General features: G+C 42.9%; 1 protein-coding gene and 1 long non-coding RNA gene across 5 annotated transcripts; one reads left to right on the top strand and one right to left on the bottom strand.

Annotated features, from left to right (window-relative positions):
- Positions 1-55,647: 55,647 nt before the first annotated feature.
- On the bottom strand, positions 55,648-81,663 carry LOC140134204 (uncharacterized). The gene is made up of 2 exons (XR_011856120.1): positions 81,507-81,663; positions 55,648-56,047 (listed from the first exon to the last, which is right to left on the bottom strand). It is a non-coding gene; the product is annotated as an uncharacterized lncRNA (long non-coding RNA).
- Positions 81,664-91,261: 9,598 nt separating this feature from the next.
- On the top strand, positions 91,262-141,174 carry GPR141 (G protein-coupled receptor 141). Of its 4 annotated transcripts, none has more exons than XM_072153295.1 (3): positions 91,262-91,319; positions 115,229-115,302; positions 135,719-141,174. In XM_072153295.1, the coding sequence occupies exon 3, from the start codon at positions 135,738-135,740 to the stop codon at positions 136,659-136,661; it is 924 nt and encodes a 307-aa protein (XP_072009396.1). In that variant the 5' UTR covers positions 91,262-91,319; positions 115,229-115,302; positions 135,719-135,737; the 3' UTR covers positions 136,662-141,174. The 4 variants fall into 4 exon arrangements, with proteins under 4 accessions (XP_072009396.1, XP_072009397.1, XP_072009398.1 ...); XM_072153296.1 differs by having other exon boundaries at positions 91,293-91,348; XM_072153297.1 differs by lacking the exon at positions 91,262-91,319 and adding an exon at positions 112,646-113,000.
- Positions 141,175-144,179: the final 3,005 nt, after the last annotated feature.

Here is a 144,179-nt window from a genome sequence, read left to right as displayed (position 1 = left end):
CGAGGAATCCCTCGCAGCCCTAGGGTCAGCTGCCTACTTCTCTACCCTGGACCTGACCAGTGGCTACTGGCAAGTGGCCATGGCGCCGGAAGACAGAGAGAAGACGGCTTTCACCACCCCAATGGGCTTGTTCGAGTTCAACAACATGCCGTTTGGGCTATGCAACGCCCCAGGCACATTTCAACGGCTGATGGAGAGATGTTTGGGTCATCGCAACTTCGAGACCGTCCTGCTATATTTGGACGACATCATCATCTACTCCAAGACTTATGAAGACCACCTCCACCATCTGGCTGAAGTCTTCCAAATCCTGACCCAACATGGGTTGAAGGTCAAGCCATCCAAGTGCCACCTGCTACAACCTAGTGTCAAGTACCTGGGACATGTGGTGAGCGCTCATGGAATTGAGCCAGATCCAGAGAAGATTGCAGCTGTCTACGACTGGCCTACCCCATCAACCGTACGGGACATCAAAAGCTTCCTGGGATTTGCCAGTTATTACAGGCGTTTCATCCCGAAGTTTGCCCAGCTGGCGGCTCCCCTGCAAGAGCTTCTAAGGGGCCTGCCAAAAGAGAGCCAACGTTCCCGAGTAGCCATTGAGTGGACGGCCGAACGAGAAGCTGCCTTCCAGATGCTCAAGCAACGGTTGACTGAGCCCCCGGTGTTGGGATATCCAGACTATAGTCTGCCTTTCACCCTATACACTGATGCCAGCAAGCAAGGTCTAGGGGCGGTATTATCCCAGCTCCAAAACGGAACTGAAAGGGTCATAGCCTACGCCAGCCGTTCCCTCCGAGAACCGGAGCAAAACGACCAGAACTACAGTTCCTTCAAGTTGGAGTTTCTGGCGTTAGTCTGGGCTGTGACCGAAAAGTTCAAGGACTACCTAGCTGCATCATCTTTCACTGTCTTCACAGACAATAATCCGTTGGCGCATCTGAACACCGCACGTCTTGGAGCACTGGAACAACGGTGGGCCTCCAGACTTGCCAATTTCAGCTTTACCATCAAGTACCGGGCTGGTAAGACCAATGACAACGCCGACGCTCTGTCCCGTCTCCCTGACCAGTGGGAGGGACCCTCCACGGATGCTCAGTGGGAAGATGTCGAGATGCCAGCATTCTATGCCCGGTTTGTGCGTCAAGATGCCCAGAGAGTTTACTCCCTACCGACAGAGGCAGCGCCAGCTACTCCCCAAGAAGAGTCAGAGCCCCCTGCGGAAAAGGACTTCTGGATGAGTCTTCAGGCTGATAGCCGTGCCATAGGAGAAGTAATGGACTATCTCTCTAGTGGGCGAGTGCCTGAAAGAATCCGGCGCAGAAGAGCTGATGGAGAACTGTCTCAATTGTGGCGCCAGAGAAAGACTCTGAGCATGCACCAGGGTCTGTTAAAGAGAAGAACTCTGGACCCTATCACTTATGACCGGCTGTACCAGATTGTGATTCCCAGGAGGGACGCCAAGATAGTACTGGAAATGTACCATGACCAGTCCGGACACTTTGGCGCTCAGAAGACTGAAGCCACCCTCCGAAGGCGATTCTTCTGGGTCAACATGAAGTCCGACATTGAAGCCTGGTGTCGAGAATGCCCAGCCTGCGCCATCGCTCGAGGAGAGCGACACAATCAAAGGGCCCCTCTACGTCCCATTGTGAGCCAACGGCCCTTGGAGATCCTGGCATTGGACCACGTGAAGTTGGAGCCCAGCAGATCCGGTCACAGTTATGCTCTTACGATCATCGACCACTATACCAAATTTGTGGTTGCAGTACCTGTCAGAGATCTGTCTGCAAGGACTACCGCAGCGGCCCTGTGGAAAAGCTTCATCCTCCCCTATGGCTGTCCGGACCAGATCCTTACAGACCAAGGAACAGCATTTGAGTCCCAAGTCTTCCAGGAGCTGTGCACTCTATATGGCTGCAAGAAGCTGAGGACCACAGCCTATCATCCCCAAGGCAACGGGCTTTGTGAAAAGATGAATCAGACTCTAATCAACATGCTGAGGACTCTGACCCCTGCAAAAAGGGCTGACTGGCCAAAACTGTTGCCCGAATTAGTGTACCTGTACAACAATACCACTCATTGCTCCACAGGATACACCCCGTATTATCTGATGTTCGGGAGACACGGCCATCTCCCTGCTGATATGACCTGGGACATGGAGTCCCCTGATTCCCAGTCTTTACTCCCCCAGACTGACTGGGTTCACGAACACCAGAGGCGCCTGGCGGATGCCAGAGAAGTTGTGGATCTGCGGTTGGAAGAGGCCCGAGAGAAACAAAAAAGGGACTTCGATCGTAATGCCTGTGCTGAGCCTTTTGCCCCAGGAGATCGAGTGTGGCTGCGCAACAACCATCCTACCAGTAAGCTAGATGGGCGTTGGGAGCGTGAGCCATACTTAGTTAGGGACAGTCTCTCCCCTGAAGTCTACGAGATTTCAAGAGGAGACCGTCCACCACTCCGGGTACATAGGAACCGGCTGAAGAGATGTCTTCGTCCTTTTGCCCCTATGTCCACACCTCTCACCTCGACCCCCAACTTACAGACCTCCTTGTGTTCACCTACCCCCAGTTTCTTGGAACTTGTGACTGTGCCTCAATTCTGTTTTGTTTCCACTCCAGTAAGAGGTACCCCAGAGAGACCATCATCCCCACCGCAGTCTCCAATACTGCTGCCTGTGGAGGATGATCCGGCTCCACTGTCTGCAACCCCTGAAACATCAGAGCCAGCTGAGACTCCGACTCCAGCGCCTGAATCAGAGGACGACGATGAGGAGATTGTTATCTTCTCCAGGCCAGAACTTCGGAGGTCTCAAAGGGAGACAAAAGGTAAAGCTCCTGCGTACCTGCAGGAGTACCAGCTGGTGACACGCAGAAGCAGGAGGCAGGTACGTTTTTCTGACACCGAAGTACTTACCACCGAGGAAGATGCAGAGTAACCCCTGAAGGGCTGTAGCCCGCTTCAGGTACTGTACTATGTACATATTGTATATTTCTGTCCTTACCCCAAAGAGCCAGAGACTTTCCTGAGACTCTTACCCTTATTTATCTCAGTCAAGAGACATACCTTGAACTGATTATTGGCCTGTGCTATGATAGCACCCCTTCCTCTGCCACAGCAGAGAGTTTCTTCAAAGGACTCTGTCCCTCTACACATGGAGGAGACCCTTTGCTTTTTCCATTGCACTTTTCCCCACATCAAGGGCTGTACCCAGAAGATGGACTTTGTCATTAGAGACCTTCTGTGAGACTTTTGCCAGATACTACAAGGGAAAAGTGGCTATTGACTTATTATTTTGCACTTAATGCCTTCCTTTTTAGGTATGGACATTCTGTTTGCACTTTTTTATGCCTTTTCTTTGCAGGAAAGAGACATTTACTATCGTGCTACCCTGAGTAGCCTATCCACCTCTGTAACGTTTGCAATGTTATAAGATGTGTACCCATTGGGCTCCTAAGCCAATGTGAATTTACCTGTTGCACACTGTCATATCTGCCAGTAGTATGCATTAACCCTTTCATAGGCTTTTCAGGTTGTAGTGTGGCTGTGTCGGACCGTCTTTCTATTTGTAAAACACTGACCGCTACCTGATCCCTCAAACTGAGGTTTGCACGTGGGGGTAGTCCGTAAACTGCGGGTCCTAAGGGGACCGGGGGTGTTACACAGTTAGCACCTGGATGCCACCCATACATGGGTAAGGATGCCAGTCAGGAGGTACTCGTGTCGCATATGCTAACGCAATGCATATACACACACTATATAATTGCCGCCAGGGAAGAAGCGTTGATAAAACAAATATACAGGCCTTGGTGCAAGGAGTGGATTACAGGACATGACACCACACCTTTCCTACTGTACAGTTCGGTTTAATGGCGTTAGCGACCAACTGTCATACAGCTCTTACATGTTTTTTTGTCTTAGTCCGACACCAACCCAGGTGCCTGTCTCCAGGACCATGGGCGGTTTGTCCCTACACCTCACATAGCCTGCACTTCCCAGAAGTGCCCTTAGCCCCCTCTGTGCCCCAAACCATCTGTAGTCGAGCCGAGGGCGGCTCTTTCAATTGCCCCCGGGGTATGCAACACCCTCGCCGATGCAATGGCGAGGTAGTGCTTGCGAATACGTCCCACCTGTAGGTAACACCATATTACACTACATGGTCCTTATAGGATCAAGGGGAAATTGCAGTGGTTAATCCTGCCTGGCAAGGCAGATGTTAATGTATGATGTAATTATGTCAACCAATGTCTGTGTTACATCCTGTGCTCTGTAGCTGAGATGTGATTGGAGGAGCAGCCACCACCTGACCAAAGGGAGGTAATAAAACCTCTGGCCCAGAATGTTCTGGAGTTCTTTCAGCAAGGATTCTAGTTGAGAGAGATCTTGTAGACTTAGTGAGTGAGTGTGTGCGTATCTCAGTCTGGCCCATACCAGAGCAGGAAGAGCCTAGCCCCTGCCTCTGAAGAGTGGAGCTATTAGACTAGAGTAGTGTAGTGAGGAAAGGGGTATCATCTTACCTTTGAAGGTGATACCTGAAGCTCTACAGGACAAGCTGAAGCTTCCTATAAGGACACAGCTGCCACCCAGCCTGCTCTCTACATCCAGGCTGGTGAACTATCTCCTGAGGCTCCCTCCAACTCACATCTCGGCACTCCATCTACCTGTTAAAGGCACGTTTTCTGCAGTTCCTGCCGGTTGCAATAAACTGTAAGTTGTTTGCTTCAACTTCTGCCTCCGTCTGGTCCCTGCTAATACGGCTGCCTTCATCACCGGCACCCTGTCCATTCCACAGAGACTCACACTCGGGACATTAAGGGGTTGCCCCAGGGAGATCCGCTATAGCAGCCGCTCCCATATCATTTTCTTGCCAACACCACCCTGCTGGAGACCTGCCAGGCTGTAGGACAGCCCTCCGGTTCCCCCGTACCAAGCACCGTGACAATAGCGTGCTTAGGCCGCAACCGCCAGCCACTCCGGTACAGCGGGCCCCGGCTGTCTCCAGGCCTCACCTTTAAGGCTAGGCCCCGGTGGGGGATGTTGCATACCACTATTGAGCTATTCTAGCTATTAACAAGTTCTAGCACTATTTAAAGCATAAGCCGGCAGCGATTGTGCAATATATGCACTGTGCTGATGCCGGTTATTCTTACAGGCCCCCGCTGACAGGGGCGTTGAGGGGGTGTGTCGATCGGCCCCCTAATGTATAAGGCCGACTGCAGTGCACACGATACGAGGATGCTACCACTTATTTGGATCGATTAAAAAACCCATAAATTTTAATAAAAATTGCATAAATAGAAAGGGGCTGAAGGGAGGATTATGGGGGGCATATTTGGTGGGGGTCTTTTTGGTGGGTGACAGGTCCTCTTTAAGGATGAGGAAATCAGCCCCAAAGCAGTTCCCTAAAAGTATTGTTCCTTGTCAACATTTTCTCCAATTTCTTTGATGGCTTTCTATAAATTAGCTGGAGGTTTTAAAGGTCAGTTGACTGCTCTTGTTAGCTTTCACCCAGTGGGCTAACATCTGAAGATATTTCAGGGTAGAGATAAAACAATTCCTGTTACGGTTCCTGACCCTGATTTCCAGGGAGTGCTCTAATCTAACTATGCCTTGTTTCATTTGATTATGCCAAGTTTCAATCTGTTGCAAAGATCAAAGGACATGATGGCAGAAGAAAGGATCATACACTATGAACAAATGTATTTTACCTCTGCTGTGTTGAGACCAGATGTACAGCACATTTAATATATTTATTCAACCATTTACTTAAAGGTTCCAAATTACGAGTCACATTCAGAAAAACTGATTTTTTTAACTAACATAAGAGGTTTTGCGATCATTAAGGATAAGGAATAACTCAAGCTTAAAAGTATTCCAAAATAATTAGTTTAAAACCTTTTCCAGGCAGCTGTGCAGCAAATGTATTTACATATGTTGTATTAAACCCATCACCAATAGATTTACTAGGATGGAATTGATGTTATATTTAGTTGGTTGAATAAGATTTCAGGCAGTGGAATTCCTTGATTTATTATAATGCTAGCTCTGTTTGGGAGATATAAAATCTGATCGAACAGCTTATATGTGCATCATCTATAAAAGTCAATAGAAGGTTCCAAAACATTGATCTGTAAAATTGTACCTTAAGATCCAACTGCACAGTAAATTCAACAATTTATTTTGAAATGATTTGCTAACTATTATAAATCCATACTACAAGTTAACACGGGTAATTGTGGTCTGGAGGGGTAATACTGTATGTCCCATTCTGCAGTTGAAGTGATTCTTAATACTTTCACGACTGCAATGTTTCTCTACATGTTATAATTGCACATTCCCCATGCATGTCTGTTGCAAAAAAAGAGGGTGTGCCACATTGTGGAACACAGTTCAAACCGATTAAAAGCAGGTCTAAAGTAGAACTCAATAGTACCCAGCGCCAAAATTTATAATTGCGGTGATATAATATAAAGCAGAAAAAGATCACTGTTTTCTATCTCTACACTGGCAACACATTGATGCGTTTCCCCAAATGTTACTCCTCATATACACATACTCAAAGACTGAATCAGATTTATTAATCAGGTTACAGAAGAATTCATTCTTAATTTACAGCAAAAAAACTGTCTGCGTCACATTTTCCAAGGGTTTTAGACACTTTTCAGACTCTTTTATGACTAGCCTGGGAGGAGTCGAGCCCTCTCAATAATATTAACCTGTAGAACACAACCATAGCATCTACATAATGGGCAATTATAGCCATGCTCCCTTTTTTACTTGCCTCATGGGCAGAGCACTTTTAGTGCAGTTTCCTACATTCTAAGTAAATGTGCCCCAGTGTGTTGTAGGGAAGCAGGATATTCACAATGTAGTATTGTATAGTAGAACTAGTATTGTACTACTACACTCACCGGCCACTTTATTAGGTACACCATGCTAGTAACGGGTTGGACCCCCTTTTGCCTTCAGAACTGCCTCAATTCTTCGTGGCATAGATTCAACAAGGTGCTGGAAGCATTCCTCAGAGATTTTGGTCCATATTGACATGATGACATCACACAGTTGCCGCAGATTTGTCGGCTGCACATCCATGATGCGAATCTCCCGTTCCACCATATCCCAAAGATGCTCTATTGGATTGAGATCTGGTGACTGTGGAAACCATTTGAGTACAGTGAACTCATTGTCATGTTCAAGAAACCAGTCTGAGATTATTCCAGCTTTATGACATGGCGCATTATCCTACTGAAAGTAGCCATCAGATGTTGGGTACATTGTGCTCATAAAGGGATGGACATGGTCAGCAACAATACTCAGGTAGGCTGTGGCGTTGCAACGATGCTCAATTGGTACCAAGGGGCCCAAAGAGTGCCAAAAAAATATTCCCCACACCATGACACAACCACCACCAGCCTGAACCGTTGATACAAGGCAGGATGGATCCATGCTTTCATGTTGTTGACGCCAAATTCTGACCCTACCATCCGAATGTCGCAGCAGAAATCGAGACTCATCAGACCAGGCAACGTTTTTCCAATCTTCTACTGTTCCACTGCTTGGGATGTTTTTTCTTCAGCTTCCGAGTAAAAAATCCAAATGCTGCCACTAGGAAGTACAACTTGTTTAGCAGATAATAAACATTCATATGGCTTTATAAATGGGGAATTAAATATGTGAGGAATTTTCGAATGTGAGGAAAGTGGAAAAAGGGTCTAGTTCTTTAGGGGTTAAATTCTTAAACTGGGACTGGGAGCTATCCATTTTCTAGGAAATAAGGGAATTGAAAAGAAGGGGAGAGACTTGTCAAATGCCTAGGATTTAAGATTGTATCTAGGAAGTTATCTGACAAACTTGTGATTTTGTGCATAAAAGTATGGTAAATACAAATTGTAATTACACCTGGAGCTAAAAGCCACATATGCAGTAAAACTTGTCTCACAAATTTGTCGGCTTCTACTGTATATTTTCCATTATGCAGAGGATGATTCAAATCTTCCCATATATGCATATGTTGAAAAGTGTGGACTTTGCAGTATAAATGACTGAAACCCATCATTAAAGTCTGTGGTTGTCTATTTTCGATGCACTCTAATAATTTTCTTTTGGCAACTAATTTGGAATGCAAGTTTTTTTTTTACAGTATAATTTACTAAACATATCCAGCCCCTTAGAATTATTTATTTTTTACTCAAAATCTGTCAGGAAACAGACATGTTTTATCCTCAACATCTTTCTAGGTAAAAATTCACTGTATAGTATTACAAAGCTATATAATTTATGTACAGCAGACAGTGCACTCACATCTACAGAATACAGACATACTCCTTCATTCTATATACAGGCAGTACATACAAGATAGGTTCTTTAGGTTTGTTCTTAAGTTGAATTTGTATGTAAGTCGGAACCATATATTTTATAATTGTAACCCCAGCCAGATTTTTTTTTGGTCTCTTTGACATTTGTATTTTAAAAATGTTGGATTGTCATAACTAGGGGTTGTATGTAAGTTGTTGTGTTCTTAAGTAGGGGACTGCCTGTATTGTGAGAAAAGAGACATTTCCCTGACTTCTTTTTGTTACATGTGTCGAGACCTATAATAAATGATAACTGAAGCTTAGCTAAAGTCTTTACAATAGAAAAAGAAAACCCCATAGGAAACAGATTCTTCCTTTTTGTTGATAATGTAAGGGAAAACACATAAATCTTACAATAGCCGCCCAATGTGAAATACTTATAGATATAAATTAGAATTTGTGATCTCTCATCTGCATGACCTTAACAGCACCTCCCGCCAGGAACAATTCACTTTCATAAGTTCTTGATCTGGGAAGTTCATTTAGGGTTAAAGCTAAAAAAAATTACATCTGGATAATTTAGCTATGTAAGGCTACATAGGCGCTGCGGAGAGGAGCAGTGGATGAGAGCAGCTCACCCCGCCCCTTTCCATAGGAATATACAGCTCACTGCGCCGTATTAAGTAGAAAGATAGGACAAGTATGCTGCACCATACCGCTCCCATACAGGGCCATGAGGGACATTTCAATTAACCCCTTCCCACTCTGTAACAGATATATCCATCACTGAGCTCTGCTCATTAATGCTCAGCGACAGATATATACTTCACTGCACTGATTCCAATTCAGTAAGCACGTGGTGTCAGCTGTAACTCACAGCTGACACCCAAGTGTAACACTTGTGGTTGGAATGGCTGCTGTTAACCTGTGGGTGTTAGCCTTTTAAATGCCACGGACTGCGGCATTTAAGTGCCTTCAAGGGGATTCAACCCCGATTACTGCCACCACCATTCGCTGATCATTGTTATGGCAGCCTCAGGGCTGTCCATAGTGAGAGCCTGTAGGATTCTGCCAAACAGAAAAAATCTTACAGTGCCTATGTCAGCTTATGTATCTGCATAGGGTGACAGTTCTTATACCCACCAATACATTATTATCACAGGGTATTATCATGAACAACAATTGGATGATTGCTTATTCATGTCCTATAGTTAAGTAAAAAATAATTAAACAGGGTTGTGGCTAGCAGTCAACATGGCTTGACACGTGAAAGAGCTCCGTTCCATGCCCTGCATATCCGTGAATCCTGCTTCTGATGTCATCCACATGGTAGTGCCTTGATCAATAGCACCCAGTAATACATTACAGTCTGTTTTACAGAGCAGAGTGTAATAATTTATTCATTGTTTAATGACACTACAGTCATTAGCTACTCTGCTCCATCTTTACTGTGCTTGCCTACAGGACTACAAAATCAGGAGTGTATTTTATCTCACTGGTGTGCAACTGCTTACATAATGGACCCGCCAAAGTCCACAACGGCGGAGAAACTTTTATTTACTGGGTTGACATTCTCAGTGAAAGGAGCCACCAGGAGAATGACTGTGTATGTTTTTGGCACAATTCTTAAACAGCCAAGACTGTTAGGGTGTCAATATTCCGTGACATCTTCCTAGAACTCAAAAACCAGATATCAACGTTTACGAACATCAAAAGGAGACTTCAAGATAAACACATCCCACACTCAATGTTTAACCCAGCCTGGATGCAGGTTAAGATGGTGAAAGAACAATCTTTTCCTCTCCAGAAGAAGCAGAGGAATGGATATTTACCCAACACAGATCTCCTCAACGCTAATATCGGGCCTGAGTTATTCATGCAGCGGAGATCATGTAAAGTATTTGTTATGATGGCAGATCACTACATGGTGATAATAGTGCTCACATTATACACAAGATGCCTTGCATTTTTAGCCATTTATTCTGTTCAATTGTGGGGGGGATTGGGGAGAACATTCGGTCTTAATAATTTGAACATCCCTAAGTTAACCGAGGATCAGACTCTCAGACTGGAGAGGCCAATATCTATGGAGGAGGTAGAGAAATCTCTTAGAGGTTTAAATAACAACAAGGCCTCAACAACATCCTGAAGGAGACACACACTAAATATAAAGATCTCCTGATACCCCAATTATTACAAATGTAGAACACTTCTTTTCGTCCCTTTCGGACAACATATTTAGACCACATATTTAGTATCACTGCTTTGTAACAACCCGTACAATAAAATTGAATCATTATTGAAACCCCACAATGAATGCTGTAAATAAAAACACTAAAAAGTATGATTATTACATATATAGTCACAAAAAATGCAATAAAAAGTGATCAAAAAAACTTATCTACTCCAGAATGGTACTGGAGTAAAGTACAACAGCCAAAAAAGGCTCTCAACCAGCTATGTAGACAAAAAAAAAATTAAAATTTTATACCTCTTGGAAGACAACGATGCATAAACTATAGCTTTTTCCCTACATTAAATTTTATTCTGCTTAATTTGTAACATGTAAGAAAAAACAGAGAAATATGGCATTGCTGTAATCATACCAACACATAGAATGACATAGAAGATAACATGTAATACGATACGATGAACATCAAACGAAAGAAAAAAAAATCCATTTTGTACGCAACCATTTTGTAGCTTAAGGCTCAGCCCCATTTTTTTGCATTTATTTACAAATAAAAAAGAAAAAATGATGAATTTAACAAAAATGTGCCATTTTATAAATTTAATCATTGCGTTTTCAGGCAGATAGATTTACCACCTAAATAATATTTCCCATATTACATTTTCATAATTTTTGAAATGTCTGGATAATTTATTTTGATGTTACGCAGCTTACAAATCAACTATCGGTTTTCTGTATATTCAGAATTAACTATTTTGAATGAAATTTTACATATTTAACATCAAAAACCACCTATATAATAAGCCCATTTTCAAATCTGCACCCCTCAAACTATCAGAAACAGTTTATAGAAAAATTGTTAACCCCTTGAGATCTTCATAGTAATTAAATCAAAATTGAAGTGAAATTTAGAATTGGTCAAATTTTGTCGGTTATACGTTTATTTAGCCCTAAAATTTACAAATTTCCAAGAGAAAACCCTTCTTACAATTTGTTATGCAATTTCCCTGGAGCACAGAGACAACCCATATGTGGACGTTACTTGTTTTATGGGATGCACAGCAGGACACAGAAGGTAAGGAGCACCCTGCAGTTGCCAGGATTTTAGTTTTCTCATTGGCTCCTTTACAGGCTATAACATTTTAACTTGGCATTTTAACATGGCATTTTATTTGCTGGATGAGATGCTTTTTCCAGTGTGACCATTTTGGGGTTGGTATTAGAGATGAACGAACATACTCGTCCGAGCTTGATGCTCGTTCGAGCATTAGCGTACTCGAAACTGCTCGTTGCTCGGACGAATACTTCGCCCGCTCGAGAAAATGGCATCTCCCGCCGTTTTGCTTTTTGGCGGCCAGAAACAGAGCCAATCACAAGCCAGGAGACTCTGCACTCCACCCAGCATGACGTGGTACCCTTACACGTCGATATCAGTGGTTGGCTGGCCAGATCAGGTGACCCTGGAATAGACTAGCCCCTGCCCGCGCTGCTCGGATCATTCTGTGACTGGATGCCGCTAGGGAGAGAGCTGCTGCTGGTCAGGGAAAGCGTTAGGGTGTTCTATTAGAATAGTGTTAGGCAGGAGTGATTCTACAAGAACCCAACAGCCCTTCTTAGGGCTACAATAACGTTATACATTTTTTTTTTATTTGCTTGTGGCTGGGCTTGCTGGCACTAGTAGTGCAGCTAGTACCATATTGTGAGGAATTTGCAGGGGGACTTGCTACCGTTGTGTTTAGCTCTTAGTGACACACATATCCACCTCAAACACCGAAGTGGGGCAATTTATTAGGGGTTTGATTAGAATTAGGCAGAGTCTGCTGATTTTTTTTTTTTACCTTTATTTCATTTTATAGCTCAAACTCATCTTGCAAAGCAGTGTGCTTTCAGTGTCGGCTACAAAATAGCCATAGGAGAACCCCAGCGGCTTACTTAGGCCTACAATAGCGTTATATTTTCCTTTTTTTTGTTTGCTTGTGGCTGGGCTTGCTGGCATTAGTAGTGCAGCTAGTACCATATTGTGAGGAATTTGCTGGGAGACCTGCGACCGTTGTGTTTAGCTCTTAGTGACACGCATAGCCACCTCAAACACCGTAGTGGGACAATTTATTAGGGGTTTGATTAGAATTAGGCAGAGTCTGCTGATTTATTTTTTTTTTTACCTTTATTTCATTTTATAGCTCAAACTCATCTTGCAAAGCAGTGTGCTTTCAGTGTCGGCTACAAAATAGCCATAGGAGAACCCCAATGGCTTACTTAGGCCTACAATAGCGTTATATTTTCCTTTTTTTTGTTTGCTTGTGGCTGGGCTTGCTGGCATTAGTAGTGCAGCTAGTACCATATTGTGAGGAATTTGCTGGGAGACCTGCGACCGTTGTGTTTAGCTCTTAGTGACACGCATATCCACCTCAAACACCGAAGTGGGACAATTTATTAGGGGTTTGATTAGAATTAGGCAGAGTCTGCTGATTTATTTTTTTTTTTTTACCTTTATTTCATTTTATAGCTCAAACTCATCTTGCAAAGCAGTGTGCTTTCAGTGTCGGCTACAAAATAGCCATAGGAGAACCCCAGCGGCTTACTTAGGCCTACAATAGCGTTATATTTTCCTTTTTTTTGTTTGCTTGTGGCTGGGCTTGCTGGCATTAGTAGTGCAGCTAGTGCCATATTGTGAGGAATTTGCTGGGAGACCTGCGACCGTTGTGTTTAGCTCTTAGTGACACGCATATCCACCTCAAACACCGAAGTGGGACAATTTATTAGGGGTTTGATTAGAATTAGGCAGAGTCTGCTGATTTATTTTTTTTTTTTACCTTTATTTCATTTTATAGCTCAAACTCATCTTGCAAAGCAGTGTGCTTTCAGTGTCGGCTACAAAATAGCCATAGGAGAACCCCAACGGCTTACTTAGGCCTACAATAGCGTTATATTTTCCTTTTTTTTGTTTGCTTGTGGCTGGGCTTGCTGGCATTAGTAGTGCAGCTAGTACCATATTGTGAGGAATTTGCTGGGAGACCTGTGACCGTTGTGTTTAGCTCTTAGTGACACGCATATCCACCTCAAACACCGTAGTGGGACAATTTATTAGGGGTTTGATTAGAATTAGGCAGAGTCTGCTGATTTTTTTTTTTTTTTTTTTACCTTTATTTCATTTTATAGCTCAAACTCATCAGGCACAGCACAAAATCCAGTTGTGTGCTGTCAGTGTAGGTTAGAAACTAGCCATAGCAATAGGAAAGCATCGTTTTGTTAAAAAAAAAATAAAAATAAAAAAAAATAAACACACAAAAAAAAAAATTTAAAGTTTACACTTTAATTTGGAAAATGTTTAACCCGAGGGCTAGGGGTAGAGGACGAGGGCGTGGACGTGGGCGTCCAACTACTGCAGGGGTCAGAGGCCGTGGTCCTGGGCGGGGTGAGACACCACCTGCTGATGAGAGAGCAGGGGAACGCCGCAGAACTACACTCCCTAGGTTCATCATGTCTCAAGTTACTGGGACTCGTGGTAGAGCACTGTTGAGGCCAGAACAGTGCGAAGAGGTGATGTCGTGGATTGCGGACAATGCTTCTAGCCATTTGTCCACCAGTCAGTCTTCCACGCAGTCCACCCATGTCACCGAAATCAGCACTCCTCCGGCTCCTCCACCTCAGCCTCCTTCCCCCCAGTCTGCCCCCTCCCAGCAAAATCTGGCATTTGAAGCGGCATACTCTGAGGAACTGTTTTCTGGACCCTTCCCACAGTCACAAACCACTTGTCCGGTTGCTGCTGAGCAATTTTCCGATGCCCAGGTTTTCCACCAGTCGCAGTCTGTGGGTGATGATGACATTATTGACGTAGTGGAAGAAGTGTGTAAAGAGGTGTCGGACGATGAGGAGACACGGTTGTCAGACAGTGGTGAAGTTGTTGTCAGGGCAGGAAGTCCGAGGGGGGAGCAGACTGAGGGATCGGAGGATGATGAGGTGACAGACCCAAGCTGGGTTGATAGGCCGGGTGAACACAGTGCTTCTGAGACGGAGGCGAGTCCTATAGCAGAACAGGTTGGAAGAGGCAGTGGTGGGGCCAGATGGAGAGGCAGGGCCAGAGCTGGTGCATCAGCGCCAAATGTTGCCAGTAGTCAAGCTCCCGTGGCGAGGGCTAGATTTTCAGAAGTCTGGAGGTTCTTTAAAGAAACACCGGATGACCGACGGACTGTGGTGTGCAACCTTTGCCAAACCAGGATCAGCAGGGGTTCCACCACTACTAGCTTAACTACCACCAGTATACGCAGGCATATGAATGCTAAACACCCCACTCAATGGCACCAAGCCCGTTCACCTCCGGCCGGGCACACCACTGCTCCTTCCCCTGTGTCATCTGCTAGTCAGCCCCCTGCCCAGGACCACGGCCCAAACACCTCCCGTGCGAAAACCCCATCTTCACCTCCACGATCCTCCACAGCATCCACCAGCGTTCAGCTCTCCATACCCCAGACGCTGGAGCGCAAAAGGAAGTATAGCACACCGCCCAAGAGCTATTACAGGGCATCACGGTGCAGACTGATCTGTGGCTGGCACCGCTGAACCTGAAGCCAGGCATGGTTGTGTGTGACAACGGCCGTAACCTGGTGGCGGCTCTGCAACTCGGCAGACTGACACATGTGCCATGCCTGGCCCATGTGTTAAATCTCATAGTTCAGCGTTTCCTCAAGACATACCCCAATCTGTCTGATTTGCTCACATAGGTGCGCCGCATCTGTGCGCATTTCAGGAAGTCCAGCACAGATGCTGCCACTCTCAGGGCAGCGCAGCGCCGCCTCCAACTGCTCGCTCACCGACTGTTGTGCGACGTGCCCACGAGGTGGAATTCAACATTAACCATGTTATCCAGAGTTTACCAGCAGCGCAGAGCGATTGTAGGCTGCCAGATGTCAACTTCCACCAGAACTGGTAGTCAGGTCAGTCAGCTTCCTCAAGTCTACAATGAGGAGTGGACGTGGATGTCTGATATCTGTCAGGTGCTGAGTAACTTTGAGGAGTCAACACAGATGGTCAGTGGCGATGCCGCCATCATCAGCCTCACCATCCCGCTGCTTGGCCTGTTTTAACTCTCTGGTCAGCATGAAGTCGGAAGCTTTGCGCTCGTCACAAGAGACGGGGGAAGAAGATTCCCTTGTTGATAGCCAAAGCACCCTTAGGTCTGTTTCTCAGCGCATATCGGGGGAGGTGGTGGAGGAGAAAGTTGGTGAGACAGAAGAGGGGACCATTGTTCAGTCCTTCACTTTTCAGCGTGTATGGGCAGAAGAAGAGGAGTTGGAGGAGTTGGAGGAGGAGGAAATGGGCAGTCAGGCCAGTGAGGGGAGTGAATTTTTGCGCGTTGGGACTCTGGCGCATATGGCAGATTTCATGCTAGGCTGCCTATCCCGTGACCCTCGCGTTCAAAGAATTTATTCCAGCACCGATTACTGGGTATTCACTCTCCTGGACCCACGGTACAAGCAAAATCTTTCCACTCTCATCCCTGGAGAGGAAAGGAGTGTGAGAATGCATGAATACCAGCAGGCCCTGGTGCACAAGCTGAAACAGTATTTCCCTTCTGACAGCGCTAGCGGCAGAGGGCGTACTTCTGCGGGACAAGTAGCAAGGGAGAGTAGGCGAGCAGGCAGCTTGTCCAGCACTGGCAGGGGTACGCTTTACAAGGCCTTTGCCAGTTTTATGTCACCCCAGCAAGACACTGTCACCTGTCCCCAGTCTCGGCAGAGTAGGGCTGATCTTTACAGAAAGATGGTGAGGGAGTACGTAGCTGACGTATTTAATTTACGTATCCAAATTAAATTGTCTCCATAGCAGCCTCCACATGTCGTCTTTTTAGCTGGCTCCACACGTTGTCTCCATTGCTACCTCCACACGTCATCGCCATAGCTGCCTCCAAAAGTCGTCCTTATAGCTGCCTCCATACATGGTCTCCTTATCAAACGAACTGTGTCAGGCAGAATTTTGGGTTGTTTTCATGGATTCCACATCAAACTTGTTAACTTTGTCGCCACCCTGCTGTGTAATCCACAAAATATACTGGCAAACTTTTATCATTTACCAATATTATTTCAGCGCTTCTTGCGCATCTGTTTACATTCCCCTCACCCGCCATATCCTAAACTTATAAGAACGCCACTACACTTGATCTTATACAAAAGGTTCTTAGAAGTGCTGTTTGGGGAGTAGCCTAGAGACAGGGGCTTGGATTGGCGAAAGCTTGCCTGGCTGCGGAGTGCCAGCTCCATCTCAAGATCCAACTAACATAGTTTTAACTGCAGCACCTTTAATCTACTACTAGTTCACTGCCTCCATACATCGTCCCCTTATCAAACGAGCTGTGTCGGGCAGAATTTTGGGTTGTTTTCATGGCTTCCACATCAAACTTGTTAACTTTGTCGCCACCCTGCTGTGTAATCCACAAAATATACTGGCAAACTTTTATCATTTACCAATATTATTTCAGCGCTTCTTGCGCATCTGTTTACATTCCCCTCACCCGCCATATCCTAAACTTATAAGAACGCTACTACACTTGATCTTATACAAAAGGCTCTTAGAAGTGCTGTTTGGGGAGTAGCCTAGAGACAGGGGCTTGGATTGGCGAAAGCTCGCCTGGCAGCGGAGCGCCAGCTCCATCTCAAGATCCAACTAACATAGTTTTAACTGCAGCACCTTTAATCTACTACTAGTTCACTGCCTCCATACATCGTCCCCTTATCAAACGAGCTGTGTCAGGCAGAATTTTCAGGTGTTTCACCAGATACATAGTGGAACGCGGCCCTTCTGTCGTCGCCATGCTGGAGACCTGAAGTTGCAATCATAGCAGCGCAATATGGATGCCCCATACTGTCGCTCTTAATCATGGAACCATTTCCGTAAAAACAATTAAAAATAGAACCACTATGCTATTCCATTATTCCTAGGTGAAATATTCAAACGACCCGGCCTGCTTTGAAAATTATAATTTTTTCAAAGTAAACGCTTCTGGCCCCCAGGCCCATTTTGGGTGGGGAGGAGCCGAGAGACAGGGGCTTGGACAGGCGAAAGCTCGCCTGGCAGTGGACCGCCAGCTCCATCCCAAGATTAGGCAGCCTCAGAGGCATCCATGCATGCTGCCCCTGCTGTTTCCTGTCCATTTTGCCTCCACGATCCTCCACAGCGTCCACCAATGTCTCATTTCAACTCTCTATACCCCAGACGCTGGAGCACGAGAGGATATGCAGCACATCATTCCCTTATCAAACGAGCTGTGTCAGGCAGAATTTTCAGGTGTTTAACCAGATACATAGTGGAACTCGGCCCATCTGTCGCCGCCATGCTGGAGACCTGAAGTTGCAATCATAGCAGCGCAATATGAATGCCCCATACTGTCGCTCTTAATCATGGAAGTCGTCTCCATGGCTGCCTCCACATGTTGTCCCCTTATCAAAAGAGCTGTGTCAGGCTCATTTTTCAGGTGTTTCACCAGATACGTTATGGAACTTGGTCACTATGTCGCCACCATGCTGTGTTATCGACTAAATATACCGTCAACCTTTTGTTCACATAGGAAATCATTTCACCTCCTTTGGTGAAACCTGAGTCCATTTCGGGTATGTCGCCATGAGACTCTCTAGCCTGCCACTGCTGCCTCTGCCTCTGCATGCCGTCCCCTATAGTGTTAGGGTCAATTATTGGATGTTTTAGATGCTATCTAGCCTCATTTGGTCACTCTGTCATGGCCATGCTGTTGCCCATCATTTTGGCATAATGGTGCGATTAAGCAGCCTCAGAGGCATCCATGCATGCTGCCCCTGCTGTCTCCTGTCCATTTCCGTGGTGTTTCCATCCTTTTCTGAGGTTCCCAGGTGTTTGGCCAAGCTTCCCTGTGCAGAGCCTTGGTCCCCTTGAAAAATGCTCGAGTCTCCCATTGACTTCAATGGGGCTCGTTATTCGAGACGAGCACTCGAGCATCGGGAAAAGTTTGTCTCGAATAACGAGTACCCGAGCATTTTAGTGCTCGCTCATCTCTAGTTGGTATCCCTTATCATTGAAAATGTAGGAACTTTTTTTTGAGGGCAGGAGTAGAAAAGCATCAATTCTGTACTAGATTTTTAACTTTTTTTGGTGTTCACCATATAGCCTAATAATCAAGTTATCTTTATTCTATGGGTCAATAGGATTACGGGGATAGGATACTTGAATATTTTTCTAACGTTTTACTAAATTTGCCAAATAAAACCCTAATGTGGTGAATCTATCATTTTTGCATCGCCATCTTCGGAGTGGCATAACATTTTTACTTTTATGGCTACGGAGCTGGTTGATGGCTTGTTTTTTGCAGGACATGTTGTACATTGCATCAGTATTCTGACGTGCACATTTTTATTTTCACTCTTTCACTTCCAATTTTTGTGGGATTAAATAGGTAAAAATCATAATTTTTGGCAGGTCTTTAACAGTTTTTTTTAATGGCATTCATCATGCGGGTTCAATAATTATTTACTTTTGCTCTACGGGTGAGGTGATATTATATATGTGGGGTTTGTGTTCTGATTTAGACTTTTTTGTGCATTATATGTCTCTTTATATGTCATTGGCCTTATAGGCATTTTTATTGATTTATTTTTTAATGAATAACATTGTTTGAACACTTTTTTATTACGTGTTATAACAAAATTGGAAGGGAGGCGATTTATATTAGGTGCTGTATAGAATGTAATTGATTTGGAGGGGGGCCGTAGGGGGCAGAGGGTGTTGTATACAACAAAATAAGTTGAATTTTAATTAATTCAGAGAGGGCTGTATATATTATAGTTAATCAAACGAAATCTACTTTTTGCTTATGAACCAAACATACCAATAGAATGCTGTAGCTATACTGATGCAGAAACATATCTTGCTTAATCCCTTCCCGCTCTTCGTCTGACATATCGGACGCTGAGTGCAGTGACTTAGTGCTCAGCGTCCGATTAAACGCAAGTGCTTTCTGTGTTTCTGATGTCACCCTGTCTCTAACCGGGTGACGAGTGTTAGAGGCGAGTGGGGATTGCTAGGCGACACCCATCCGCTGACAATTTGATTGGTCCTGTGAGGCCAATCGCTGGCACTGGCCAGTCAGTACAGACTGATAAACACTTAATGTGGTGTTACTCTGCCATAGTTCATACATATTAGCATTCCTTCAAGAGAACCCTCTCTCATCAAATTTCTAGGGTCATTTATTTCAAAAGAGTTTCAAAAGTCAATTTTTTTTCTCTCAATGGCCTTTATAGGTACTTTCCAGGCTTCAAGTTCTTCTTTCTCTTAACAATTTACTGTAATTATGAAAGTCTATTTTTAAGAGAACATCACACAATTCTTAAGGCAATTATGATATGTTAAGGTTTATTTTATAATTTTTAACAAATTGTTAATCTTGATTTTGTCTTTTGAAAATAGCAAAGCAATGCTTATATTGTGATCACCTCAGTTATGGTATTTTTTTTTCTGAATTTATGGAATACAGGCGGTCCCTTACTTAAAAACACTTAACTTGCAGACGACCCATAGCTACAAACGGACCTTTGGATGTTGGTAATTTAATGTATTTTAGCTTTATTCTAAAATAAACAGCTATAATAGTTATCACAAATCCACACACAGAGACCAAAAGAGAATCCACACACAGAGACCAAAAAATTTTGGCTCGGGTTACAATTATAAAATATTTCAACTTACATACAAATTCAACTTAAGAACAAACCTACAGAACCTATCCTGCATATGAAAACTGCTGATTGAGAAGCTTGGTCAATGTGCTTTTTGAGTGAGAAGCTTGGCCAATGTGTTTTTTGAAATATGTACATTCAACTGATTCTAATTGGTCAAACTTTTATTGTCAAGATATAACTTATTCAGCCATACTCTACCATAAGGAACAATATAATCAGAGTATAGGTAAAAAATCTGTTTATTGTTGCTGTTAAGGAGGTCGCACTGGTTTCGGACGCCATCTTGACTACTGTCCGCCATCTTAGATACAGCGGCCACCTTGGGGGGGGGGGGTATGCTTCCCTTTTAGAAGCTATAGAGTTAAATGTTTTAATTCAGCTATTTTTCTCATTTAAACTGTTGTTTGCCTTTTCACAATATCCTTGGCATTTCTTACCGTCCTTCGGGCCTCTGTATTCTTGTTATTTATTTTGGTTATGAAGAAGCTTCTGGGAGCCATTGTGTAGATAAGCATGGCTGTAAACAAGGCCTAGTCATTTTTCCCAGAATGTGCTGGTAAAAAAAACATAATGGCCAATAGAATCTAAGTGCCTTATCAAAACCCAAATGCTGATTTCTATGTGCTAAAATATAGCTGTATCTGTTTGAAATAAACAGTTTGATTTGAGTGCATCGGAAGACCGACTGTGTCTTGCATTTACTCTGTCAGCTCGCTGCCGGCAGCTATCTCATCCTCCCTCAAAGGGTTAATTAGGACTCACCTTACAAAAGTCAAGAGGGCTGTTGGGGCCCTGCATAAAATATCCCTAACATTGCTATATGTCCTAGTAATCAGGTAGTAGTAAGGAAAGTGATCGTTGACAACGTGTATGTAATGTTAATTATAATATAGTCTGGGGTGGAAAAAAGAGCTAACTTTTCCAGGCCTGTCTTCTACTCAGATTTTCCTTAGAAAATGTACAACTATTCTGCACATAATCTTCTGTGCTCATAACTACCTTGCTACACTGTACATTTACATGGAATGTATTCCATCACAGAAATTTATCAGCAGGTTTGTATGTACTACTGTGTGTACTAATGCAAAACCACCTTAAATTACCTATGTTTTTACAGTTTAATTTACAGCTTTTCGAATCCCTCATATTACTGGTGTTCTCAGGGCCTGTACAAACCTTCCCTAAAGCTTGTGTATTGCAGTAGGTCCAGCACATGTGCAGTGAAGCTGAGGTGTGCAACATCTGCTTCACTTAATGACTTTGCATGTGCACACATCCAGCATGTTCAACTTTACAACCCCCTGGATGAGCTGCCGGCTACCCTGGAAGTGGTACCGGCTTCCTGTGCTCTGCAAATTTTGTGTTTGTAAATATCTATGCAAAGGTAATACAAATTACTGCTACATTCATTCCCTGGACACAGCAATTACATGCTATATACTACCAGATACTGGGCAAAGGTTAGGATTCTTTCCATTGTTGCACTTGTGCTGGGCCATATCTTCTATATTTGAAAAACCCTTTCAATAGTTTTGTTATCTTCTTCACATTTCAGCTAAGGTCAATATAAAAGAAGGAAGGAAGGGAGGGAGGGAGTGGTGATAAGCAGACTAAGATGACGCAGAAATTATATGCAATACTACTGTTCCTCTGTGAGGGAAGTGTAAAAATCCTTGAAACGAAACTAAACCAAACATGAAATTTGATCAAGCGACTTCAAAACAACTTGAATATTTACAGATATGGAACATGCTTCATTGCTTTTCAGTCATGAGTAATAGTAACATCAGTATACAGTATTTTCAGCATTTTTTATAGCATCTGCATAATTTCCTACTTAATATATGCTAAACAGCAAGCAAACGTATTTGGAGTCTCTGTAAATCTGCTTAAGAACACTGAAGATTTTTATTTTTCAGATTATTAATTTATGGAATACTAATAGGAAGCTGTTTACAGACAAATTAAGAAGTGTAGCATGAGCATTTTATACACTTTGCTGTGTGAACAAAGGGGTAACATGAAGCGGCTGGTTTACAAGTCACAACCTGTACAAGGACTCAACTATAATGTAAAGTACAATTTATTGAACCCCAACCCCCCAACCCTACTGCCTAAGGTTCAAGGTACCACTAAGGAAATACATATGCAGACAAAAAGAGAACATATATTGGCCATTGTTGACTTTGCTATTTAGCCTATGGGTATATATATTTAGACATAAAAATGGGGGTTTAAAGCTGTTTATCATAGTAACAGAGTACTGATTTTTATGTAGATATATGGTTCAGTTTCCAATATCAGAGAAAACTTGATTGACAAAAGCAAATATTCTTTGTATATTCATATTCATCATACCATATCCATACTTTATATTATGCATGTCATAATAGTCATCAAGCCAATCCATATAGCTAAATGCTCCTGTAGAATACCCTGCTATGAAAATTATGTGTTAATTGAAACAATAGAGCCCTAAGAGATTACATCATAATCTACTGTTGAGCCTTGGGCTATCTCATCCTCAATCCAGATGCTAAGCTAAGTCCAGATGCCTTTAGAAACTTATAGCACTAGCCCCGTGATCTGAGAAGATCATAAACCACACAAGTAATTTATAACATGAAGAATATAAACACTTGGTAGTAAAAGCGGAGTCTATATTATGGAGTTTACTCCCTCTAAGAAGAATGCTGGGAGGGGAATACAGAACACTGATGAATGATGTTCTGCAGCGCTACAGGATAGCCAATTAGAAGGGGATGGCACACCATGAGAACATATCATTGACCAAAAGAGCATTTAAACATCTGGAAAGCATAAGGAACCAAACATGTTTCATTCAAGTGCTGTTACATGTTAACTCAGCTGTTCGGGCCTTCATCACCGCCAAGGTTTTAGTCACTTTACTCTAAAGGAGGAACTCATTCATTTCCCTAAGGTTAATGAATGAGTACGCTGCTGGATCGCGACAGGACCGGGTAGTGAATGTGCCCCAATGTGTTATAGAGAACTCTGGGAAGGAGAAAGGAACACCCTTGATGACATCTGCAGACCTGTAAGCCAATCAGCGACCGGCAGGCTTATGTGATTTCACACAGCCCTATAAAAACTGTCAGCCATTTGCAATCTTTGCATTTCACACTGCAAGTTCTGTCTGTAGCGTCTAGCTTCTTTTACTGTACTGTGCTGTAGCAATTTCTGCTCCAATCCCAGGGTGTGCTTTTCGGGGATCTGTATATCCCAAATAGCAGTTCTTTTTGTTATTGAAGCGACTGGGAAGAAATCTGTTTCATATCCACACAGCTGCTGTAGTGATTATTGCCCCTCTCCCAGGGTGTGCGTTTAGGGGGATCTGTATACCCCAAATAGCAGTTCTTTTTGTTAATGAAGCAACTAGGAAGAAATCTGTTTCATATCCACACAGCTGCTGCCACACTGTGGCCTACCATGTTGCTGCCACCTAAAGAATTTGTCATCGTGCCACTCTCTGACCTCATGCCGCTGCTGCTGCTGTCACTGCCACCTATGAAGTTCTTTTTTGGCAAAGATATAATATTTTCAGGGAAATTGTAATAGATGATGCATGTGGCATCTCTAATCTTCAAATTCAAATTAAAAATTTCTACTTCAAATTCATTACAAATTTTGAATTCATTTCCAACTTCAAATTTATGATTTACGATGTTGCTGCCACCTCCATAATTTGTCAATGTGCCGTGCTACTCGTGCTGGTGCCAAATGACCACTGTCTCCCTGGAACACCCTGTGATTTCCATAATGCTGTTTTCACCTTCCATCACTCTATGACGTTGCCACTATGTTTGGTTTTCCCCTTCATTTCATCTGTCAGAAGGAATTAAAAGCTTCAGGATTGAAAGCCAAAAGCAAGAGTGGATACAGAACACAGAGGACATGCAAATATCCCATTTACTGGTCATGTCTGTTCTGGATCCACTTCTGTTTGTTTTTGGCTTTAGCAATACTGATGGATTATTGACCGATTGAAAGTGGACACTGACGGATGAAAAGAAGGGCAAAATGATGAGTGACGTCAATGCAATATTACTGCCGACATCCTCTGCACTCTTTTGGGGGGTTTCTACATGTATCAGCATTTAACAGAACAGGTTCTGTCGTTATCTATGGAATCATCTGATGTCAGTGTAAAAAGAGTGCACTTTTTGATGTTATAGTGAGATCTTGGCCCTCAGTTCAGTCCTTTCAAGCTGGCACAGACATTACCTTGTCAGGCTGCATTCCTGCTATACTTATTTGGTTAAGTGCCCATTAAATTGAAGAGTGAAGTGATTCTAAGAGCGGCGGCTGTCATGTGCATGTCATACTAAAACACAGCATTGTTTGAAGACCAAACACGCTCCCTATGCATACTTAAGCATGGCACAACGTTTTACAACACCCTACAGGCTCTCTGCAGCCAGGAAATATCAATTTTTTAACGAGATTCGTCATGATTCGATTCAGGTTGAATCAATTTTTTTTTTTTAATTCGGCAAATTAGGTCGACTCGAATTTCAACATTCGCCTGTCTCTAATAATAATCTACCAAAAACGATTAGAATTTCAATTTAAAGTAAAACAAATATAAAACATATTTATATCTATAAATATTGGCCATGTAATGTTAAGCAATCATAATCAGAAATACAGTATACATTTTATGTAGATATGCAATAACATATATATATATATATATATATATATATATATATATATATATACCTGTATATACTGTATAAATATCTGAACACTTCTTCAGTATATGGCTTATGGGATGTATATTATACTAATTGTCTGTTTAGCTGCAGTTGAATTTGTAGGATGAAAATATTCAATATTCTGTCATTTTTATTTTTACTCCAAGTCAAATTGTGGAAAAATAAGTAGCTTTGGGTCAATGTTTTCCAATAGCCTGGTTAAAGTGCTACTTTCCAGTAATTGTGGCTAGAAAACAGCTTAAACTTCCTGGAAGTCTACTTCATGTATGCTAACCTCAATGACAAACAGATGCCTTTCTTCTATGTGCATATATTAAATGTATTTGTACTACCCATGGCAGACCAAAGCACTTAATATGTCACACTCACTAACATTTATTACTCAGAGCAAAATCCACCATGAACCCAATTGTTGCTGGAATGCAGTGACATTCCAAATCATCTAAATTGCTAAAATTAGAAAAGCTCTAGAAAAAACACAAAGACAAGTTATTACAAAGACTGTGAAGTACACTCAAGGGACTCAAACTCTTCCAAACAACCGCAAGGCAGACCACATAATGAAAACAGCCACAGTAGCAGAGGGAAAAAAGCATTAACAGCCAGCACATAAAATAAGTCTAGGTGTAGAAAATTATAGTTTATGATGTGGTTTAATTTAAAAACAAAATTATGACATATCATCACTGTCTTGTGATGTCCATTAAAGGGAACCAGTCTTCAGGAGCCCTTTTTCTCGCTCCCCAATGTGAAATGAGAATAGTGTACACATTGCCAAAGAGTTATTATAGTAAAACTGTCTTTTTCCCCCAAAAAAGATAAGTTAGATGATAGTTTACCTTTCTGTATGCAGAGCTGTGTCCCTAGTCCTATGGGAGGGGCCTGTGAGGTGTGCTTCCCTCCCACCCTCGGAAACAGCTCAATCATGCATCGATTTCAAATTACAAAAATCTCCCATGCCACCATATCTTCTCCCTCCATCATTTCCCCCATCAAAACGTCATACAAGTCTGGCTCACTCCTCACTGGCCACTCCCATGGGACAAGAGACACAGCTCTGCATACAGAGGTAAACTTTGATCTAACATATCTTTTTTTCAGAAAAAACTGTTTTACTATAAAAACTTTGTGGAAATGTGTACATTATTCTCTATGGGGATATGCGGGAGCCAGAAAAAGGTCTCCTGATGGCATGTTCCCTTTAAGTCTTAGGCTACATTCACACGGACGTATGAAAACGGCCGTATCCGTACCGTACCGTACCGTTTTTTTACGGATTACATACGGCCACATTCATTTCAATGGACAATACGTCTGACCATTTATATTGGCGTTGTTAACTCCGTTCCGTACCGTACCGTATACTAGCCGTATAAAAATATAGAGCATGTCCTATTTTCTCCCGTATTTCAGTTCTGTATGTCCTAGAAGTCTATGGGGACGTATAAAATACGGGTTACATACGGGTTACATACGTGCTGCATACGGATGAAAAACTTCACGTATATACGGCCCGTAAATACGGGACTGGAGAAATCATATGGTCGTGTGAATGTAGCCTTAGCCTGATTTTTTTGTAATCTGACATGAGTCGCTGTGAATCTGACATATGGTTATAAAATTCAGACACTTTAACTTACCAAAGTGATTTTGTGCTCATATTTTTGTGACACATTGTACTTCATGTTAGTGGTAAATTTCAGTCGATATGTTTACCATTTATTTATTAAAAAAAATAAAATTTGGCCAAAATTTATAAAAATTTGCCATTTTTAAAATTTGAAATTATTTCTTTTGCAGACATATAGTTTGACCACCCAAATTATTTTCTAACTAACATTTCCCATATGTCTCCTTTTCATCTTTTTTAAAAATGGATTGATATTTTATTACACATGGCTAACAAATATTTGTTATGCAATTTCTCCTGAATATGGAGAATGTGGATGTGATTTTTGTATGGGTGCACAGCAAGGCACAGAATGGAAGGAGGGCCAAGCCCTACAGGATTTAGTAGTTTCTTCAATGGTGCAGCATATTCAGTGTGTTATGTAACACAGTGTAATACATCTGTATTCCACTGTGTTAAATGAATAAGAGCTTGAACAAGCGATCAAAAAATTGCTTGTTCCAGCCAACTTGTAAAAAAAAAATGTTTAAAACACTTAATAAAATTTTTTAAATAAAAATAATTAATTAAATAATGTAAAAGTCCCCTAGACACCAACATTCCCTATACAGATTTAATAAAGTACAAAAAACATAATATTACAAAAAAAACACACATGTTTGGCATCACTGCGTTCGTAACAATCTGTACAATAAATCAGAAAAAACATTACTGGACACCATAAAAATAAAACCCAAAAAACTTTCCAAAAATTTACATTTTCATAAAATCCCTTCACAAACATGTTCAAAAAAGTGATTAAAAATAGTTATTTTTGCCAAAATTGTACCACTGAAAAGAAGAACTGAAAAGGTAAAAGATGAGCCCTAAACTAGCTGTGTCAACCAAAAAATATTAAAGATATGTCTCCGAAAAGATGTTGATACTAAAATAAATTTTCTCTATATTAGTTTTTCTTCAGTAAAATTGTAAAATATATTAATAAAATCTATATAAATGAGGTATCGCCATAATCGTAATGATCTATAGAATAAAGATAACATATTATTTTTATGGTAGGATGTAAAGCCCCAAAAAAGTGTATGGGGTATTTGCGTACTCGGTAGAAATTGGGTAACAAACTTTGTGGAGAGGTTTTTTGATTTCTGAGAAATGTGTAAATTTTTTTAAAAACACATTCATTTAGCCAAAAAAATTAATGTAAAAATTGCACACAATTTTGTTTTAACCCCTGTAATACAAAAAGGTTAACAAACTTTATAAAAGTTGTTTTACATACATTGAGGGGTGTAGTTTCTATAATGGTAATTTATGGGGTTTTATGGAATTGAATCATTAAATAAAGACTGAAGATTTTAAACCCACTCTTGGTGCAGAACGCCACAGACTTGTTCAACTCATCATCTCACCTCTCATCAAAGGTAACTTCAAGAGAATATCATATGTTGTTATTTACACAGCTCACCAGTGTGCTAAGGGTTAACAGCTCATAGACCACACATCTGCTTGCCAGCTTTAAGCATGTGATGTGTAGATTATTATCCTAAGAAACATCATAAAAATAGCTGTGTTCTCTGCATTTTCATATGTGCAGTCAGAGATTCCGATTGCATCTTTAACATTGTGAACATAGAGTTAGGATAATCAGTCTCTGAGCACTGGGGGGTCCATTGTCAGCCAGCACTAGGCTCAATTTATTTTTCACTTAGTAATAGGTTGCAGTTACAGGGGCCACCAGCCCCATTGACCCTAGTGAAGAGTTCAGTTTGAGGCCCAACTACCCCTAAGACATATACTCCAGCAGACTTAAAAAAAACACCAACACTCAAAAAATTCTAAATAATGAAGGGCATAACACAGCTCATTAGTAAAAATTCTGTTCCATTGAGTCCAAAACTTTTCTGTGACTTCTTGTGGAATGGGCAGGTTTGGCCATTTGGAGATATTAGCAGGTAAATGTGTGAAACCTCTTCCCTGGACAAACTCCATTTGAATTTGTATTCTATAGCCTGCATGTGAAATGGATAAGTAGAAATATTTGCTTTTATGCATGATTTGTGTAAGTGTAAGTGGTCAGGTACTGCATGTGGCTTCTCCTATGAGGTGGATTTTGGAACTGGTGTAGTCTTGGCATATACAGTACAGACCAAAAGTTTGGACACACCCAGTTGCGTAACTAGGAGTGGCAGGGCCCCATATCCGGCTTTGGCATGGGGTCTCCCTTCTAACTTAAAAAATATACCGTATTTTCCGGACTATAAGGCGCACTTAAAAGCATTGGATTTCCGTGGAAATCCAAAGTGCGCCTTATAGTCCGGTGCGCCCTATGTATGGCGCTGGGCACAGGGCAGCGGACCATACTTACATAGGTCCCCGCTACCGGAGATCTCCAGCGGGAGATCTGCTGTCTCCGGTAGCGGGGACCTATGTAAGTATGGTCCGCTGCCCTCCTCCACCTCCCCCTCACCTTCCCCGCTCACCTTCCCCGCGTTCTCCGTCGCGTCTCGGCGTCGCGTCTTGTCGCCGCGTCACGTCGCCGCGTCACGTCGGGTCTCCGCCACGCCCCCGGACCTCCGCCACGCCCCCGGCCGCCGGACCCCGCGCCTTATAGTCCGATGCGCCTTATATATGTAATTATTACATATATAAGGCGCATCGGACTAATGCGCCTTATAGTCCGGTGCGCCCTATAGGGCAGAAAATACGGTACATATTTGTATACTCACACATGCAAGTTACAATCACACATTTATACAAATATGCACACTCATATAGAGCATATACACACACATACACATACAAACCAACAGCATATATACACACATACAGTATATGCAGATGCCATAAACCATATACACAGATGCAGCATATATACATCACATATATGTAATATACATATTATGATGTACAAAGTGCAGCATAAAATATGGATATAATAATGCACGTCCTCCACTCTTTAGTGTGTCAGGTCAGATGGCGGGGCACCCTGACACTGTGGGCCCCATAGCGATTGCTATGGATGCTACCACTGTAGTTACGCCCCTGGACACACCTTCTCATTTAAAGAGTTTTCTGTATTTTCATGAGTATAAAAAATGTAAATTCCCACTCAAGGCATCATAACTATGAATTAACAAATGTGGAATTATATACTTAACAAAAAAGTGTGATACAACTGAAAATATGTCATATTCTAGGTCAGTGATGGCAAACGTTTTAGAGACCGGGTGCCCAAATTTCAACCAAAACCTACTTATTCACCATCTTGACAATTTAAACAGTAACTTATTGCTCTTTTTTGTTCCACAACAGTCAATCGTATGAGCCCCCTGAGGACACCAATACAGTTGAAAGCAGGAAGGCAAATTCATACATCATTGTAGCTTCTCTCCAGGGTCTCTCTGTACAGGAAGAATCGTGGGGCCAGTAGTGGGACCTCCAAAAATATTGTGTCCCTGTTCACACCTTCTTACTCTTCTTGCAGTTCCAATCAGTCAAGGATATGACACTTTAAAAGAGTGCCAAGAGCTGCATCTCAGTTGTCTAGGACTGCAGGAAGATTTAAGTCCTGTCTGGTGAACTTTGTCCTGGGGCAACAGCCTGGGTGCCCACAGAAAGGGCTCCGAGTGCCACCTCTGGCACCCGTGCCATAGGTTCGCCATCACTGTTCTAGGTTCTTCAACTCTTGCTTTGATTACTGCTTTGCACACTCTTCACATTGTCTTGATGAACTTCAAGAGGTAGTTACCAGAAAAGGTTTTCACATCACAGGTGTGCCCTGTCACCTTCAATAAAAGGGATTTCTTGCCTTATAAATGGGGTTGGGACCATCAGTTGTGTTGTGCAGAAGTCAGATGGATACACAGCTGATAGTCCTACTGAATAGACTTAATTTGTATTATGACTAGAAAAAAGCAGTGGCCATCTTTACTTTAAGAAATAAAGGCCAGTCCTTCTGAAAAATTGGGAAAACTTTGAAAGTTTCCCCAAGGTCAGTTGCACAAACCATCTAGCGCTAGTCACCTCTGCTGCGGAGGATAAGTTCATTTGAGTCACCAGCCTCAGAAATCGCAGGTTAACAGCTCAGATTAGAGACCATGTCAATGCCACACAGAGTTCTAGTAGTAAACACATCTCTACAACAACTGTTAAGAGGAGACTGTGTGCAGCAGGTTACCCCCTAACGACTTGGCCCTTTTAGTTTTTTCACTTCCATTTTTCACTCCCCACCTTCAAAAATGTATAACTTTTTAATTAATTTTACGGCGCAGGTCGGGAAGGGGTTAAATAGCTGCTAGGAAACCCCTGTTAAGGACAGGCAACAAGCAGAAGAGACTTGTTTAGGATAAAGAACATAAGGAATAGACATTAGACAGGTGGAAATCTGTGCTTTGGTCTGATAAGTCCAAATTTGACATCTTTAGTACCCACTACCATGTCTTTGTGCGACACAAAAAAAGGTGAACGAATGGACTCTACATGCCTGGTTCCCACTGTGAAGCAAGGAGGAGGAGGTGTGATGGTGTGGGGGGGCTTTTCTGGTGACATTGTTGGGGATTTATTCAAAATTGAAGGTTTACTGAACCAGCATGGTTACCACAGCATCTTGCCACTGCATGCAACTGCATTCCATCCAGTTTGCGTTTAGTAGGATCATCATTTATTTTTCAACAGGACAATGACCCCAAACACACCTCTAGGCTGTGTAAGAGCTATTTGACCAAGAATAAGAGTGATGGGGTGCTCTGCCAGATGACCTGGCCTTCACAGTCACCAGACCTGAATCCAATGTACCCAAGATAGTTTGGGGTGAGCTATACCGCAGAGTCAAGGCAAAAGGGCCAACAAGTACTAAGTATCTCTGCAAACTCCTTCAAGACTTTTGGTAGACCATTTCAGGTGACTACCTCTTGAAGCTCATCAAGAGAATGCCAAGAGTATGCAAAGCCGTAATCAAAGCAAAAGGTGGCTACTTTGAAGAACCTAGAATATAAGACATATTTTCAATTGTTTCAGACTTTTTTTAAGTTTATAATTCCACATATTTTAATTCATAGTTTTGATGCCTTCAGTGTGAATCTGCAACTTTTATAGTCATAAAAATACAGAAAACTCTTTGAATGAGAAGGTGTATCCAAACTTTTAATCTGTACTGTATGTGGGAGTTGGAGTCAGGGAAGTTGAGGGGTTGGAGGTTTGGATTAGCGTCCCCACAGCCCTGATTTGTTACCACCTTTAGGTGTACCACCATTGTTTACTATAATCACTATAATAAAACACTATGATGTGTAAACCAGAAAATCCAAAAGAGTTTTAGGCTGACTCCACATTACTTTTGTTTTTCCTAGATTAATTACCTTGTCTGTTATTGAGCAAATATGGGTGGGTTTCCAAGATCTGCATAATCTCCATAATCTATGATCTAAAAATATGCATAATCTAATTTCTAAAGAAGGACAGGAAGAGAAGTACAGAACAAAGTAAAAGATGAAAAAGGATAAAAAAATTCCTTACCTTAGATATCAATTTACATCTACTGTAGTCTACCAAACTTGGACATTGTTTTTATTCTTTCTTGACCAATGTGCTATGATTACTATCTGTGCCACCAACTTACTTGACAATATAACATCAGATTTATGAAATTCTCCTTTGTTTAATAACACAGACAATTTTATCTTGCTTTCCAAGAATCGTCCTTAATTGAGTAATACATTTTTAGTGCTTGGACATATAATATTTCTTCATCAAATATGTTGATATTTGAGGATACTCGGCCAGCCAATCTATGTGCTTTATATTTTAGTAAGTTGTGTTTTTTTATTTTGGTTGCAATATAGTGCAGTTTGACTGCTTGATGCATTTTGGAGCAACTGTGTTTCTATGTGCAAGGGTTCAGAAGGTATAGACGTTTGAAATGAGCCCCCCTCCAGCCTGTCCGCTGAAGGCAGTTTATAGAGGGAGCTGCAATAGACTTTCACTTTGCAGAAGCACTCTCTGCATCTGTAGCTGAACCTGGGAAAGGTTGCAGAAATAATGCTGTACATATTTATAACATATTTTGGTAAAAGTTACTACTTATTTAAAAAAAAAATATTGGAAAAATTACAAAAAAGCTTGTTTTTCACATTTGTAGTCAATTATTGGCAATTTATTTTTTATAAAGAAAAATATATGTAATCAATAAAACTATCCGATCAAGTTAAAGTCTCACATGTTATGAAAAATTAATTAAAAATTGTTATATTTTAGTAACTTGTGTTTTTTATTTTCTAAAAAGCATGTTTGCCATTCTTCTCTTCCATTAATATTTACTTTTTATGACCCCATACTTCACTCATTTGGTTGCTGGGTGGTGCTCATCGTACCATTTTCTGTTATATGGTCTAGATGTACTTTTTTAATTATTTTGTTCTACCCCCTTCATGTGGTCTTTCACCCTCCCCCCCCCCCCCCTTTTTTTGTTTGTTCATTCAAGGTATAATCTAAAATATACTTATAATTTATATTACAAAATTGTTTACCTTACATTGTTTTCTGCTTTTTGAGCTTCTATTTCCACTATTTCAAGTCTTTTTTAAGATAAGATAAGATAATCCTTTATTAGTCCCACAGTGGGGAAATTCACAGCATTACAGCAGCAGAGAGGGTACAGAGAGTGAAGTACAAACTATGACAACAATAATATTAGGGATAAATGAACAAAAAGAAAAGGATGATAAAAAGACAAAAAAGAGACAAGCAATGATCGGCAGTTTGATGTTTAGTCTGTGGATGGGACTTGCAGGGACTGGTAAGGTGGGGGGCGCAGGTTACTTCTGTTTGGGCCTTGTTTGTTGAACAGCCTGATGGCAGCGGGGAGGAATGACTTACGATAACGCTCCCTTTCACATTTGGGGTGAAGCAGTCGGTCACTGAAGGTGCTCCCCAATGCCACCACAGTCTCATGCAAGGGATGGGAGCTATTCTCCAGAATAGACTTCAACTTACACAGTGTCCTCCTCCCAGCTACCACCTGCACTGTGTCAAGAGGACCCCCCAGGACAGAACTGGCTTTCCTAATCATAGTGTGTCTAAATCAATGATGCATTATCGTCAATTTAAGATGAATACTTTGCATCTGTTTAATAGTAATGTAATCAGCAATGTGTGATTTTATCATTATGAATTGTCTATAACATATGTTGTATTGTATTTTATTTTGGTGTTGATCACTGATTATTAGTTAATAAATTATCTTTATATATTTATATATAATAAATATATTAAGTAATAATGGGTTTTCTACCATTAATGTACTTTTTATTCTTTCACCTTTCTTCACTTATTTTCCATATCTCACTTTTTTGTTTTCTTTTTAATGTTTTTTATCTTAATTGTGCCACTTTTCACTTATAATATTTGTATATATTTTTTATATTTTTAATTTATCACTTAATTCACACTGACTCTCAGTATGCTTTCTTTATTTTATTGGGACACATAACTATCTGCGCATGTGCATGTCTGTAGCATTCTGTATGGTTGAACCAATTTGAGCTTTTATACTGTGTGTGGCTCAGAATTGTGATTATGTGCACATGCACTTTCTTTGTATATGCCATTCTATTTCCTTGATTGGGCTCTCAATTTTATTACATCGCTTGGCAGTGCCGGGTTGTGTGTATGTGCATAGTCGCGTCATATTGTTCTATCGCGGTCACTTAACTGAATCGTCACTATCGGTGATGTATCATCCTATCCAGCTAAATTACGACGCTATTACACAGGTGAGCGGTATTATTTTCGGAGAGGAAGGGGAGGATTTTATCATATGGGGGCGGCAGGTATACTACTTATATTCCATACACACGTTCAGTTCGTTACTTAGCCTTGAGGAAGTCATATCTGGTAACGAAACATATGGGGTCTGCCTCCCCTCACCCTGCCTTCCTCCACTCGTGAGCTACTGTCCATTTGTTTCCCCCTTTTCTCTACTTGATATTGGTATAGCATGTTTACATAATTTTGGGGGTGGATTTTGATTAGGGTGGTTGGACTTTGATTACGTGGTGTGGAAGGATTTGAAATAGTTGTTTTACTCATATAGGAAAGGTATAGGGGAGGTTTCTCTGGGGCCTTGCTTTGTACTTTCTGTTGCTTTGTGATCATTGTATCTTTTTTAAGTGGTTTTATAGTGTGTGTGTTGTGCAATACTAAATAAAGAATTTTGTATTTATTTAGTATTTTTGGTCATCTACTGCATCAACTTGTTTTTCTTTTTGTGCAGCTGACTAGATAAGCAGCAGGTTCCTCATTTATTTTTTGCAGACTCCCTTCAATCATTTATCAGCGCACTCAGGGCCGGATTAAGGTTGGTGGGGGCCCCTGGGCGCAAAATCTGGTGGAGGCCCCCACTGAGTGTAGCGTACACACACGTCCTCCTGCTTCCTTTCCACTATCCCAAGAGTAACACAGCTACATACAGCCGCCTCGCCCCCAGTAACACAGCTCCATACAGCCGCCTCATCCCCAGTAACACAGCTCCATACAGCCGCCTCGCCCCCAGTAACACAGCTACATACAGCCGCCTCATCCCCAGTAACACAGTTACATACAGCCGCCTCATCCCCAGTAACAGAGCTATATACAGCCGCCTCATCCCCAGTAACACAGCTACATACAGCCGCCTCATCCCCGGTAACAAAGCTACATGCAGCCGCCTCATCCCCAGTAACACAGCTACATACAGACGCCTCGCCCCCAGTAACACAGCTACATACAGCCGCCTTGCCCCCAGTAACACAGCTACATACAGCCCCCTCGCCCCCAGTAACACAGCTACATACAACCGCCTCATCCCCAGTAACACAGCTACATACAGCTGCCTCATCCCCAGCAACACCACTAAATACAGCCGCCTCATCCCCAGTAACACAGCTACATACAGCCGCCTCACCCCCAGTAACACAGCTACATACAGCTGCCTCATCCCTAGTAACACAGCTACATACAGCCCCCTTGCTCCGAGTAACACAGCTACATACAGCTGCCTCATCCCTAGTAACACAGCTACATACAGCCGCCTCATCCCCAGTAACACAGCTACATACAGCCGCCTCATCCCCGGTAACAAAGCTACATGCAGCCGCCTCATCCCCAGTAACACAGCTACATACAGCCGCCTCGCCCCCAGTAACACAGCTACATACAGCCGCCTTGCCCCCAGTAACACAGCTACATACAGCCCCCTCGCCCCCAGTAACACAGCTACATACAGCCGCCTCATCCCCAGTAACACAGCTACATACAGCCGCCTCATCCCCAGCAACACCACTAAATACAGCCGCCTCATCCCCAGTAACACAGCTACATACAGCCGCCTCGCCCCCAGTAACACAGCTACATACAGCTGCCTCATCCCTAGTAACACAGCTACATACAGCCGCCTTGCTCCCAGTAACACAGCTACATACAGCTGCCTCATCCCTAGTAACACAGCTACATACAGCCGCCTCGCTCCCAGTAACACAGCTACATACAGCTGCCTCATCCCTAGTAACACAGCTACATACAGCCTCCTCACCCCCAGTAACAAAGCTACATACAGCCGCCTCATCCCTAGTAACACAGCTACATACAGCCTCCTCCCCCCCCAGTAACACAGCTACGTACAGCCTCCTCACCCCCAGTAACATAGCTACATACAGCCGCCTCACCCCCAGTAACACAGCTACATACAGACGCCTCATCCCCAGTAACACAGCTACATACAGCCGCCTCATCCGCAGTAACACAGCTACATACAGCCGCCTCATCCCCAGTAACACAGCTACATACAGCCGCCTCATCCCCAGTAACACAGCTACATACAGCCGCCTCATCCCCAGTAACCCAGCTACATACAGCCACCTCATCCCCAGTAACACAGCTACATACAGCCGGCTCGCCCCCAGTAACACAGCTACATACAGCCGCCTCATCCCCAGTAACACAGCTACACATAGCCGCCTCGCCTCCAGTAACACAGCTACATACAGCCGTCTCGCCCCCAGTAACACAGCTATATACAGCCCCCTCGCCCCCAGTAACACAGCTACATACAGCCGCCTCGCTCCCAGTCACACATCTTTACATCCTTCACCCGTACCAGATATACAGTCCCATATAACATACACCTCAGCCCACACAGCCATGCAGTCCCAAGCAGTGGTGTAAATAGGAGAGATTGGGCCCCATAGCAGATTTCTGCATGGGGCCCCCCTTCCACTTAAAAAAATATAAACATATGTCGGCTGCATTCACATAAACGTGTGGTGGCCAGACTATCGCCTGGCAGGCACATGTCGGGCTTTGTGGAGAGGAGGAGAGGTGATCGCAGCTCACCTCTCCCCTCTCCATAGAGCATAGAGCTGCATGGTCGTTCTTACAGCCATAGACAGAGCATGCTCTCTCTCTTTTGCGGCCACAGCACAAAACAGTGAGTACCCGTTGTGCTCACCGTACCGAGCCCAGGCGCTATATATGCCTATGAGGGAATTATATCCGGTAACAAATTTGCGGCCAGATATACGTCCCCCATACGTTCTTTTGAATGTACCCTTATACAGACATGTTTATACAATTACACACATTTATACGCTGATACATACACACCTTTATATACTTATATACACACAAATAAAGTTCTACACACGTATACTTGCACCCATATATACACAAAAGTATACACTTACACACAGTCAGTATATAGAGCATATACAAAAACCACATCATTCATATATATAAATGTGCACATATATATGTAAATATTATGTAAATATATGCGTGTATAAATACAGTAGATGCATATATACACAGTATATACACATAAATAAACAGTATATACACCTATACACAGTAGATGCATATATACACAGTATATACACATAAATAAATAGTTTATACATCTATACACAGTATATACACAGTATATACATATATACACCTATACACAGTAGATGTATATATACACATATACACAGTAGATGCATATATACACATATACACAGTAGATGCATATATACACATATACACAGTAGATACATATATACACATAAAACAGTATATGCATATGTACACATATACACAGTATATATACACAGTAGATGCACATATACACAGTATATATATACACATATACACAGTATATACATATATACACATATACACAGTAGATGCATATGTACACAGTATATACGTATATATATATATATATATATATATATACAAATATACACAGATGCATATGTACACTGTATACACATATATACACATATACACAGTAGATGCCTATATACACTGTATATACACATATACACTGTATATACACATATACACTTTATATACACATATACACACATATACATATATACACACAGACAAATACATGTATATACTTACCCCCGGTGACCGGCCGTGGCGCTGGCGTTCAGACGGGTGCTTGTTCGGGCGGGCGGGGCTGTCGGTCGGTTGCTTGTTCGGTCGGGGGAGGGGGGGTTGCTTGCTCGGCCGGAGAGGAGGGGTGGCAGGGGGGTGGCGGGTGCTTGTTCAAGCGGGCCGGGGGGGGGGGTTTGGCGGTTCGAGCGGGGTTGCTTGCACGGGGTGAGCCGGCAGGGGGGGGGGAGTGTTGGATGACTCGAACATAGCAGGAGATGGGTGGGCCAGGAGCCGGTTAGCTGTGTCAGGGGGGAGGCGGAGTCACCTGTGCCGTGCGGGGCGGGCGGCTCCACCATGCTGTGGTTTGTAATGGCGGGGAGGCCATGCAGGGGGATGGGCAAGCTGGGAAGCAGTTACCTGTGGCGGGGAGGAGGGCGCTTGCGGAGGCGGAGTCACCTGTGCCGTGCGGAATGGGCTAGGAGGCGGTCACCTATGCCTGGGGGCGGCGGGCGGCTCAGGAGGGTGTGCGTGGGAGGAGCGGGGGTGCGGTCTGGTGGTGGCCACTAGGGGGGGCAAGATGGTGGGGGCCCCGGGGCTTGAGCCACATTTGCACATATACAGCCAGTGACAGGTTCATATAGAGCCCTATTAACTTTTTGCTAAAAATTGTTTCACTTACATCCACATAAGTCCTGCGATAATGTCACTCTAGTCACGTCATGAATGTAACACAAGGCAGTGTGTAAAAAAATGTAAATATTTCATATCTGTACTTAGAGCTTTATATGTCTGTAGTTGAATATTAGCAGACAGTCCCTAAGTACAAGGAAGCAGAGTAATGATTTGAAGAGACACAGAGCTGTCAGTCAGAATAATGGGGCGTAGTTTACTGCCAGCCTGAGAGAGAGAAGAGTCACAGATACCAGACATCAGTCAGGAAAGCTAATTTGCATATCAGAAAAACATCTGTAATCAAGGTAAGGTAATTTTAGGTTATATGACGAGGATTTGTAACCCTTTATCAGCATTGTTAGTCATGGTGGTCAAAATCTGGTGACAGGTCCTCTTTTATATATTCTTTTTTTTAAATCAACTCTTTATTTTAATTTTCAGAATAAATTAACACCGATGCGACAGCCCCTGCAAGGGAGAATGAAACCTCAAGACAGGGCCCTTACTCCTGTCGCAGCAGGAGGGCCACTGCAAAGAAACAGAATATGTGGTCGCTTATTTAGAGATGTCTATATACAGAGTATAAAACATCGATAAACAAACAAAAAACAGAAAAAACTTAAACATGAAACTAAGATTCCTGTCTCATTCATAATAGTTGAAGAGTTTGAGTAGCCGACACTACTATTAAAAGGTGTGTGTCGCACAGAAATTGTCCCAAGTGGACCATACCACCTCAAACTTATCCATTTGATTGTTTACTTGGGCAGTCAGGTGTTCCATTAGCCTTACATCTTTTAAGGGAGTGTATAGATCCAAAGTAGAGGGTGAAATGGGTTTCTTCCAGAATAGGGTGAGTAAGCATTTAGCGACAGTGAGGACATGTAGGAGCAGCTTGGCACTTGGACCTCATGTGGTTTTTGGTAATTGGTTGAGCAGATATACCTCAGGGTCCAAGGGGACATTCAGATCTAGCAGGTCTACTACTAATTGTCTAACTAGATTCCAATAAGGTTGTATGATTGGGCAATCCCAGAATATGTGCATTAGAGAACCCCCTGTTGTATTGCAACGCCAACATGTATCTGGAATGTCAGGGTTAATTTTGTGAAGCAATTCTGGGGTATGGTACCAGTTCATAAGGATTTTAATTTGATTTTCCTTATAAAGGGTATTGATAGAGGATTTTTTGGCTCTGGACCAGATGATCTGCCACTGTTCCTTTGAGAGGGTTTTGCCTAAACAAGATTCCCACCTATCCATATACTTATGTGTCAGGAGGTCAGGTACCAGAGGGGAATTCAAAATGCCATAAATATTATAAATCAGGCCTTTGTGGGATGGGCCACTGGCGCATAATAACTCAAAAGGGGTAGGCCTCGGTACTGTCTCTGGGCCCATAGTGGTCAATATGTAACTTCTGATTTGCTGATAGCTGAAAAGCCCTCCTCCTAATTCGGGGTGTCTATCTACTAATGTGGAGAATGGAAGGATTTTTCTTGTAGTGGGCATCTACAAAGTCCCTTATCTGAAATTTTCGGGCCTGAAACCAAGGTTTAAACCCTGCAGAGGAGACACTACCTGGGATATGTGGGGTAAAAAGGACCAGGGTCAACTGTGAGCGTAAGGTAGCCAGTTGAAAGCGAACCCTGCATTTGAGCCAAATATCCCTCATAAACAGCAAAGGTCCTAAGAGGGAGGAGGGGGCCACCTCCGATACATGATCCCATATTAGAGTAGCCGGATGGAAAGGGGCTAGCCATAGTTTCTCTATCTCAGTCCATGTGTTGTAAGCCGGGAGCATGGTCCAGGACATTATATGTCTGAGATGGGTCGCAAAATAATATAATTTCAAATCAGGGAAAGCTAAGCCTCCATAAACGGCACTTGCTGTCATAACTGACTTTGGGATACGGTGTCTGCGCCCATTCCAGACATAGTCCAGACAGTTGGACTGTAGTCTAGTCAACCAGGACATTGGTACCCTAACTGGCAGGATTTCAAACAGATATAATATTTTAGGAAATATTGACATTTTAACTGCCGCCATAAACGATACATGCATTGGTTTCCATTTAGTTAAAAGACGCTGAATCTCCTGGAGCAAGGACGTAAAATTGGCTCCAAAGAGCTCACCATAAGTAGGGGTTAGATTAATGCCCAAGTACTTTAGGGAGGAGCTCTTCCATGAATATGGAAAGGCTGATTGAAGGGCCTCTAGGTCTCTCTGGGGTAAGTTAAAGGGGAGGGCTTCCGTCTTTGATTTATTGATTTTATATCCCGACAGGTCACTGTACTGTGTCAATGTCTCATGTAAGTTTGGCAAGCTTATGACCAGGTTGGATAGGGTAAGCAGAACATCATCTGCAAATAAAGAAATTTTAAATTGGGTGTTACGCACCAATATACCTGATATATCGGGATTCGCCATAATATATGCCGCCAAAGGCTCTATGCTCATAACATAAAGCAGCGGGGAGAGTGGACACCCCTGACGTGTGCCATTCCGTATGGGGAAAGGGGAAGAATGGGCATGTGGTAAACGTACTACTGTGCATGGATTAGAATATAATGCTCTAAGAGCTTGTAGAAAGGGACCCCTTAGCCCAAAGCGTTGCAAGGTAGCAAACATAAAGGACCAGTCCAAGCAGTCAAATGCCTTTTCGGCATCAAGACTAAGGAAAAGGGCTTACTGTCCCTGATGTCTAATGACTTCAAGGAGGTCTGCCGCCTTTCGTGTATTGTCCCTGGCCTGGCGAAATCTGACAAAACCCACCTGGTCCTTGTGAACCAGCTGGGGGAGCCAGCGGTTGAGCCTGTCTGCTAACAATTAAGTGAAGATTTTGAGATCCGAATTAAGGAGGGCTATTGGTTTGTAGCTAGCACAGATCAGTGGTCCTTGCCCAGTTGGAGGACAGTAATGTATGAGCCTAACATAGTGTCAGGTATGGGTGTTCCTCCAAGGAAGGCATTATACAGCTGAACCATATAGGGGAGCAATATGTCTCTGTAGGTTTTATAGTATATATAAGTGAAACCATCTGGCCCAGGAGATTTGCCTTTAGGCAGACCTTTCACTACCTCTAATAGCTCTTCTATATTTATGTCTTGGTTCAGGTCGCTCAATGCCTCTGAGGGAAGGGATGAGAGATTACAGTTTACTAAATACTCACGGAGTCGATCTGTACGTTCTGGGTCGTCTGCGGGGGCCCTAGCGGGGAGCGTATATAGACTGCTGTAGAAGTCCTCAAAGATTTGGGCTACTTTAGTTGGGTCATACTGTATTACCGCAGAGGAATCCTTAATGCCATAAGGGTTACCATTAGCTGTTTGGGTTCGTAGTTGGTTGGCCAGTGGGGTGTGTGCTTTATTGCCATATTTGTAAAAACGTCTGAGAGAATAATGAAGAAGCTTCTCGCTACTTATAATTAAAAGCTCATGCAGTTTAGTCCTGGTGTCAGCTACCTGTCTCAACAATCTAGGGGACAGGATGGCTGTGAGGCAGGATTCCAGGGAACAAAGTTCCTTCTCACACTGCAACCGAACTGCTTGATTTAGCCGCTTTTTCTGAGATGCCACTGAAAAGCAATCGCCTCGGATCACAACCTTATGTGCATGTGAGGGGGCAGTAAGGGTGTTTCCAGCAAAGTAGTGTAACAAGCATTGATTCAGTTCGGCTCGCAGTGCGGTATCGAATAGCAAAGTTTTGTTAAGTCTCCAGTGTAGCGGGTGTACCGGGGGGGGGGGGGGCTAGGCGAAGTTAAGGTCAAGTAATATGGGGGAATGGTCCGACCAGGCAATCGGTGAGGGGAACAGTAAAAAGTATACGTCCTGGCTGTCGAGTTGTCCACTCTCCAGAGGTCATGTAAGTCATATTGGAGGATCAGCTTCCGGAAACAGGTAGCTAAATGCTGTGTCTGTCGCGATGGGGGATGACCTGCGATAGAGAGTCTGTCTCTGAGAAGGGGGCATTGAAATCACCACCTAATAGGACTGGGGTCCCTCTGAATTGCGCTAATCGTGTTAGGATTTGGGAAATAAATGAGAGCTGTCCTGAGTTTGGTGTGTAGATATTACAAAGTACTATGGGAAGGCCGCTGCAAGATAATGTACCTGCCATCTGGGTCTGTCATGGAGTTGGGGACTGTGAAGGGGCATGTACGAGAAACCAAGATTGCCACCCCCGCCTTTTTGGATTGGGAGCATGCTAAAAATGCTTGCGAGTATTGACGTCTCGCACATCTGCATGAGCCTGATTCAGCAAAGTGAGTCTCCTGCAGAAAGCAATATCTGGGGATAACCTTTTCAGGTCCTGAAGCAACATATGGCGTTTACTATTTGAGTTAAGGCCCTTAACATTCAATGACATCAGTCTCACCATATCAGAAGATTTCTCAAGGGGTGCTTATCAGTGTAATGTTGCTGGAACACAGGGTGGTCGTCAGTAAAGGGCGTAGAACTCTGCGTCGCTGTAGGGTGACCCAAGAGAGGTCCTGAAATAGATGGACCTGTGCTCCATGGAAATCAACATATCGCATACGTCTGGCTTTTGTCATTATGTCCTCCTTAAGCAAGAAGTCGGTGACGCAACAGATAATATCTCTGGGGCGGTTGGAGGCCGATTTAGGGCGAAGGGCCCTGTGTGCCCGGTCCATCTTGAGAGGAGCGTCGAGGTGGTTGCCCAGAATGGAGTTAAAAAGTTCCTGTAGAATAGCACATACGTTCTCTGAGCCTTTAGACTCTGGTACCCCCCGCACATGTATGTTATGTCTCCTACCCCTGTTGTCCAAGTCCTCAATATGAGACTGTAGCTCTTGAATTGTCTCTTCCTGAGATGTGACTTGGTTATGGAGTGCATTGATGGCTTTAAGGACTGTAGCATGGTCGTCTTCCAGTGAGTCTCCTCGTTGAGCCACCATTTGTATATCTTTACGTACTTCAGCTATAGCCGATTTACATGTCTCCTTAACTTCCAAAATCAGAGCTTGAAAATCCAACTTAGTCGGCAGCTGATGTACGTGCATCCACCAATCTGCAGATGGCTGAAATGGGAGTTCTGTGGCAAATGACCCATCAGAGGCAGGAGACCAGTTCTGGTGGGGTGATGATGACGGCAGGGCTTGTGGGGTAGCGGCATATTCTGCTGCATCAAGGTCAATGCCACTGTTTACCCGCTTTTGTGGGGCAGGATTCCTCTGGGGTAAGGGCTGAGGGGTAGGAGGCTGGGAAGACGTATTGGGCTCTGTCGATGAGGAGCTGCTGATGGGGTGCCTTGGGCACGTGTTATTCACTAATTTGTACAGTAGTGCCTGCTTTTTCTTGTGTATTTGGTGCCTGGGGCCCCAAGGTTGCATTCGGCGACCCCCATTAAGCGTGAGGTGGGCTCTGAGGGTCTGCGCACGCGGCTGCGAGGAGGTGGGAGACAGTGCCTGGGGCTGTATCTGGGCCTCATGATAAGGCCTGCCCTGTCCTGTAGAAGGAGCTGCGGGGCTTAGATGAGTGGTACCTGAGTACTCCTGGGGCTGTGCTGAACCCGATGACTGTGGCAGGCTATGTGGAGAACCTTGTGAGGGGAGTCCGTGGCCGCTAGCAGCCGGGAGTGACAGAAACTCTTCTGCATGCCTCGCCTCTGCACGCGGCGGCACCATCTTTACAGAGGACGCCCGCGTCTCTCTGTTAAAGAAATCCGCCAACGTGGGAGTTTGCGGGACACTGGAGCAATCTGGGGAGGTAGAAGAGGCTTTGGTCCTTCTTTTGTTGCCCATATTGAAGGGGCAGGCAGCTGTGAAGTGGCTTGTGGGACCGACGGGAGATGGAGCCGAGCTAACACGCGGCTTCATCTTTTATATATTCTAAGGTGATTATTATGTATTTGATAAGGCCAAAGTCATCTTTGTAATGTCTGCAGTCATTTTCATATCAGTATACCATGTAAATAAATTAATTGCTAGCAACAGATACATACCTTCTAACTTTTGTTGAAGTGAAAGGGGGACAAAAGATGCGGCTAGAAGCACCACCTTTTGCCCTAGGCCCACATTGTTGCTTCCCCCTACCCCTCATGTTGTTCCCTGATATTATGCCCATCAGCTCATGCTCAATTCTGTGCCCACCCGCCATGATATTGCACGCCCATCTTCCCCTCACTTTGTGACCCCCAAATACTGAGCCCCCTAACTCCCCTTAGCATTATGTCCCCTAGTATATTGTAACCCTCAGGGCCCCCTGATATTGTGCCCCTCTCACATTCTGACCCCTACCCAGATACCCCTCATTTTCTGATATTATGCCCCCCACCTCTCCGTCATACTGTGTCTCCTCCCAGCTGCCTCTTGCTGCTGTGTAATAGAATCAAATAAAAAACACAATATACTTACCTCATCTCTGCTCGTTCCCCTGGAGTTCTCCCCTCCTCCCCTGCTGCTGTGTGCAGATCTGAAGGCTGTATGACCTGCCGGGCTCTGCACAGTGCAGCAGCCGAGAGCTGTCAGCTCTCTGTATTAGCACTGTATTAAACTCTGTCGGTGTCCAAAGGATGTACCTCCTATCGGGAGAGACAGTGGAGCAGAGCCCAGGATGAGCCGGTTGGGAGGTATGCATATTAAAAATATTTAAATCTTTTTTATTGATTTTTTAACATCTTATACAAAACCACAAAACCCCAATCTCCCCTCCCACCCTCAGACACAAACACCCTCCCCCCTGACCCGTAACACTCTGGTGCAGTTGCATAGTAACAATAGCATTACAGGATTCTAATAAAATATGGATACATAGCTAGGACATAAATGACATTTGGCAATTACAAAGTTGCATAACTATCACAGTAAACATATCTTACATGAAGGCTGAGAAGGGATGTCGCCTCAAATGTATTGGGGGGAGTCCCGGTGAGTCCAGCCACGGGCCCCAAATTCGTTCAAATTTTGTATTCGCTTTACGTTTGCAATAAACACAATAAATAAGGTTGGAAAAACCTTATGATGTTGTTCAGTTTGGTAACATAAGCCTCTAGTCTTGGTGAGCAGGGGCGAAGCCAGTACATGGCGGTAAGCTTTCTCGCTTGATATAGCATTCTACTGATGCCCACAATTACTCCATCCTCCAAATTTTCCTTTCCCAGCAGCGCTATTAGACAGACCACTGGGGATGCCGTTAATGTCACTCCATACACTTTAGCAATTAGTCTTAATACATCTTTCCAGAATCTTTTAAGCTTTCTACACTCCCATAGCATGTTGAGAATATGGGCGCCCTCCATACCGCACCTGGGACAGGAGTTCACCTCACTCAAACCAATCCTATATAGCCAATGAGGGGTACGATATACCCTATGCAGTAAATATAGTTGAGAGAGCCGGTGGGCTTCACACAGAGAGAGTGAGGGTACAATGGAAAGTGCCTCAGTGCATTGATCGTCTGTCAAGGGTCCTATATCTTCCTCCCACTTTTCCCGAATAGATAGGGGATTCTGCGTATGTTGAGACTCCAATAGTATACTATACACTCTAGAGATATATCCCTTTGTACCATCTGTAACTAGTATATCCTCAATCAGCTCATTTGTTACTATGTGTATAGTCTACAGTTAAGGGCGTGCCTTAACTGTAGGTATTGGTAGGAGTCATGCGTGAGATGAAATTCCTCTTTCAATATCTCTACTCTTTTAAGTTAGGAAGTTTATGCTTTCAGTGATGCTGGAGTGTGTAGTTGCAAAATAATAGTAATGTGGGTTTTTGTTCCACTATTTAAATTAACAAGTGTTGGCTGGAGCTTCCGTAGTGAAAGAAATGACTGTTGCCTTGTGCCCTTAGGTTAAGCTTAAACTTGGCCTGAATCCTTCATTGAAGTAACTACAACAGTCTGTTTTGTGACAGAGCATCTTGTTCTTTCCTGGCCCTATTAAACAAGGATTTGCTCCAATTACTGAAACAATAGAAAGAAAAAGTAGGATGTTTCCTTAGTTATTCAAATGGTAAATGCCAATACTTAACTGCCAAAAGACGAGATATGAGCCAAAACAATTTGCTAAAACTCTTTGTGATAATTCAATGTTATCTACATCATGTAAAGAAAAGCAAAGATGAGATATTATTTTCAACTTCTTCCATTTGAAGTTTGGAATTTATTTGTCTCAAGTAAATATTAAAGGGAATTTATCACCAGGAGACAGAAAAGGAATTTCAGTTATTCTTCTCAAGGCTCAAGTGTGCCAGAATATTGCAAAGTATTGTACATAGAGTGGAATCACTGACATAACTCACATAAGAGCTCTTTCCCTTGACCAATTTTTCTATCCTAGAATTGTCAGTGAAAAAACTATTGTAGTCAATGTTACTATTCACATGTTACTTTTTATTTCTCATTCACCCACAGCCCTGGATAAAAATTCGATCAAACACAACATTTATTTCACAACATACAGTACAAAAATATACATCCATTACATAAGGTGAGCAAAATAAAATGCAAGCAAATTGTAAGCAAATTTAATTCATAAATTCTATATTTACCACTGTCAAGTACTGAAATATCACAGGGTCATATGCATTCAGCCACTTTGTCAGTATTGAGTAGAAGCACATTTTGAGCTATCACAGCCATGAGTCTTTTTGGGAATGATGCAACCAGTTTTTCATACTTGAATTTGGGGATCTTCTGCCATTCTTCCTTGCAGATCCTTTCTAGTTCCCTCAGGTTGCATGGTGAATGTTGGTAGAAGCCATTTTCAAGTCTCTCCAGAGATGCTCAAGTGAAATTAAGTTATGGCTCAAAAGTCATCCAGTCCCTGTAGCTGAAAATCACCCCCATGGCATGATGCTGCCACCACAATTTTTCACTGCTGGGATTGTATTTGGCAGGTGTGTGCCGTTCTTAATGAAGTAACATACCTTTAATTAATCAATGGTGAACTCCATTGATCGAGTAGAAACGGGGATCAGAAGAAAATGGACAATATGCGAGTTAAATATGATTTCTATAAGCTTCTAAAAAGATGTACAAAGTGTACATTAATGAGCAAAAAACAAACTTTTTTAATCTTATTAATTGGCTGCATTTAAACAAAGAGTAAAAAATTTAAAGGGGTCTGAAAACTTAACGTACCCACTGTATATTCCAATATTCCGTATGTAAGATACCATATAAGTCCATTTAAGTTCTGCCCAGGTATCTGCGTTTAACAGTGATGCTGTTACATACATTATATCAAATATGGGGTTAAACATTAAACATCTCAATAATGACATACAAAAAATGATGAAAGATCTAATTTAAATTAATACACATAAAAATCATAACTAAAGAATATAGATTAATACAATAATAATTTACCATTTACATACCATACTTTGCCAAATAATGAAACCTTATTCTGCATGACCGCAGGCCTTCTGTATGACCGCTGGCCTTCAAGTGCTTTTTTTATGCTGGTGAGTGCCCTAGTTTTTCTTCTTCCATGGAACGTAGTACTGGTTAACATGACTGGCTTAACACGTTAACCAGATGTGATAACTCTGTGTATGGAAACTGCCCCATCCCAGTGACCTTATTCAGATGGGTCCATACACTACAACTTTACTTCTACAATAAATATCATACTCCTCCTATAGAAATGACCCCTTCACTAACAGTGAGTTTATGCTGGGAATGCTGGGACTTCTAGTTCTTCTAGTGGTGCTAGCAGCGTTCTTCGACCTCCTCTCGTCCGCTACCAGAGGTCTCTGGCGTGCGCCCCGGGCAGCGGCTGCTAAGACCTCAGGCTGTCTAGCAGTTGTGTTCTGAACTGCTGGGACTTGTGGTACCTCTGCATGGTGCCTGCGATTGTGCTTGGTTATTCTGCACCATAAGGGGTTAATTCCCAGAGGTTGTCCAGATCCTATCAGGTTCTGGAGGTGGGGTTCTGGCTGCATAAATTGCAGCCTGACTAGTCACCTGTGCCAGTGTTTGAAATCCCTTTCTTCACTTGCTCTCTGCATTAGGTTTGACTTGCTCTGTGTCTGAATTGTTGTGATCTCGGTTAGTTTTTTTGACATTGACTCTTTGCTTACTGATTTTGCTCTTGACGTACCCTCTCGTTGTGACTCTGGCTAGTTTACCACTCTTTTGTGTTTTATGTTTGTCAGTCTGTCCCTGTTTTCCCTTCCCACACTTATCCAGTATATTTCGAGTCTTCAAGTAGTCGCCCCACGGTTTAGCGTGGGGGGGCTTTAGGAAGGGACAGAGGTTGGGGCAAGCTCAGGGCACACTATCCCCTGTCTACTGTGTTACCCAACCCTAACACACATCTGCAGGAATGCTACCAGGCACTGTCTGCAGCTTTGTATGGTAAAAACTGATGGTAGACTCCCTTTAAACTTCTAAATTGATGCTGCTTATTTAATTAATGAAAAGTGCCATTTAAACTGCAACTGTGGTAAAATGGAAAATAGAAACAAACAAATTCCAAATTCTTTGCTGCCAATGAAAGAGTTACTCCGAAATGCATCAAGCAGTCAAACTGCAAACAACTGAGGCACGGTTAAGTCCCAACCCAAACAGCTGAATGGACAATTCCTTAATGGCAACGATGGCACACACAAAAACTAAATCTAGGAATGACCGAGCCTCCATTAGAGCCACACACTTCTAAGGACCGCTGCAGTTATCAAATGGTTGTTTACCTCCTCAACAGCAGTCTGGACCTTTATGGAAGGCCACATTAAGACATCTAACCAGCAGTAAGTATCTCATTTCTATTTCGATTATCATAAACATATCAGTATGATATGCAAACTATTCATTAATTGGATTAGTAACCAGGCGCTAACCAGCTGTCATAAGGCCATACACGTTGGGCGGTTGTGAAGGGTAGTATGGAAAGGGCTCACAGACCGACCCCTCTTCATATGCAGTGGGTGGGAATTGCCTCGGACGGAGCTGGCACCAATTGTGCCTAAAGATCTGAATATGGGTGGCACGGTGGCTGAGTGAGTAGCAGAGCTGGGGTCCTGGGTTTGAATACCACCCAGGTCAACATCTGCAAAGAGTTTGTATGTTCTCTCCGTGTTAGCGTGGGTTTCCGCTGGGTACTCCGGTTTCCTCCCACACTCCAAAACATACTGTTAGGTTGTTTAGATTGTGAGTCCCATAGGGACATGGACTAATTTGACATGCTTTTTGCAGAGCTGCGTAATCTGTGTGCGCTATATAAATAAAGAATTATTATTATCACCACTTTTTCACCATTTTGCATCCAATAAAAATTTGAATAAAAAGTGAACAAAAGGATGTAGTTTTCAAAATGGTATCAATGAAAATGTCATCCCATTCCGCAAACAATGACACTTTACACAGCTTCGTACACTAAAGTATAAAAAAGTTACAGGTGTCAGACTATGGCTATTCCAGTACATGGCACAGAATGGTGCCACTAGACAACAAAATTTGTCTTGCATATAACAAACCAACATGTAACTTTGTAAATGAAGAAAATCAAAAAGTTGCAGCTTGTAGAAGGAGAGGAGTGAAAAACGGAAAGGCAAAAAAATGAAAAAACTTTGTCTTGAAGGGGTTAATCAAAGCCATTACACTGTCGACTGTCAATATAATTCAACAAACTTCTATTTAAATAATATAGTTTCTATGGTATTTTTAGTGCATTTATATTGTATTTTATATATGTTTTCTTAAATAAAACACACATGTTTAAAGTGCCAGAATACCAATTATTTTGGTCTAAGACCTCAAGTACACGAACAGATGATTGCCGGTGCCGTAGCCTGGGCGAGCATCCAGTCGGGTGCAGATGAGAGAAGGGGTGGGGACTCTTAACACCTCCCCATTGAAAGAGGGGTGCAGATGAGAGGAAGGGTGAGCATTCCTAACACATCCCCATTGAAAGAGAAGCGGCTGGCGACATGATACAGCAAAATATAGGACTTGGTGCTCCAGGCTTTATTAACACCTATGAAGCCTGGAGTCCCTCAGGCTCATTTGAAAAGCCTTTTTATTGTAAAAACCAGGGCATAAGAAGCTGAAAGAAGAGTGGATCCTGCCAGTGGAAGCACGCACCAATGTCAGTGTGCTTAGTTTACAATCCCTGATCCTGATGCTAGATGTCCTTCAGTCAGATGAGGAAGAAAAACCTTTTTGTCGCTATATTATACCTCTGGAGATGTCTTCCCAGTGTGGGAAATGCTTTCCTTTAAATTCAACATAAAGATATACAATTCTCTGAGTTTCTGAAAGGAAACTATTAATACCATTACTTATTTATACTGTACTTTAACATTAATATTTTAAACATGAAATAAGAAACAGTAAAAGATGAAAGGTTCTTGGCTATCTTTGAATCACAAAAAAATCAGACAAAGTAGACTTCATTTATTTCCAAATTGTAATGGTGGTATCATCTAACTTGTGGACAAAAAGGAAAAAAGAATAGAGATTGTGGTCTTACAATTCTCAATGTTTCTTAACAAACACATCTGGACATTTCCAGCCACAAATACAGGTAGGACACATCAGTAAAATAAAATGACCTAATAAGTTTAATATTCTAGAAAACTTAACATGATTCGAGAAGTTTCAGAGGTCACATGATGGAAATCGGTCACCTTCCACAACCTAACAGCTATGTTTTGTGGGCTAAAATGGTATCTGTATCCACAGACTGTTAAGACAACCCTACTCTTTAACATGGATCCTTACACAGGGTAGCTCTATAAGTGATCATTTAAAACAGCAGCATACAATCCTTGTTCCCAGTACAGTCTTACCTGTTTTTTATTAAGACTGACAATTCTTAAATTCTATACTCATGGGGAATTACTACATCTTGCATGACAGATAAATAACGAAGGACTAGATTATTCTTCATGATTCAACGGTTCTTTTGTTAAACCTGGCAAACTACTAAATTAAGTAATTCAAATTTAAGTCCCCAATGCAACAAAGTAAAACTGTGTAGGATCTTAACATATAAAAATGTGATGCAAAGTAATTTGATATTTTACGGAGAAGTCAGATAATTTAGTCCATAACTACATTCTTTTCAAAATGAATGTAGTACAACATCCCAATTTTTAATTGTTCTGCAGGCTTCAGATCCAAAGTATCTTGATATTTTCTGCTTTTTTAAGGCCACTTTCAAACAATAGCATTCTGGTTATTATATTACATTGGTATTTGTAAGAAAAAAATTAGGAATGGTTTTAGAACATGGATGTAAAAAGCTGTCTTTTTTTTTTTTTTACTTTGTGTTGGATTCTTCCTGGTTTTAGAGGTAACATAGAACATTCATTTCCTATATAGTTTCCAGTCAATCATTAACACTGGAATCATGATATAAATACAGCAACAGAACCAAACTCATTAAATAAAGTATAAGGTAAATGTACTGTGAGATTTCCTCTTGTACTTTACTTTTATGTTAATTAAGCAGAAGCCGTTTGGGGGCATCATCGGAGTACATCCGGTGCTTTGACGGGGCGTGTTATAAAGATAAAGTTAAATAAATAGTTAATTAATAGTACGTAAAGATAAGGTTAATTAAATTAAAGTACAGAATCACAGTTCCTAATAAACATATATTTCTCATCACGCTGCAGGGATCTACACGTAAATAGGAAATGTCATGGTCGGTTTCTTTATGACACTGGAGCTAAGCACTGTACATAAAACAAGCTCTGCCTGCACAGCACCAGAACCACTGTAATGGACAGCAAGTTGTAGTCTGTCACCTAACTGGTCTGGTATTGAATTATTATCAAGGGCCTCAGCTAGAACAGATTCTAAAGTCAGGGTTGAGGAACATATTACAGGAACTAGAAAGCTTGTAAACGTTTTTCTCAGAAGCTGCTAGGTCAAGCTGCACATGACTGAATTTGAGTTTGAAAATGTCGGATTTCCTGGCCCAAACCCACAGCATCTAAACTGAATATAGCATTTCAAATCAGTTCAGCTGCTTTATGTATGGGCCAGATATACAAAGCAAATTTATCAGATCAAACTCGCTTATGTTCAGCCTGCCTAAAATGACCCATAGGTACATGGGAGTGGCTGAAAAGATATTCTTAAAGGGCAAGTGAAAGGGGTCAATTATGTGGTTATTTCTCTGCATGTGCATATAGTCTGATATTCTTTGAGCCCTGCCAGATGCCTTTTTACTCGATATTACCTTGAACTTAAACTGATCTTTTTGAATACCTGGTAAGAATATCTGTTGGTTTGCAAGGCATGAAAAATCATTCACACAGTCTTCAGTGAAGCTTTGAAAAGGCTGATTTAAAGAATTCAAATACAACTTGGAGGAATCTGATTCCGTTTGCTGCTACTGTGCCAGTTTTATGCCTACAAATCTTCCTGCAAAATCTGCAGTGTGTTTGTTCTGTGTGGAAATGTCCAAATCTGAATGTTTTCACTGTTTGTTACATTTCTGTCTTAAACTTCGACTCCTTGACATCATTTGTTGAAATCAGTAGGATTAAATGCTCAGATTTTTGTCTGATAACTTGCTCTTTCCTTTAGTAATCAGCTGTTAAAAGATTTCACAAAAACACGGTTTCCTTCACAGAAATTGGCTGCACAGCCATAGCTAGACTCTAAACTCAGACTGAGTCATACCTGGGTGTGGTGAACAGAAAGAACCTCGCAAGCACGCACTGACTACATGCAAACCAGTTAGTAGAAAATAATCCAAAAAAGACTGTTGAAAATTATTAGGTTATAAACAGATCTAGCAGTGCTACATTTAACGGTTAACTGTTAAGAATTTGTGGTTAACCATTTTTTAATCATCTTATTCAGGGGAACAAATTAAGTTTTCTTTATGGTTCTATAAAATAAAATAAATACCTACACACAGAGGGGTATGACCTTGAGAAAGAGGGTGTAACTTCAGGAAAAGGGGGCGTGGGTGGCCAGGAAATCGCAAGTGCGCCAAAAAATAAGGAGTAAACAGGTCCAACTGGGGCATTTAGTCTCTAACATATCATCTTTACTTGACTTGGTGACCTTGGCTTGATCTCACTGTATTTAGTTTAGGGAATGTCACCCAATTGTGAGCCTCACGAAGGGCAGATACAGCTAGGAGGCTTCATATTTCGGCTCATTCTTGCTTTCCCCTCTCCAGACCTGACAGTTTTAAATTACAAAATTTCTGACCCTCGCTTCTATCTCAATCATATCTGATTGTGCTGTTTATTTTACCGTGTGTGTGTCATTAATGGAAGGGTATCTTTTTCATATTGCAATATAGGTAATATTTCTATGTAGCAGTAGGGTGGGCCCTCAGAATCAATTTCTCTGGTGAGACCCAGGCACCTCAGTCTGACCCTTAATACGCACATTTAGAGAAAGGGGAAGTGTAGACCAGGTACACAGATGAGATTCAGTGGCTGATTTAGAAGGTTCAATGTTTAATTCAGTATATGCCTGGACCTTGTGGGAGACCTGGACACCTTAATATTTTAAACAGGACACTAGCTGAACAGGAACAGGAAGGGAGAGGTTAGCAGCCCTAGCCTCACAAAGGGGGAACAGGACCAACTTATCCCAATTGACCCGAAGACCCGAGTAGAAGCCAAAGTGGTTAATCAGTGATAACAAGGACAGGAACCAGCATCCTCGAGGTACACTAAGGTGTCATCAGCATATAGAGAGACCTTTTCAGTGATACCACCCTGAACAATACCAGTAATGCTATCAGATTGGTGAATTGCCATTGCTAGGGGTTCAATGGCAAACAGTAACAGGGATAGTGAGCAGCACTCTTGATCACACAAGGCCTTTCTACACCCCTCTACCCCAGAAATGAAGGTACTGCTGAGTCTTTGCATGAATCCCACACCACTAGGGGGTCAGGGTGTATCCCAAAATGCATTTAAATCAGCAATGCAAACTACAGGCCCAGAAGGCATAGCTGCGGATGGGGAGGAAGGGTATTGAAGGAAGGAGTGAAGGCAACATGGCAGAGAGGTAGAAACTGATTTCTAGTTAAGAGGAACTAAAATAACATAGCCTTCCCATCAAGCCTGGTAATCAAACAAACCTTAATCTGTAGTCAGGTAGTTCCCCAATGAGCAAGATATGCAAGATAACCTAAAGAAAGACCAGAATAATAGTCCATCCTTAGGCAGGAGATGGAGTCACACCAGCAGCTCCAGGAGCCGGGGAACATCATCCGCTCAGTGAAGAGCTGCAGTCGGGGAGGTCAAAGAAGCAGGTTTTCGGCCATCCACTATGCACAGGAAAGATCATTGAATATTTGTACCCCTATTCCCTGACGAGACCTCAGCAAACTGGGTGCATTGCTTTCTCACAGAGGTGGAGAAGTCGGAGTAGAAGGATACTCTACTGTTGCCATGAAAGGTCTCCCCTTTAACTCGAACTGCTCTGAGGATGGAATCTCTGTCCCAAAAATGTAACATATGGCGGGAACAATTGAGAGAGGGTGAGGCAGGCTATGATGTTGCCGACCAGAAGTGCGTGGTCATGGCTGAGACGAGGGCTGCAGCTGGGATCCATGTGGCCAGGATGAGAGCTGAGAGTACCAATCCCACCACAGAGAAGCTGCGCTGGGACAGCGAAGGCAGGCTGCTGACCAGGAGAGCCCACTGCTTTTGGCGTCACCCTACAGGGACCAAGCAGCAGACTAGCACAGCCGCCAGTGAGAAATCACAAATAGCGAAACCAACATTCATGTACATTTTTAAATTATTTTATCAGTAAGATTCCAAAAAATGGACATGTAGTTATATTATAAGATTTACAATCATATAACCAATGAGAACTAAGTTATAACTATACTATGAATATGCCATTTTTAAAAATTATAAACAACAACAATTATAAAAGACTTGTCCTTTATTTCTTATACAGTAGGGCAGATATCACAAAATAATGAAAAGTTAGACAGATGGTTATCTTCTGCACCAGTTTTATCAAAGTGTTTGATGCTGATAGATAAATCAGGGGTAGTAGCAGATCATAGTGAATATTATGTGCTGTTTTCTTGCAATGTAAATCACGCCCCTTTTTAGCAAGCACTTACCCCTTTTGTTGCTTAAAAGTATTTAAAAAACAGTTTGAAACTCTTTGTAAATGTTTTAGAGCTTTAGGTAAATTACAACAACATTCTACTGTCTATTGTCAGATTGCCAGAATAGCCGGTGGGATTTGGCAATATGAAATAACTTATATCCATTCTTTGCTGCTTGGCTTTATAATAGATGTAATGATTGATCTAAGGACACACAAATGTCTGCTGTTTCGGGACACAAACAAGATCCCTTGTTTTCTGCCCATCTGTCATTGATGTGTGACTGCTCACACGCTGAATTGGTCCTGCTCTATATGTTGAGTATCCGAAGTTGGCTTATGCACAGGGCCGTGGAATCCAAATCCTTGGCATGCGCTAATTGAAATACATGGGAATGTGTAATCTGCAAAAGAAAATGGCTGGCATGAAACCTACAACTGTAATTAAAAAATTGTACTACTGTAATAACTGTATAATAAATTGTTATACTGCATTTCACTGTCATAAGAGAAAATAGGCCATAGTTCTCTACCTGATTTTATTTACTAATCATTTAGTGGGTAACATGCTTCACAAAAATTTTAAAGCTCGTTGCTTTTCCGAATTCTGGAGCTGCAATATCATTTCTTTACATGCTTCCCCAGAGCGGCTCGACTTTCTTCCTCCTGGCAGTTATGGAGAACCTTATCCTCTTAATACAGCATAATCACATCAGGAATAAAAAAAATTGCTAAAATGGAGACCACCAGAACAGTGTGAAGGCTTAAAACTAGAGATGAGCGAACACTAAAATGCTCGGGTACTCGTTATTCGAGACGAACTTTTCCCGATGCTCGAGTGCTCGTCTCGAATAACGAACCCCATTGAAGTCAATGGGAGACTCGAGCATTTTTCAAGGGGACCAAGGCTCTGCACAGGGAAGCTTGGCCAAACACCTGGGAACCTCAGAAAAGGATGGAAACACCACGGAAATGGACAGGAAACAGCAGGGGCAGCATGCATGGATGCCTCTGAGGCTGCATAATCGCACCATTATGCCAAAATTATGGGCAACAGCATGGCCATGACAGAGTGACAGAATGAAGCTAGATAGCATCTAAAACATCCAATAATTGACCCTGACACTATAGGGGACGGCATGCAGAGGCAGCGGCAGCAGCGGCAGGCATGGCAACATACCCTAAATGGACTCAGGCTTCAAACCAATGGGTAGCAGAGAGGAACCAAAGGAGGTGAGCAAGAAGCGCTCAAATAATATCGGTACATGATAAAAGTTTGCCAGTATATTTTGTGGATTACACAGCAGGGTGGCGACAAAGTTAACATGGAAGCCATGAAAACAACCCAAAATTCTGCCTGACACAGCTCGTTTGATAAGGGGACCATGTATGGAGGCAGTGAACTAGTAGTAGATTAAAGGTGCTGCAGTTAAAACTATGTTAGTTGGATCTTGGCATGGAGCTGGCGCTCCGCTGCCAGGCGAGCTTTCGCCAATCCAAGCCCCTGTCTCTAGGCTACTCCCCAAACAGCACTTCTAAGAACCTTTTGTATAAGATCAAGTGTAGTAGCGTTCTTATAAGTTTAGGATATGCCGGGTGAGGGGAATGTAAACAGATGCGCAAGAAGCGCTGAAATAATATCCCTAAATGGTAAAAGTTTGCAAGTATATTTTGGGGATTACACAGCAGGGTGGCGACAAAGTTAACAACTTTGATGTGGAATGCCCTGTAATAGCTCTTGGGCGGTGTGCCTTTTATCGCCTAGGCTCAGCAGTTTCAGCACCGCCTGCTGTCGCTTAGCGATGGCACTGCTGCTGTGCCTAGAGCTACCGACTGATGGCGCCATGCCCACGGATGGTAATTCGGAGGAGGAGGAGGGGTGGGAGGAGGTATAGTAGGCCTTTGAGACCTGGACCGAGGTAGGCCCCGCAATTCTCTGCGTCGGCAGTATATGACCAGCCCCAGGGTCAGACTCGGTCCCAGCCTGCACCAAGTTAAGTGTAGTAGCGTTCTTATAAGTTTGGGATATGGCGGGTGAGGGGAATGTAAACAGATGCGCAAGAAGCGCATGATGCGCATGGAGCTGGCGTTCCACTGCCAGGCGAGCTTTCGCCAATCCAAGCCCCTGTCTCTAGGCTACTCCCCAAACAGCACTTCTAAGAAGCTTTTGTATAAGATCAAGTGTAGTAGCGTTCTTATAAGTTTAGGATATGCCGGGTGAGGGGAATGTAAACAGATGCGCAAGAAGCGCTGAAATAATATCCCTAAATGGTAAAAGTTTGCAAGTATATTTTGGGGATTACACAGCAGGGTGGCGACAAAGTTAACAACTTTGATGTGGAATGCCCTGTAATAGCTCTTGGGCGGTGTGCCTTTTATCGCCTAGGCTCAGCAGTTTCAGCACCGCCTGCTGTCGCTTAGCGATGGCACTGCTGCTGTGCCTAGAGCTACCGACTGATGGCGCCATGCCCACGGATGGTAATTCGGAGGAGGAGGAGGGGTGGGAGGAGGTATAGTAGGCCTTTGAGACCTGGACCGAGGTAGGCCCCGCAATTCTCTGCGTCGGCAGTATATGACCAGCCCCAGGGTCAGACTCGGTCCCAGCCTGCACCAAGTTAAGTGTAGTAGCGTTCTTATAAGTTTGGGATATGGCGGGTGAGGGGAATGTAAACAGATGCGCAAGAAGCGCATGATGCGCATGGAGCTGGCGTTCCGCTGCCAGGCGAGCTTTCGCCAATCCAAGCCCCTGTCTCTAGGCTACTCCCCAAACAGCACTTCTAAGAACCTTTTGTATAAGATCAAGTGTAGTAGCGTTCTTATAAGTTTAGGATATGCCGGGTGAGGGGAATGTAAACAGATGCGCAAGAAGCGCTGAAATAATATCCCTAAATGGTAAAAGTTTGCCAGTATATTTTGGGGATTACACAGCAGGGTGGCGACAAAGTTAACAACTTTGATGTGGAATCCATGAAAACAACCCAAATTTCTGCCTGACACACCTCGTTTGATAAAGGGACGATGTATGGAGGCAGCTATATGGACGACTTTTGGAGGTAGCAATGGAGACAACGTGTGGAGGCTGCTATGGAGACAATTTAATTTGGATAGTGCCTGTATGTGGCAGTCCCAAACATTTTTCAAACCAGAGGAGCAGGTAGGTGGCCCTCCAGTAAAATGGGATAGATTGAGTGCCTGTATGTGGCAGTCCCAAAAATGTTTCAAACCAGAGGAGCAGGTAGGTGGCCCTCCAGTAAAATGGAATAGATTGAGTGCCTGTATGTGGCAGTCCCAAAAATTGTTCAAACCAGAGGAGCAGGTAGGTGGCCCTGCAGTAAAATGGAATAGATTGAGTGCCTGTATGTGGCAGTCCCAAAAATTGTTCAAACCAGAGGAGCAGGTAGGTGGCCCTGCAGTAAAATGGAATAGATTGAGTGCCTGTATGTGGCAGTCCCAAAAATGTTTCAAACCAGAGGAGCAGGTAGGTGGCCCTCCAGTAAAATGGAATAGATTGAGTGCCTGTATGTGGCAGTCCCAAAAATGTTTCAAACCAGAGGAGCAGGTAGGTGGCCCTCCAGTAAAATGGAATAGATTGAGTGCCTGTATGTGGCAGTCCCAAAAATGTTTCAAACCAGAGGAGCAGGTAGGTGGCCCTGCAGTAAAATGGAATAGATTGAGTGCCTGTATGTGGCAGTCCCAAAAATGTTTCAAACCAGAGGAGCAGGTAGGTGGCCCTCCAGTAAAATGGAATAGATTGAGTGCCTGTATGTGGCAGTCCCAAAAATTGTTCAAACCAGAGGAGCAGGTAGGTGGCCCTGCAGTAAAATGGAATAGATTGAGTGCCTGTATGTGGCAGTCCCAAAAATTTTTTAAAACAGAGGACCGGGTAGGTGGCCCTCCAGAAAAATGGAATAGATTGAGTGCCTGTATGTGGCACTCACAAAAATTGTTTCAAACAGAGGACCGGGTAGGTGGCCCTCCAGAAAAATTAAATGCATGAAGTACTATAGCAAGAGCCAGTGGGCCCTGTCAAAAAATAGCCATTTTCCTCTGCTTTACTGTACAAAGAGGAGGAGAAGGAGGAAAATGAGGAGGAGGAGGAGGAGGAGTGGATCAATTATTCAGGTTGAGCTTCCTTCACCTGGTGGAGATTGGAAATTCTGAGAAATCCAGCCTTTATTCATTTTAATAAGCGTCAGCCTGTCAGCGCTGTCAGTCGACAGGCGTGTACGCTTATCGGTGATGATGCCACCAGCTGCACTGAAAACCCGCTCGGACAAGACGCTAGCGGCAGGGCAGGCAAGAACCTCCAAGGCGTACAGCGCCAGTTCGTGCCACATGTCCAGCTTTGAAACCCAGTAGTTGTAGGGAGCTGTGTGATCATTTAGGACGATGGTATGGTCAGCTACGTACTCCCTCACCATCTTTCTGTAAAGATCAGCCCTACTCTGCCGAGACTGGGGACAGGTGACAGTGTCTTGCTGGGGTGACATAAAGCTGGCAAAAGCCTTGTAAAGCGTACCCTTGCCAGTGCTGGACAAGCTGCCTGCTCGCCTACTCTCCCTCGCTACTTGTCCCGCAGAACTACGCACTCTGCCGCTAGCGCTGTCAGAAGGGAAATACTGTTTCAGCTTGTGCACCAGGGCCTGCTGGTATTCATGCATTCTCACACTCCTTTCCTCTCCAGGGATGAGAGTGGGAAGATTTTGCTTGTACCGTGGGTCCAGGAGAGTGAACACCCAGTAATCGGTGCTGGAATAAATTCTTTGAACGCGAGGGTCACGGGATAGGCAGCCTAGCATGAAATCTGCCATATGCGCCAGAGTACCAACGCGTAAGAATTCACTCCCCTCACTGGCCTGACTGTCCATTTCCTCCTCCTCCAACTCCTCCAACTCCTCTTCTTCTGCCCATACACGCTGAACAGTGAAGGACTCAACAATGGTCCCCTCTTGTGTCTCGCCAACATTCTCCTCCTCATCCTCCTCCACCTCCACCTCCTCCGATATGCGCTGAGAAACAGACCTCAGGGTGCTTTGGCTATCAACAAGGGAATATTCTTCCCCCGTCTCTTGTGACGAGCGCAAAGCTTCCGACTTCATGCTGACCAGAGAGTTTTTCAACAGGCCAAGCAGCGGGATGGTGAGGCTGATGATGGCGGCATCGCCACTGACCATCTGTGTTGACTCCTCAAAGTTACTCAGCACCTGACAGATATCAGACATCCACGTCCACTCCTCATTGTAGACTTGAGGAAGCTGACTGACCTGACTACCAGTTCTGGTGGAAGTTGACATCTGGCAGTCTACAATCGCTCTGCGCTGCTGGTAAACTCTGGATAACATGGTCAGTGTTGAATTCCACCTCGTGGGCACGTCGCACAACAGTCGGTGAGCGGGCAGTTGGAGGCGGCGCTGCGCTGCCCTGAGAGTGGCAGCATCTGGGCTGGACTTCCTGAAATGCGCACAGATGCGGCGCACCTTCGTGAGCAAATCAGACAGATTGGGGTATGTCTTGAGGAAACGCTGCACTATCAGATTTAACACATGGGCCAGGCATGGCACATGTGTCAGTCTGCCGAGTTGCAGAGCCGCCACCAGGTTACGGCCGTTGTCACACACAACCATTCCCGGCTTGAGGTTCAGCGGTGCCAGCCACAGATCAGTCTGCGCCGTGATGCCCTGTAATAGCTCTTGGGCGGTGTGCCTTTTGTCGCCTAGGCTCAGCAGTTTGAGCACCGCCTGCTGTCGCTTAGCGACGGCACTGCTGCTGTGCCTAGAGCTACCGACTGATGGCGCCGTGCCCACGGATGGTAGTTCGGAGGAGGAGGTGGAGGAGGGGTGGGAGGAGGAGGAGGCATAGTAGGCCTGAAACACCTGGACCGAGGTAGGCCCCGCAATCCTCGGCGTCGGCAGTATATGAGCAGCCCCAGGGTCAGACTCGGTCCCAGCCTCCACCAAGTTAACCCAATGTGCCGTCAGCGATATATAGTGGCCCTGCCCGGCAGCACTCGTCCACGTGTCCGTGGTCAGGTGGACCTTGTCAGAAACGGCGTTGGTCAGGGCACGGATGATGTTGTCTGACACGTGCTGGTGCAGGGCTGGGACGGCACATCGGGAAAAGTAGTGGCGGCTGGGGACCGAATACCGAGGGGCGGCCGCCGCCATGAGGTTGCGAAAGGCCTCGGTCTCTACTAGCCTATAGGGCAGCATCTCCAGGCTAAGCAATCTGGAGATGTGCACATTAAGGGCTTGGGCGTGCGGGTGGGTTGCACTATATTTGCGTTTCCGCTCCAGCGTCTGGGGTATGGAGAGCTGAACGCTGGTGGATGCTGTGGAGGATCGTGGAGGCGACGATGGGGTTTTTGTGGCAGGGTCCTGGGCAGGGGGCTGACTAGCAGCTGACACAGGGGAAGGAGCAGTGGTGTGCACGGCCGGAGGTGAACGGGCTTGTTGCCACTGAGTGGGGTGCTTAGCATTCATATGCCTGCGCATACTGGTGGTAGTTAAGCTAGTAGTGGTGGAACCCCTGCTGAGCCTGGTTTGGCAAATGTTGCACACCACAGTCCGTCGGTCATCCGGTGTTTCCTTAAAGAACCTCCACACTTCTGAAGATCTAGCCCTCGCCGCAAGAGCCCTCACCACGGGAGCTTCACTAGTTGACAGTGGCGCTGATGCACCAGCTCTGGCCCTGCCTCTCCGTCTGGCCCCACCACTGCCTCTTCCAACCTGTTCAGGTCGAGGACTCTCCTCCGTCTCAGAAGCACTGTGTTCACCCGGCCTCTCAACCCAGCTTGGGTCTGTCACCTCATCATCCTCCGATCCCTCAGTCTGCTCCCCCCTCGGACTTCCTGCCCTGACAACAACTTCCCCACTGTCTGACAACCGTGTCTCCTCATCGTCGGACACCTCTTTACACACTTCCACTACGTCAAGAAGGTCATCATCACCCACAGACTGTGACTGGTGGAAAACCTGGGCATCGGAAAATTGCTCAGCAGCAACCGGACAAGTGGTTTGTGACTGTGGGAAGGGTCCAGAAAACAGTTCCTCAGAGTATGCCGGTTCAAATGCCAAATTTTCCTGGGAGGGGGCAGACTGGGGGGGAGGAGGCTGAGGTGCAGGAGCTGGAGGAGTGGCGATTTCGGTGACATGGGTGGACTGCGTGGAAGACTGACTGGTGGTGGACAAATTGCTCGAAGCATTGTCAGCAATCCACGACATCACCTGTTCGCACTGTTCTGGCCTCAACAGTGCTCTACCACGAGTCCCAGTAACTTCAGACATGAACCTAGGGAGTGTAGCTCTGCGGCGTTCCCCTGCTCCCTCATCAGCAGGTGGTGTCTCACCCCGCCCAGGACCACGGCCTCTGACCCCTGCAGTAGTTGGACGCCCACGTCCCCGCCCTCGTCCTCTACCCCTAGCCCTCGGGTTAAACATTTTTAAAATGAGAGTTATAACTTTATTTTTTTTTTTACTTTTTTTTGTTTTTTTTTGTGTTTTTTTTTTTTTTTTGTGTTTTTTGTTTTTTTTTGAGTTTTTAAAACCAAACAATGCTATCCTATTGCTATGGCTATTTTCTAGCCAAGTATCAAAGGAAGCACAGTACTATGCCAGATGAGATGACACTGAGTTATTGCCTAATAGAAATCCAACCCCTACTGAATTTTGCCACTTCGGCCTTTGCTATGGATATGTGCGCCACTAAGCGCAGAACACAGCGGTCGCAAGTCCCACTACAAATTGCTCAGAATTGGCAAGTACATGCACTGCAGAAACTACAGTCACCAGCAGATCAACCAGAAATCAAATATATAGAACGCTACTGTAGGCTTCAAGAAGCTGTTTGTATTCTCCTATGGCTATTTTCTAGCCAAGTATCAAAGGAAGCACAGTACTATGCCAGATGAGATGACACTGAGTTATTGCCTAATAGAAATCCAACCCCTACTGAATTTTGCCACTTCAGCCTTTGCTATGGATATGTGCGCCACTAAGCGCAGAACACAGCGGTCGCAAGTCCCACTACAAATTGCTCAGAATTGGCAAGTACATGCACTGCAGAAACTACAGTCACCAGCAGATCAACCAGAAATCAAATATATAGAACGCTACTGTAGGCTTCAAGAAGCTGTTTGTATTCTCCTATGGCTATTTTCTAGCCAAGTATCAAAGGAAGCACAGTACTATGCCAGATGAGATGACACTGAGTTATTGCCTAATAGAAATCCAACCCCTACTGAATTTTGCCACTTCAGCCTTTGCTATGGATATGTGCGCCACTAAGCGCAGAACACAGCGGTCGCAAGTCTCACTACAAATTGCTCAGAATTGGCAAGTACATGCACTGCAGAAACTACAGTCACCAGCAGATCAACCAGAAATCAAATATATAGAACGCTACTGTAGGCTTCAAGAAGCTGTTTGTATTCTCCTATGGCTATTTTCTAGCCAAGTATCAAAGGAAGCACAGTACTATGCCAGATGAGATGACACTGAGTTATTGCCTAATAGAAATCCAACCCCTACTGAATTTTGCCACTTCAGCCTTTGCTATGGATATGTGCGCCACTAAGCGCAGAACACAGCGGTCGCAAGTCTCACTACAAATTGCTCAGAATTGGCAAGTACATGCACTGCAGAAACTACAGTCACCAGCAGATCAACCAGAAATCAAATATATAGAACGCTACTGTAGGCTTCAAGAAGCTGTTTGTATTCTCCTATGGCTATTTTCTAGCCAAGTATCAAAGGAAGCACAGTACTATGCCAGATGAGATGACACTGAGTTATTGCCTAATAGAAATCCAACCCCTACTGAATTTTGCCACTTCAGCCTTTGCTATGGATATGTGCGCCACTAAGCGCAGAACACAGCGGTCGCAAGTCCCACTACAAATTGCTCAGAATTGGCAAGTACATGCACTGCAGAAACTACAGTCACCAGCAGATCAACCAGAAATCAAATATATAGAACGCTACTGTAGGCTTCAAGAAGCTGTTTGTATTCTCCTATGGCTATTTTCTAGCCAAGTATCAAAGGAAGCACAGTACTATGCCAGATGAGATGACACTGAGTTATTGCCTAATAGAAATCCAACCCCTACTGAATTTTGCCACTTCAGCCTTTGCTATGGATATGTGCGCCACTAAGCGCAGAACACAGCGGTCGCAAGTCTCACTACAAATTGCTCAGAATTGGCAAGTACATGCACTGCAGAAACTACAGTCACCAGCAGATCAACCAGAAATCAAATATATAGAACGCTACTGTAGGCTTCAAGAAGCTGTTTGTATTCTCCTATGGCTATTTTCTAGCCAAGTATCAAAGGAAGCACAGTACTATGCCAGATGAGATGACACTGAGTTATTGCCTAATAGAAATCCAACCCCTACTGAATTTTCCCACTTCGGTCTTTGCTATGGATATGTGTGCCACTAAGAGCTAAACACAACGGTAGCAAGTCCCCCTGCTAATTCCTCACAAAATGGTAAAAGATGCAAATTAAAATAAAAAAAGTAGAACGTTATTGTAGCCCTAAGAAGGGCTGTTGGGTTCTTTGAGAATCACTCCTGCCTAACAGTAAGCTAATAGAACACCCTAACGCTTTCCCTGACCAGCAGCAGCTCTCTCCCTAGCGGCATCCAGAGACAGAATGATCCGAGCAGCGCGGCCAGCGGCTAGTCTATCCCAGGGTCACCTGATCTGGCCAGCCAACCACTGCTATCGACGTGTAAGGGTACCACGTCATGCTGGGTGGAGTGCAGAGTCTCCTGGCTTGTGATTGGCTCTGTTTCTGGCCGCCAAAAAGCAAAACGGCGGGAGCTGCCATTTTCTCGAGCGGGCGAAGTATTCGTCCGAGTAACGAGCAGTTTCGAGTACCCTAATGCTCGACCGAGCATCAAGCTCGGACGAGCATGTTCGCTCATCTCTACTTAAAACACAAACTTTTTTAGAAAAATGCTAAACTGTAACTGGACAGTCTTCGTGGTTTATGGTCTAAAAGTACTTGCTGCCCCCAAGGGACGATAGGGAGGTCAAAAGAGCATTACTACTACATCACCCCCTCCAAATGAAAATATACCCTGTATTTCACTGGCAAAAGGAAAAATACACCACATTTGTATGAAGTTTTTCTATACCAGAATTACTGTTATTTAGTGGGTTACATGCTTGATGTGTGTTCTAAAACTATAAATATACAAAGTAAAATATGCAAACCAGGTTCATGATATGCCAAGTTTTATTTTTGCAATGGAATACCACCTCCTCACCTCCTCTGCAACATGTGTGAAGTTACAGAGAAATGTAACAGCAATCAAAAAAATACACTGAAATTTGTGGTTATAAATTTAGTCCATTTCATTCAAAATAACAAAAAAGACATCTGGTTGCAAACCCCTATGTGCAAACATAATTTTGATGCTCATTTGTGGACATAAAACCCTTTGTCCACCATCTGTATATACAAATCCTAATTGTGAATGAACTGTGCTGCAACCTTTATAGACAGTGCCCAAACTACAATAAAAACCCACTTATTTATCGCAAAGTGCTAACATGGCAATTTAAAGGAAATCTGTCCTTAGTTTGACTGATGGTTGACGTGTCCTAAGATGTTCCTGAAGAATGATTTTCCTCAGGACTTCTTTTATTATAACTCTATTTTCCACGATTGTGAGAGCTATAGTTCTAAAAATCATGCTAATTAGTGTGTGGCTCTCAGGGTACATCATCAGAGCACCTCAGCGCATTTCTTCTTTTAATTTACTCACTCCCCCCGTTCCAGTCCTGCCTGAGGTAACATGCAAGACTGGGGGGGGGGTCTTGTTTCGGAATGAGGGAATGAATAAATTAAAAGATGAGATGCTCTGAGGTGCTCCAGTGAAAAAGCCTGAAACGGCCTAGGCTAATTACCGTATATACTCGAGTATAAGCCGACCCGAGTATAAGCCGAGACCCCTAATTTTACCACCAAAAACTGGGAAAAACTACTGACTCGAGTATAAGCCGAGGGTGGGAAATGCATTGGTCAAACCCCCCCCAGTAGTATACAGCCTGTCAGCCCCCATGTAGTATACAGCAGCCCCCAGTAGTATACAGCCTGCAAGCCCCCAGTAGTATACAGTCTGCCAGCCCCCAGTAGTATACAGCCTGCCAGCCCCCATGTAGTATACAGCAGCCCCGAGTAGTATACAGCCTGCCAGCCCCCATGTAGTATACAGCAGCCCCTAGTAGTATACAGCAAGCCCCTAGTAGTATACAGTAAGCCCCTAGTAGTCTACAGCAGCCCCTAGTAGTATACAGCAAGCCTGCCCCCACAGCCCTTAAAAAATGAAACTTATATACTCACCCTCCGATGTCAGCGTGGCTCCCCGATGTCAGCGCGGCTTACCGATGTCCCCGATGTCAGAGTGTTCCGTCTTCTTTCTTCTCTGCGGTTCCTCTTCTTTCTTCTTGCTTCTGTCAAGTACGCGGCTATGTTTTCCTTGTGGCCGCGCATACTATGACGTCAGCAGCGGTCGAGTCATAATATGCACCTGCTAGAAGAAAACATGGCCGCGTCCATGAAAGAAGCAAGAAGAAAGAAGAGGAGCCGCAGAGAAGAAAGAAGACGGAACACGCTGACATCGGGGAGCCGCGCTGACATCGGATGGTGAGTATATAAGTTTATTTTTTTTAAGTGGGTAATTTTTTCTTTTAATAGACCCATGTATAAGCTGAGGGGACATTTTTCAGCACATTTTTTGTGCTGAAAAACTCGGCTTATACACGAGTATATACGGTATCATAATTTTTATAACTCTGGTCCTACTAGCGCTATAATAAAAGAGGTTATCTTTTGACAAGTTTGCCATTTTCGAAATTTGAAATCATTGCGTTTTCAGGCAGATAGATTTACCACCTAAATAAATTGCTGAATAACATTTCCCATGTGTCTACTTTACATTTTCATAATTTTTGAAATGTCTGAATAATTTATTTTGATGTCACGCGGCTTACAAATCGAATATCGCTTTTTTGGATTTTCAGAATTGACTATTTTGGGGATATATACAGTTTTGAATGAAATTTTACATATTTAGCATCAAACCCCCCTTTATAGTCAACCCATTTTCAAATCTGCACCCCTCAAACTATCAGAAACAGCTTTTAGGAAGATTGTTATCCCCTTGAGATCTTCATAGTAATTGAATCAAAATTGAGGTGAAATTTAGAATGGTCAAATTTTGACGATTATACGTTCATTTAGCCCTAAAATTTACACATTTCCAAAAGATAAAAAGAGAAAACCCACCATGATTCCCCCACATGTGGCCATGACTTGTTTTATGGGCGCACAGCGAGGCGCAGAAGGGAAGGAGCACCCTGCAGCTGCCAGGATTTTGTTTCCTCATTGGCCCCTTTTGTAGGCTATACAATTTATTTTGCTATATTGGGGCCATGTGACAGCATTTTTTTTTGCGGGATGAGATGCTTTTTCCAGTGTTACCCTTTTGGGGTTGGTATCTCCTATTGTTATATATAAAATTTTAGCTTTTGCATTATTGGGGCCATATAATGGCATTTAGATGCTTTTTCCAGTGTTCCCATTTTGGGGTTGGTATCCCCCATTGTTGAAAATTTAGGAACTTTTTTTTTGAGGGCATGAGTAGAAAAGCATAAATTCTCTACTGGATTTTCAACTTTTTCTTTTTTTGGTGTTCACCATATAGCCCAATAATCATGTTATTTTTATTCTATGGGTCGATACGATTACAGGGATACCATACATGAATATTTTTTCTTACATTGTACTAAATTTGTCAAATAAAACCCTAATGTGTGAAAAATCTATAATTTTTGTATTGCCGTCTTCCAAGTGGCATAACATTGTTACTTTTTTGGCTTGTTTTTTGCGGGATATGTTGTACTTTGCACCAGTATCATTCTGGAGTACATATGTTTTTTTGATCACTTTATCATCATTTTATAGCATTTTTTGTGGGATTGAATAGGTAAAATTCATAATTTTTGGAGGGTAATAGTTATAGGTATAACAGTTTTTTTAACGGCGTTCAATAATTATTTACTGTTATTCTATGGGTTGTTACGGACGTGGTGATACTATATATGTGGGGTTTGTGTTATGATTTAGACTTTTTTTTTGCGTTATATGTCTCTTTATATGTTATGGGGATAAAGGACATTTTTATTGATTTGCTACTTTATTTTTTATTGACCGGACCCCAGAGTTGCCATGGCAACGATCGGCACCCCCGAGAACGGCGCAGGGAGGGGGGGGCGATCATGGGGGAAAAAGACCCCCCAAAACCAGGTTAAATGCCGCGGTCACAATGACCGCGGCATTTAACGGGTTAAGCACTCACTCCGACTGTGGGTGTTACACTGGGGTGCCAGCTATCAGTCACAGCCAACACCCCGTGTTTCCCAATGCCGGTTTCGGCTCAGATCTTGAGCTGAACCGTCATCAGCTCTGCGTCCGATATATCGGACGCTGATCGCTAAGTCACTGCATTCAGCGTCAGATATATCGGACGCAGAGCAGGAAGGGGTTAATAACGGCCCTCTGTTTTCTATCACTAAGCCAATTACTTACCCAAATACAGAGATTTTCACCTAGTCCCAGCAGTCTCATTTTTATATACCAACCTTTTATGCAGCACTGTGTCAAATGCCTTTGAAAAGTCCAGATATACAACATCCACAGCGTCCCCCAGATCCAGTCTGGAACTTACCTCCTCATAGAAGCCAATCAGATTAGTCTGACAGGACCGATCTCTCATAAACCCATGCTGATACTGGATTTATAGGTTATGTAAAGTGAGATACTCCAGGATACCATCTCCAGTAAACCCCTCAAATATTTTCCCCACCACAGAAGTTAGACTCACAGGTCTGTAGTTTCCAGGATCGCTTTTTGATCCTTTTTTGCATATTGGTATCACATTTGCTATATACCAGTCCTGTGGAATATAACCAGTCCTCATTGAATCTTCAAATATTAAAAATAACGGTCTGTCTATCACGGTTCATAGCTCATACACAGAGGTGTACGTCATCTGGCCCCGGTGATTTATCTATGTTAGTGGTTGGGAGGCGGCGCCGTACCTCTTCCTGGGTTAAACTGTTTACATTCCAAAAAGAATTTGCATCATTCCTCATAGTGTCTTCCACCAGGCTCTCTGTTTTTAGTTTCTTATCATTTATTATGGTATTACAGCTGACCAAATTTTTCCTGAAGCACAATTATTGCTGCTTTGGGGAGCAAATCTAGCTACAGAACACTGGAACTGCCATGGGAACAAAGATGCCACAATATGCAAACCTCTTCATGGCAAAACTAGAAAATGACTTCCTGGAATCCTGCCACATCAAACCCTTGGCCTACTACCGGTTTATTGATGATATTTTGATCATCTGGGCAGGTTCAGAACAACAGCTAATTACATTTCATGAAAATTTCAACAAATTACATCCCATAATAAACTTTACATTAAACTTATCATACAGTGACACAACATAAAATCCAAAATAACTGTATCCAGACAGCCCCATTTCAAAAACCAATTCATTGGCCTTCATACCCGAGATGGGACAGCTTTCTCCCTAAACATATAAAAAAGTCCATCATCTACAGAAAGGCCATCCGATATAATCGCATCTGCTCCAGTCCAACGGACATAGACACTCATCTAAAGAATCTCAGGAAGACATTCTTAAATCAGGGAGACCATCCTATACTAATTGACAATCTAATAAGTAGAGCCAACAAGATATCCAGGAGCCATCTTCTCTAATAAAAAGAAAAGGTGAACAATAATCGTGTACCACTTACACTCCACATTTGAAAATACTAAGAACAACCTCAAGAAAACTCCACCACATACTCCACAAGGATGACCACCGAAAGACAGTGGGGCTTATTTACTAAGGGTCACGCTGCTCACTTTCATCAGTCTGTTCGCCGTTTTTGGGATTTGCGCAGCTCATGACCCACTACAACCTCTAACAAATGTCATCCTGAGGTAGTGGATCATCAGAGACTCCAGAGTCTTTAACTTGGAGACAATAAACCATAACACAGCCCAAGTCATTGAATTAAGGACTGTTTTCCCAACTTTGTTATTGCTATTGTCCTTTTGTTTACACATTTTTTTTGCATTACTTTTCTGTTCATTGTGTACAAGATCTGTGTCTGTTATACCTGCCTGATGAAGGGACCTAAGCTGCCCAGAAAGCTTGCTTGTAACATCTTATAATTCAGTTAGCCATTAAAAGGTATCACAATCTCAAGAAGATGACTTTATTTAAAGGAAACGTACCACTTAAAAGTGGTAGGTTTATACACATATACATGGCACCAGCTCAGGGTGAGCTGGTGCCAGTGCATATTTTTGTTAAGTGAACAAATCCCCTATCTTAGAATTATAAGTTATATTAACTTATAACTCGGCGCACCGCACTTGGGCTTGGCGCACCATGCGCGCGCCCGTGCGTGCGCCGGATTCTGAGGTGCAGGAGAGGTCACCGAGATCTCCGGCACATGCGCGCCTGCGCAACTTAGCACGGGGAAACAGGCCGTGCTTATGGTGTATCCAGCTGCAAATTTGCGGCCATATGTGTGTCCCTCATATGTTCGTGTGAATTCAGCCTTATAGTTGAATGGTTTGATAATGTGGCCTTTGAGCCAATTGTTGTAGTTGATACCGTCTAAAGCCCTGTGAACACTTGTAAGTGTGATGTGTCCAATTGATAGCACACTCACAGTGTGTGCTGGCTGGAATGTTTGGTCAGAACGCTGACAATCGGAACCGAACACACATGCTGAGTTCAGTTCCAATTGCCACCGTTCAGGCCGGATGTTCCAGCATGTGCTGCAAGTGTGGTGTGAGTTGGACGCTTTACACTCCCTAGTGTGTAAGCGGGTCAACTGTGCACTAACTTTTAGAGACTTTTTGTTAAATCTGCCCCAATGTGAATATTTTACACAGCCCAAATTCGCCATCTAGTGTTAGAAAAATAGAAAACAAATATTTATGTTTTTGTCATGCAAAATAACTTATTTCTTTCAATAAAGAACTAGAAAGGTGAAAATAAATCAGAAGTGATCACATGCAGCAGATCTCCAGTTTAGTCCCAGAATAAGAAAGCAGCCCTTTTTTTTAAACACAAAGGATCTTTGTACCTTGTGAATTCAGCATTCTCAATAGTTAAGTTTCTAGTTTCAGCCCAGCAAACTCTAAAGCACAATAAATCCATTTTCAAATATTTCATAACAAAGAGAAATACCAAGTTTTAAAAAAACTAAATTAGTTAAACATTTAGTTAAGCTTTTAGATTTGAAAAATACATAGGCTTCAGGGGATACTTTAGTGTAAACTCGTTGTTGCACAGAATCTTTGACATACACTGCTGTAGTATGCTACCTAACTGATTTTTGGGACTCTCCCACCATTATGGGCTACTATTCTATCTTTGTTTTCCAGACCCAGATAGAATTGGACTTAACAGTGATGCAAGGGAGTCGTCAGCCACTATTGTGCCTCTGCCACTGCTATATGTAACAAAGGACAGCAGACCCAATGTGACGATGTAATCATGTCTGCCTGCGCCACAGTCACATAGCAGTGGCAGAGACAACAGAATTGTGAGAGAACTACAGTGGGAAAACAGGGAAAAGTGAGTATCTCTATTATTTTTCACAGCACATTGAAGGAAAGGGGGGTGGGGAGAAACAACAGAAAAGGAATCCCCACGCATGGGGTGTACTAACATGGGACATTATATATGGCTGATATAATATGGGGGAAAATGGGGGCTACAGAAAGGGAGGCATTATCAGCAGGGGGAAGGGTTTGAGAAAAGGGAACATTATGCAGTGTGGCACAGGAAAGGGGCATTGCATAGTGTGTGGGCAGTAAGGAGAGAATATTATACTATTTAGGCAAACTAGGGGTGGGGTTAGTGGTGGTTCATGGGTGGTGGCTTGCATATGAAAAATTTTCGCCAGTGACATATTTCGGTAAATTAAGCGGTGGGCTGGGAATTGAGTGGCGGGTAAGGGTGGATTAAATTAACAAGCAAATCTGTACCTCACTTATCAAAGCTACACATTGCCAATGGGGAAGGAAGATGTAGCACTGTGCAGAGCTTCGTGGATGAGGGTAATTCATTTGAATTGAATATGGAAGGTAATGGGCAGGCAGTGCAGTGACTGACACAGAATAGAGGAACCCATGTAGCGGCCAGACAGATAGACCATTTCTGCTGCTGCATTTACGACAGATTTTAGAGAAGAGAGTTTGGTATGTTTTATTTTTTTTAAGTATGAGTCCTGATAATAAAAAAAATGTAACATACTTTACACAGAGGGGGTATTTATCAGACTTCTGTGCCTAGACACTGAGGTAGAAACTCTGAAATAATCACAACTTATAATTGCAGCTTATTGCTAGCACTTGCGATTATTTTTCCCAATCCACCACCTTCACAGGGGAACGTGATGGGGGGTCACAGCCGACCGGGAGGTGGGTGCGGGCGGCAGGAAAGTGGTCTTGCAGTCTGGTGTAGAGATGATCGCTACTCAGGGCCCCGGCAAATACATCAAGAGGCTGTAGCCCATAATGGCTGTTTACAGGGAAATCTTCTCTAAAGAGATGTTGGGCAGAGGAGAGGGAGGGAATCCTTTTAATAGAAGCGTCTGGATGTCTGCAGAGTAGGAACCGCGTCATAGGGAAATACCATCTGTCCATATATGGTCTTTCTACATCTCTGAGGGCTTCCCTTGACACAATGGGGGGTATTTATCATATATGAAAGCCCTGCCACCCATAAGGCACAGTCGGATACATATGAAAAGTCGCCGTCTGCAGCTAGTGCTCAGGCATCGGGACAGGACCCCCCATTGTCGGGCCACTAACCTACAGGCTGCACCCCCTCCGTGCCCGTGCCTGGCAGGGAGGTGATGGAAAGGGCAAAACAATCGCAAGTGCTAGAACTTTATTATTAGTAGTACTCATACTTTTTAAAAAATTACATTTCTTCAAAAGTTTATTTACGCTTTAATTTCTAGTAAAACTGGACAACCTTTTTATACGCATTAAATTAAGGTTGTCTGAACAAGTTGTTTGCTTGTAACTGCCAAAGTTTTCTCCAAACTTTTTAAAACAATATGCACCAGGGTTTTACTAAAAAATCTATTTCTAAGTGAACAGTGCCACCTAGTGGTTTTGAGGTTGTAGTTACACATCATTATCTTTTTTATATAATAAGAATTAGTATTGTTTTTATAAAGCAAACTTTCTATGTCTGGCTCCCCTCTACCCAATGCAGTTTGTTTTTAGTTGTGCATATATATTTGTTTTTGTTGTTGTATGACATTCACACATTAAGGATTAAGAAGGAAGAAACCCATACTTTATGAAATCCCTGTACGTTATGGAGATCAATTGTAGGGTCAAGACAACCCCACAACACATGATCCTAAAGGGGTTTTCCCACCAAACAAGTTATGCCCTATACACAGGATAGGGCCCAACGTGTTTGGTGGAAAAACCCCTTTAAGGAGAAAGAACAGCATTTCTTTTTTTTCCTGTTCTTCATCCCAGTGACAGATTACTCTTTAGGTCTACAGTTCCAGCTGCTTCCTTATTTCCCTATGTAACATTGATTGAACACAATGCAATCTGAAAAGGAGAAGACACAAACCACTTCTGTTTTTAATCTAGGTCCCTAGGACCCTAACTGCTAATTCAGGAGCAAGACTTTTAAATTAGTACCGTACATACATACACTATCCAGAACCAAGCACAGGCGCATAGTTAAGTGTTCAGCATGGGGGGGGGGGGGCAATTTGGTAATAATAGTAGATACCGGTTCAAGTCACAGCTCAGCACAGAAGGGTTGCTCGCAGCCTGGTAGGGTAGGGTTGTAGGGTTGCTTCAGGCTTGGCTGGTAAAGATGGAGCCGAGTCTGGGCAGTGGACCTCTGTTTCCTGGTAGTGTATCTGAATGGCAGCTCTGCATTGACTAACATTGAACTGTTTGGCCATATTGGCCATAATGACCAAAAGGGGGAAGCTTGCAAGCCTGAGAACATCATCCCAACTGTGAACTACAGGCGAGGCAGCATCATGTTGTGGGTTTGTTTGAAGGACTGTAGGTGCCCTGGTGCACCTTACAAAATAGAACATGGCATCATGAGGAAATAACATTATGTGGCAATACTGAAGCAACATCTCAAGACATCAACCAGGAAGTTACATTTTAGACACAAATGGGTCTTCTAAATGGACAATGACCTGAAGCTTACTGCCAAACTAGTTACATGGTGGCTGAAGTATAGCAAAGTCATTGTTTTGTGAGCCCTGATCTCAATACTATTGAAAATTTATGGGCAAAGCTGAAATGGCAGATGTGTGAAAGGTGTGTTTAAATACCATCCAGGTCAACAAAGAGTTTGTATGTTCTCTCCATGTTTGCGTGGGTTTCCTCCAGTTTCCTCCCACACTCCAAAACATACTGGTAGGTTGATTAGATTGTGAGCCCCATTTGGGACAGGGACTGATTTGGCAAGATCTGCGTAGTGCTGCATAATCTGTGTGCGCTATATAAATAAAGGAATTATTATTATTACTATACATGCACAGAAACACATACAGCACTGCTATACACACACACGAACACACTCATCACTAATATACACACACATACAAAGTCACACAAATACACCCAGCAATGATATACATACACAGCAACACATCCAGCACTGATATACACACCCAGCAACACACCCAGCACTGTTATACACACCCATCAAGGCATCCAGAACTACTATACATACACAAACATACACTTATCACTGCTATATACACACAAACACACTCATACATCCAGCACTGCTATGTAAACCCAGCAACACATCCAGCACTGCTATACACACACACATACAAAACATACAAACACACCGAGCACTGATATACATACACAGCAACACACTAAACACTTTTATACATACACAAACACATTCAGCACTGCTATACACACAAAACAACACAATCACAGGAACACACCCAGAGCTGCACTACTATAAGACATTCAGCACTGCTATACACACACACAAACACACTCAGCACTGCTATACACACACACATACAAAATCACATAAACGCACCCAGCACTGTTATACACACACAACCCCATTCAGCACTGCTATACAAAAAGCAACAAACCCAGGATTGCTTTATACACACAGAAACACAACCAGCACTGCTACACACACAGCAACACTTACAGTACTGCTACACACACAGCAAAACACACCCAGCACTGCTATACACACACACAAAACATACAAACACACCCAGCACTGATATACATACACAGCAACACACTAAACACTTTTATACATACACAAACACATTCAGCACTGCTATACACACACACAAAACAACACAATCACAGGAACACACCCAGAGCTGCACTAGTATAATAAGACATCCAGCACTGCTATACACACACACAAACACACTCAGCACTGCTATACACACACATACAAAATCACATAAACACACCCAGCACTGTTATACACACACAACCCCATTCAGCACTGCTATACAAAAAGCAACAAACCCAGGATTTCTTTATACACACAGAAACACAACCAGCACTGCTACACACACAGCAACACTTCCAGTACTGCCACACACACAGCAAAACACACCCAGCACTGCTATACACACACACACAAAACATACAAACACACCCAGCACTGATATACATACACAGCAACACACTAAACACTTTTATACATACACAAACACATTCAGCACTGCTATACACACACAAAACAACACAATCACAGGAACACACCCAGAGCAGCACTGCTATAAGACATCCAGCACTGCTATACACACACACAAACACACTCAGCACTGCTATACACACACATACAAAATCACATAAACACACCCAGCACTGTTATACACACACAACCCCATTCAGCACTGCTATACAAAAAGCAACAAACCCAGGATTTCTTTATACACACAGAAACACAACCAGCACTGCTACACACACAGCAACACTTCCAGTACTGCTACACACACAGCAAAACACACCCAGCACTGCTATACACAAACAACATTACACCCAGCACTGCTATACACATACACTCAAACTTCTTCTTAGTGTATGTTCACATGTGGCAGCAACACATACGTTTTCAAATGCATCAGAACATCTGAGAAGAGGAGATTTGCCTGATTACAGCACTGTTAACATAGTGTTAAATGCATGGATTACTACAATGTGAATGCATGTGTTTGTTAACACATTGTTAACAGCAATGTAATCAGGCAGGTCTCCTCTTCTTAGCTGTTCTTATGCTTTTGAAAATGCATGTGTTACTGCCATGTGTGAACACACCCTTACCTAGTCTCAGCTGGCAGCATGAAAGACCTTGCGGTAATGCCGAAAGCATGTGATCAGTCATATGCTTCTTACATCACTGAAGGACCTGCAGAAACATTTTACTGATGGGAAGTCTCTGTGGGATTCTGGAAGGCAATCCATGTACAGACATACACAATTTCTGACAGAGTTGCATAGATATAAATAGACTAGGAATAGATTAATAGAACAAGATTCAAAAACACACAAGCTTACAATATCAAATGTATCATATTTTCTAAACTCATGATCGTAAATGATAATCATGTGTATTATACATAGCACTCCAATTCCACCTAATGAACAAGATAGTTAAAACGTAACATTTACTGTTATATCCAAAGCGAAATGGTGTTATTTCTTCCCCCCTCCCCCTTTATATTATGCAAACATGCTATAAACATTCTGGAATTAAAGGTTCCCTCCCCTCTTCAACACAAGGTTGACCAAGATGAGCAAAATGAATAATGCAACAGGAAGATTGGGTAATATTGGCAAAAGGCATCCGCTAAGCCACAATAACTGTGTACAGTACTAACATGACTCACTGTTCTCCATTGTGGTAAGAATATTGTGTCCTGCTGAAACTATAATCATGATGATGACACTTCCTATGGTGGACCTCATGTGAAAACAGTTTTATTAATTTATATAAAGGAAGAATAAAAACAAACTTTTGCCAACATACCCTACTTCTTCCTTTGATACACATAAAATGAGTAATTTCTATTTGTTAGAACACATTCTGACTTTTATAGTAGGGCAGCATCCCAGCAGTTATCCAACTGCACTAGATGTTCTTCTGACATCTTCATATTTGTGACAATACCATATCTTGTCATGGATGGGTAACTCAATAGTGGATTAATATTCTTTTGTTCAAATAAAAAACCACTGTACTATTTATCAAGTCATGTTTCTTTTTCTAAAATAGATCTCCAAATTGTGGCTTTATATGCAATTATACTGTCCTTATAAGATACAAATATTAAAGAGATCCTGTCATGCAGACCCACCCAAAATAAATACGTCATTAAAAACTATGATTAACTCCTTCCCGATGTGTGCCATATTAGCACAGTGCGGCAGGAACTTGTCGATCTACGCCCTACAAGTGCAGAAGGTTGCTTGTTCAAGCCACCATGTCAGTAAAAAAAAAAGTTAAAACAATAAATAAGGATTTTTTTAAATTAAAAGAAATAATAAAACTAAATGAAAGTCACCTAAACACCACAATTCACCACAAAGTCACCAAAACCCCCCCACATATTTGGTATCGCCGCATCTGTAACAATCGGTACAACAAACCTTAATCATATTTTAACCCGAACGTTGTAATAAACTCCCAAAACTTGCCAAAAATGTACATTTTTCATCGAATTGCTTTAAAAAATGTTCTAAAATGTGCTGAAAAAAGTTACAAGCACCAAAATGGCACCACTGAAAAGAATAACTTGTCACGTCAAAAAATAAGCCCACTACCATTTCCGTCAACCAAAAAATACTCAAGTTATGCCACTGCAAAAATGGTGATACTAAAACAAATGCAATTTTTTTCTATTCTAGTTTTCATCAGTAAAATTACATAAATACAAATAAATCCATAGAACAAAGATAATGTATTATTTTTATGCTACAGTGAACGCCTCCCCCCCCCCCAAAAAAAAGAATTGATGATTTTATTTTTCTCCACACATCAAAGAGTAAATAAAATCATATCATCAAGCTAAAGACACACTAAAATGGAGGTTTTTTTTAAAATGCTTCTCGCCCTTATTTGTCCACATTGCCAAAAAAATAAATAAAGATTGTATAGCCTTAAAAACTCTTCCTGATGACGTAATAGAACAGTGGGGCAGGAAGTGAATTGCCAACATGGTTCGCACACAGTGATCAGGTCAATGCAGACCAGCCAATAGCAGGAATTTTACTTATGACGTCAGTAATACCGATAACCTGGTCTGAATCTGAATCGCCACATGCTGCATTAGAGACGGACAATGCACTGTGAACTCAAGTGACCTGTTAAGTAAATGTGCCCCAGTATGTTTCAAAGCTCTTGTAGGTACAAGAGCTTCTGAAACATTCTGGGGCACATTTATCAAAAATGAAAAACTACGCATGAAAGATTCATGAATTGTGACGTCCATTCTCCATGAATTTGGCACTCCCTGCACTACTCCAACAGTGAGCCCCAAATTTTTTCTGGTGCACCTTAAACATGGGGGGTGCACCACACTTCTGTCAAACTCTGCATGATAAATGTGGCGCACGCTCTGACTGTGCCCCTTTATGTGCAGAAATTTTTGTCATGCCGGGTATAGTGCAGCCGCGACACAAATAAGCCGTGTGCGACACATATGTGGCTCTGACACTTCTTAAAGAGAACCCGTCATGCAAAATAACCCCCCTAAACTAAATATATTTTCATAAACTGCCATTAGAGAGCATTGCCTCTATCCCTTCATTGTCCCTCTACATGCCTGTAAACCTAAGCAATGAGGTCCTAAAGCTGTATGCAAATGACCTGTGAAATGTCCAATGAAGCATTAGCATATTCAAGCTGTCCACTCTATTCATGAGTGGGAGGTACAGCCACACCCCCAGTGCTTGACTGACAGCCTGTATAATGATGTGAGGCTGTATAATGATGTGCTTCCTGGTGCTGGTGGCCACGCCCCCTGCAGCCTGTGTGTGCATGTGTGTGTTTAGGAGAGATACCGCAGCTCCAGGCAGCCATGTTACAGCAGAACATGTCAGATTCATGTGTAGCTGATGTCTGTGTCTCTCACATGTGTATTAGGAGGATGCTGCATGTCAGCAGATGCAGCGCACACACTAGCCATGCTTTACTATACATTACACACAGACATGAGCAGGGGGAGGAGAGGGGAGGGGGAACAGGGGTGACATCACTGCCTCTGACCATGTGACCAGCCTCATTTACATGATAAAGAATAGATGATTTTACAATGATTAATGTATGAAATAACTAGATAAAGGCTGGGATGGGATCCTTGTGAGCTGCTCCAACAGGTAGAGGTGACAGGACTAGTGGCAGAGACCTGATGACAGGTGTCCTTTAAATCCCGGCTCCGTGTCCGTGGAATCTCCTGCACAGCCCGGCACCTCCCCCATCAACGCCCCCAACCCAGGGACCAATCAGAGCCCAGTGTCCTCCCCCAGGGCTTTTCTATGAATGGAGCACAGGCTGCACTGAACGTCTCCCAGCAGCAGCCTCGGAGGATCGTCTTATCTTTAAGTGTATATTAGCTCCCTGCCCCCTCCCCCTCCTCCCCCCTTCTCACAGCCCGGGAGACAGATGATATAGTAGAGCCGGGAGTGTGCTGGAGCAGCAGCAGCCATGATGTCAGCCATGATGAACCAGGTTCAATTGGTGGTCACAATATACAGTCAAGTTAGAAAGTGTCTTGATCTCATATTTATATTGCAGTATTTGATAAAAGCGCTCATAAGAAATTAAAACTGGCCATACGTCTTAATACATTTCCAAATAGCATATCGGTGTGCTTGGATTACATTTATACATTATTTGGAGTTGGATCCCTAATCCTGAAGCACCCAGGTTACAATACCTGATGTGCACCGATAAATATTGAAAATGTACATAGTAGTTAGTGAAGAATCATCCAAGATTCAATTCACTGAATCATCACCACATTTTTCATAATATTCAATTTGGATCCAAACGAATCTGTCCAAACAAATGTTGTTCCAATTGTCATGGAAATTGGTATACAACCCCATCTACTGCTCTAAAACACAGATTTTTCATGAAAAGTTCCTATTTTGTACCATGATAGTGCCATGATTCTGGCTGTGGCATTCCAGCAGGTGCAGATGCAGTTATGCCATGATTCTGACCGTCACACAAACATAAAGAATAAGGACACAATAACACTCTGTTAATTAACCAATAGTCGCCCAGCTTGTGACCAAAAACACCCTTTTAACCACCAGAGTTGTAGTGAATGGTTAAAATGTAACTTTTATTGTATTGCTGATTAAAAACAGTACAGTGAAAGGATTAAAATTACAAGCAGGTGATACCCAAACTCATAGTATTCAGGAGTACTATCCTATGGCAACAACATATTTGGATCAAGGTGGGTTTGATCACTTCCCCCCTACATGAAAATCATTGGTATAAATTGCAGATAGACCAATCCCTATGTATCCCTATATTAAAGATAGACCAGGATAGATGAAGGTTCTATCACTCCCTAGAGTAAATCCTATAACATAGTCCCCAGGGGTTCATAACAGGTACGGGAACTGTCTGCTGCTCATTAAAAGTTGTTAGACACATCAGCTAAGCCCACCCCACATGTTTCGCCTGAACCGGCGTCATCAGGGGTTTAGTTAATGTCTGTTTAGAGCTTACATAACTTACCACTGCCAAGATCATCATCCTGCGTCAGGAAGTAAATGAACCGAGTGCCAATAGAAGCCTGACTTTAGATGAAGTGAAACGATGAAGCTTATAAAAACGTGACGGATAGGTCAAGAAAAGCCCTCCACATCATGCCTTACGCCGGATGTTGACATCTTATGATGAGTCGCAGGCCAGTAGCATCAGATGACCTTGTGATGCCCCCTGAAAGAGGAGAATCCAGAGATATGGATCCAGAGATATTCAGGTTTAAAGTGAGAATATCAGGTGTGATTTTATATATAAAAAATCACTCCCGAAGGCAATTTAACAGTTAATATCTTAGTTTTCCTAAAACTTAGAAACACATATAGATTCATATAAAAGATAAGACCTTCTGCTTTCATAGGAAAAATGAAGTGAGGTTCTATGTGTCACAGAGCCAGATCTACAGCCCCCTGAAGTGCCCCCCCCCCTCCAGATTCTTAGCCATCAGGCTACAGGGAGAATTTGCTGCACACAGGAGCTGCTGCACCTCACAGATAATGGAAATATTCACTTTATATGTTACTACATTTTGATAAGGAATAATATCAACTAATGTTCATGTTTTAACCCTTCTCTATGCAGAACTACCTAAAAACACACTTTCTCTCTTATTGCCTTTTTTTTTTTTTTGAGAAAATTGACTGATAAGATGAACATTTGCTCCTCTTTGTCTAATGTCGCTACATATTAACACCGCAACCCAGAACATGTCCATAACATTATATGTAACACCAAAAACACACACATGTTCTGGAATAAAGTTTTTAATTCACACCATCCTCCATTATTTACACCTATGTTATAACGTTCTCACTCTCATTCTTACGAACCGCGGAGGGTTCTGTTATTGTGCGGCTAATACAATGGCGCACATCTAAACATGACTTTTATTATCTCATTAGCTTGCTTTATGGATATATAGTTATTTATTTGGGTTACCATTGTGTAATGATAGATCTGTGTGACGCTTAGTGCAATTTTCTGCAAAAATTGTTTGGTGTCCCCTGTGGATTTAATGTTTGCTTTGCTGCATATTTTGGTGAATATACACATGTGGGGTCTGTATGATCTCCTCACATCTTACCGTTTTAGGAAAGTATGTTCTCTTTATATAAGTATTCTGGATGTGTACATATTTTATTGGATTTGTAGTAATTTTAATGTTAATTGCCAAATGCATCGTCTGGTTGTCTGCTTTCAAAATTTTATAGGTTTTATGGCGCCTTTACTTTTTATTCTGTTTTATTGCTATATTTTGCAGGTTGTGACTGTCTTAAAATTTCTAGGTGAAAAGCAGATATCTAGTTATTACAGTTTTATTGATATGATCATTTATTCATGGGAACATATCAATATGAGGCATTTGTGAACTCTACTCATGTCCATCTATTACATTTAGAAGATGTGTAGGTTAATATTTTCTGTTTAGAGCACATTTTTTGCCATCAAAGTAAAATTTTAAAATGTTAAAACATAAAATGCTTCCGTTTGAAGCAAAATTGCATGAAGGTGCCTATGTTTATAAACTCTTTAATGCATTTAAATGCAAGTGTCTGCTTTAACAAAATATGTGGTTTTCTTTAATTCTGCCCGTTGGTTGAATTCCTGGGTGAAGATGCTTATCATCTACCTCCTATCTGTATATCTATCAGTCTATCTGTCTTTTCTCTATTTTTCAATCAATCTTCTATTTCTCTTCTACTGTATTTATCTCTCATTTTCATCTATTGTATATATCATCAACTTTATAGTTCTGCATCTAGAAATCTCTATCATCAGTCATATTTATCTTCTCTAATAATAATAGTAATTCCTTTATTTATATAGTGCACACAGATTATGCAGCACTGCACAGACTTTGCCAGATCAGTCCCTGTCCCCATGGGGCTCATAATCTATTCAACCTACTAGTAATTTTTTGCAGTGTGGGAGGAAACCTGAAGACACGGAGGAAACCCACAGAAACACCGAGAAAACATACAAATGATTTGCAGATGTTGATAAGCGCTGCAAGGCTGTAGTGCTAACCACTGAGCCATCGTGCTGCCCGTCAATCTCCCTATCATCCATCTATCTCCGTTAAAATTCTCCCATATTACAGTTTGTTTTACCATATAAAAGGAGCCTCTTACTGACTGTGACTGGTCATAAAATCATTTTATTTTGGGGCCCCACTTTGTCTAGAACCGGCCCTGCTTGTCACACTCCATTCTGCGACACCTAAAGTCTGGCGCATGCGCAGTATCGCCGAGTGTCGCTCGGCAGAGTGAAAGAGTCGGTGCCTGCGCATTGATGATGTCGGGTAACCTACAACATTGGATACTAGTTGGCGCTTGCGCATTAGAGAAGGGGACTAAATGGACTAAATGGTTAGAATGGATTAAACTCCACCGTTAAAAAGTTATTGAAATAAGAGTGGTTGGGGAATAGTTAGTCATCTGCAAAATTGCAGTGAAGGCTTCTTTGGTGATAATGGGAATTCATATGTATGATTTATAATGTACCAAGTGGTATCAAGATAGTTAAGGAATTCCCTATATGCATTAGATCATTAGGGTAAAGTTATATTGAAATACTGACGGTTCTTGATATCAGAATATAATTACTGTATTTGTACTCTGAGGTACTGTACCAAATATAGATATGAGTCATTTGTATATAATTCTATTCTCTTGTAACAGGAAAATTGATGTTTTAGATCATTACTGATAATGTATCAGGTCTATCAAGATATTAGTATATTAGTATGAGTTCGGGTACCGCCTGCCTGTAATTTTAATCCTTTCACTGTACTTTTCTTAATCAGCAATAAAATAAAAGTTACATTTTAACCATTCACTACAGCCCTGGTGGGCGATTATTGGCTAATTAATTGTTGGTTGTTATCCTCTTCCACCCAGTGCTTATAACCCAAAATTGTCAAGTTTTTCTTGCCCCTCCTGGGGATTGGTTTATGCTGACAACACTCTGCACACCCAATAAACTAAAATCACTTTTATTAGTTCATAGCCACACAAGAAACACATTAAAAAGTAACTGTAAATGTTTTTTTTTTCTACAAATCAATAGCTCTTGGAATGTAAGACTTCTCCTATTATCTTTGTCACCTAAATCCAGCAGCTTCCTTGCTATACCCCTCAGATTACCTCAGTGCTGCAATGACTGCATCCTCTGCCCAGCAACTCTACAAACTGGACAGTTTCATGGGAGGGGAGGGGCTGCTGTTTCATGGGAGGAGGTTATGTGAGAGAGCTCTCTCTGTCAATGTAGCAGAGCTGGATGTGTTCGAAGACTGTGGTGGATACAGATGTCTTCTGCATAGTGAGGTACAAGGTCTCTGCTGTTCCCCATAAGTCCCTCCATCCCAGTCTATGATTCTACAGAACTTTCTCTGTCTCTCTCTGCACCTCATGCTGCAGTCCTTCCCCGATATTGTCATTGACCCTTCGAGCACTGTGCAGATAAGCTATTAACACTTATTGGTCCCACAGCACAAGCTAAAGACTTCATGTAACTGGTGTACTTGGATTTCTTCCACTTATTACATGTTCCCTGTTCCTCCATTTGATGGAAGCTGCCAGGATGGTCACCACATACATCCTGCATGTAAAGTGTGCAGTGTTCAGTGGATTTACTTGTAGTAAACTAAACAGAATTAATGCTAAATTACCTTGACAGAGAACACAAGGCATAATGGGAACTGTGGGCAAGCTAACTGGCCTCAGCTTGAGGGCATAGAATGTCAGATATTAGCCTCTGCCCACTTCACCTCTGGTGAGAAAGTTTTTTGTCAAACATTTTCAGAACAGAAAATGCCATAACTTTGGAAAGGAAATGGTGAGGAGCCAAAGCAGTTATTGTTCTCTTTTTTTAATGGGGAAATCACATATAATAATTTGGTAAATTCATTATAACCTTACAGTTATGCTTTAAAATACATACATGCAATAAAAAGGTTTGTGGCCATGGCCCATGATAAGACCGTAAGTCTGGCCAACACTACCATATATACTTGAGTATAAGCCTAGTTTTTCAACCCCAAAAAATGTGCTGAAAACCCAAACTAGGCTTATACTCGAGTAAAGCAATAATATATATATTGCCCCCCGATATATATTGATGACATCCTGGGAAGGGGAGTTTGAGACTTTTAAAACCCCCCAATTGCATCTTCAATACACAGCAATACTGTAGGTGACCAATATATCTTTTGAATCAATCTGCAAGTCCCCTTGTGTTCTGAGGGTCACATCTCTTATGTATTCAATTTTTTCTCAGCAACTTTCATCTCTACCACCAGGATGAAAGATTGTATAAGTCTGAGGGGCTCCAGGCTCCATTAACACCCATGTTACCTGGAGCCCCTCAGGCTCATTTCCATACAGTCCTTCATCCTGGTGGTAGATGCCCTTTAAGAACATGATATTGGCTTTCATGGTCCAATAGGAAAAATATCTTGGTCTGCAGAAGTCACTCTCGGGATGGCATCATTGTTGCACAGTTGCATCTCCATAAAAGCTCTGCATAAGACTTGTTTAGTCCCCTCCAGACTTAGAACTTATATTACTATAGATGTAGCCCAGGTGCGGTGGCCACCATACCGGGTAGACTATTTCTGGGAAAAGGTTTAACCGGTTCGCGACCGCCCACCGTGTATTCACGGCGGCGGTCGGGTCACGCTGCATGTAGAGGGCTCACGGGCTGAGCCCTCTCCATAGCCGGTAAGTCTTTGCTGCATATTGCAAATCTGCCGGCAGCCTCAAAAAGAATCGCCGCTCCCCGTGACGTCATCGAGGAGCGTCGATCCATCTCCATGGTAGCCTATTTCGTTTTAACCCCTTCATTACAATGTGCTGATAGCACATTGTAATGAATAATGAGGAAAATCCCCATATACTGCCATACTGTAGTATGGCAGTATATGATAGGATCTATCAGACAACCTTGGGTTAAAATACCCTAGGGAGTCTGAAAAATAGTAAAAATAAAAATAAAAAAAAGTTTTAAAAAAAATTATAATAAAAAAGCCTAAAATTTCAAATCACCCCCCTTTCCCTAGAACTGGCATAAATATAAATAAACAGTAAAAATCATAAACACATTAGGTATCGACGCATCCGAAAATGCCTGATCAAAATATGATAACTGTTTTTCAATGCGTTTAACCCCGTAATGGAAAATAGCGCCCAAAGTCAAAAATGGCACTTTTTGGCCATTTTGAAAAATATAAAAAAAATCTATAAAAAGTGATCAAAAGGTCCTACAGTTCTAAAAATGATATCATTGAAAATATTATCGAATTTCGTAAAAAATGACACCACCCACAGCTCCGTACACCAAAGTATAAAAAAAGTTATTAGCGCCAGAAGTTGGCAAAATAAAAAAAAAAACATTTTGTACAGGAGGTTTTCATTTTTGTAAATGTATGAAAACATTATAAAACCTATACTAATTTGGTATCCCCTTAATCGTACCGACCCAAAGAATAAAGTAGACATATAATTTGGGGCGCTCAGTGAAAGACGTAATATTCAAGCCCACAAGAAAATTGGCGCAAATGTGTTTTTTCACCATTTTCACTGCATTTGGAATTTTTTTCCTACTTCTGAGTAGATGGCATGGAATATTTAATACCATCACTATGAAGTGCAATTTGTTACACAGAAAACAAGCTGTCACACAGCTCTTTACGTGTAAAAATAAGAAAGTTATAGATTTTTGAAGGTGGGGAGTAAAAAATTGACATGAAAAAACAGGAAAGAGCCCGGTCCTTAACTGGTTAATTCTCTGGTTCTATCCATCTTTTTCCCTTAGTGTTCTCTGTCAAGTGCTTGTTGCTATGGAAACATGCACATAAACTTTGTATATTTGTAGGGCCACATGACAGCAGTCATGCCTCAGCTCCCAAATTCCTAAACCTGTATCTTAAGGATGTTCAATTTAGGGTTTCACGCCTGATGATGTTCAAGTGGATCCATGCAATCCGCACAAATGGAATGGAAGGCTTCTTGAAAACGTAGCAACCTGAGCACTCACATATGGATATGCAACATCCCCCACCAGGGCCTAGCCTTTTCTTGAAGCCTGGAGGCACCCGGGGCCCAGAATACCAGAGTGGCTGGCAGTAGCGGCCTAGGCTTGGTATGAGGACCAGAGGGCTGTCCTACAGCCTGGCAGGTCTCCAGCAGGTGGTGTGTGCAAGAAATATGGTGGGAGAGGCTGATGTACTGGTTCTACCTTGGGCAACCCCTTAGTGTCTGTAGGCTGTATCCCTGGGTAATGGATGGGGAGCCCGTGGTGGTGACTGGCGTATTCAGGGATCAGACAGAGGTAGCGTTGTGCAAAATAACTCTCGGTTCTTTATTGAACAACAGTAGGCAACGGCCTAAATGATCTCACAGCAGAACTGGTACTGGAGTGGTAATGGAGAGGTGTCCTCAGGAATGGTTCAGCAGCCTGGTAGTAGATGCAGGCTGGGATGGAGCTGTGTCCAGTTGAAGAAGCTGCAGCTCTGAGTCTCCCGGCTCTGGTCCTGGGATTAGGTTATGTGTTAGCACTGATGGTGGGCTGACACTGTTTCTCTCTCTTCACTCTCTCTGTGACAGGATATGCTCTCAGGGTAGAGCTGTATTCCAAGATGCATGTGGTAAGAGCATGTGCTTTAATGACTTTGCTGGAAAGAGCATGTGCTCAAAGTGGATTTGCTTCTCCCATGCCCAGGGGTTTTCTTATCCTGGTCAGGTGGTGGCTAACTCTCCAGTCGCAATCCAGTGTACATGGTGAAATACAATTGGCTGACAACTCACACCCAGTTAACCATTGCCTGTTCAGGCAGGATCACAGCTGCTAATTCCCGTTCAATGAGTTTATCAGTCTCACTAGATGGGTCCTAACATGTAGAGGGCCTTATTCGCAACTGTTCCCTTGCATATACATTGCCAGGGGTGTTGCGGACACCTTGATCCTGCAGCACATTTACATTAAAACTACAGCAATCACAGGAAATGTTATTTTTCCCTATTGCAAATCTATAGTTTTGTGTCTCCCTTCAATACTCCCCCTATACTTACTATTTTTAACCCCTTAAGGACCAAGCCACTTTAGGGCTTCCAGGCCAAGCACGATTTTTCAAATCTGCCCTGTGTCGCAATAAATGGTTAAAACTGTCAGGATTCAGGATGCGTGGACCCACTGGACCACCGCAGGAGGTTGTACTAGCTGACACCTGGGACCGGGGTCTATGTAGCACTTGGTCTTCACCAGAGCTCGCCACAAAGTGGGATGGACTTGCTGCAACAGGGTATCACCAGGTCGTTCCACAGGTGCGACTAGCCCGCGGTGGCAGCCGAGGTCAAGGTACCTTAGCAGGAGACAGTCTCGTGGTCAGGTCCAGGCACAGGGTCAAGGCAGGCGGCAGAGATGCAACGTCAAGTCCAATCCGGGGTCAGCAATGGGAGGTCCAGGCAGATGGGAACAGGAACACAGGCACACAGGAACGCAGGACAAGTGAACTCAGGAGCAGGAACACATGGGATCAGGAACGCATGATACATGGGAACACTCAGGCACGCAGGAGAAACAGAAACGCAGGATACACAGGAATTAAAAAGTGGAGGTGTTCAGCCAGCGACCAATCAGCTTGCGCTTGCCCTTTAAATTTTCAACAGCCTGGGAGGGCCTTGGCGGCAGGGGATGCGCGCGCGGCAGTCCGAGGAGAAGCCTGCGCCGGGATGGGTAAGTCCAGCGCTGCAGAGAGAGCAAGGGCGCACGGAGGAACACGCACGGCAATCAGAGGAGAAGCCTGCGCCGGGACAGGTAAGTCCAGCGATGCAGGGTGGGCAGGGGAGCACGGAGGAACACGGGTACGCCTGCAATCCGCAACAGGGATCGTGGGAGCACCCGTGACAATAACCTTTTTTTTTTAAAATCAGATATTTTTATTGAAAGTTTCCCCCCCCCCTTTACAAACCCAACAAGTACAACAACGAGGGAGATATGCACAACATCTAATATAGTCATTAACATTATTATCCAATGTTACAAATATACATTACAACCAAGATATAGCATCAAAATTGTTCCAGATTTTGTACTATGCTTTTACGATAGTGTGACAATAACCTTCAAATGCTTTAACATATCCAGGTAATTTCGAGATTGTTTTGTCGTCACACATTGTAATTTAAATTAGTGGAAATATTTGGATGATATCTTTTGCGTTTAATTATGAAAAAAATAGAAATTTGTCAAAAATTTGGAAAATTCTAAATTTTCAAAGTTCTAAATTCTTTTCTTTTTAAGTAGATGGTCATAGCACCCAAATAACTTTATAAATAACATTTACCAAATGTACACTTTATGTTGGCATGGCTATTTCCGCATCCTCTTATTTACCTAGGTTGTTATGGGGCTTAGAATTGTGGGTGCATTTTTTCAAATTTTAATGAAAAATCGAGAAAACTTATATTTACAGGCACCTACTCAGTTTTCAAGTGACTTTGAGAGCCCTAATAATAGTAAAACTCCATAAATAACCCCATTACAGAAACAACACCCCTCAATGTATGAGAAACCATTTTTAAGAAGTTTGTTAACCCTTTAGGTGTTTTACAGGGGTAAAAACAAAGTGGAGGTGAAATTTACAATTTGTAACTTTTTTAGACAGTACATTAATTTTGGCCCAAAATAAAAAATTCACAATGGATTAAATGACAAAAAGCTCCACAAAGTTTAATACCCAATTTCTCTTGAGTACACCGATACCCTATATGTCATGGTAAACTGCTGTACGGGTACACGGCCGGGCATAGCATGGAAGGAGCTCCATTCAGAGCAGAGGTTGCATTGTCACATTTTACTGGCCATAAAATGTTTATTTTATTGTAACATGGACATATGGGGACTTATTATTTCCGGGATCCACTTTTGAGTTAAATCATTTAGGGGGGTTCAATAGCTAATTGATGAGATTTTTTTAACTCTTTCTTGGTGAGAATAAGAAAATCATTCATTCTGGTTTTTAGTTTTTTCACCCCCGTGCCTTGCATGGAGGATACCTACCCGCCGGGTGAGTACCCGGCTCTGCTTCATAGACGCCACGGTCACTATGACTGCGATGTTTATGGGGTTTAACAGCCGGGATCGCGAGTATCGGGATGCCAGCTGTTATTGTGGGAGCTCGGCTGTCACATACAGCGGAGCTCCCGCAGCGATCGCACGGGCCCTGCTACTGAGCCTGGCTGTCACATACAGCGGAGCTCCGGCAGCGATCGCACGGGCTCTGCTACTGAGCCTGGGCGATCCCCTAGACATACATGTACGTTGGGATGGGCAACTGACCGCATTTCCCGACGTACATGAACGTTCTATTGAATGAAGGGGTTAATGAACATTGACAGTTTCAATGACATTGTTGTACAAAGAGGAAATTGCTGAATGCTACAGTTTTGCCTGGAGGCCGTTTCTCCTTTTTGTTCTAATCTTAAAGATACATAGGACGAAAGATGTTGCTTTTCCCTGTGTGTGATGATTTGACGCATCATATGTCCCTATGCTCTTTAATAAACAAGCTGAAAACTAAAATATATACACTGCATAAAAGATAGAAAGTGTTACTGATGGGAGAGTTTCCTCATTAAGTTTGCATTATTTTGTTCATATTTGTTGATGACAGACGTCGCCTTCTTGTGGTAATGTCATAGTTTTGAGGAAGTAGCAGAAACCATAATGAAAATAGGATGGGACAGAGGATGTATTGCATACTTTACAGCTGGGGACTGCAGAGAGGTATTGTTCACTGATTTCACTTGCCTTGGATAATTATGCATAATTTATATACATCTTATACAGGTATACATCTTCAGTAAAAGACAATTTCTATGACACAAGTGTGTGATTGTTAGGTCCCTTGTTAAATTCCAAGCATATTGTACAGGGCATGTCATTCCTATTATTAAAATAGGTTACAATGCCCTTTGTTGTCTTAACCATGAGCAGGAACATTTCCAGCAGCAGCAGCAAAGTGGTTTGGTTAATAACACTTTATATGCTGTACTGAAGTTAGTAGTCTAGAGTCAAATAGTAGAAATGCATGTATGATAGTAGAATTTGGGAAAGTTCATATTTTTAGCATAGTAAAATAAGTTGTAGTTGTCAAGTCTGTGAAGAATTTTAGAATCCCCAATAAACTGTAAAAAGGTTTTTAACATAAAGAGTACAAGACTGAAAAGGTGAAAAGGTCTGTACTTAATAGATGTTAACTCTACGCAAACCCTCAATGGCACATGCTGAAACTAGGTCACTTAATGGTTAAGGTACTGCCATATATTACTGAATAAAACCTCTGACTACCGTACAGTAATGGCCTTACCCCCTTAATGACAACTCATATGGGTTTCTGCATTGGTCCCTAAGAAGTCTTAGAACACCCTGACAGCCGGGCACCTGAAACAGATCCAATCTGGACTGTTTAACACCCTAGATGTGCAGTGACTGCGGGATCTACATACCGTATGAGGGATAGTGTCCCCTCTCTTCTGCTGTCGGCACTCCTATCGTGTGCATAGGTTGACACAACTAATAAACTACATATGCTACAGACAACCCTTGCTTGCTGGTAACATCTAATATTTCAGTTTGTCATTACTATCTTAAGAAGGTAACTATATTTGAACTATCAAAAGCAACAGGAAGTAATAAACAACTAATAAACTGTAATAAATGAATGTTATCAAGTGATTAGATAAGCATTGGTCCTAAAAGTGGACTAAAAAAAACATAATAATAAAAACCATTAATCAACGAATAAAAAAATAATTAAAATCCTGCAAAAACCCCAATTACATATAAAAAAGGTATCACCATATCCATAGTAATCTAAACAATAAAACTAAATTCTCAACACTGTATCTAGGGGTAAAGTAAGAATTTTGACCCCCAAGTCATATGGATTTCTTTTAAATTAATGAATCCGCAGTTGAACAAAGTGAAGTGACTATTTTTCCTTAAGTACATATTTCCAGGGCCCAATATTTTATGCACAGCAGAGACAAACATGTCACAGGGTGTGTTCACAGGGAATAGCCCTTGTTATAGTTTTCAGAGACTGCTGCTCCGTGGGCATAATTTTAAACAACACAGTGGGCACTGAAATGGCGTATTTGTAAAACAACTGCAATTTCTACTTTGTGATACCTATTTCACATTCACTTTTTGAAAGCCCTATGGGGTCAAGATACTAACTCAATGTTCACTTGAGGGGTGTTATTTCCAAATTCCCATAGTGCTCTTTTATTCCTGAACCCTATAGTATTTACAGGTAAATTAAAGGAAACAGGGCATAATTAGTAGATAAACTACATATCTGTACAATATGTTGGGCACTAAAATGGTATTAAATTATTGGGTATTTCCACATTGAGGAGCTAGTGTGTAACAAAAAAAAACTGAAAACCACCTGGGTCAGGCCCCTTCCACACAAACACAATGTATTTCAGTGCTGTATCTGCAGTACCATATGTACTTGACATTTTTTATGTGCATGTATGTCACCACATCCATTCTGTATCCATAAAATATTGTGTTGGCAAATGCTGTTACTAACTTGCTCAACCCCAAAATTCCTGGATTCTACATCTATGTACGCAGCATAAGGTGCACAACCGTATGCAAAGCATGTTTTAATAATTCCCATAGACTTACACTCACCGGCCACTTTATTAGGTACACCATGCTAGTAACGGTTTGGACCCCCTTTTGCCTTCAGAACTGCCTCAATTCTTAGTGGCATAGATTCAACAAGGTGCTGGAAGCATTCCTCAGAGATTTTGGTCCATATTGACATGATGGCATCACACAGTTGCCGCAGATTTGTCGGCTGCACATCCATGATGCAAATCTCCCGTTCCACCACATCCCAAAGATGCTCTATTGGATTGAGATCTGGTGACTGTGGAGGCCATTTGACTACAGTGAACTCATTGTCATGTTCAAGAAACCAGTCTGAGATGATTCCAGCTTTATAACATGGCGCATTATCCTGCTGAAAGTAGTCATCAGATGTTGGGTACATTGTGGTCATAAAGGGATGGACATGGTCAGCAACAATACTCAGGTAGGCTGTGGCGTTGCAACGATGCTCAATTGGTACCAAGGGGCCCAAAGAGTGCCAAGAAAATATTCCCCACACCATGACACCACCACCACCAGCCTGAACCGTTGATACAAGGCAGGATGCATCCATGCTTTCATGTTGTTGACGCCAAATTCTGACCCTACCATCCGAATGTTGCAGCAGAAATCGAGACTCATCAGACCAGGCAACGTTTTTCCAATCTTCTACTGTCCAATTTCGATAAGCTTGTGCAAATTGTAGCCTCAGTTTCCTGTTCTTAGCTGAAAGGAGTGGCACCCGGTGTGGTCTTCTGCTGCTGTAGCCCATCTGCCTCAAAGTTCAACAACTGTACGTTCAGAGATGCTCTTCTGCCTACCTTGGTTGTAACGGGTGGCAATTTGAGTCACTGTTGCCTTTCTATCAGCTCGAACCAGTCTGCCCATTCTCCTCTGACCTCTGGCATCAACAAGGCATTTCCGCCCACAGAACTACCGCTCACTGGATGTTTTTTCTTTTTCGGACCATTCTCTGTAAACCCTAGAGATGGTTGTGCGTGAAAATCCGAGTAGATCAGCAGTTTCTGAAATACTCAGACCAGCCCTTCTGGCACCAACAACCATGCCACGTTCAAAGGCACTCAAATCACCTTTCTTCCCCATATTGATGCTCGGTTTGAACTGCAGGAGATTGTCTTGACCATGTCTACATGCCTAAATGCACTGAGTTGCCGCCATGTGATTGGCTGATTAGAAATTAAGTGTTAACGAGCAGTTGGACAGGTGTACCTAATAAAGTGGCCGGTGAGTGTATATGGGGCATATGGAATGGAAATACTGGAGAAAATAGGACATGGTTTATATTTTTTTTATGTCTCATCACTGTATGGTACAGTATGGTACGGTGGGCAATACGGCCCTATACAACCGTTGTAGGAATGTTCTTTAAAGGAGATGTACCATCAAGTTTACTCATGGTAGATGTCCAAACCTGCTCATTCTTTATTCTAGGGGACAACAGCGTCTTTATAATCTTCAAGGGCGTCCAGATTAGGGTAGAAAACATTTTTTTTAAATATGAAAATGAGCCGCAAGCGCTCCTGCTATCAGATTATGTATGCACAGCTCTGTACTTCGCTGCCTGGTCCCACTCATCACTTGTGCACTGTTAAAACCTCAATGGAAAAAAACAATCCCCCACTTCAGTATACAGTAGGTTTATCTTCTCTCCATCACTCAAAACAGTAGAGATTTTTTAAGCTAAAACTCTAAGAATTTTATAATTTATGTGTATTTTATGCATTAAAAGGGGAGATTTATCATGAGCAGGAGCAGTAGAGCCGGTATATGATAGCGGCCACGCCACCCACGCGTCCCGCCAGACACATCAAGAGGCTTAGGCTTAGGCCAGGATTTTAAAAATTACGCAAGCACAGGGCATACTACTCTGGCTGCCATGCCCCGCTGCACCCCTTCTACGCCCATATAGCCTAGAGGTGGCGTAGTCGCTACCTTAATCGTAAATTCTTGCCCTGCGCAAGAAGCAGTGATAAATCTCCAACATAATGGGGCACATTTACTTACATGGTCCAGTTGCGTTTCAGCGGCGCGTTCTCCAACAAGGATTCGGGTCTGCCGGGATTCACTAAGGTCCGTGGGGCCGATGTCCACCACGTGTTGCTGAAGCGCCGAGGTCCGCCAAGTTCACCTTCTTCGTCCCGGTGCATGCAAGTGCTGATCTTGCGACTCAAATTCTTTTTTAAATTCCGTGTTTTTTCCGAATCCCTCGGGTTGTCTGATGGCCACGCCCCCCGATTTCTGTCATGTGAAAGCCGGTGCCGATGTGCCAAAATCCGATCGCATGTGCCAAAATCCCGGGGCAATTCAACGCAAATCGGAAATCGTCGGGAAACCCGACGAAAGTGCGCGATTCGGACCCTTAGTAAATGAGCCCCATAGTGTATACAGGAAGTCCCCTACTTAAGAACACCTGCCTTATAGACAACTCCTAGTTACTTTACAAACAGACCTCTGGATGTTTGTAATTTACTGTACCTTAGCCTTATTCTTATGGCAAACATTTTTCAAATTAAATTGTCACATAGACCAAAAAAATTGTGGCTGGGGTTACAATTATAAAATAAACAGTTCTGACTTACATAGAAATTCAACTGTGAAGTGTCTTTTGCTGAAAATAGATCTGTAGAATTCAAGAAAAGGGTATGATTTGTCAAAGGGAGTGTGGCTTTTTATGTGACAGTGTGTCATAGAGCATTTTAGGATGAACAAAAAGACAAAAGACAATAAGACAAAAAACTGCTCACCAATCCATATCATACCATTTTTTTCAGAGCACTGAGATGATTAAATACACTTTATATTTAAAAAAAAATGGAGATTGTCTAGCACAGGGTTGATTTATGCAAATCTCTTATGAATGTTTAGTATGCTTTAACCATACAGTTTTATTTTCAAAAAGAAAGAAACCAAAAAAAAAATGTTCAGGTGCAATATCCTGTTTGCTGTAAATAGGAAATTGCATTACTATGAAATTTTCCTCGGTCAGTACTAAGCAGAACATAAAAAAGCAAAAGATTCAAGTAAGTCTGCTACAAAAAAAAATATCATGCAAATGCAGCTTGATGTATTTATCCAGTTGTGCACAAGGATGTACTATTATAGACTGGTGCTGTGGGGGGTGTATGGGGGTAGCTCAAAGCCTGAGCTCTCTCCATACACAGCAGGTGTCAGCAGTATAATACAGCTGACACCGACCTGTAACTGCTGCGGTCTGTGCTGGCGCAATTCATGACAGTTAGCCTGTTAACAGTTAACCATGGATAGTGACTATATACTGTAGTACAGTAGTATTGCAGTATACAGTATGAGCAATCAGAACCTTCACGGTTAAAGTACCCTAGAGGGTTTGAAATAATAGTAAAAAAACGAAAACAAAATAAAACACAAGTTTAAATCACCCCCTTTCCCTTGAACATAGAGCCTATATGCCTGAATCGCCAGTTTGTGGCAATTTTTTCATTCATGAATATTTGAATTAAAAAATGATCATGGGTTAACAATTTTAATTGTTTTCTTGTTCATACAAACCGATTTTTAATCATATGTAAGTGATAAAAAAAACCCCGCAGCATCAAAAACTGCAGGTTTATAGTTGCAAAGGTTTTCACACCCTTTAAACGTTTTCTCATTTTCAAACATTACAACCACAAACCACAAACGTAAATATGTTTTATTGATATTTTAAGTGATTAATAATACAAAGTGTCAAATACTTGATGTTCTAAATTTTTGCAAATCGAAAGACTGAAAAGTGTGGCATCCTTGTGTATTTAGTTCAATACTTTGCCATGCTCTGGGTGAGTCTCTATCAGCTTGGCTCATCTCCAGCTCACTCCAGCTCCCTTCATCCTTACATTTTTCACATATGGGTTCTGCAAGGGTTTCTGATATGCAGGACCTACATTGAAACCTGAATCCTTGTATTCACTGGTCTTTTCCAGACATTTTTTATGCATGCATGTGTGCATGTGTATGTTTTTTTTTCAACAAATGTGAAACTAGCAGCATGCTCTATATTTGCAATAAAACACCATGTAGAATTCTATGGAGATACATCAAAATTGCATTGCACTCTGACATGCATAGAAGTGCAATGCATTATCATTTTTCATTAGTTTGAAAAATACAAACTGACCAAATTCTGTTAAAACTATGCAGTTTGTGTAAAAGTGCCCATTGTTAACTGAGATTTTCTAATCAAGCCACTATTTCTCATCTTTTTTCCCCTTCACTAAAGCTAAAACTTTAGAATTTTTCAGGCATTATAGCCTAATGGGGGCTTGTTTCTTATTTACCAAGTTGAATTTTTAATGCCAGCATTTTGGTGTTTATATAATTTATTGATGCATTTTATTAATTAAAAGATTGCGTTTTTTTCAGAAGGGTCTGTGAGCACAACAAATCAGAGCTCAGCTTTTATTTTATAAACCACAGTGGGAAAATGAAAACTGAACCTGATTGGTTGCCATGAGCAACAAGAACAGTTTTGTTTTCGGAACGACCTGATAATTTTATTCTCCAAGTCAGGACAATTCTGAAGACAACAAGACAATTGATTGGACACTGTCAGAGTCTATATCAGTGTGATGCCTAATTGTGAGTGTATTCATAGAGTATATAGTATATATATAATAGTATATATATACAATAGTATACTGTATACAGAGGAATGTCAGAAGTGATGTCCATTATTGTTATGTTACTACATATGATCAGGGCTGTATCCTCCTGTATTATTCATAGCTAGCTAAATTATCTTTTTAAGCTCTAGACTAGAACACTATAAAGCAGACTAAATGAAATAGTTTTTTGATGAAATATAGAAAAAGATTGAATAAGTTTGTTAACAATTTGAATCCTACCCCTGCTAATGCTTTTTTTTAAAAAAAATTTAAAAAAAAGAATTCAATACAAAATACAAAATAGGTACATATACCTTCATGAACAGTATCATTACATTAGCATTTCCAATATATCAAAACAATTATCAATACCCCTGCTAATGCTGATGTCACACAGGGTGTATCTACAGTGGTAGCAGCTATAGCAGCTTCTTATTGGGCCTGCAGGATCAGGGGGCCCCGACATCAGACCTGACACACTAAAGAATGGACAATGTCCATCATTTTATACATATGAACACTGAATGTGGTGGCTGCAATGTCTGTTTCTCCATAATTGGTGATCTTCTAAAGCATGTGTGCCAGTAACTCTTTAATGCTGCTTGTTAAAGGTTTTCAGCATGGGCACACACAAAAAAAAATTACCAAAATTTTGGGGTTTGAACAATGGTCCTAAAATCAGTGGGTGTTGCTTTGGTACATGAGCCCATATAAGATGTGACTTCTTTTAGAGTTTAACCCCTTTTGGCCTTTAGGGAGCGGACCTATTTTTCAAAACTGCCCTGTGTCATTATAAGTAGAGATGAGCGAGCACTAAAATGCTCGGGTACTCGTTATTCGAGACGAACTTTTCCCGATGCTCGAGTGCTCGTTTCGAGTAACGAGCCCCATTGAAGTCAATGGGAGACTCGAGCATTTTTCAAGGGGACCAAGGCTCTGCACAGGGAAGCTTGGCCAAACACCTGGGAACCTCAGAAAAGGATGGAAACACCACGGAAATGGACAGGAAACAGCAGGGGCAGCATGCATGGATGCCTCTGAGGCTGCTTAATCGCACCATTATGCCAAAATTATGGGCAACAGCATGGCCATGACAGAGTGACAGAATGAAGCTAGATAGCATCTAAAACATCCAATAATTGACCCTGACACTATAGGGGACGGCATGCAGAGGCAGCGGCAGCAGCGGAAGGCTAGAGAGTGGCATGGCGACATACCCTAAATGGACTCAGGCTTCAAACCAATGGGTAGCAGAGAGGAACCAAAGAAGGTGAGCAAGAAGCGCTCAAATAATATTGGTACATGATAAAAGTTTGCCAGTATATTTTGTGGATTACACAGCAGGGTGGCGACAAAGTTAACATGGAAGCCATGAAAACAATCCAAAATTCTGCCTGAACGTTTGATAAGGGGACGATGTATGGAGGCAGTGAACTAGTAGTAGATTAAAGGTACTGCAGTTAAAACTATGTTAGTTGGTTCTTGGCATGGAGCTGGCGCTCCGCTGCCAGGCGAGCTTTCGCCAATCCAAGCCCCTGTCTCTAGGCTACTCCCCAAACAGCACTTCTAAGAACCTTTCGGATAAGATCAAGTGTAGTAGCGTTCTTATAAGTTTGGGATATGGCGGGTGAGGGGAATGTAAACATCTGCGCAAGAAGCGCTGAAATAATATCCGTAAATGAAAAAAGTTTTCCAGTATATTTTGTGGCTTACACAGCAGGGTGGCGACAAAGTTAACAAGTTTGATGTGGAATGCCCTGCAATAGCTCTTGGGCGGTGTGCCTTTTATCACCTAGGCTCAGCAGTTTGAGCACCGCCTGCTGTCGCTTAGCAACGGCACTGCTGCTGTGCCTAGAGCTACCGACTGATGGCGCCATGCCCACGGATGGTAATTCGGAGGAGGAGGAGGTGGAGGAGGGGTGGGAGGATTTGGAGGTATAGTAGGCCTTTGAGACCTGGACCGAGGTAGGCCCCGCAATCCTCTGCGTCGGCAGTATATGACCAGCCCCAGGGTCAGACTCGGTCCCAGCCTGCACCAAGTTAAGTGTAGTAGCGTTCTTATAAGTTTGGGATATGGCGGGTGAGGGGAATGTAAACAGATGCGCAAGAAGCGCATGATGCGCATGGAGCTGGCGCTCCGCTGCTAGGCGAGCTTTCGCCAATCCAAGCCCCTGTCTCTAGGCTACTCCCCAAACAGCACTTCTAAGAACCTTTTGTATAAGATCAAGTGTAGTAGCGTTCTTATAAGTTTAGGATATGGCGGGTGAGGGGAATGTAAACAGATGCGCAAGAAGCGCATGATGCGCATGGAGCTGGCGCTCCGCTGCTAGGCGAGCTTTCGCCAATCCAAGCCCCTGTCTCTAGGCTACTCCCCAAACAGCACTTCTAAGAACCTTTTGTATAAGATCAAGTGTAGTAGCGTTCTTATAAGTTTAGGATATGGCGGGTGAGGGGAATGTAAACAGATGCGCAAGAAGCGCATGATGCGCATGGAGCTGGCGCTCCGCTGCTAGGCGAGCTTTCGCCAATCCAAGCCCCTGTCTCTAGGCTACTCCCCAAACAGCACTTCTAAGAACCTTTTGTATAAGATCAAGTGTAGTAGCGTTCTTATAAGTTTAGGATATGGCGGGTGAGGGGAATGTAAACAGATGCGCAAGAAGCGCTGAAATAATATCCGTAAATGGTAAAAGTTTGCCAGTGTATTTTGTGGATAACACAGCAGGGTGGCGACAAAGTTAACAACTTTGATGTGGAATCCATGAAAACAACCCAAATTTCGGCCTGACAAACCTCGTTTGATAAAGGGACGATGTATGGAGGCAGCTATATGGACGACTTTTGGAGGTAGCAATGGAGACAACGTGTGGAGGCTGCTATGGAGACAATTCAATTTGGATAGTGCCTGTATGTGGCAGTCCAAAAAATTTTTCAAACCAGAGGAGCAGGTAGGTGGCCCTCCAGAAAAATGGAATAGATTGAGTGCCTGTATGTGGCAGTCCAAAAAATTTTTCAAACCAGAGGAGCAGGTAGGTGGCCCTCCAGAAAAATGGAATAGATTGAGTGCCTGTATGTGGCACTCCCAAAAATTGTTTAAAACAGAGGACCGTGTTGGTGGCCCTCCAGAAAAATTAAATGCATAAAGTACTATACCTAGAGCCAGTGGGCCCTGTCAAAAAACAGCCAGTTTCCTCTGCTTTACTGTAGAAAGAGGAGGAGAAGGAGGAAAATGAGGAGGAGGAGGAGTGGATAAATTATTCAGGTTGAGCTTCCTTCACCTGCTGGAGATTTGAAATTAGGAGAAATCCATGCTTTATTCATCTTGATAAGCGTCAGCCTGTCAGCGCTGTCAGTCGACAGGCGTGTACGCTTATCGGTGATGATGCCACCAGCTGCACTGAAAACCCGCTCTGACAAGACGCTAGCGGCAGGGCAGGCAAGAACCTCCAAGGCGTAGAGCGCCAGTTCGTGCCACATGTCCAGCTTTGAAACCCAGTAGTTGTAGGGAGCTGTGTGATCATTTAGGACGATGGTATGGTCAGCTACGTACTCCCTCACCATCTTTCTGTAAAGATCAGCCCTACTCTGCCGAGACTGGGGACAGGTGACAGTGTCTTGCTGGGGAGACATAAAGCTGGCAAAAGCCTTGTAAAGCGTACCCTTGCCAGTGCTGGACAAGCTGCCTGCTCGCCTACTCTCCCTCGCTACTTGTCCCGCAGAACTACGCACTCTGCCGCTAGCGCTGTCAGAAGGGAAATACTGTTTCAGCTTGTGCACCAGGGCCTGCTGGTATTCATGCATTCTCACACTCCTTTCCGCTCCAGGGATGAGAGTGGAAAGATTTTGCTTGTACCGTGGGTCCAGGAGAGTGAACACCCAGTAATCGGTGCTGGAATAAATTCTTTGAACGCGAGGGTCACGGGATAGGCAGCCTAGCATGAAATCTGCCATATGCGCCAGAGTACCAACGCGTAAGAATTCACTCCCCTCACTGGCCTGACTGTCCATTTCCTCCTCCTCCAACTCCTCCAACTCCTCTTCTTCTGCCCATACACGCTCAACAGTGTAGGACTCAACAATGGTCCCCTCTTGTGTCTCGCCAACATTCTCCTCCTCTTCCTCCTCATCCTCCTCCACCTCCACCTCCTCCGATATGCGCTGAGAAACAGACCTAAGGGTGCTTTGGCTATCAACAAGGGAATCTTCTTCCCCTGTCTCTTGTGAGGAGCGCAAAGCTTCCGACTTCATGCTGACCAGAGAGTTTTTCAACAGGCCAAGCAGCGGGATGGTGAGGCTGATGATGGCGGCATCGCCACTGACCATCTGTGTTGACTCCTCAAAGTTACTCAGCACCTGACAGATATCAGACATCCACGTCCACTCCTCATTGTAGACTTGAGGAAGCTGACTGACCTGACTACCAGTTCTGGTGGAAGTTGACATCTGGCAGTCTACAATGGCTCGGCGCTGCTGGTAAACTCTGGATAACATGGTCAGTGTTGAATTCCACCTCGTGGGCACGTTGCACAACAGTCGGTGAGCGGGCAGTTGGAGGCGGCGCTGCGCTGCCCTGAGAGTGGCAGCATCTGTGCTGGACTTCCTGAAATGCGCACAGATGCGGCGCACCTTCGTGAGCAAATCAGACAGATTGGGGTATGTCTTGAGGAAACGCTGAACTATCAGATTTAACACATGGGCCAGGCATGGCACATGTGTCAGTCTGCCGAGTTGCAGAGCCGCCACCAGGTTACGGCCGTTGTCACACACAACCATGCCTGGCTTCAGGTTCAGCGGTGCCAGCCACAGATCAGTCTGCGCCGTGATGCCCTGTAATAGTTCTTGGGCGGTGTGCCTTTTATCGCCTAGGCTCAGCAGTTTGAGCACCGCCTGCTGTCGCTTAGCGACGGCACTGCTGCTGTGCCTAGAGCTACCGACTGATGGCGCCATGCCCACGGATGGTCGTTCGGAGGAGGAGGTGGAGGAGGGGTGGGAGGAGGAGGAGGCATAGTAGGCCTCAAACACCTGGACCGAGGTAGGCCCCGCAATCCTCGGCGTCGGCAGTATATGACCAGCCGCAGGGTCACACTCGGTCCCAGCCTCCACCAAGTTAACCCAATGTGCCGTCAGAGATATATAGTGGCCCTGCCCGGCAGCACTCGTCCACGTGTCCGTGGTCAGGTGGACCTTGTCAGAAACGGCGTTGGTCAGGGCACGGATTATGTTGTCTGACACGTGCTGGTGCAGGGCTGGGACGGCACATCGGGAAAAGTAGTGGCGGCTGGGGACCGAATACCGAGGGGCGGCCGCCGCCATGAGGCTACGAAAGGCCTCGGTCTCTACTAGCCTATAGGGCAGCATCTCCAGGCTTAGCAATCTGGAAATGTGCACATTAAGGGCTTGGGCGTGCGGGTGGGTTGCACTATATTTGCGTTTCCGCTCCAGCGTCTGGGGTATGGAGAGCTGAACGCTGGTGGATGCTGTGGAGGATCGTGGAGGTGACGATGGGGTTTTTGTGGCAGGGTCCTGGGCAGGGGGCTGACTATCAGCTGACATAGGGGAAGGAGCAGTGGTGTGCACGGCCGGAGGTGAACGCGCTTGTTGCCACTGAGTGGGGTGTTTAGCATTCATATGCCTGCGCATACTGGTGGTAGTTAAGCTAGTAGTGGTGGAACCCCTGCTGATCCTGGTTTGGCAAATGTGGCACACCACAGTCCGTCGGTCATCCGGTGTTTCCTTAAAGAACCTCCAGACTTCTGAAAATCTAGCCCTCGCCGCAGGAGCCCTCGCCACGGGAGCTTCACTAGTTGACACATTTGGCGCTGATGCACCAGCTCTGGCCCTGCCTCTCCGTCTGGCCCCACCACTGCCTCTTCCAACCTGTTCTGGTCGAGGACTCTCCTCCGTCTCAGAAGCACTGTGTTCACCCGGCCTCTCAACCCAGCTTGGGTCTGTCACCTCATCATCCTCCGATCCCTCAGTCTGCTCCCCCCTCGGACTTCCTGCCCTGACAACAACTTCCCCACTGTCTGACAACCGTGTCTCCTCATCGTCGGACACCTCTTTACACACTTCTTCCACTACGTCAACAAGGTCATCATCACCCACAGACTGCGACTGGTGGAAAACCTGGGCATCAGAAAATTGCTCATCAGCAACCGGACAAGTGGTTTGTGACTGTGGGAAGGGTCCAGAAAACAGTTCCTCAGAGTATGCCGGTTCAAATGGCAAATTTTGCTGGGAGGGGGCAGACTGGGGGGGAGGAGGCTGAGGTGCAGGAGCTGGAGGAGTGCCGATTTCGGTGACATGGGTGGACTGCGTGGAAGACTGACTGGTGGACAAATTGCTCGAAGCATTGTCGGCAATCCACGACATCACCTGTTCGCACTGTTCTGGCCTCAACAGTGCTCTACCACGAGTCCCAGTAACTTCAGACATGAACCTAGGGAGTGTAGCTCTGCGGCGTTCCCCTGCTCCCTCATAAGCAGGTGGTGTCTCACCCCGCCCAGGACCACGGCCTCTGACCCCTGCAGTAGTTGGACGCCCACGTCCCCGCCCTCGTCCTCTACCCCTAGCCCTCGGGTTAAACATTTTGAAAATGAGAGTTATAACTTGTATTTTTTTTTTAACTTTTTTTTTTTTTTTTTTGTGTTTTTTAGTTTTTAAAACCAAACGATGCTATCCTATTGCTATGGCTATTTTTTAGCCAAGTATTACAGCACACTACTATGCCAGATGAGATGACGCTGAGTTATGAAAAAAATAAACGTAAAACAAAAAAGGAAATGGCAGACTGTGCCTAGTTGAAATACAACCCCGGGCCCTAATAAATTTTCCCACTTCGGTCTTTGCGATGGATATGTGCGTCACTAAAACACAGTGGTCGCAAGTCTGACTCCAAATTGCTCCCAATTTGATAGTAGATGCACTGCAGCAAGTACAGCCACCAGCAGATCAACCAGAAATCAAATATATATAACGCTACTGTAGGCGTAATTAAGACGTTTGTATTCTCCTATGGCTATTTTCTAGCCAAGTATTACAGCACACTACTATGCCAGATGAGATGACGCTGAGTTATGAAAAAAATAAACGTAAAATAAAAAAGGAAATGGCAGACTGTGCCTAGTTGAAATACAACCCCGGGCCCTAATAAATTTTCCCACTTCGGTCTTTGCGATGGATATGTGCGTCACTAAAACACAGTGGTCGCAAGTCTGACTCCAAATTGCTCCCAATTTGATAGTAGATGCACTGCAGCAAGTACAGCCACCAGCAGATCAACCAGAAATCAAATATATATAACGCTACTGTAGGCGTAATTAAGACGTTTGTATTCTCCTATGGCTATTTTCTAGCCAAGTATTACAGCACACTACTATGCCAGATGAGATGACGCTGAGTTATGAAAAAAATAAACGTAAAATAAAAAGAAACTGGCAGACTGTGCCTAATTGAAATACAACCCCGGGCCCTAATAAATTTTCCCACTTCGGTCTTTGCGATGGATATGTGCGTCACTAAAACACAGTGGTCGCAAGTCTGACTCCAAATTGCTCCCAATTTGATAGTAGATGCACTGCAGCAAGTACAGCCACCAGCAGATGAACCAGAAATCAAATATATATAACGCTACTGTAGGCGTAATTAAGACGTTTGTATTCTCCTATGGCTATTTTCTAGCCAAGTATTACAGCACACTACTATGCCAGATGAGATGACGCTGAGTTATGAAAAAAATAAACGTAAAATAAAAAGAAACTGGCAGACTGTGCCTAATTGAAATACAACCCCGGGCCCTAATAAATTTTCCCACTTCGGTCTTTGCGATGGATATGTGCGTCACTAAAACACAGTGGTCGCAAGTCTGACTCCAAATTGCTCCCAATTTGATAGTAGATGCACTGCAGCAAGTACAGCCACCAGCAGATCAACCAGAAATCAAATATATATAACGCTACTGTAGGCGTAATTAAGACGTTTGTATTCTCCTATGGCTATTTTCTAGCCAAGTATTACAGCACACTACTATGCCAGATGAGATGACGCTGAGTTATGAAAAAAATAAACGTAAAATAAAAAGAAACTGGCAGACTGTGCCTAATTGAAATACAACCCCGGGCCCTAATAAATTTTCCCACTTCGGTCTTTGCGATGGATATGTGCGTCACTAAAACACAGTGGTCGCAAGTCTGACTCCAAATTGCTCCCAATTTGATAGTAGATGCACTGCAGCAAGTACAGCCACCAGCAGATCAACCAGAAATCAAATATATATAACGCTACTGCAGGCGTAATTAAGACGTTTGTTTTCTCCTATGGCTATTTTCTAGCCAAGTATTACAGCACACTACTATGCCAGATGAGATGACGCTGAGTTATGAAAAAAATAAACGTAAAATAAAAAGAAACTGGCAGACTGTGCCTAATTCTACTCAAACCCCTAATAAATTTTCCCACTTTGGTGTTTGAGGTGGATATGTGTGTCACTAAGAGCTAAACACAACGGTAGCAAGTCCCCCTGCTAATTCCTCACAATATGGTACTAGCTGCAAATAAAAAAAAAAAAAAATTATAACGTTATTGTAGCCCTAAGAAGGGCTGTTGGGTTCTTTAAGAATCACTCCTGCCTAACAGTAAGCTAATAGAACACCCTAACGCTTTCCCTGAGCAGCAGCAGCTCTCTCCCTAGCGGCATCCAGACAGAGAATGATCCGAGCAGCGCGGGCAGCGGCTAGTCTATCCCAGGGTCACCTGATCTGGCCAGCCAACCACTGCTATCTACGTGTAAGGGTACCACGTCATGCTGGGTGGAGTGCAGAGTCTCCTGGCTTGTGATTGGCTCTGTTTCTGGCCGCCAAAAAGCAAAACGGCGGGAGCTGCCATTTTCTCGAGCGGGCGAAATACTCGTCCGAGCAACGAGCAGTTACGAGTACGCTAATGCTCGATCGAGCATCAAGCTCGGACGAGTATGTTCGCTCATCTCTAATTATAAGTGCTTATAGCTTTGGAACGCTATGAGATATCCAAGAAATTTTGAGATTGTTTTCTCATGACGCATTGTACTTCAAATAAGTTTAAATTTGGATGATATCTTTTGTGTTTAGTTATGAAAAAAATGACAATTTGCCAAAAATTTGGAAAAATTCTTTATTTTCAAAGTTCTAAATTCTCTACTTTTGATGTGGATAAAATAAATTCATAACTTACATTTCCCAAATATCTGCTTTATGTTGGCATGTTGTTTTGAGATTCCACATATTTTACTAGAATGTTATGAGGCTCATTTTTTAAAGGTTTTAATAGGGGGAAGACCCGTACATGGTGCGATCATGCTTGACCATAGCGTGTAAGGGGTTAACACTCGCGCAGGGACATACTATAACGTCCAGGTGTGTGTAGGGGTTAAAGGACATCTACCCCAAGGTTGAAGGATTGTAAACCAAGCACACTGACATACTGGTTTACAATCTGTTTTTTTTTTTTTTTTTTTTTAAAGGCCTCTTAAAATCATGTAAATGAGGCTGAGGGGCACCAGGCTCCATAGATGTTAATGCAGCATGGAGCCCCTCAGGCTCATTTGTATAATTTTAAAAACCTTTTTTCTTAGAAACTAGGGCATAAGAAGCTAAAAGAAGAGCAGATCCTGCCAGAGGGGGCACACACCAGTATGTCAGTGTGCTTGGTTCACAATCCTTCATCCTGGTGGTAGATGTACTTTAACATGCTATTATATTACAACTAATAAGACAGTTACAAAACCATTGGCACACATTGCATATTCCATGTAAATATAGTAACAGCATTGTGAATGGGATTTATCCAAATGCAATTCAAACACTGTCCCACATTTATTAAAACTAGTGCAAACGGCACTATGTGCCGACTAAGCACTAACACTCCCCTTTAGGTGCACATTATTTCTGTCTTGTCGGACACAAGGCAGCCACAACACATACCAGGCGCAGACACTTTATAAATATATGTTGAAGCAGTTTGCATGTCAGACAGAAAACAGGTGCAAAAACTGTAATAAATGTGGGCCACTGTGTGAAAAATCTGCAGTGCAATTCAACATTTGTACTGCAAAGATTGAGCACCAGCCCCTGCCTGTACCAAAAAAAGCACCAAAAACTGTAATTTTATCTTGTTTTGTTTATTAAGAGAATGACTGTGGAATGACTGCTGCATATTTTAGTTGCCAGTTTTCATTGTCTACAGATACAATAGCCTTAAAGGGGTATTCTCATTTTCCCCCATAAGAAAATTCTCACATCTCAATCCCATAGTGATGTTAACACAATAAAGATCATTTTAACCCCTTTTATAATGTCACTCAGTTGTATTGCTGTATTAGCTCCTATCAATCCCTAGGCTGGCAAAATTCCAGGGTGTGAGTGTGGACTCTCTAAGAAGATACATTATGATCCCTCTTGTTCTGTGGGGTGACAATGTGGTACAATAATCAGGGTACAGGTGTATATACACTTTCATCTGGCTTCTGACATTGTACTACACACTGACACATAGATAGAGAGATGAGACAGATGACGGATGCATGAGATGCCTATTACACAGAGGCACGACAGACTTTTACACTTTTAGCCTGCTATGTCCCCTGGATCACTTATCTCCTTGTAGTTTGTAGTTTGCAGCTCCTCTCTGCTACAGGCTCAGAGCAGAAAGACATGGAAATTCAGCAAGCACGGCCTGACACAGAAATCCAAGATGGCAGCCCGACCCTAAAGTCACAAGTTACAGGGTTGTGTCTAGGGGCAACTGAAATTGTGAACACGTGCACTGATAGAGACAGGTTGGAATTATATCTGTGAAATGCTGTTTTTTTGTTAATAACAGTAAATTAGAGAATGCGTTATTTTGTTATCCTGAGTACATATAAGAAACTTGTCTTCATGGGAATACCCCTTTAATGTAATTGTTGCATGATGAAAAATTATACAGTTTTCCATGTCACTTTCTGTATCAATTCCTCTATTTTCTAGATCTGCTTACTGTCCTTCTATAGAAAGCTTCTATGTTTGCTTCCAGTGGATTGAAATCTGACCATGTGTGTCCATCAGTTTTTGCTCCAGCGTGCATGTGCATCATCTATGAGCATCTATCATGCAATTGTGGTCAACCAGTTTGGGTGTATGAGGAGAAATGGACCGATCATTAGATGGATATCAGCTGATAGCATAGCTTTCTGTGTATCAGGTAGACAAGCTGGTCTGGTAGAAAATGTATCCAATTTACTTGCATAGGAATATGCTAACAAGCATTTGGCTCACAGATATTAAATTTAAATAGCTACATTTACAGAAGTGAAAGGCACATAGGAAACTGGCGTCCAAATATTCATTGACTTCTATTGGAGAGTGTTGTGGACATAGCTCACTGTGCAGGGAGGAGAAGTGCTGAGCTGTGACCATCTCTTACTATCCAAGGTAGAGGCTGTGTTATTTATGTTCAGTTTGTGATCACTAAAGAAGAGGAAGTGTTTGTCAAACAGGTATATAGGAAAATCCCGTACTTGAAGTCTGTCACCAATCTGGTTAGCAAAGATTTAGGTTATTCCAGTGTACAGCCTACCCACCTTAAGTCGTTGTGTTTTGAAACGCACTGCAAATGTGTCACAAAACACAACAGAATTAATAATGGTAAAAATGCAGATGTATTTTAAGTAGCAATTTCCCATAATGTTTGCGATGTGGATGCATGTGGATGCAGCCTAAGACCATGTTCACAAGGAGTAATTGAATTGCGTTTTAAAATACATTTCAAATGTATGTGGAGTATCTCTTCCATGAACGTAGAAGTTTTACAGCTAAACACTTGCAAAAAAGGATTTTACCATGTTGAAAAAAAACACTTTGGGGCAGATTTATCAAGCTGTCTGAAAGTCAGAATATTTCTAGTTGCCCATGGAAACCAATCACAGCTCAGCTTTCATTTTACTAGTGCTCATGAATATTTTAAAGGGGAGCTGTGATTGGTTGCCATGGGCAACTAGAAATATCCTGACTTTCAGACAGCTTGATAAATCTCCCCCTTTATGTTTGGAGAGGAGATACTCCAGATGCACTTGAAATGCATTTTAAAACACAATTCAAGCAAATCATGTGAACATGGATTTGGGATCCTGCATTACATATGTCATCTTAATAAAATACACCAGTCCCCCTTAATATTGTGGCCTCTCCTCTCTTTCTCATATTGAGGCACCTCTTTTACCCCCTCAAATTGTGGCCCCTCATCTCCCCCTCATATTGTTGCCTCTCATCTCCTCCTCAAATTGTGGCCCCTCATCTTTCCCTCATACTATGGTCCCCCTCATATTGTGGCCCCTCATCTCCCCCTCATATTGTTACCTCTCATCTCCTCCTCAAATTGTGGCCCCTCATCTTTCCCTCATACTATGGTCCCCCTCATATTGTGGCCCTCATCTCCACCTCATATTGTGGTCCCCTCTCATCTTCACCCTCATATTGTGACCGTTCTCATTTCCCTCTCATAGTATACAGTATACAATAGTATACTGTATACAGAGGAATGTCAGAAGTGATGTCCATTATTGTTATGTTACTACATATGATCAGGGCTGTATCCTCCTGTATTATTCATAGCTAGCTAAATTATCTTTTTAAGCTCTAGACTAGAACACTATAAAGCAGACTAAATGAAATAGTTTTTTGATGAAATATAGAAAAAGATTGAATAAGTTTGTTAACAATTTGAATCCTACCCCTGCTAATGCTTTTTTTTTAAAAAATTTTAAAAAAAGAATTCAATACAAAATACAAAATAGGTACATATACCTTCATGAACAGTATCATTACATTAGCATTTCCAATATATCAAAACAATTATCAATACCCCTGCTAATGCTGATGTCACACAGGGTGTATCTACAGTGGTAGCAGCTATAGCAGCTTCTTATTGGGCCTGCAGGATCAGGGGGCCCCGACATCAGACCTGACACACTAAAGAATGGACAATGTCCATCATTTTATACATATGAACACTGAATGTGGTGGCTGCAATGTCTGTTTCTCCATAATTGGTGATCTTCTAAAGCATGTGTGCCAGTAACTCTTTAATGCTGCTTGTTAAAGGTTTTCAGCATGGGCACACACAAAAAAAAAATTACCAAAATTTTGGGGTTTGAACAATGGTCCTAAAATCAGTGGGTGTTGCTTTGGTACATGAGCCCATATAAGATGTGACTTCTTTTAGAGTTTAACCCCTTTTGGCCTTTAGGAAGCGGACCTATTTTTCAAAACTGCCCTGTGTCATTATAAGTGCTTATAGCTTTGGAACGCTATGAGATATCCAAGAAATTTTGAGATTGTTTTCTCATGACGCATTGTACTTCAAATAAGTTTAAATTTGGATGATATCTTTTGTGTTTAGTTATGAAAAAAATGACAATTTGCCAAAAATTTGGAAAAATTCTTTATTTTCAAAGTTCTAAATTCTCTACTTTTGATGTGGATAAAATAAATTCATAACTTACATTTCCCAAATATCTGCTTTATGTTGGCATGTTGTTTTGAGATTCCACATATTTTACTAGAATGTTATGAGGCTCATTTTTTAAAGGTTTTAATAGGGGGAAGACCCGTACATGGTGCGATCATGCTTGACCATAGCGTGTAAGGGGTTAACACTCGCGCAGGGACATACTATAACGTCCAGGTGTGTGTAGGGGTTAAAGGACATCTACCCCAAGGTTGAAGGATTGTAAACCAAGCACACTGACATACTGGTTTACAATCTGTTTTTTTTTTTTTTTTTTAAAGGCCTCTTAAAATCATGTAAATGAGGCTGAGGGGCACCAGGCTCCATAGATGTTAATGCAGCATGGAGCCCCTCAGGCTCATTTGTATAATTTTAAAAACCTTTTTTCTTAGAAACTAGGGCATAAGAAGCTAAAAGAAGAGCAGATCCTGCCAGAGGGGGCACACACCAGTATGTCAGTGTGCTTGGTTCACAATCCTTCATCCTGGTGGTAGATGTACTTTAACATGCTATTATATTACAACTAATAAGACAGTTACAAAACCATTGGCACACATTGCATATTCCATGTAAATATAGTAACAGCATTGTGAATGGGATTTATCCAAATGCAATTCAAACACTGTCCCACATTTATTAAAACTAGTGCAAACGGCACTATGTGCCGACTAAGCACTAACACTCCCCTTTAGGTGCACATTATTTCTGTCTTGTCGGACACAAGGCAGCCACAACACATACCAGGCGCAGACACTTTATAAATATATGTTGAAGCAGTTTGCATGTCAGACAGAAAACAGGTGCAAAAACTGTAATAAATGTGGGCCACTGTGTGAAAAATCTGCAGTGCAATTCAACATTTGTACTGCAAAGATTGAGCACCAGCCCCTGCCTGTACCAAAAAAAAGCACCAAAAACTGTAATTTTATCTTGTTTTGTTTATTAAGAGAATGACTGTGGAATGACTGCTGCATATTTTAGTTGCCAGTTTTCATTGTCTACAGATACAATAGCCTTAAAGGGGTATTCTCATTTCATTCTCATTTTCCCCCATAAGAAAATTCTCACATCTCAATCCCATAGTGATGTTAACACAATAAAGATCATTTTAACCCCTTTTATAATGTCACTCAGTTGTATTGCTGTATTAGCTCCTATCAATCCCTAGGCTGGCAAAATTCCAGGGTGTGAGTGTGGACTCTCTAAGAAGATACATTATGATCCCTCTTGTTCTGTGGGGTGACAATGTGGTACAATAATCAGGGTACAGGTGTATATACACTTTCATCTGGCTTCTGACATTGTACTACACACTGACACATAGATAGAGAGATGAGACAGATGACGGATGCATGAGATGCCTATTACACAGAGGCACGACAGACTTTTACACTTTTAGCCTGCTATGTCTCTGTTCTCACAGATATGTGCCTGCTTCCCCCTTCCCCTGGATCACTTATCTCCTTGTAGTTTGTAGTTTGCAGCTCCTCTCTGCTACAGGCTCAGAGCAGAAAGACATGGAAATTCAGCAAGCACGGCCTGACACAGAAATCCAAGATGGCAGCCCGACCCTAAAGTCACAAGTTACAGGGTTGTGTCTAGGGGCAACTGAAATTGTGAACACGTGCACTGATAGAGACAGGTTGGAATTATATCTGTGAAATGCTGTTTTTTTGTTAATAACAGTAAATTAGAGAATGCGTTATTTTGTTATCCTGAGTACATATAAGAAACTTGGCTTCATGGGAATACCCCTTTAATGTAATTGTTGCATGATGAAAAATTATACAGTTTTCCATGTCACTTTCTGTATCAATTCCTCTATTTTCTAGATCTGCTTACTGTCCTTCTATAGAAAGCTTCTATGTTTGCTTCCAGTGGATTGAAATCTGACCATGTGTGTCCATCAGTTTTTGCTCCAGCGTGCATGTGCATCATCTATGAGCATCTATCATGCAATTGTGGTCAACCAGTTTGGGTGTATGAGGAGAAATGGACCGATCATTAGATGGATATCAGCTGATAGCATAGCTTTCTGTGTATCAGGTAGACAAGCTGGTCTGGTAGAAAATGTATCCAATTTACTTGCATAGGAATATGCTAACAAGCATTTGGCTCAAAGATATTAAATTTAAATAGCTACATTTACAGAAGTGAAAGGCACATAGGAAACTGGCGTCCAAATATTCATTGACTTCTATTGGAGAGTGTTGTGGACATAGCTCACTGTGCAGGGAGGAGAAGTGCTGAGCTGTGACCATCTCTTACTATCCAAGGTAGAGGCTGTGTTATTTATGTTCAGTTTGTGATCACTAAAGAAGAGGAAGTGTTTGTCAAACAGGTATATAGGAAAATCCCATACTTGAAGTCTGTCACCAATCTGGTTAGCAAAGATTTAGGTTATTCCAGTGTACAGCCTACCCACCTTAAGTCGTTGTGTTTTGAAACGCACTGCAAATGTGTCACAAAACACAACAGAATTAATAATGGTAAAAATGCAGATGTATTTTAAGTAGCAATTTCCCATAATGTTTGCGATGTGGATGCATGTGGATGCAGCCTAAGACCATGTTCACAAGGAGTAATTGAATTGCGTTTTAAAATACATTTCAAATGTATGTGGAGTATCTCTTCCATGAACGTAGAAGTTTTACAGCTAAACACTTGCAAAAAAGGATTTTACCATGTTGAAAAAAAACACTTTGGGGCAGATTTATCAAGCTGTCTGAAAGTCAGAATATTTCTAGTTGCCCATGGAAACCAATCACAGCTCAGCTTTCATTTTACTAGTGCTCATGAATATTTTAAAGGGGAGCTGTGATTGGTTGCCATGGGCAACTAGAAATATCCTGACTTTCAGACAGCTTGATAAATCTCCCCCTTTATGTTTGGAGAGGAGATACTCCAGATGCACTTGAAATGCATTTTAAAACACAATTCAAGCAAATCATGTGAACATGGATTTGGGATCCTGCATTACATATGTCATCTTAATAAAATACACCAGTCCCCCTTAATATTGTGGCCTCTCCTCTCTTTCTCATATTGAGGCACCTCTTTTACCCCCTCAAATTGTGGCCCCTCATCTCCCCCTCATATTGTTGCCTCTCATCTCCTCCTCAAATTGTGGCCCCTCATCTTTCCCTCATACTATGGTCCCCCTCATATTGTGGCCCCTCATCTCCCCCTCATATTGTTACCTCTCATCTCCTCCTCAAATTGTGGCCCCTCATCTTTCCCTCATACTATGGTCCCCCTCATATTGTGGCCCTCATCTCCACCTCATATTGTGGTCCCCTCTCATCTTCACCCTCATATTGTGACCGTTCTCATTTCCCTCTCATCAAATATATGCAAACACATGAAAATTGCTAGCAACAGTTATAAGAAGAGAGCAGGACAGGGTGCGAACAAACCCATGCAATTAGCTATCTCAAACCAAGAACAACTAGAAGCTTGTCATGTCAGTCTTAAAGTGAGTAAAAATTACACCTGAAAACAGATTATCATTAATCATTATTATTAATTCTATAAAAAATATATATTTTATTACCACAATTTACATAGACATTTGTAGTTAGTTAAAGCATATTGCTTCCTGTGTTTAAATCCCCTACTTACAGAAAGTCAAAATGTATTTAAAAAAAAATACTTCTGAGAGCATGAATGTAGAGCCATGAATCATAAAACAGATATGGTAGGCTCCCAAGCATGTGTTCAGTGCAGAAGCCTAACTACAGTGTGGGCAGAGGGAGCGATGTCTCCGGTCCACCAGGTAAAGTTGATTACGGGGACTAGCACTTCCCTAGTCCTTATTCTAATACATGAGTGCTGATTCCTGACTCACATGTATTACTATTCACCTTTCAGGACTTGTGAGAATGAATCATCAACAGGTCCTGTTCCTGCAGCACTCCTGACGGGAGACAAAGCACATGAGTGAGGTAAGTATGTGTATTCTGTGTGTGTGTGCCTGACTGTGTGTTTGCTGCTTCTGTCCTTCTTTTTAATTCTTTGCCTAATACTCCAACTCTACTACACCAGATAATAGCACAGCATTACTACTACTATCCTTTATGCATGTGGACACAACAGAGTACTTCTAGTCATACCCTGTATATATGGATGCACCATAGTACTACTACTCCTATCCTGCGTGTGTATACTACTACTCCTATCCTGTATATATGGGGAAAGCTCATCACTACTCCTATTCTGTATATATGGACCCAACTCAGTACTACTAGTCCTTTCCTGTATATATATGCACAGCTCAGTACTACTAACCCTATCCTGATGCTGCTGTTAGGAGTCAGAGTTAAACTGGTTAAACGGAAGAGACAAGAAATGTGTATAAGTACAGAGATGTCTCCTGTAAGTTACTACATTTTTATATTCTGTGATTATTACCGTATTTTTCGGACTATAAGACGCTTCTTACTATAGGACGCACCCCAGATTTAGGCTTCCAAAAAAAGGAAAAATACATTTTATATCATTAAAATATCCCTGTTGGTCGCACTAAAGCACAGCACACACAGACATACATTTACACACTCAACTCTGCATTATCCATCCACATACACACTCAGCTCACCTATACACACACACACAGCTTACCTATACACACACACACACACACACACACACAGCTTACCTATACACACACACACACACAGCTCACCTATACACACACACAGCTCACCTATACACACACACACACAGCTTACCTACACACACACACACAGCTTACCTACACACACACACACACAGCTTACCTACACACACACACACACAGCTTACCTATACACACACACACACACAGCTCACCTATACACACACACACACACACACACACAGCTCACCTATACACACACACACACACAGCTCACCTATATACACACACACACACACACAGCTCATCTACACACACACACACAGCTCACCTACACACACACACACACACACACACAGCTCACCTATACACACACACACACAGTTCACCTATACACACACACACAGCTCACCTATACACACACACACACAGCTCACCTATACACACACACACACACACACACAGCTCACCTATACACACACACACAGTTCACCTATACACACACACACAGCTCACCTATACACACACACACAGCTCACCTATACACACACACACACAGTTCACCTATACACACTCACTCAGCTCACCTATACACACTCACTCAGCTCACCTATACACACTCACTCAGCTCACCTATACACACTCACTCAGCTCACCTATACACACACACTCAGATCACCTATACACACACACACACACATATACATACACACACATACTTCCTCCATTCCCCTTCTTCTTACCCTGTCCCAGGGCAGCATGGCAGTATGAGACCTGCAGTGATGTAAGAATCATGTGATCAGTCACCACAGGTCCTGTACCAGTAGGACATCGGGGAGAGGTAAGAGTAGTACGGAGCCTCTCCTCTCTGGCAGATCGGGTGCAGCTCTATATCAGAGCATCACCCGATCTGCCTTACAGCGGTCAGGAGGGTCTGGCAGCGCTGGATCCTCCTGACCTCCGGACTATAAGACGCAGAGACTTTTTAGCAAGATTTTTTCTTGCTAAAAAGTGTGTCTTATAGTCCAGAAAATACGGTAATAAGAAGGGCTGTGGAGAACCAGTATATACCACTATATGGTGCCTGTATTGTGGAATATTGGTACACCTGGGTTAGGGGCCCACTTTTCCCTATGCTGTATGCTCCTTCTCTATGCTCAACCCCTAGATAATCCTCTGGTTCTGCAACTATTGATAGCTACTATTGCTAGTTAGTAAAACAGCTGAAGCCACTGATTTGCTTAAAGCATAACTGTAAAGCTTAGCAGGAAAGAGACTTTGAAAACAATTCCAAAGATACCTGCTTCTGGCTTCTTGTCCTGAGATATAGGGCTAATAGATATATGAGGTTATCTGTAACACACTCTAAGCCAGGAATGGCAAACCTATGGCATGGGTGCCAGAGGCGGCACTCTGAGCCCTTTCTGCCTGCAAAACCCCAGAATGAAGTTCACCAGACAGAACTCAAAGAATCTGCCTGCAAAACCTTCCTACTATGATAGATGAATTTGCCCTCCTCCTTTCAACTGGGTTGGTGTCCTTGGGAGGCTGAAGAATTGAAAGTTGTCAATGAACAAAGAGAAATAAATTACTGCTTAAATTGCTGCGCTGGCACTTTGCAATAAATAAGTAGCTTTTGGTTGAAGTTTGGGCACTCAGGCTTTAAAAGGTTCGCCATCACTGCTCTAAGCTTTTCCTGAAGTGGGTGGGATTCCTGGTAGTGACATCAACTATGGGCAATAGCAATCACTCAGGGCATTCACATGAACATGCACAAACCACTCAGCCAATCAGGACACAAAATCAGTGTTGCTGCTTGTACAGAGATCTAGTGAAGAGCAAGGCAGGGGAGACACAGAGCACTGAAGCTCGGCATCATACAGTTATCTTCTACATCACAAAGAAAACCTACACTTTAATACACCTACGTAGGAATAAAAAGGTGAACATATGGCAGCATTGCAGTCAGGGCCAGATTAAGGGTCCCAGCGGTATGGAGCACCTCTTTCAGGATGGGGCCCCCCAGCTCGGCAACCAGCGTGGGGCCCCCTTCCACAACAATATATGTGAAAAAAAGATACCACATAATTATCCGGTTTCAAATATCAGCCCAAGCTCTAAAAAAAATACTCCCGCCATACTATTACCAAGTAATGATACCACAATACCATTACCAATTAAAAGTACCACAAGACCAGTATTCCAAACAATAGCGCTACAATATCCAAATGATCCCTCCAAACTGCGACACACAGCATCACCACAACATAAAGATAATACCAACATCCTGATAATGAGCACAAGCCTCTATACACAGACCAGTATTACCAACAATTTACCACATATAAACTCCATTTACTGATGATCTTTACCGCCATATTGTTATTATACAAACACCACCAAGCACAGGACAATATCACTAATGACACCTCAGGCCCAGGCCCAAATTATAACATTACATCAGGATTATTACCACTTCATAATGACTGAATAATACTACAATACTAAATGATAACCTACACATACAGACCAGTATTTACCACCATATAGTAGTAGATACCAGCCCTGCACAGAGGCCGCAGGCCCTCCTGGTTACACCACACTGTACCCCACATATATCATATATACCCCTTACACCACAACTAACCACACTGTACCCACCACATATATCATATATACCCCTCATACCACAACTGACCACACTGTACCCCACATATATCAAATATACCCCTCATACCACAACTGATCACACTGTGCCCCCACATATATCATATACACCCCTCACACCACAACTGACCACACTGTGCCCACCACATATATCATATATACCCCTCACACCACAACTGACCACTATGTGCCCCCACATATATCATAAATACCCCTCACACCACAACTGACCACACTGTGCTCGCACATATATCATATATACCCCTCACACCACAACTGACCACTATGTGCCCCCACATATATCATAAATACCCCTCACACCACAACTGACCACACTGTGCCCCACATATATCATAAATACCCCTCACACCACAACTGTCCACACTGTGCCCCCACCTATATACCCCTCACACAACAACTGTCCACACTGTATCCCCACATATATACTGCTCACACCACACCTGACCACACTGTGCCTCGACATATATCATATATACCTTTTCACACCACACTGTGCCCCCCACATATATAATATATGGCCAAAAACCATTCAGGCAGGGTTCCCTCTTAGCAATCTATTTAGGCAGGGTCCACAGGCCCTTAAACTTCCAGCAATAAAGGAAAAAATAATTTCACAGCATTTAAATGAATGGTAAACATATAAAAACGCACCAATATCCCACCGTGTATCTTTGTAAACAAACATACTTTTTGGGCAAACCCCCTAGCACTTGCGTTTTGGTTCATTTTAAAAACGCCTCGTGGGAATCCGCCCTGAGGCAGAATTTACCTGTTACATCTCAAACTACATTGCAATGAATTTTGAGCAGGTTAAGAAGCAGCTTCTTATTTTAACAGGGGAAACACATTTACTGAACGTGTTTCCTGTTCAAAATGAAATTCACTTGTCTTTTGTCTGTTACATTTACAAAAACTGCACCTAAAACCACCTGACATCTGATTGTGATGCAGTTTGAGCAGCAACCTGTGAACGGAACACGAGCCACGTTTTTTCAGATGCATCACGCTGCATCATGACTGAATAATACCACCACTACCATTACCCCTGCATCATGACTGAATAATACTACCACACCGCTACCACTGCATCATGACTGACTAATACCACCCCACAGCTACCACTCCCCCTGCATCATGCCTGAATAATACCACCTCACAGCTACCGCTACCACTGCATCATGTCTGACTAATGCCACCCCACAGCTACCACTACCCCTGCATCATGCCTGAATAATACCACCTCACAGCTACCGCTACCACTGCATCATGACTGACTAATACCTCCCCACAGCTACCACTACCCCTGCATCATGCCTGAATAATACCACCACACAGATACCACTACCCCTGCATCATGCCTGAATAATACCACCACACAGCTACCACTACCCCTGCATCATGCCTGAATAATACCACCACACAGATACCACTACCCCTGCATCATGCCTGAATAATACCACCTCACAGCTACCGCTACCACTGCAACATGACTGACTAATACCTCCCCACAGCTACCACTACCCCTGCATCATGCCTGAATAATACCACCGCACAGATACCACTACCCCTGCATCATGACTGACTAATACCTCCCCACAGCTACCACTACCCCTGCATCATGCCTGAATAATACCACCACACAGATACCACTACCCCTGCATCATGACTGACTAATACCACAACACCACTACCACTGCATCATGACTGACTAATACCTCCCCACAGCTACCACTACCCCTGCATCATGCCTGAATAATACCACCACACAGATACCACTACCCCTGCATCATGACTGACTAATACCACAACACCACTACCACTGCATCATGCCTGAATAATACCACCACACTGCTACCACTACCACTGCATCATGACTGACTAATACCACAACACCACTACCACTGCATCATGACTGAATAATACCACCACATGGCTACCATTACCACTGCAAAATAATCCAAAATGAAGCTTCAAAGCTCTAGAGATATTAGAAACAATGGTATCTTTAGTTCTAGATAAATTCCTACCTTTACTAGACCATTTCCAATTTTGGTCCATGACAAACTAAAAAATACGCCCGCCATATTATTACCGAATAATGATACCACAATACTGTTACCAAATAAAAGTACCATAAGACCAAAATTCCAAACAATAGCGCTACTATTTGCAAAGGATACCTCGAAACTGACCCACAGGATTACCACAACATGACCAGTATTACCAATAATTTACCACATATAAACTCCATTTACTGTTGATCTTTACCGCCATATTGTTATAATACAAACACCAACCAGCACAGGACAATATCACTAGTGACACCTCTGTACAAGCCCAAATAATAACATTACATCCTGACAGAGGTCGCATTAATGCCTCACCACGCGTCATAGACGCGTAAAGTTACGCTTGGCAATTATTCCCTGTAGCGCGCAGGCTGAGCGGCCCGGCACGCGCTGCAAAAGAGGTAAATGTCTGTAGCGCGATCACAGCGCGCGCCAGGCCGCTCAGCGGGACACGTGACACAGTGATCTGTGTCATCAGCGCTCGGGAGCGGGAGCGCAGGCCCCGGGAGACCTGTGGACAGCGGGGCTGCTGCTCCCTGTCCTGCTGCATCTCCCTACCTGCCCGCAGCTGCCTGCATTTATGTGATCCCGACGGGACTTAAGGCCAGGTGAGTGTGTGAGTGTGCTGTGTGAGTGTAGTGTGTGCTGTGTGAGTGTAGTGTGTGCTGTGTGAGTGTAGTGTTGTGTGTGTAGTGAGTAGTGAGTGTAGTGTGTAGTGAGTGTAGTGTGCGCTGTGTGAGTGTAGTGTGCGCTGTGTGAGTGTAGTGTGCGCTGTGTGAGTGTAGTGTGCGCTGTGTGAGTGTAGTGTGCGCTGTGTGAGTGTAGTGTGCGCTGTGTGAGTGTAGTGTAGTGTTGTGTGTGCTGTGTAGTGTTGTGTGTGTGCTGTGTAGTGTAGTGTTGTGTGTGCGCTGTGTGAGTGTAGTGTTGTGTGCGCGCTGTGTGAGTGTAGTGTTGTGTGTGCGCTGTGTGAGTGTAGTGTGTGCTGTGTGAGTGTAGTGTGTGCTGTGTGAGTGTAGTGTAGTGTTGTGTGTGTGCTGTGTGAGTGTAGTGTTGTGTGTGTGCTGTGTGAGTGTAGTGTTGTGTGTGCGCTGTGTGAGTGTAGTGTTGTGTGTGCGCTGTGTGAGTGTAGTGTTGTGTGTGCGCTGTGTGAGTGTAGTGTTGTGTGTGCGCTGTGTGAGTGTAGTGTTGTGTGTGCGCTGTGTGAGTGTAGTGTTGTGTGTGCGCTGTGTGAGTGTAGTGTGTGCTGTGTGAGTGTAGTGTAGTGTTGTGTGTGCGCTGTGTGAGTGTAGTGTTGTGTGTGCGCTGTGTGAGTGTAGTGTTGTGTGTGTGCTGTGTGAGTGTAGTGTTGTGTGTGTGCTGTGTGAGTGTAGTGTTGTGTGTGCGCTGTGTGAGTGTAGTGTGCGCTGTGTGAGTGTAGTGTGCGCTGTGTGAGTGTAGTGTGCGCTGTGTGAGTGTAGTGTGCGCTGTGTGAGTGTAGTGTGCGCTGTGTGTGTGCTGTGTGTGCGCTGTGTGAGTTTAGTGTGCGCTGTGTGAGTGTAGTGTGTGCTGTGTGAGTGTAGTGTGCGCTGTGTGAGTGTAGTGTGCGCTGTGTGAGTGTAGTGTTGTGTGAGTGTAGTGTTGTGTGTGTGCTGTGTAGTGTTGTGTGTGTGCTGTGTGAGTGTAGTGTGTGCTGTGTGAGTGTAGTGTGTGCTGTGTGAGTGTAGTGTGTGCTGTGTGTGTAGTTTAGTGCTGTGTGTGTGCTGTGTGAGTGTAGTGTTGTGTGTGCGCTGTGTGAGTGTCGTGTCGTGTGCGCTGTGCGAGTGTCGTGTCGTGTGCGCTGTGCGAGTGTCGTGTCGTGTGCGCTGTGCGAGTGTCGTGTCGTGTGCGCTGTGCGAGTGTCGTGTCGTGTGCGCTGTGTGAGTGTCGTGTGCGCTGTGTGAGTGTCGTGTGCGCTGTGTGAGTGTCGTGTGCGCTGTGTGAGTGTAGTGTGCGCTGTGTGAGTGTAGTGTGCGCTGTGTGAGTGTAGTGTGCGCTGTGTGAGTGTAGTGTGCGCTGTGTGAGTGTAGTGTGCGCTGTGTGAGTGTAGTGTGCGCTGTGTGAGTGTAGTGTGCGCTGTGTGAGTGTAGTGTGCGCTGTGTGAGTGTAGTGTGCGCTGTGTGAGTGTAGTGTGCGCTGTGTGTGTGCTGTGTGTGTGCTGTGTGTGTGCTGTGTGTGTGCTGTGTGAGTGTAGTGTGCGCTGTGTGAGTGTAGTGTGCGCTGTGTGAGTGTAGTGTGCGCTGTGTGAGTGTAGTGTGCGCTGTGTGTGTGCTGTGTGTGTGCTGTGTGTGCGCTGTGTGTGTGCTGTGTGTGTGCTGTGTGTGCGCTGTGTGAGTGTAGTGTGCGCTGTGTGAGTGTAGTGTGCGCTGTGTGAGTGTAGTGTGCGCTTTGTGAGTGTAGTGTGCGCTGTGTGAGTGTAGTGTTGTGTGAGTGTAGTGTAGTGTTGTGTGAGTGCTGTGTAGTGTTGTGTGTGTGCTGTGTGAGTGTAGTGTGTGCTGTGTGAGTGTAGTGTGTGCGTGTCGTGTCGTGTGCGCTGTGTGAGTGTCGTGTAGTGTGCGCTGTGTGAGTGTCGTGTGCGCTGTGTGAGTGTCGTGTCGTGTGCGCTGTGTGAGTGTCGTGTCGTGTGCGCTGTGTGAGTGTCGTGTCGTGTGCGCTGTGCGAGTGTCGTTTTGTGTACGCTGTGTATTACCGAAATCTTCATACTCCTCCTCGGGTAAAAATACTCCTCAAAAATGGTGAGAGGAGTATTTTTACCCTTCTGGAAAAATGTTAGTGCGACCTCTGCATCCTGATTATCACCACTACATAATGACTGGATAATACTGCAATACTACATAATAACCTACACACGCAGACCAGTATCTACCAGCACATAGTAACCATATAGTAGTAGTATCCCTCACACCACAACTGACCACACTGTGCCCCCACATATATAATATATACCCCTCACACCACATCTGACCACACTGTGCCCCCACATATATCATATATACCGCTCACACCACAACTGATCACACTGTGCCCCACATATATCATATATACCCTCACACCATAACTGACCACACTGTGCCCCCACATATATCATATATACCCCTCACACCACAACTGACCACACTGTGCCCCCCACATATATCATATATACCCCTCACACCACAACTGACCACACTGTACCCCACATATATCATATATACCGCTCACACCACAACTGATCACACTGTGCCCCCACATATATCATATATACCCCTCACACCATAACTGACCACACTGTGCCCCCACATAAATCATATATACCCCTCACACCACAACTGACCACACTGTGCCCCCACATATATCATATATACCCCTCACACCACAACTGACCACACTGTGCCCCCACATATATCATATATACCCCTCACACCACAACTGACCACACTGTGCCCCCACATATATCATATATACCCCTCACACCACAACTGAGCGCACTGTGACCCCACATATATCATATATACCGCTCACACCACAACTGACCACACTGTACCCCCACATATCATATATACCGCTCACACCACAACTGCCCACACTGTGCCCCCACATATATCATATATACCCCTCACACCCACTCCAAAATATCTAATGTAAGGTGAAACAAGTAGTCTTCTTTATTCCATGTTTAAGCAAGAGTACAATAAAGTAGAGCGATGTTTTGGCTCACAGGGAGCCTTTATCAAGCTTGATAAATAAGAAAACGCTGAAAACCATAACAATAACTGATGACAATAACCCCACACCACAATGCTGGCTCACTATAGACACTAGGAATAAAACAGGACATGTACAGTACAAGCTCAGAGATGTCTCACACTAGAAGGTTAGTCAGTGAATACATTACCGGTACTGCAGAAGTGGCGTCTAGTACCTCACAGGTGACTTCTACTTCTTCTACTTCAGGGCCAGAATCGACGTAACCTATGGCTGAAGAATCTTCCACCAGATGTCTTTTGCAGCGCATACCCCACACTGTTCACCTAAAAATACCACAGTTACTCACAGTATAATGTCACCTGGATAACAGAAATATGCCCCTCCCCAAATATACCCCACAATAAAACCTCTGTGTTCCCTGCATATATTACTATACTACAGACCCTGAGTAATACTGTACCCCTAATTATATGTCACCCCCCAATTACACAATATATGGTTCCCCCATGACTTCATTTATATATTGCCCCCTTTAATGAATTAATTTACCGATTTATGGCCCTTTCTAATATACTGGGGCGCCACATGAATTTTAGAGACTGGACCCTCTAATTTAATTATTTAATATACTGCCCCCCCTATTTAGTTATTTAATATACTGCCCCCTCACCCCACCCTGTGAACTATTTTACATACTGGGCCTCACCCCCAATAAATTTCATACACTGGCTTCCTCTAAACTATTTTATATTCTGCCCCCTCCATTAATTATGCAGTATACTGGGCCCCCAAATGAATTTTGTACACTTTACTCTTTGGTTCAGTAAGATCACAGGGAAACTAAATTTATACAGGTTTTATTGAATTTTAATACATCTTAAAAAATTAAAACCTCATCACGAGTATAAGCCAAGTTTTTCAGCATAAAAAATGTGCTAAAACCTCAAACTCAGCTTATACTCGAGTCAATAAAAAAAAAGAAAGTCAAAACCCACCTTTCCTGCGGCAGGTCTGTAGACGCTGCTGACGGAACAAGAGAAGCACAGGAAAGGTGCGTTTTGACTTTCTTTTTTTGAGTGCTACAAGGGGCAGGAGCTGGCTATATTCGGGGGCAGGAGGAAGGATATATACGGGGGCAGGAGGAAGGATATATACGGGGGCAGGAGGAAGGATATATACGGGGGCAGGAGGAAGGATATATACGGGGGCAAGAGGAAGGATATATACGGGGGCAAGAGGAAGGATATATACGGGGGCAGGAGGAAGGCTATATACGGGGGCAGGAGGAAGGCTATATACGGGGGCAGGAGCTGGCTATATACGGGGGCAGGAGCTGGCTATATACGGGGGCAGGAGGAAGGCTATATAGGGGCAGGAGCTGGCTATATACGGGGCAGGAGCTGGCTATATATGGGGCAGGAGCTGGCTATATACTGGGGCAGGAGGAAGGCTTTATAGGGGCAGGAGCTGGCTATATAAGGGCAGGAGGAAGGCTAAACGGGGGAAGGATCTGGTTATATGTACGGGCAGGAGGAAGGCTATACAAGGGCAGGATCTGGTTATATATACAGGGCAGGAGGAAGGCTATACAAGGGCAGGATCTGGTTATATATACAGGGCAGGAGGAAGGCTATACAATGGCAGGAGCTGACTATATACGGAGGCAGGGGCAGGTGCTGGGTATATATGGGGGCTGGCTGGCTGTATACGGGGCAGGAGGAAGGCTATATCAGGTTCAGTTGCTGGCTATATAAGGGTTGGCTTATACTTGAGTGTATAAGGTACTGAGATGTACTGAGAGGAGTCATGAGCTGACGTTTTCATTGCTACCATTTTGAGGGCTGTGCGACATTTTGATCAGTTTTTATTACATTTTTTATGTGATGTAAAATTTTGTAAAAGTTGCGTTTCGGATATTTGGGCGCTATTTTCAGTAATGTGGTTCAACACCAGCAATAACCGTTTTTATATTTTGATAGATCAGATATTTTGAGATGCGCAATCCCTAATGTGTTTGTGATTTTTACTGTTTATTAAATTTAATATCAGTTCTAGGGAAGGGGGGGATTTATTTTTTATACTTTTTTTTTACTACTTTTTAGAGTACTTTAACCCTAGATGGTGTTATCATTCCTACCATATACTACTGTATATGTATTGCAGTTTATGGCATTTTTATAAAGTATTCATTACAATGAGCCACTGGTACATTGTAACGAAACTGCAGATGCCATGCGATGAAGACCCAAGGCTATTATGGCAACCGATGATAGGAATAAAGATGGTGGCGCCGCACCTCTGTGCCATACATGTAAACCTCAGAGCGTGAGGGAGTTAATATTCTACCCCCCCCCCCCACACACACAATTAACTATTTAATATGCTGCCCCTCCCAGAATTAACTACTTAATGCCCCCATAATAAACTATTTAATATGCTGCCCCCCATAATAAAATATTTTATATGCTGGCCCCCCCACAATTAACTATTTTTTATGCCCCCCCCCCACAATTAACTATTTTATATGCTGCCCCCCCCCACCATTAACTATTTTATATGCTGCCCCCCACCATTAATTATTTAATATGCTGCCCCCCACCATTAATTATTTAATATGCTGCCCACCCACCATTAACTATTTAATATGCTGCCCCCCCACCATTAACTATTTAATATGCTGCCCCCCCACCATTAACTATTTAATATGCTGCCCCCCCACCATTAACTATTTAATATGCTGCCCCCCCATAATAAACTATTTAATATGCTGCCCCCCACACACACAATTAACTATTTAATGTGCTGCCCACGACAAATTAATTATTTTAGATATTTCTGCCCCCACCATCTTTTAATACTGTTTGATAAAAAAAAAAAAACATTTTACTCACCTCAGGTCCCGTGTCTTGCTTCTTCTTGCCGCGTCCGGGAAGGAAGGGGTGCGCGGCCGCGTGGTGACGTGCATCCCAGTTCATGGAGTGATGTGCGCCGGGGTTGTCTTCCGGCCACATCGCTCCAGTAATAGTGCTCGAGCGGCCGGAAATGGCCGCATCGAGCACTATATAGTGACGGGCAGGAGCTTCCGGTCCGGACGGACGGAGGCCCCTGCCCGACTGCCGATGGTCGAGGCCTGCCGGGGGCCACAGCAGGAGCCGGATCATTGGAGCGCCAGCCCGGGGGCCCCCAATCAATAAATTTGCATCCGGGGGCCCGGCGCTGGCGCTCCAAGAGCGCCAATGATGATCCGGCTCTGGCCATATATACGTCAGATGTATATATATTAAAAATGAAATGCTCTGCAGATAAACTATGATATTATAATATAATTATATCTGATTACACACCGTTTACTGTCTTCTTCATTACAACTTCCTTACAGTCTCTATAGCGCCCCCTGTCGTCTGGGATCTCTTCTCCATCCGGCAGAGAACTTTGTAATTCCTCCAGCTGTGATGAATTTGCCCCTAGTTGTCTTCAGCTCTTGGCAGCACATCTGTGCCCTTAAAGATACCACAATAACTTATAGTATAATGGCAGCTGGATATATATACACAGCACCTACTTACTAAAGCTATATATGGCACCCCCATTTATGAACAGTACCCCTGCTGTATAGGCCACTCGCTATACACTGCCATTTTCCATATGTAAATTACACCCCCCTGTCCTTTATACACTGTCTGTATACATGAACTACACGCCTCATCCTCTATACAAGAATTACACTCCCCGTCCTCTCTACATGAACTAAACCCCCCTGTCCTCTATACAGTGCCTCTATATATGAATTATACACCCCATCCTCTATGCAGTGCACCTATACATAAATTACACCACCTGTTCCCTCTACACTTCCTCTATATATGACACGCTCGTCCCTTATACAATGGCTCCTCTCTATATAAATTACACCCTAAATTGCATACACAACCTTCCCCCTAAACAGTGCCTCCTATATATATATAAATTACCCCCCCTCTGTCCCGTATACAGTGCCTCTTCTTTATATAAATACGACCCATAGTTACAAACAGACCTCTGGATATTGGTAATTTCTTGTACTTTAGTCATAGTCTACTATAAACAGCTGAAACAGTTATCAAAGGTCTCTGTAATGAAGCTTTAGTGTTAATATTGATTCTTATGACAACCCAACATTTTTAAAATCCAATTGTCACAGAGACCAAAAAACTTCTGGCTGGGATTACAATGATAAAATATACAGTTCCAACTTACATACAAACTCAATTTAAGAACAAACCTGCAGACCCTATCTTGTATGTAACCCGGGGACTGCCTGTATATATAAATACCCCCCTCTCCCTCCACTATACATTTGCTCATTAATATATATGAATTATCTTCTGTCTTCTTTGATGAGCCCCACTGTAAAATAATAAAAGTCCACTCACCTTTCCAGACGATCCCCCGTAGGCAGCGCTGACACCTGGATGATCTGTGGCTCCTCTCCTGCTACAGTGTGGAGACACAGAGGCGCGATCTATGAGTCATAGATCGGCCGTCTGTGGAGGACAGAAGGTGCAGGCAGAGGTCACTCTACCTGCACTTCTGTCACTCTATGGTGCCAGTGCCTTAAAGGCACAGGCACCATTTAGTGTGCGTGTCAGTATCGGGCTGCTAATAGCGTTTAGCAACCCGATACTTAGTAGCTGATGCCTGCGGGGGCCCCTGTAGCCTGTTCTTGTGTGCAGCGCCGGATCTACAGCGCCAGATGCCGGGGCCCCGTAGAAAGAGGAGCACCCATGTAGATCCGGCTCTGATTGCAGTATGTGTACATATATATATATATATATATATATAAAACAGAAACTGGCAGCACTCCATTAGTGTGAAAAAAGGGCGTTTATTCCATCCTATGTAACGTTTCAGCTGTATCCCAGCCTTTCTCAAGCATCATGTGCAGTGTTACAACCAAAAATATAAAGGCATAATGTAGTGACATCATCAGAGAGTCATTAGCATATTAGTGCAACAATGTAGAGAATCAATCAAAGAAGTATATATATACAAATATAGAAGAGCATAAAAATCACGTCATCACAGTTGTGTATATAGCAAATCACATTAACAGTGGCAGAACAGTGCATAACCATGTATACATTCAAATTGGATGTATACATGGTTATGCACTGTTCTATATTTGCTATATACACAACGTGATTTTTATGCTCTTGTATATTTGTATATACCGTATATTCCGGCGTATAAGACGACTTTTGAAGACAGAAAAATCTTCTGTCTTCTCTGGGGTCGTCTTATTCGCCGGTAATCCCGACCGCCCGCCGTGTATTCACGGCGGCGGTCGGGTCCCGGTGCATGGAGAGGGCTCACGCGCTGAGCCCTCTCCATAGCCGGTAAGTCTTTGCTGCATATTGCAGCAAAGGCTTGCCGGTAACACCCGCGATCGGTGCTAGCACCGATAACGGGTGTTTTCCCCGCGATGGCTGCCGGCAAATCTGCCAGCAGCCTCAAAGAGATAGCGGCGCATGGGCGCCGCCATCTTACCTGGGATCGCCGCTCCCCGTGACGTCATCGGGGGCGGCGATCCGTCTCCATGGTAGCCTCACATTAGGTATCGACGCGTCCGAAAATGCCCGATCTATCAAAATATGTTAACGGTTTTTCAATGCGTTTAACCCCGTAACGGAAAATAGCGCCCAAAGTCAAAAATGGCACTTTTTTGCCATTTTGAAAAATATAAAAAAATCTATAAAAAGTGATCAAAAAGTCGTACAGTCCTAAAAATGATATCATTGAAAATATTATCAAATTTTGCAAAAAATGACACCACCCACAGCTCCGTACACCAAAGTATAAAAAAGTTATTAGCGCCAGAAGTTGGCAAAATCAAAAAAATAATTTTTGTACAGGAGGTTTTCATTTTTGTAAATGTATGAAAACATTATAAAACCTTTATAAATTTGGTATCCACGTAATCGTACCAACCCAAAGAATAAAGTAGACATGTCATTTGGGGCGCTCAGTGAAAGACGTAATATCCAAGCCCACAAGAAAATGGCGCAAATGCGTTTTTTCACCATTTTCATTGCATTTGGAATTTTTCCCGCTTCATGGCATGGAATATTTAATAAAATACAAATTTAAGGTACAGTATGGTAACATTTACAGTAAAATGGACGATGGTAATGTTGTTGTTGTATGCCTTATGTTTATGAGCGACAGTTTTCCTGCTATATACCTGCATGTCATAAGAATTTAAATTAAAAAAGGACCATGTTAAATTCAAATCTGTTTTTTTTTTAATTTTTACCGGTGTTTTGTATGCGTTGGAAAAGGGGTAGTCTTATACGGCGAATATATCTTAAACTCTATATTTTAAACAGGAAAGTAGGGGGATCGTCTTATACACCAGGTCGTCTTATACGCCGGAATATACGGTATATACTTCTTTGATTGATTCTCTACATTGTTGCACTAATATGCTAATGACTCACTGATGATGTCACTACATTGTGCCTTTATATGTTTGGTTGTAACACTGCACATGATGCTTGAGTAAGGCTGGGATACAGCTGAAACGTTGCATAGGATGGAATAAACACCCTTTTTTTCACACTAACGGAGTGCTGCCAGTTTCTGTTTTCTACATTTGGACTCGATTGGTAAGAGTACTAGGATAGCACCCACAACTCAAATTTTTTGACTTTGGATAGACTGTGCTGCTCTTTTTTCGTTTTATATATATATATATATATATATATATATATATATATATATATATATATATATATATACACACACACAAACACATGCACACAGTGAAACCCCTCCAGAAGAACACCTTTCTGAGAGAACCCCTTCCTGAAAGATTGTTTTTTTTTATTTTGTTGCCATTTTACTCTGTGGAAGCTCTCTACTATCTCCAGACACCCATTTCCTGTACAAAGTAGTGATGTGTTGTTCGCGAACAACCGTAGCTGGCTCGTGTCAGTGAACCAATGGCTCACTTGACCCTGCCCCTAACTGGCTCAAAACGCTCCCTTTAACGCGATACAATCAGGTTAAAAGTGGAGTGGTGTGACTGACTGGCCTGCGGCTCCCTATTATATATTTAATAGGGAGCCGTTCCGGAACCAGAGGAGATGGCTCTTCTTAGTGAGCAGAGCCAAATGATCCAGCTCACTAAGAAGAGCCGGAATTCCCATCACTAGTACAAAGAGATCTGTTCATAGAGGTTGCCTAAATACACTGTGCTGTGTGTGCAGGATCTTATGCCAGTCATTAGAACTGATGGAGAGCCCGAGCTCTTTATTTGTGTATAAACACAAACAGTTCTGCTACATCCCATTCCTAGTATGTAATTGGATGACCTGAAACATGTGATCAGTCACATGTTTATGACATAACTGCAGGTTCTGGAGCTTTTTATATGCTGCTGGGACTGATGTTCCACTGCACCCAGCAGCTACTAATCATGTATAGAGTTCTAAATGTCTTTGGATCCGTGGTAGAGGTTGCCCAAGTGGTAAGCACCTACAATTTAATGATCCATTTAAATCATTGTGAGATCATCTATTCCACTAATGTGAGTGACTACATTAGATAATGTGCAGAAATGTCAGATCTCTGAATGGGCTATTGTTTCAGTGTTCTGAGCTTGTAAAATACATCCAGGGCTACTATACTTGAGTCTTTGTTGACAGCTGTAATGACCCACTGGACAGGGCATTATGAATTAATTTAAGGAAATTTACCGTTTGAGTTGATGCATTATGAAGCAAACATACCTTGTGAATGCTGTAGCTACACTGATGCAGAATCATATCATGTTTTATCCCTGTGCTGAGTGGTTTTGCTGAAAAAACAATTATGACATTCAGGACCTTGGGAAGGCTGGATTGCATGCTTCTTGCAGTACATAAACACATTACACCAGCTGTCTTCACTGTTCCAGACAGGATTTATCACTTGAGTCAGTTGAGTCAAGCAAAGGAGCGAAAAAGACTCATTATCCAGAATTTTATAATTGTTTTTTCAGCAAAGCCACTCAGCTCAGGGATTAAACAAGATATGTTTCTGCATCAATGTAGCTCCAGCATTTTCAATGGCAGATCTTCTTTAAAGAGAACCTACCACCACGAATCTACCTATAAAGGTAGATCGGGTGGTAGGTGGATGTAAGGGACATGAGGATAGCTCTTTTTAGAGCTAATCCTCACGTCCCCGCTAACTTTATGTAGACTTTATTCCCCTAATATGTAGATTTCGTTATGCGGCTACTGGGGCGTGGAGTAGCCGGCACGAGGCTACACAGCGCGGCTACTCCACGCCCCAGTAGCCACATTACTCCTCCTACCCGGTTGCGTGCGGCGCGCAGCTCCTCGTAGCTGCGCGCCCTCGTCCGTCATGATGGCGTTCTGCGCATGCGCAGAACGCCGGCCGACGGCTGAGCAGTCCCAGCTCCGAGGCCGGAGCTACTGCGCATGCGCAGTAGCCGGCTTGTCGGACGAGGGCGCGCAGCTACGAGGAGCTGCGCGCCGCAAGCAACCGGGTAGGAGGAGTAATGTGGCTACTGGGGCGTGGAGTAGCCGCGCTGTGTAGCCTCGTGCCGGCTACTCCACGCCCCAGTAGCCGCATAACGAAATCTACATATTAGGGGAATAAAGTGTACCTAAAGTTAGCGGGGACGTGAGGATTAGCTCTAAAAAGAGCTATCCTCACGTCCCTTACATCCACCTACCACCCGATCTACCTTTATAGGTAGATTCGTGGTGGTAGGTTCCCTTTAAGCTCTGGTTAGCTCCCTGTCTGGTAATCAGAGTCTGCACAGCTCTGGGCAGCATATCAGGATAATCTAGCTGTCACTGAGGGATGCATTCCTTAGTCTATGCCACCATCTAATGGTTATTTATGGTATTGCAGCTGAAATGTTATCTGCCTGTAAAAGTAGGGTAACTGGCTGAAGTTGTCTCTCCTTAGAGGGCTTTCCCTCTATCAGACCAGTGGCTCTGTGAGCATCCCACCACAGACCTTGCACCAAATTGCTACCCAAGCAGCTTAAGTTAATTTCTCCAACCCAAAGCTATAGTGCTGGAGAATAGCTGGACTAGGGTTTTGAGCTATACTGAAAAACAACCATTAGAAACCTCATGGACTCCAGCAGGAATGACCTTCTACCTCAGCCTGTTACCCATTGCTGTTTTGGAAGTTTGTTGAATAAAGAAACTGAGTTATAAGTTTCATCAACCCTGTTTCCACATGTGATGCCTTGCTGCCGCTAACATCACCTGCCCCTCTCTCACCATCTCATCTGGCTGGGGATCCTGCACTACACGTTACTTAGGGAGTGCCCTAGTGTAAGCTTCCATCATATTGAGGCCTACCCCTCTTCTTGCATCTCCTCACTGGCCCTGCCCAGCATGGAAGAGGCCTGCTCACCTGGACCAAGCTACGCAAGACAAAACTACTGCTAGACCGCATGTCAAACCAGCTACTTCCTGTACCAGGGCAACACAGCTGCCCCCACACCTAAGATCAATCCCCAGATTGTTGCACAGCTTGTTCTGCAGAGTTTAGTTCCCTTGGTTGTTCTGGGGAGAGTGTTCTGTGGAGAACTGGTTGGTTTCGCCTTGGAGCCTAGTGTGTGTAGCTGGTGCAGCATCCAGGAACTCCACATATAACATCCAAATAGAAAAAAGTAGTGGTATAAGAAAAATAGAAAATCTTTATTGATACAGTGCAATGATTTGTCCATTTATCTTTAAAGGGAACCTGTCACCAGGGACCTCATTTTACTAAAGACAGATTGCAGTGCAAAAATGCCTCTCGGCCTTTTCTAAGCATCTGCATTACAATATAATTGTGTGTTATAACTTACTCTTTCATCCTGACAAAATTCTGGGGTAGTCACAGGGGCTGGACTTTGATTTGCATGCATTTTAAAAAATAACAACATGTGACCTGTTTGAGCTCCATGTTTGTGCTCCTGTACAGCTTGTCCATCCCCAATGATTTCAGGTTGACCAGGCTGTAACCTCTGAGGAGCAGGAGGTGGAGCTGTACAGGAGCACACAGGTGGGGGCCAAGCTCTGAGGAGTGCATAACAGACAAGTTACATGTTTTTTGAAATGCATCCAAACCAAAGTCCAGCCCCTGTGACTACCCCAGGATATTGTCATGGAGCAAGGTAAGTTATAACACACAATTATATTGTAATGCAAATGCATAGAAAAGGCAGAAAGGCATATTTGCACTGCTGGTGTAATGGGCTTCTGCAACCTGTCTTTAGTTAAAAATGAGGTCCCTGGTGACAGGTTCCCTTTAAAAATACAATTTGGTCCCTCCACGTATTCCCTATTTCTCCATGTTTAGATCATGGATCATATTCAGGCTGATACTATACAATAATGTTTGTACAATCTATCCCTTTTGCTGTAGTAGTTATGTATCCATATGTTATCTTTAGTTTTGTGTGGTAAGTATACTATGCCTTTATATGTGCACAGTTTGCTTCTTGTAAGCATTATGAAGTATGCCGAAACATGTTTGATTTGGTTACTATGACAAAGCCACCCCCGCTAGGCATTCATATCCAGCCGACTGGGGTTACTTACATCAGAGGCTTGAGAAAGCGCACACATGTGCGAAACGGCCTGTTGCCTGTCGTGGTTGGCATCTTCCTTGCTTCACCACAATGTATCAATAAAGATTTTCTATTTTTCCTTATTGGTGAGTGCCATTACCTTTTTTTATATTGACTGTCTTGCATTGGAGATTCTTGTGTTGTTGTCTGGCTGTGCCCCTCCATTATTTCTCCTCATGATGTATTGATGAACTCTACACATACCTGCTTCTCTCTTTACTCAGCTGGTTATGCTGGTCTCCTTGCAGTACTAATTTATCTTTTAGGTGTTGCTGTGTACTATGACCCTTGCTTTGTTGTTTGACTACTCTTTGCCTTATAATTCTGAACCTTACTGCCATCTTGGTTTTGACGTGGTTATTCATGGTTTGCTTGTATCTGTCTATCTGTCTGTCAGTTTTTTTGTCATATGTCCTGAGCCCGTACTCAGAGTAGGGAACGTAGACGAGTTGCTTGTGTGTGGGTTAGTGCAGGTCCTGGCAAGTAGGTAGGAACAGAGTTTGTGGGCGAGTTCAAGGTTTACCTTGACACCTAAGTAACAGATACTCTTTATGATGTCCATATATTTTATAGGGCTATATGTAAAATTGTGGGCCATGGATTATACCATGTAATATTTTTAAATGTTCTGTTTTACTGATTTTATTCAGTTTTTCTCCCAGACAAGAATACGATGATAAAATGGATCCAGTGAATGAAACCACAGCCAATCATACAACCTGTTATATACAACCTGAAGTTGCAAATGGCATCCTAATTGCTCTCTACATTACAGCTATTTTTGGTGGAACAGTTGGAATCTTCATCATGGTTTTTCTGTTATGTAGAACTAACACTCGTTCTTTAACCATAACTGCAATTGTCAACCTACTGGTAGTCCATGGTGTTTTTATTGTCACAGTTCCCTTTCGGATTTTCTATTACATCTGGGGAGAATGGATATTTAGTTTTGCATTTTGTAGGTTTGTAAGCTCCATGATACATATCCACATGTATCTTTCCTTTATTTTTTATGTGGCTTTGCTTAGCATCAGATACATCAGCTTTTTCAAACAAAAAGACAAAATTGAGTTCTACAGGAAGATGCATTCTGTGGTGGCCAGTGCTGCTGTATGGATAGTTATTTTGCTTGTAGTTTTACCAGTCTTCTTCCTCCAGTATGGTAAGAAAACAGAAGAATACAAAGCTAACCAGTGTTTCTCATTCCAAATGGAAATTATGAGACCTTTTGTTATTGTCTTGAACTACACTGCAATTACAGTAATATTACTTGTCGTGTGTATTCTTTTGGTTGTGCAAACCTTTATCATTGTAAAGATCTTAAAGAAGTTGAAGCATGCAGCTTTAGATCATCAGGAATTCTGGGTCCAGCTGAAGAGTTTATTTTTCATTTTGATCATGATCATTTGCTTCTTTCCTCATCACATTTTCCGGATCTACTACATACATCACATCAATGACTGCTTCTACTACAATGAAATTTTCCTGGCTCTAACAGCCCTTAGTTGTTTGGATCTCCTATCATTTGCAGTACAGACTTATTTTCAGAAAGTGTTTAAACATATCACATGTTCCTTAAGATGTCCTTGTCGCTCTCTTTGTTGATGTTACATTCTTTTTAATAAATGATGGTATGTCACTTTGACCAATTACTGTTTTTGTTATCTTGATAACAAGGACAGTTTCCTGTAGATACACTCACCGGCCACTTTATTAGGTACACCATGCTAGTAACGGGTTTTGCCTTCAGAACTGCCTCAATTCTTCGTGGCATAGATTCAACAAGGTGCTGGAAGCATTCCTCAGAGATTTTGGTCCATATTGACATGATGGCATCACACAGTTGCCGCAGATTTGTCGGCTGCACATCCATGATGCCAATCTCCCGTTCCACCACATCCCAAAGATGCTCTATTGGATTGCGATCTGGTGACTGTGGAGGCCATTTAGGTACAGTGAACTCATTGTCATGTTCAAGAAACCAGTCTGAGATGATTCCAGCTTTATGACATGGCGCATTATCCCGCTGAAAGTAGCCATCCTGTTGGGTACATTGTGGTCATAAAGGGATGGACATGGTCAGCAACAATACTCAGGTAGGCTGTGGCGTTGCAACGATGCTCAATTGGTACCAAGGGACCCAAAGAGTGCCAAGAAAATATTCCCCACACCATGACACCACCAGCCTGAACCGTTGATACAAGGCAGGATGGATCCATGCTTTCATGTTGTTGACGCCAAATTCTGACCCTACCATCCGAATGTCGCAGCAGAAATCGAGACTCATCAGACCAGGCAACGTTTTTCCAATCTTTTACTGTCCAATTTCGATGAGCTTGTGCAAATTGTAGCCTCAGTTTCCTGTTCTTAGCTGAAAGGAGTGGCACCCGGTGTGGTCTTCTGCTGCTGTAGCCCATCTGCCTCAAAGTTTGACGTACTGTGCGTTCAGAGATGCTCTTCTGCCTACCTTGGTTGTAACGGGTGTCGATTTGAGTCACTGTTGCCTTTCTATCAGCTCGAACCAGTCTGCCCATTCTCCTCTGACCTCTGGCATCAACAAGGCATTTCCGCTCACAGAAAATCCCAGTAGATCAGCAGTTTATGAAATACTCAGACCAGCCCTTCTGGCACCAACAACCATGCCACGTTCAAAGGCACTCAAATCACCTTTCTTCCCCATACTGATGCTCGGTTTGAACTGCAGGAGATTGTCTTGACCATGTTTACATGCCTAAATGCACTGAGTTGCCGCTATGTGATTGGCTGATTAGAAATTAAGTGTTAACAAGCAGTTGGACAGGTGTACCTAATAAAGTGGCCGGTGAGTGTATATACTGAAAATACTTAAGATTGTGACATGTATTATTGAAAGAAGATCTACCATCAAAATCAAGCATGATAAACCAGGGACACTTACTTATAGATCCAGACACAGTGGGGGTTATTTATCATATGTCGGTGCTTGTGAGCTGTCGTATGCAATTTACATTAAGGGCCTTCAGCCTCTTGATGTATCCAGTGGGGTCCTGTGCAGCGCAGGGCCTGGAGTAGAAATAAATGGAGCCGGGGATTTTTCAAATGTGAAAATTTGCCAGCTGCAGGGAATGCACAGGCGTGGGAACAGTAAAACCCCACGCCGGCCCACTCCCTGCCAGCCGCGGCCACTAACATAGCAGAGGCCCTGATAAATATCCCCATATGACTGTAATATATATATATTTGTTATTTATGGCCTAGTTCATTCTGAAATCAACTTTTAAAATTATGCAAATGATTCTTGCACAGTATAAAAGCCTGTGAAACTCCAGCACAGAGGGGCACTTTTTTAGCACAAATTTGAAAGTAGATTTTAGAAGAAGAGGCCATGGATAACAAATATAAGATAATTATCACAGTCACAGTGCCTGGATCTATGAGTAATCACCCCTGGTTTAATGGGCTTGATTGTGGATTTCCTTTAAAGGACATCTACCACCAGGATGAAAGACTGTATGCAAATGAGCATGAGCGGCTCCTGGCCCAATTAACATCTAGGAAGGCTGGAGCCCATCAGGCTCATTTGCATACAGTCCTTCATTCTGGTGGTAGTTTCCTTAAGAAACAATTGTGGTTTGTTGTGCATATCAATTAATCACTGGAGGGCCCTCATTTCTTAGTCTTTTTCTTACATGAATCTGCCTCAATATTTTATCAATGTTTAAAAATACTTTATCAATTATGTATAAACACAGAATTTTAGAGTTCTTTTTGTAATGTATTTCATTTTGTATTATAGAGCTATATACAGGAAGTCCCAGGGTTATGTACAAGATAATTGTATCTTCAGACAAAAAAATTGTCCCTGTTTTGTTCTGTCTTTGGAACACGAGTTATCAATAAAACTTCATTACAGACACCTTACAGCTGATCATTGCAGCCAGGGACTATAGGGAAGCATGTAGTAAGCTTCACCAGAGGTCACAGTGGGCAGAGGGGTCTGTTTGTAACTAGGGGTCGTCTGTAAGTTAGGTGACCTTAGGTTGTCGACAGCCTGTACAGTATACATGACATTTCCTTTTCAGGCCCTTACTATCCTAAGCTAACCACAATATGAAGGGGAGATGAGGGCAGCCACAACATGAGAGGGTGATAAGATAGACAACAATATGGGGGGAGATTAGATGAACCTCAATCTGGGGAGGTGAGTGGGGCCACAATATGATGGGGAGGTGAGGGCAGCCCCAACATAATGGCGATGAGGGGTGATGAGTTAGAACTAACTGTGGAAGTCAGAACTTTACCTGATAAAACAACCAGTGTCAAGAAGATCTTGTTCCTTAAATAAAAATGTTAATTTTTCATCAGAAGTGCTCAAGTTTCATTTTCACAGTTGAAATGAGGGCCTTTGGGTGACATTTTTGCTGTCTGGAAGCTGTAACTTCCTGTAATTACACTTGGTGAGTAATGCTGTTAACTGTGAGGTAAACCCATTTCATTTATATTAGATGTATGATGTAAGCAGATTTGATGAGAATGTAGGTGTGCAATCAGCAATGACATCCTGTGTGAACATAACCTTACTTGATTGGAAGGGTCTAACTCTTTTTGTTTCAGTATTTTTAAAATCAAAACACAGTATTACATGGAGATGTCTGTTCAGGCAATCATTGGCTGATTGAGGCTGATACAGGTGAATAAATTAGCATGCACTGCTGGACCTTTTCTACATGTCAGCAGATATCATGAGTTATAGCCAAGCATGTACCCAGACAACTTAAGGAACTGGTCAGAGGCAAACATAAAATGTTCCATTTTTAAATTGAATACCCCATTGCTTTTGACCTGGTAAAACTGTTGTTAAGTTGGAGACCTGGAGAGTTGTGTAACCATACCTTTGTTTGTAGCCGCAAGACTATGAAAAATATATTTATTTCCAGTTCAGTTACAATCCTAGATTATAAATGCATTTTCCACAGTCTTGCTTCCATCAACAACACACTCTAAGCCGGCGGCACATGTGGTGTATTGAACCCATTTTTGGGCCGTTTTAAAGCTGTCCGTTAAAAATGTATCCGTTTTTGACCCGTTTTGATTAAGATAATTGGTAAACCCGGTCAACCCGGATACGTTTTCAAAAAACACATGCGTTTTTTTAACGGACTGCTTAAAACGGCCCAAAAACGGGTTAAAAAAGCCACATGTGCCGCCGGCCTAAGGTAGGATTTTTTACAGGTTCACAAAGGAAATACAGATTGTTTAAGTACTTTCATTATAGAAAGAATAAACAAACCGATCAGATCAGGCAATATAGGAGATATTTTAAAAAACCGGGAAGCTTTCTGGATTTTCCACTTAGAAACACGCTTCCCGTCAGGTCTTAATCTAAAGAAAAAATTAATGTACCACTATTTACATACTCGTTAATATACCTATATCGCTGTCTTTAATTCGACTGTAGCCTTTTTCAAAACATTGTTGCTCTTCTGTTACATTTGCAGACAACCATATATCTTTTATATATACCCTCGGTACATTGGCAATACGTTTGAGAAATTAGCACCTTGGGACCACCATTGTTTGTCTTGCATTTGTTTTTATGTATTATAACTTTGATTTTATCAGTACTTATGTCACATTTACTTACCTTCTGTTTGTTTGTGCATTTACAGACGATGGTTGGATGCGACGTTGCCCCGCGCCGGGCTCTCCAGGGTCCCTCATATTACGGTTATATGCCGGCTTTTGGTTGCCGCACCTACTATTCTCGACCCTCTTCCCGACGTGGGACTGCGTTTCTTCCCAACATCATTTATTACATTTAATTGTTCCAAATTTTTCTGCCTTTATTTCCCCTCCGGATTTATTATATTCTTCAGTAATTTATTGATTATGTTACTTGTTGTACACAATGTATTTGTGCATATGTGAATAGAGACCTACCAGATTTCCACGGAACACATCCCCTACTCATGAATATTCAACTTCAGACGGGAAGTGACGTGTCATCTCGGGGAGGAGTCCCACTCTCCCGGCGGGGTTTTTAAATGTGCTGTGTTTACCATGTTTTTATTATACATCAGTCATGATTAAGAGCGGTCGATCCGCTGGAAACGCATCGACTTAGCAACTCTTCTTTGTATCAGTGATTTACCCAATAAAAGCAGTGTGTATCGGATACTGGCTGGATCGTGAATATTTCTTCCACTTTGAAGCTTGATACCTCAGCAGCGAGGTGGTCCGTGCCGTTTTCCACCACACATGGCATTGTGTTTGGAAGGTGAGCTCTACCCCTTTCCCATAAGGTAGGATCATACAGCTCTCAAGGGCCACTACCTAACACTCTGCTGCTATGCATAGTCAAAACTGCTGACGAAATCCTTTTTATTAATGCCTTAATTTGTCTTTATTAATTAATTTCTCATAGACAAATGAAACATATTGGTATTTAGAAGGCACATGTACCATACATAGGTACCAATGAATAAAGGTGTCATCATGTTTTCACTAGACATTTAGTCCTAATGCATGTGAATGGGGTTTTACAATATGAGGGAAGATAAGTAGGGGTCCACAAGATGAGGGGAAGATGAGGAGGGGGCCAGAAGATATGAGGGGACCCACAAGAGGAGGGGGGGGGGTATGAGCTACCATAAGTTTTGAGAATGACACAAATATATTTTTACATGATCTGTTGCCCTCTGGTTTTTATGTGTGTTTGTCAGATGTTTTTTATCACATACCGAAATACAAGTGCAATCATATTATGAGTAACAAAAGCTTTTTATTGACAGTTAGAATGAGTTAATGCAGCAAGTCAATATTTGCAGTGTTGACCCTTCTTCTTCTGGACCTCTGCAATTCTCCCTGGCAGCTCTCAATCAACTTCTGGACCAAATCCTGACTGATAGCAGGATATCAATCCTTGCATTTGGTCCCAATTTGTTGGTTTTTGTTTGTCCACCTGTCTATTGATGATTGACAAAAAGTTCTCAATGGGATTAACATCTGGGGAGTTTCCAGGCCATGGATCCAAACTCTTTATGTTTTGTACCCTGAGTCATTTAGTTATCACCTTTGCTTTATGACAAGGTGCTCCATCATGCTGGAAAAGGCATTGTTGATCACCAAACTGCTCTTGGACGGTTGGGAGAAATTGCTCTTGGAGGACATTCTGGTCCCATTCTTTATTCATGGATGTGTTTTCAGGCAAGACTGTGAGAGAGCCGATTCCCTTGGCTGAGAATCAACCCTACACATGAATGGTTGCAGGATGCTTTACAGTTGGCATGAGACAAGACTGGTGGTATCGCTCACATTGTCTTCTCCGAACAAGCTGTTTTCAGGATGTTCCAAACAATCGGAAATGGGATTCATCAGAGAAAATGACTTTACCCCAGTCATCAGCAATCCACTCCCTGTACCTTTTGCAGAATATCAGTCTGTCCCTGATGTTTTTTCTGGAGAGAAGTGGCTTCTTTGCTGCCCTCCTTGACACCAGGCCTTGCTCCAAGAGTTTCCGCCTCACAGTGTGTGTAGATGCACTCACACCAGCCTGCTGCCATTTCTGAGCAAGCTCTGCACTGCTGGTAGCCCGATCCCAAAGCTGAAACACTTTTAAGAGACGGTCCTGGCTCTTGTTGGTCCCTCTTGGGTGCCCTGGATCCTTTTTGGCAACAATGGAACCTCTCTCCTTGAATTTCTTGATGATGCGATAGATTGGTGACTGAGGTGCAATCTTTCTAGCTGCGATTCTGTTAAGCCAGTTTTGTGCAGTGCAATGAAACGGTTCATTTTCTAGGCAAATATTGACTTTACAATTAATTGCTGTTAAGCTGATCACTCTTTATAACATTCTGGAGTATATGCAAATTGCCATTATAAAACCTGCTGCAGTAAACTTTAAAAAAAATTAACATTTGTATCATTCTCAAAACTTATGGCCATGACTGTATACAATAGTGGTATTATTTGCATACGCGGTTTCACCAAGGTTAAACGCTCCAGACTCCAACCTCTGTTCATGATTGGAAAGATGGTCCAAAGCAAAGGTACATCTTATATGATAATTGACTATAGACATCTATGACAACTCATATGGTCTGAAAGGACCCTAATATCATCTTAAACAGTTTCCTGATTAAATTAATTTGGCATTTATGATTCTAAAGTCCCCTGCAGATGTTTATATATGTGTGTATATGTATTACATCTTCTAAAAATAGCTTAAAGTACAAAAACTTTTGCCTGACTCTGCACTAAGCAAAAGTAAGCAATTCGCTAATTTACTATAATTCACTATTATATAATATAACTCAGATCAGCCCATTAATGTCACAACCTGGAAGTGCTCACCCACATCAGGAATAGCTGAATCTCAATCTAATGCTAAATATACCAGATATATCTTAGGCTAGGAAGAAGTCAGCAGCATGATACAGGTATCGTTGGAATTGTTATCAAAGGCTCTCCCCAGCTGTGCTAACATTATTTTTTTTTGTCAGTAACTTTACAGTTACACTTTAATGTAGTCAAAGACCTTGTAATTTTGTGACTTCATTTACAGTTTAAGATTTTTATTATCATAATTGTTAAATAAATTTAAACAACAGAGTCCAGCCTGAAGTACAATAGTAATAAAACCAATATACAGGACACAATACATTAAAGGCTAAAGCACTCAACTATTTGACAAACATAATATGTCTCCCATCTGAAGATATAGATGTGTCCTTCCTCAACTGTCCATCTGGCTGGACACATCCGTGAACAGCTTTTCAAAACGACATCAAAATGCTTTTGTTACAAGGTGTCTACACAATATATGCTTATTTGCAGCCACCAATAGTTGTTATGTGGCTTGCAGCTTTTCAAGCTATTTACTAGCCAAAAGATAGAATTTATGTAATCAGAAATAAACAGTCCTGCCCAAATTTGAGCTGAGGTACAGATGGACACATCGCAACCAACATGGTTAAAGGGGACTCATCACCCGATTTTCACTAATAAACCTATTGACAGGTTCCCTTAGCATTATGCTACCTTTTGCCCACACTGTTTTTAGATCAAAAAATACATACTTTCTATCTACAGAAAGTTACATTTGTGCCAATCTGGAACCCTGACAGAAAGATCAGTGAGTCAGTG

Source organism: Engystomops pustulosus, chromosome 5, assembly GCF_040894005.1.
Source record: "Engystomops pustulosus chromosome 5, aEngPut4.maternal, whole genome shotgun sequence".
NCBI lineage: Eukaryota > Metazoa > Chordata > Amphibia > Anura > Leptodactylidae > Engystomops > Engystomops pustulosus.
Note: the sequence above shows the minus strand (reverse complement) of the source record. Positions and strands in the feature narration are given on the sequence as shown.

What these genes read in the sequence shown, in the direction of transcription:
- GPR141 (XM_072153295.1), top strand. Translation starts at nt 135,738, where the DNA reads ATGGATCCAGTGAATGAAACCACAGCCAATCATACAACCTGTTATATA.